Below are 129222 nucleotides of genomic sequence, written 5' to 3'. Positions count from 1 at the left end.
ACGACAATAAAAATTACTTTAGCAATATCCTTCTAGTCTGAGTCAAGACTGAATTGAAAGTTTTTATTATTTGATGGTTGTTTCATAGCCTAAGTAAAACAAAATCCCACACAAGTGAGGTGAACCCTTTCAAACCACACTAATTGTCTTTTCTTTAAGAAATCTCATCAAGGAAGCCAAAGACTGAATGAACCACGGAAATTCAATGATGCTTTATGCTCTCTGGAGGACACTAGCAGAGGCACAAGTTAAATTGTCCTGTTTCTTTTTACCTGAGCCATGTAAAATGGAGAAATTCTTACTCAAAACTCAGTCAACAGAATGTTTTTTTTTTTAACTTGCATTTGATTCTCAAAAAAACAATGCAACTAAACAATATATTAACAATTTAAGTATTTAGTTCTGATAGGGTGTCCATTAGAAAAATACACTGGAAATACTTATGTTAATCGTTGCTTTCCTTCCCTGGTCTTATGGCATTAAAATAGCATCTGATTTAAACTCTCAAGTGAAACACCCACATTACTGTTATCATGGGACTCCAAGGAAATCTCCAATCAATTCTAATATACTAAGAAGAAACTGTCATTCTTAAATAAAATATGTCTCCTTCAGAAGACAAATTCAATTAAAATATATGCAGTTATAACCTAGTTGCTATATATTTCCTAACTGAGGAAAAGAAAAGGAAATCTCAATTGGGAAAAAAAGATCCTTATCTGAAAAGAAAACATCAGGATCTAGAGCAAAGATACTTTCCCCAATATCCTGGTTGAGATACTACCACTTCCAGGTAATAAGACATAATCTACTAGAACCCTAATACATCTTACTAATTTGAAACTTTTTTCAAAAATAATATATTTAGTTTTGTTTTGAAAAATGAGAAAGAGAAAAAAAAAATAAATGCTTATGATCTCACATGGAATGCTTATAATCTCACATGGAACTAGATCATTAAGAAAAATGTTACATAACACAGAAACCCGAGGAAAAGTTCTAAGTGGCAACAATATGCATTGCACTTCAGGGAAAACGTTTTTCTTGAATTACTCACCAATATGGGTATTGTGGCTGCTCAAGTTGTGGTGAAGGTTTAGGATTCAGTCAGAAATGAGATTGGAGATACTACAGGTGCATATAACTGATATTACTTACTCTTTCTTTCTTCAAAATATATATAGAAATACATAAACAATGTGTACACTACAAGTAACGAAGTTACAAATGCTTGGACATATGAATTACAAGGAGATAGCCTAAGGTCAACTCTTGTTTTACATCCATGGTACTGTTAATATACATGAAAATGTGTTTTCTACAGGAATCTTGCAAAGTACAACTCAAGGGATGAATCAGTGTTATATGAATATTGGACAAACTATACTACATATGTCCTAGGAATTAAATAGCGTACTATCAGGAAGGCAAGTGACAGTAGGAATAAAAAAAATACATTTTTTTTACTCGGCAAATACCACAGAAAGGAATTCAGGTATATTCTTATCTTTCTCCGGTAAACTCCTGTATGATGATCTAGAATTTGACAGATAAAGTACTAATTCAGAAAATGGCATGGATTATACACTCCTTGTTTTTCAGAAACTCACTTAGACACAAGAACCCCATCACAGATGAACACTTGTAGTTATAAAAGATTACGATGAAAGGTGTGTAAGTGTTCTAAATCAAAAGTATCTATACCATAACACAAGCTAAATAAGTGGATTAAGAGATGAGGCAGGAGCAACACCAAGTAGTTATTGGCAAAATGTTACCTGAAAGACATGAAGGTTTGAGAACACTGAAGGTGGCGAATTAAGATACTCAATGTAATGAAGAAAGAAAGGTGCTGTGTAGGCAACATTCCAGGAAACTAGCAAGGTATAATGCACTGACAGTTAAGATAAATGCATTATATTTACATCCCTTTCTTATTACAAGGCACTACTAGTAGGATTTAATAGCTAAAGATTAGCCACAGGTGTCCCTATCCTGACACCTGAAGAACAAGGTGGAGTTACAGTTGGAGCAGAATGAGATAGGAAGACAGTGGAAGAAAACTAAGGAAGCAGGGAAAACAGAACCAAATAGTTAGCAAAGAGGAATGCTCAAATATACTTAATGAACTTGTTAGAAGATGAGTGAACAGAAAATGTTTTCTAAGCAGAAGTCTTGCATATGGTTTCATTATTATTCCTCTACCTTCTACCTAATTCCCGGGCAGATGGAGCTCGCTTAGCCCTGTAAGGCCATCCATCTAAGAGAAGGTCACTCTAATCAAACCTACGTCCTGAGGATCTCACTGCCACCGTCCAAGCTCGCTCGGCCCTGGCAGATGAACCTCGGGATTAAAGGGTGGGTTCAGTTCCGCGCATACTGCATCTCACCTAAAAAATCCATTGCGCAGGCTTGAAGGCTTTACCCACATGCAAAAAGTCCTGTAGCGACGGGCGAGGGTCAAAACGGCAGGTGAAAGATGCACTGGGAGCCGCAGACTCAACCCTGCATGCAGGCGGTTCAGGATATTGGTCAGTTGAGACTGACCGGAGATGACAGTCTCTTGAGGCAGCACCCTGAACGACCAAGCAGCCTTTCCAAGGACAGCACTGCTTGCTCCACTCGGAGAGGGGCCTAGAAAAGGTGGCCTAAACAAAGCTCATCTCCACTTTCACCCGGTTGGTTAACCGCAGGCCAACGGGCATCTTCCTCCAATGCAGTCGCACAAAGAAAAGTCAAAGGCACGCACCTGCCTCCAAAGGTGTACCTAAATTAACTCTAGCATGTTGGAACATCAGAACCATGCTCGATTCTGCAGATAGCGGACGTCCTGAGCGTCGGTCTGCCCTAATTGCCCATGAGCTGGCTCGTCTCAACATCGACATTGCCGCTCTCAGTGACGTTCGCCTTCATGAAGAAGGCAGCCTCAGAGAACATGGTGCCGGTTACACACTCTTTTGGTCAGGCAAGCCCAGAACCGAAAAACACCTCTCAGGAGTCGGCTTCATGATCAAAAACTCCATTGTTCCTAAACTCGAAAATCTGCCGACAGGTCACTCTGACCACATTATCTCCCTACGCCTTCCACTAAACAACAAGCAACATGTTGTCATCTTTAGTATATATGCCCCAACTCTCCAAGCTGACCCTGCTGAAAAAGATAAATTTTACACTGACCTGCGCCTCCTTACCCAAAAGGTCCCTGCAGACGATAAGATCATTATCCTTGGTGATTTCAACGCCAGAGTAGGCAAGAATTTTGAAGTTTGGAAAGGTGTATTAGGCAAGCATGGTGTTGGAAACTGTAATGATAATGGTCGACTTCTGCTAGAATTCTGTGCAGAGCAACAACTCACCATCACTAATACTATCTTTCAGCAGAAAGATAGTCTGAAGACAACCTGGATGCACCCCCGTTCTAAGCATGGGCACCTCATCGATTATGTCCTGGTGCGACGGAGAGATGTCCGCGATGTCCACCATACCCGCGTGATGCCCAGTGCAGAATGCCAAACAGACCATCGGCTGGTGCGCTGTAAACTCAATTTCAAGATCAAAATCAAACCAAAAAGGGGCAGCATCCCAAGGAGAAAACTCCAAGTTAACAATCTCCAATCAGCCACAGTAAGAGACAGTTTCCAGGCAAACCTTCAAACTAAGCTCGATAACATTCCCACAGTTTCTGCAGATTCCTCTCCTGAAACAATCTGGCATCATATTAAAAACAGCATCCTGCAATCCTCTGAAGAATCCTTAGGGTTCTCCCTCAAGAAGAACAAGGATTGGTTTGACGAAAACAACCAAGAAATCCAAGACTTGTTGAGGAAGAAGAGAACCGCCCACCAAGCACACCTTGCACTGCCATCCTGTCACGCAAGACAAACAGCCTTTCGTCTTGCGTGCAGCAAACTCCAACAGAAACTCCGTGACATCCAGAACAAATGGTGGATTGATCTAGCTGAAAAAACTCGATTATGCGCAGATACAGGTGATCACAGAGGTTTCTATGAGGCCTTGAAAACAGCATACGGGCCTACATACCAGGTACAAAGCCCTCTACTCAGCGCTGATGGTCAAACACTTCTGACAGATAAAACCGCCATTCTGAATCGATGGTCTGAACACTTTCAGACTCTATTCAGTACCAACCGCACAGTCCAAGACTCAGCAATTCAGTCCATCACACAACAACCAGTAAAATATGAATTGGATACTGCCCCCACTTTAGGAGAAACCCTCAAGGCCATACAGCAGGTGAAAATCGGCAAGGCAGCTGGGATTGATGGAATTCCACCTGAAATCTGGAAACATGGGGGCCCTGCACTCCACACCAAATTCCATGAGTTCGTGGTGCGCTGTTGGGAACTCGGCGAACTACCATCTGACCTTCGTGATGCTGTCATCATCACCTTGTATAAGAAGAAAGGAATTAAATCTGACTGCTCAAACTATCGTGGTATTACTCTGCTCTCCATTGCTGGCAAAATCCTGGCAAGAATACTCTTGAACAGACTAATACCCACTATAGCAGAAGGTATCCTTCCTGAAAGCCAATGTGGTTTCAGAGCCAACAGGAGCACCACAGACATGGTATTTGTCCTCAGACAACTGCAAGAGAAGTGTAGGGAACAGAACAAATGTCTTTATGTAACCTTTGTCGACCTCACCAAGGCTTTTGACACTGTGAGCAGAAAAGGTCTGTGGCAGATTTTGGAACGTTTAGGTTGTCCCCCTAAATTCCTCAAAATGATTATCTCACCCCATGAGGATCAGCATGGCCAAGTCAGATATGGCAATGCACTTTCTGAGCCCTTTTTAATTAAGAATGGTGTGAAACAAGGCTGCGTTCTCGCTCCTACCCTATTCACCGTCTTCTTTAGCATGATGCTCCAAAGGGCCACAGCAGACCTCAATGATCAGGACGGTATCTACATTCGATACCGTACTGATGGAAGTCTATTCAATCTAAGGCGACTGAAGGCCCACACTAAGTCCTTAAACCATCTTGTCCGGGAGCTGCTTTATGCTGATGACGCCGCCCTTGTTGCCCACACAGAAGCAGCTCTGCAGCGTTTAACAGCCTGCTTTGCAGATGCTGCTGAGCTCTTTGGTCTGGAGGTCAGCTTAAAGAAGACAGAGGTCCTCCATCAGCCTGCACCTCAGGATGTCCCCCATCATCCCCACATCACCATTGGTCAATCAGAGCTCAAATCAGTCCAACAGTTTAATTACCTAGGTAGCCTCATCTCCTCAGATGGTAAGATTGACGGAGAGATAGACAACAGATTAGCAAAGGCATATAGTGCTTTTGGAAAACTCCATAAAAGAGTATGGCGCAATAAACACCTGAAGAAAAGCACCAAGATCAGTGTTTACAAAGCCATAGTGCTGTCTACTCTCTTATATGGATCTGAATCATGGGTCATCTACCGCCACCACCTGCGTCTCTTAGAACGCTTCCATCAACGCTGCCTCCGTACAATTCTAAACATCCACTGGTCAGACTATGTGACCAATACATCTGTTCTAGAGCAAGCAGCTATCACAAGTATCGAGGCCATGCTGATGAGAACACAGCTGCGATGGGCAGGTCATGTCTCCAGGATGAAGGACCACCGCCTCCCTAAGATCTTGCTTTACGGTGAACTTGCCACTGGCTGCCGCATGAGAGGAGCCCCGAAGAAAAGATACAAGGACTCCCTGAAACAACATCTCAGCCTTGGCCATATTGATCACCATAACTGCTCTACTCTGGCCTCCAGTCGGGAGGCCTGGAGACACACCATCTATAACGCTGCTGTCTCCTTTGAGAACACACGCAGGATCACCCTCGAGGAAAAAAGGCAACGCAGAAAGAACCGTGTATTGCAGAATACACCATCTAAGGAGTATTTCTGCTGTGCCTTTTGCAATCGGATTTGTCTGTCACGTATTGGCCTCATAAGCCACCAGCGTGCCTGCAGCAAATGTGGATAGAGCCTTCCCAAATCTTCGTTCGCGAAGCCTAGCCATGATGAATGTGACATAAGTATTTTCTAGGCGATGTCTGGGAAATTGGTTTCTAGACCTTTTTTTTTTCCCTTTAGTAGCATCTGAGCTACTCTGCCCTACACCAAGCTCCAAGCTGTGGGTTAACAGCAGATCTTCAGCACTACTGCAGCACAAGTGCTCACTGTCCCTTCCTGGAGGTATTCTGCCCACGCCATTCATCCTTTCCCAGCCTATCCCAGTAGGTGGAAGGGACTGCTAAAAGTCATTTTAACCTGTATATATAGCAGGAAAAGAAAAACTTACAAACTTTTCTGTCCTATCTAGCTTATTATGTTGCTTTTCTACCATTCAACATAAATGCCTCTCCATACTAAATGAAGCCATGTGACTAACATCTGCCAGGTGTGCTTCACTGCTTTATTCACAACTTTCCCAGAGGATGACTTCCACATGGAATTAGCATTTTGTTTTGTTACTATGTTTAACTTAATACAGCATGTACAGCCCTTGGTATGTGTGTGATGTCCTTTGAGGGAAAGCATTTGTCTTGAAAACTGCACGGTGGCACAACTTGTGTGCTTCTGTGACATTCAGGAGAGATGAAACGGTTTGCTGGTGCTGATCAGACGAACACATAGGCCTGACTTGGAAAAGGTTCTTCTGTGTTATTATATATATTTTGTTTGAGCCACAGAAAAATGCATTCTTGTCAAAATGTTTCCTTACCAGGCTCTGCTTGCCATTCTTCTTGTGGGCTGGAAACTTAAAACAGAAGCCTAATAGACACTTCAACTTAATCAAGAACATCTATTTTCTAAGTTTAATTTCACCTTCTGGTTTATTTTTGATTGTCCTCAGGGACAGTTGAAATTAAATAAAATTAAATGATGCTAATAACTTCCCAATCACTTAATGCACATATTTTCAAGTCTGTGCTCTGGAATAGATGGTACTCAAGAAACAGTGAGATCTGGATGCACAAAGGTAAATCAGGTTAATTTTACTGTTATGATGTTCCATAGGCGATGCCTGGACTGCTGAGAAGGGTCATTTGTATTGGAGAGATTGAATATGCTAAGTGTGTATGAAACACCCAGAAAGTACACCATAGCTGTCTCTTTGCCACATAGTTACTTACATTTATCCTCAATTTAGGTGCTTATGCCATTCATTTCTTCTGCAGTAAAATATTTATGGCCAATTAATGTTTTTTACACCAATTTAATCTTCCCGTATCCTGACAGAGGTAAAATCATAGAATCATTAAGGTTGGAAAAGACCTCCAAGATCATCAAGTCCAGTCTTCAAATACCGCTATGCTCACTAAACCATATTGCAACATGTCATATCTACTCATTTTTTGGACACTTCTAAGGATGGTGATTCCCCCACTTCCCGCATTATGGTTTTATCTATTTAACATCTCTATGGGTTATGCGCTTATTTAGTGCTTATTAGTCCTCTCAGACTTTATACTGTCCTTGTAGCAAAACTCACGTTCATCTAAGAGTGCAAGAGCAAAGAAGTATTTCATAGCTTGGATTACTTTTTACGTGAGTTGCATGAGCTACAGATTTGCTGAATATTTCTGCAAATCAGGCTCGTGGTGTTTGCTGTGTGTTTTTATGTGCTGTAATACTGAAAGGTTTCACGGGCTTTCTCAGACATTTATTGAGAACAGACTGCACCATATCACAACCTTCACCCACAGCCAATGCTCCCATATATAGCACTAATGAGTCCTAGCAGGTAGAAACACGTTTCTGTGTAACAGTTTGGCCTCAGAAGAAATCGTGCTCTGATGTCAAAGCTGTCTCAGATGTGGTCCTGTACGTAGGTGCTGTGAAACAAATGCTGAGAGCACTGACTTTGTGTCAGTATCACTGACCTCTTGCAGCTCCTCTCACCATTTGAACTCCAAGAGCAAGCAGGAAAGGATGCTGTGTGCTTTTTTATATCTTTTCTCTTTGCTCTTAATACACCTCATTGCCAGAGCCTGGCCCTGTGAAGTGTGGAGGCAGAGGATACGATCTAAACCCTTGTTTTAAATCTGCACTGTTACCAGTTGCTTGTAGTAGACTTTGGATGAGGGAAGACTAAGACAGTTCTGCAACATCTGTCAGAATGTTTCATAGCACTGTGTGATACTGTAGCAAGTTATGAAAGATAAGGCCGGTGTTACAAAAGTATACATTTGATTACAGAACACCTTTTACATCTTCAGTGTAGGTAAGATATACATCTTTCATCTGTCTCTTTTGCCAGTCAGAACAAATAAATCGTGTACAGCCCATCTGTGTCAATATTCTTGGTTTCATATTTATAAAGTTTGAAAGTATTTAATCTCTTTCACATCTAGTCCTACCAATCAATAGGTGTGTATCTGTGTAATACATAATAAATGTGAATGATTAGCTACATAAAAATATAGAGACTTATCAGTAAATCCCTTTTAAAGGGATCCACCTGTGTGGAGCTTGGGCCTGGCCTGGGGACTGGCAAGGTGAGTAATCACTTCTGCTATGTCCATTGAGACAGGAACTATCAAACTACCAATTTGGCCTGTGTGAAGAACAGTACCATTCCACAGAACCAGTGGGAGAAGCTGGAGATGGGGCACTCGTTGGCCACACTCCTGGATCCTCACCTCTTTCCTCCCAGTGGGAGCACAGTGCAGTGGTAGCACTCAGCACATCTTTTAGAGCAAGCCAATCATTTTTAAATGACTATTTATTTACACAGGCAAGAAGAAATAGCTTCTTGGCAACAGCGTACATACCAAATGCTAATTTTCTATTTTGACTTCTTCTAGACACAATGGCAATTGGCTTGTTTGAAAGATGACAGATTATGAACTGAAGGGAGAGCAAATGAAGGGAGGAGCAAACACAAGCCTAAATCTGCTGTGCCTAACTTTACAACTTGCTGAAATACTTGAAATTGGGTTTGGACCCAAAGAGTTTTTGAAATAACCAAACCAACTTATTTTTAGCTGCAAATATTAAGAACCTATAAAATAGTAATAAAAACTAGACAATCCAAGAAAACAAGGAAGAGTGTGGAAACCAGTCGAGAAGGCTGAAATTCAGGCTGATTTTGAGCATCTGCAGAGTAGATGCCTCCTCCCTTTCTTGTTGCAAGGAGTTAGGGAGGGACAAGAAATGAAATCCATAAAAGGTGAATCATTGTTATTCACCAGCAATTAGCTTTGCCTATTAAAACTGCTAGGAATTACTAATATGACACTCCAAGCAGCACATGGTTTAGGGAGTTAACTGGAGGTTGGCATAAAGATACTCCAGCCAAGCTTCAAAAAGTAATCAAAAGCCAACATGTCTCATGCCTTCTTCTCCAGCACCACCTGGGTCCATCCCTTTTTCAACTCTAGGTTAAAAAAATCACATATACTCTCTCTCTACCTTGGGATGAGGCTTCTTGAGATGGGAGAGCCACAGTTCTGCCCCTATTGAGTTTAACAGTGTGTGTAAGAGGTAGAAAGCAATTGCTACATTTCTGCTCTTTTCTGATCAGTGCTGGTGATAATGATTTCTTTGTAATGGCTTGTAGGCTCCAGTACACTGCTGTGTCGATGCATAGGAGGGCTCAAATCTGAGTCTTACATAAAAAAGGTTTTGGTTCCAGCACAGCATGTTTGTAAAATATCTACTGACAAGTCAGAAAAAATTGTTCCACATGGCCTGTAAAACATATGTTAAAAATTATGCATCATAGAGCAGCTTTAAATTATTCATTTTTAATTCCTTCAGCCTTGAAGGGCCTTTAAACACTGACTACTGAGAAACAATCCTGCCACTGAGGGAACAGCTATAAAATAAAAAGCTGGCTACTTAAAAATATAGAGAAAATTGCTTTACCTAGGCACAGTTTCTGAATTTTAAAATATGAATAAGGGGTTGGATCCCCACTTGGTGAAAGCTGATATAGCTCCTTTGAAGTCTGCATAGCTATCCCTCATCAGCAGTTGAAAGCCCTGGCCCAGAGTTTAGAGTAGATAAAGTTTCTCTACATAAGAAGACGAGCGAGATTTGCATGGTTAGTTCAAACTATTCCATATTCACTGAGCTGTTGAGGAAATACTGTCTGTGAAACAAACCCTGGATTCTTTCCCAAAATCATCTAAATGACACTTGCTAGGGAAATGCTACAGCATAAGGGGGAGCGGATCCAACACACTGGGTTGGACCTGCTGTAATTACGATGGCATTATCGGAGAGCACTTGTTACCTGCACACTCACTGGGGTGCATCAGGGAAGCTGAGACCATCTGAAGGAATTAACTGAGTGTAACACTGATACAATAAAGATAAATATGTTCCACACTTGCTGTTTCAGGAGGATTCAGTCTTGTTCTCTGCTCTTGGCTCAGCCAGGTGCTAGCAGAGACCTGAGGAACTTCTCCATGTTCTGCACTTCTCCATGCTACACCCATATCACTGTGGCATACCTCCCTGAGGCATTTCTGGCACACTCCTCTTCTGCCTTGCACTACAGAAAGGAGCCTCTCTGACCAAACCCAGCCACTGCAGAGCTCGCTTCTGTATCTCCTCCTTGCACTTGTAACTTACTGGAGGGACACGCCATATCCTATCCCTTGTGTGCTCCAGAGAAACAGTGCAGAGATAGGACTGAAAATGCAGGTGAAAAAAAAAAATAGTATTATCTCTTGCTGCTTTTCTTCAGTCATGGAATCATAGAATGGCTGCAAGGGGCCATAAGGATCACCAGGCTGCTCAGGGCCTCATTCAGCCTGGGCTTGAACACTTATAGAGATGAGGCATCCACAGCTTCTCTGGACAACCTATTCCAGTGTCATCTTGATTAACTATCATTAATTAGGACATTCTTGACTGCAGGGTTAAGCTTTCCACAACCTAGCAAAACTTTGCTGTACGATGATAAATCACCTGTTTACTCCATTCATTCTTTTTCTCTGTTGAACTCATGGATGGACCAGGCGTGGTACAGCAGGCAGTGAAATGCAGAGTGCTTAGACATTTCCTTCCCCAGGCAGTGTCGCTTTCATAAGATATGCTTTGGAGTCCTCATCAACCTTTCACTCTCTCCATCTCCTCAAAAATCTTGGGAGAAATCTCCAAACCTGATGCACAACCCTATTACTGGTGAGCTGTTCCCCAGAGATTTTTTTTTCATAAAATAGACCCACTCACCCACTGTTATTGTTAAGGAAACAAAGGACCACATTCAACTACTTTGCCTGAAGGTATGAGAGTATCAAGCCAAGAAGGTAACAGAAACTTTCACAGATGATCAAATTGGAGCTCCTCGAGGGCCCTATCCCATCTCCAGCAGAGTGTCAAGCAGCTCCTGGGAAGAAGCAGTGAAGAGCTATTTAATAGACTGTTTCCACCACACAGTAATTCCTTGTGTTGATACATTCCTTGCAAAAGAAGACTAATGTTTTGGGGTTTTTTTTCAATGTTCATTGCTTTATATTAAATCTGTTCCAAGCCCTGTTTATGAAGAATATAATATTATGCTACTCTTCAGTATCCAAAGTCCAGATTTAGTGATGAGGTGTGTCCCTTGAAGGGTTTGTATGGGTTTATGCTCCCTAAGCAGAAAGCTCAGGCTGTCACAGGCACTCTCACCCGAATGCAAATGTCTGCACAGCGCAGTACATGATGTGACACCGGTCTGAATTCACACTTTAGCTTTTACTAATATAACTCTATGGAAACAAGCTCAGTGATGATTGATGACTTACAGCTCCTACATAGCACGTTACAGTTTCCAGTGGAAGTATGTTGTGCTGAATGTAATAAACCAACAGTGTGGGCAGTCTTGGTAACTAGATTAATAACCTGTAAACTTATTTGGTTCACAAAGGGAGTTATGCACTGGCTGTCCAGCATTAAGGAACATGTTCTTAAGAGCTCAGGAATACATTCTCCTCTCTGTATGTGCGCTCTGTAGGTTCACTGTAACACTGTGACAGTGCATGTAACACTGCCTACAGAAGGGCGGAGAAGATCAGAGATCATTTGTTTCTTTAGAGGTGCTATAACCCCTCTGCTTCTAGTCTTGGCTCTAGTCTTCACACATTGCCACTAAAAAAGCCAGCATGATGTTGTTAAATAGTTCTAGCAGATACTTTATCATTTGAATGTGTCTGTCTGGGGGATTCTTTAATGATGCTGTATTCTTTTTAATTCTACAGTTTTTTATAATCTCCTTAAAAAGTGTGTGGTGCTGGACTGAAAGAAGAGGTCTGAGGCACCTCTCCAGAGAAGACAGAGAGAGAGTTGGGGTTGCTCAGCCTGGAGAGAAGCCTCTGGGAAGATCTTATATCACCTTCCAGCACCTAAAGGGACTTCAAGAGAGCTGGAGAGGGATTTTTTTCCAAGGAAATGTAGTGACAGGACAAGGGGGAATGGCTTTAAACTGAAAGAGGGTAGGTGTAGATTAGATATTCAGAAGACTTTCTTTCCTGTGAGAGTGATGATGGAACAGGTTGCCCAGAGAAGTTGTGGATGCCCCATTCCTGGAAGTGTTCAAGTCCAGGCTGGATGGGTCTCTGAGCAAACTGATTTGATGGAAAATGTCCCTGCCCATGGCAGCAGGTTTGAAACTTAAAGATCTTTAAGAGGCCTTCCAACCCAGACCTTTCTATGATTCTGGACTATGTACTATATTTTATTAATGACGCAACGCACATTTTCTCCTGCGAGAAGTGCAGAATTTCTTTTCACTTTCCCTGCTGCGATCACCTTTGAGATCCACGCAGCCCAATTTCACACATGGCAGTTTGGAGGGGGCGGGGGAACACAGACATTCCTGGGTGGTGATCCTCTAGGGAGGACCCGCCGGGAGCAAAATTTCATTCCCGCGCCCCGCAGAGGTGAGTCCGGGTTCGCACTGAACCTCTCTGCCGCGAAACCCCGCTCGGAGGCCTGAGAAGGGGGGGGGGGGACGGGGGACGGTGGGGGTGGTGACGGGGTGGGGGGAGGTAACTGGCGAGGGGGCAATGGGAGGATGACATGGGGGGCGGTGGTGAGTGGGGTGAGATGGGGTGAGGGGAGACGATGAAAGTGGATGATGGAGGTGGATGATGGAGGGGGGTGATGGAGGGGGGTGATGGAGGGGGGTGATGGAGAGGTTGATCGGGGGGTCCGCCCCTCTCCGCCCGGCCCCGAGGAGGAGCCGGCGGGGCCCCGCGCCGTCCACGTGGCCGAGGGCGCGCTATATGAGCAGGCAGGAAGCGAAGGGGAGGGACGGGACTCCCGGAGCGGCTCGGCGAGCAGCGCCGGCAGACAGACAAGACAGTGCGGCGGCAGCAGCAGCGACAGCAGCGACCGCCCGTCCGCCCGTCCGCCCGTCCCCTCCCCGGCCATGGGGCTCGGCCGCCCGCCCGCCCCCCGCGCCCCGCCGTGAGTACCGCGGGACCCCCTCCCTCCCTCCCCGCCGCCCTCCTCCCTCGCCTTCCTCCCCTCTTACCTGCAAATCCTCCGCTCCCCACCGCTGCAAAAGGCGCGGTGGGAGCCTCCCAGACTCCCTGCTCCTCGTTCGGCTGTTGTTGGGTGTTTTTTTAATTATGTCTATTATTTAGAAGCAGGGGTGGCCCCGGCGCTGGCGCAGCTCGCAGCATCGTCCGGCGGGTGCTCTGGAGCGGGGAGGCTTCGCCCCATCCAGCCGGGATTTCCCCGCTGGAGGGAGACAGAGGGGAGGCGGCGGGTGCCAGTGTGGGCTTTGGAACAAGGGGCACCTTCGGGCCATGCTCGGAAGGCAACAGCAGCGGGGGACACCCCCTCTCCCTCCCCCCCACCCCAGGCTGCCCTGCGGGGCACCAGTCCTGCCCCACGACGCCGCCGGGTGGGAGCAGCGGGAGAGACCATCCCGGCAGAGTCCTGTACCCCGATTTCTTTTCTATTTTCTTTCATTCTGTTTTATTTTTTTTTCCTCGTGGATAGGCTGTGTGCCGAGCGAGGAAAGCCGGTGTTACTCCGTTAGAGAGCAAAAATCAGACTAGCTGTCTTAGGTATCCGTTCGCACCTCCCTCCTTGCAGAATTAATTTCCAGTGGAGTATAAATAACTAATCTTTGAGGTCAGCAGTTTGTTTCTATTGCACTTGATATATTTATCTCTTCAACAAACATACATCTCAGGTCCTTGCTGTGGTTGCGTGTAGTCTTGGCATAAATGAAAACAAACTACTCGTTCGAGGCACACAAGATTTTTCAACTCTTTATAGCAGTTGGACTTGTATGTATCCAACACATTGGAATAACTAATCCATATAATTGTAAATCTGAATTATATATTTGCCCGCTGGGCACATATGTTAAAGGAAAAGCCTCCCTAATTATGGATCTTTCAGGGAGATTGGAAGGGTGACAAAGCCCTTGTAATCTTTTGGGTCAATTTTCATAAGCTCCAAAAGCTCTCTTTGAAAAGGAAATTAAATTTCGGTGTGCAAAAGGGACAGGAGATTCAAGGATATAAAAAGAAAAGTCTCTTATTCTACTTTGATCTTGTCCTCCTGAGTTCATTTACTTTGGTGCTCTTCAGTGACACAAGTTAAAATGAAGAGTCTTCTTTAACTGGAGTCTTCCTGCCTCTTGGCGTTTTGGAAGGTACTCAATTAGCAGCAAGTTCCTCCTGTATATTATTTACACGGCTTTAGCTGGAGGGGTGGCTCTGTGTGAAGCATCTGCTTGGAAATACTTGGATTGTTACATCCATAGCATTGTGCCATCCATGCCAGGCAGCACCTTCCGCAGCCTGTATGTTCACCCCTCCTCAATTTTTCCGTCTCCATCCAAAGCCACTAGTGCTCTACCCACTGTTCACAGTGCCTTGACAGAGCTGCTCTCGTGTTAGAAGAAGCTGGGGCTGGCCTTGTGTTCCCTTTCCTGCTTTTGGAAACAGCAGGATGGTCACCTGCAGGGCACATCTGTGCTTAAGGTCCTTTCTGAGCTCATCTGGGAACTGACAGTTTTTAATCTGTTTGAACATATGTTCGGGCCGTGGCCAGGGTGAGGGGGAAAATAGCTGTGTGTGAATAGAAAGGGTGAATTTGTTCATCAGTTAAAGGCACTTGTTTTCTTGATTATCCTGGAAACAACAAAACCCCACCATAGATCTATGGTGAACTTGGCACTTTGTTCCTCTGCCAGTTTCTCACTTCAGTTACTCTGTTTTGTTGAGGCACAGGATATCAACCTCCTGCCACTGAAATGTTGCCCTACAGCAGCACCAAAGTCCCAGTCTATGGTACTGCCAAACTGGCTTTAAAGCTACCACTAAGTTTTTAAAGTACAGTTGTGCTAATATACATTTATTTTACCTTTCTGCTAGTAACATGTAAGAGCATAGTGTCTGAAAGGGCAAAAGAAGAGAAAAATCCAATTTCTTATACTTTTGGCTCACTCAGTGCACAGTCTGATTGTGCAGGAGAGGCACTGAGTTGCCCTGTTTGTATGAATTTTTCACACATCCCAACCAGAAAGGAACTTGCAGTCTTTTTTTGCAGTTTTTCTTTCAAACTTGATAATACTAATAATGACGATGGCATCTCAATTGAAGAAGGTCACTTTTAAAACTAAATATACTTTAGTATCTGCTAATCAATTTGCTTTTTTGTTTATGTAAAACTAGAAGTAACTTGAGGGGAAATTAGGGTCATGCAGATGGCAGTTCCATCTTCTAAGTTATAAATACATCTTTTGTGTTAAGTGCATTGCAAATCCTACTGTTAAATGATAGCAGAAATACATTTTTATTAGGATCATCTTTTAGAAGTATTTTCAAGAGCATGGTGAAGCAGAAATGTGCTTTTAAAAGTAAAGGAGTAAGAGCAAGCTCAGCTCCAGAGCATATTTCTAGTGCTGTTAATCCCACCACCTGGTGGAGCTTTTCATGGCTCTAGTGGAGGGAACTCTGAATAAGGATGCAATTTTTGTCTTTTTTCAACACTGTCACATGCCAGTTGTAGGATGTCTTTAACTTTTTTCTTTCTCATACCAAAGTTTAAGAATTTTTAATATCTTCTGTGTCTTCTTTACTTTACAGAAGGCAGCATAGGACTACTGGTGTCTTTTCTGAAGCAGCACTCCTTAATATATAGATGAACTGGTGAAGTGGGGGATAAAGTTTTCACCTAGGAGTACTTCTTAAGTAGAAGAATTATTTTTAATAACCAACCCTTTTTCCAAGATACTCTGATAAAACCTTTCAGTGCAAACCCAGGTAGCTTGGTACTAGTCATTTTTATATTTTTATATAAATATTACTATAAAATAATCTAACATACTTTTATTTACTCTAAAATATTTGCTAAATGGTATCTGTATAATCAGGCTTGCACAAAGAGGAAAAAGGCGCATTTTTAACTGATAAGAGATTGCTGGTATAGGTTGTTAAAACATGGGTGGGAATTCCAGTGAATACGGTGAAGTGTCGCAAACATACCTTTGCCTCTCTCTGACATGATCTTGCTTAACTGCGTCAAAGCCTGTTTGTCGTGTTTATGGTCAGAGGTATGCAAACTAAAAATAAACTCTAGGGCTAATTATCAGCTTCTTGACCCACACAGATATTTCCTGAGAACTGTGACTAGTGCAAGAGAAGACACAAACTTGCAGACAAATTGCTGCTGTAAAGATTTGTATCATTCTTATTGCCATAGTGCCAGTGGCAGCAGACAGCTCCCGTCAGCTTCTCCAGCCCTGGCAGGCATGGTACACCTGGTCCCTCTGGTGGGAGCAACAAATGCCTTTGCAGCCCATCTAGAGCAGGTCTGCATCCCTCTCTGGGCTAGTTTGGTGTTTGAGGATTGATTCATTGCCCAGTAGGTATTTGCTCTGTATTGCCCAACAGGTATCTGCTCCAGGGAGCTGGGAATCTCCTACCAGGCTTCAGGGATCTTAGCTTCTTAACCATAGCTCCTAAGTGCCATTTGAACTGCCCTGAACTATCTGCCCTTGTCTTCTGGAGCTAGTACAGAAGGATGTGAGTCTTTGACTCCTCATGTTGTACTTGAGACTCCAGAAAGGTGGATTTGATGTCTGGGGTATCTCCAGAGGTGCCTAAAACATGTCTGACAACTGAATTGACCCTGAGGGAACTATATTTGCTTTCTGGGTACTAATATTTAACTTATGAGGTAGATAACATTATCAATTTAAGTGGTCTCCATTTAGGATGTAAGTTGGTTAATTGTTCAAAGTTACCCCTTCACGTGATTCCTCTTATTCTGATAAGGGCTCTGCCACGCTGGCATTCATTCATAGCAGCCAGAGAGGAACTGCTGTCGCCCTTTTGGTCATCTTTCCCACTCTTACTCCATCCTACACTTCACACTGGTGCCAAGTGTCTCATGCTCTGCTTTGTAAGTAGCAAACTCAAGTCACTTTGTGGAAAATGTCCTACAAAGCTTGACGAGCTCCTGTACGTCAGGGCTGTGAAATAGCCGTGGATTGTGGAAAATGGGGGGCTTTGGGGGACAGGAAGCTCCTTTTAAAAGAAACTCCAAATAATATCAGTAGAATATGCTCTGAAGCATGAGTTACAATTAGGGATGTCATCAACTGTAAAGACTGTAGTAATTGTTAAAATGTAATTCTGGGGGGAAAGGAGGGTGGAAAGTAATTTTTTCCTGGCTTTGCTGCTCTTTGAAGTACTTATGATTAAGTTGCTTCATCTGGACTAACGTGCACATCCTTTCTGAGGGAGAACAAGGCTGGTGCTCTGTGTATGAGATGACAAAACCTTTGGTCAGAGAGGACTTGTATTATTTCAGGAAATCTGTTAATCTCTCAAACCACAGTGTTTCCATTGGCCGATCCCACGGCTATTTCTGTCAGACAGTTTCAAGGTATCTCAGAGTGCCAGAGATACAATGTAAATAGTTACAAATACTTGGAGTGTAGCTTTCCTGCTCTGAGGACGTAATCTCAATAAAGCCATTGTTTCTTTTTTCTTTTTTTTTGTAGTAGCTTTTCCGTCTCTGGAAGTCCTTTCTCCTAGCAGTAGTTTACAATGCAGGCTCAGTATTCTGCAGCTTTCCACCCCAAAGGCTTCGAGTGGAGGATGAGCAGTGAGAGACTAGTTGGAGCCCACAGCGTCCAACCACAAAATTTCCCGGCGCCTGACACAGGACTGCTGCTGCCATGGAGGTGACCTCACTTACTCTTGGTATCCCCAAAACTCTCCTGCAATGGATCACTCCTTATCTATCCCTTTGGAGGGTTGTTCTGCAGAGTAAAAATTGGCACAGTGACACTGAGGTATTAAATCTGACATTTTCCCAGGATCAGTGGATTTTTAGATTTTTCTTTTTCCTTTTGTTTTCAGAGTTGTGGTACACCAATACAAAACAAAGGTTGTTCCTTTTAAAGGACACTACATTATTTCTGGAGGCTGGATCTTCGATCAATGACTTAATCTTACTTACCTGAAATACTATGTGTGCTGACGCATCACAGTGCTGTACCAGCTCAAAAAAGAAATCTAATTCTATCAAATCTGCCAGCTCAGTTAATATGACCCTGCCAGGGAAGCATAAGGCATCACCTCTAGGTTTTTTAGGTAGGAATCAGATTCCCACACTTCAGCTCAAATTCAAAGCACGCTGCATGTGGCCAGGTTCGGATTTTTTTTTTTTTTTTAAGGTACCTGCTTACATCCTGGCATGCAAAACTACAGCTTAAATTGGAAGATGGCATCTGAATATTTGGGTTAAAACATAGCAGTTTGAGTCCTACAGGTGGTCCTTCAGGATTAGTCATCAAGCAGAGACCCGTGTCACTTCACCCTGAGACTTCTACAAACTCCTATGCAAAGAACATGGTATAGGGCTACCTGCAACTTGAATCAGAGCTGAACTGACAGTGTTTGTCTCTTATGACACCCTAGAGTGCATCCAAAGCTGTCAGGGTGTGATAAGGACATCCAGGCTTATATCCTAAATTCCTTTAGTCTGTTGGGATATGGTGATGCCTTTTACATGACCTGCTTGGGCAGATATGCAGGCTGCAGCTGCATTAGTGAGAGACTTTAGCTGTCTACACTATTGCTTCGTGCATCTAATGATTTCTCTTACTAGAGTTTGACTTAAATCAGTTTGTGCAGATGATCTGATTTAGATTTTTGTGTGTGTGTGTGTGTGACAATGCTGATAAAAATACTGGTTTACATCAAATTGAAACAATCTTTAGTTAAAGGAAGGTAGGTCAAGAAAATTACGGTTTTAATAAAGTGAGGTATTCTTGCTTTTTTGTTTACTTAATCTTAATTCCAGGTCCATTTCAAATTTAGGTAGTCAGAATTACTCATTTTAAAAGAACCAAGAAAGTTTACTTTCAGAAATGTCAGAATGATTCTTCTGAATTTGATGTGACCTGCAGCAACACAGTTTGCCAGCCGATGGCAATACTGATATTCTCCTGAATTTAGGGTTTATTTCTTGTCTCTTTGAAGCTATTTTTGTATTGAAGTTATTATTCTTAGGAAGGTTCACCCTGCTTTTCAGGGGCAATTCTGTACATTTTAAGAAAGGACCTCTTCTACTCCTTGGCCTAATGCTTATTAGAAGAATTAGAATTTTTACTTCTTGATGTCTCTTCTCTTTTCCCCTCCTACATACTCTGCTTTTCCCCTTCAGTTAAAATTTGCTTTTATCAAGAAGCAAATAGGATCAGTTCTCCTGTGGGTTCACTCTGCATCTTACAAATAGAGCTGCTGCTCTTCTCAAAGTTAGGCCTAATTCTAGCCTAAAAATTCTGCCTGAGAGGGGAAAGTGAACTTTTGCTTGCCCTGCATCCCATTAAAAAAAAATTGAGCTTCAGACTCCAGCTACTAATGCTGAAGGCTGCCTATTATATCTGGGTGATTAAGCAGTAGCACTGGTGGAAACATGAAACAGAGAAACACTAAGTGTGCAGGCAGGACATGGAGGCATGTACAGTTCAGCAGCTGAGAATGCAATAATCATTGCAATGAAATTATTTGAGTTATCGCAGAATATCCTGAGTTGAAAGGGACCCACAGTTTCATTGACTCCAGCTCCTGGGCCTGCACAGGATGACCCCAATAATCACACCATGTGCTTGCCAATTTTATCCAAACACCTTGAACTCTGTCAGGCTTTGAGCCATGGCCACTTCCCTGGGAACCCTGTTTCAATGCTCAACCATCTTCTCAGTGAAGAACCTTTTCCTAATATCAAACCTAAACGTCCCCTGACACAGCTTCATGCCATTCCCTTGGGTCCTGTCACTGGTCACCACAGAGAAGAGATTAGTGTCTGCCTTCTCAGCTCTCTCCTCCAGTTTTTGCAGCTGTCAAAGACAGCATTTCAGTTTCCTGGAGGTTTAGTTCAGCCTATAAAATCAATGGAAACTCCAGTAAAGATATAAATGTTGCCTTTTGACCAACAGCTTGATTTTGAATTGGAAAAGTAAAAGGGAATATTCAACTGCATGGAGAGAAGGGCTTTAGAGATGAATACTGGCTTTAGCGATTTACTCTCTGCCACTCCATTGAGTAACGCAGTCACCAGAGATGTGCAGAAGCATGGCTGATGCTACATAAGTCACCTATAATTCTGTTTTATTTACTACAATGCACAATCCTTGTAGCACTATGGTGATAACCTCAATTTGGTGCTTTTTCCATGTGACTGTTTGTGCACTGCTTTTACTTGCCTGGATCCTAAGACCTCACAGAGGAACATAAAGTGTCATTGACTTGCTATGGCTGTCACAGCAGATTTTCTGTTAAAAAGTGTGCAAAAATAGATATGTAAAATTAAAAACTACTTCAGACTGGAGTTACAGAGAAAAAGCCTATATGGTGTTAGCAGGATGTGTGAATAGCAACAGCTTTACAATTTTGTGATAAAACTATGGGGATGCTGGAGCAGAGCTGTCCCGTCATCTCAAACGGCCACTTCATTAGCTTGTTAGGACAGGTTCCCCTCCCTTGACCTGCTGGTCACAGGTCTTTTGATGCAACCTAGGGCATAGTTGGCTTTCTGGGCTGAAAGTGTGCTTTGCTGGGTCATGTTGAGCTTTTCATCAACCAAGTTCTCCTCAGGGCTCTCAATCCATTCTCCACCCAGCCTGTATCTGTTGGGATTGCCCTGACCCAGGTGCAGGACCTGGTGCTTGGCCTTGTTGAGCTTCGTGAGGTCTGTAAGGACTCACATCTCAAGCCTGTCCAGGTCTCTCTGGATGTGTGCCGACTGCACCACATCAGTGATCTTGCTGAGGGTGCACTCAATTACTCTGTCCATGTCACCAACAAAGATGTCAAACAGTACCCTGTGGATAAGGAATCCACAGCTGTCAAATCCATGTCTCTCTGGTTTAAAGACAAGGATGTTGTGTGAAACAGTGTGTCAAGTGCTTTGCACAAATCCATGTAGATGATGTCAATTGCTCTTCTGTCATCCACTAACACTGTAAACCTATTGTAGAAGGTCACCAGTTTTGTCAGGAGCAATTTGACATAATGCTCAGCATTCAGACAGTTAAATACACCAACAAAAGAAAGTTGGGTGTAAATGCCCAGTTTTCTCCAAAAACACTGTAACTCTGCTCTGTAAAACAGCCAATGCTTCAAACAAAAATAACCTCAAGCAACTACATAACTGGTTGTGAGGTCAGAGCACCAAAGAGCAAAGGAGCAGGAGATGGATGCTGGCTGTTGGAAAAATACAAGGTTATTGAAAAACAGAAAAAGGTGATAGAGTAATTGCAGAAGTGGTTAAAACGTTTCCTGTAGCAATGAAACAAAGGAGTTCAGAATAAGCTGATTCTCTGCAAGACCACAGTCTCCTGTCAATACTGAGTTAAGTATTGGCAGAAGATGTTGCTATGTAATTGCAATTCACTTTGGAATTTTTTGAATAGACGAAAAATGGAGGTTTGTATGGAAAAGAATCAATAGGTTAGAATTACTAATCCAGCTCCTTTGGAGAAGGATGTCTCTCTTTCATAGAGCACGAGAAGAAGAGGCTGCTCATTTCTTCCTCTGCTGTCGTCTGACCCACTGCTGCAGTAGGCGAGGGGCTTGTTGGCTGAGCTTTGTTTCTGCTCTCTTAGAAGGAGGACACACATTTTTCCTTTACCTGTAAAAGGTCTGGATGAATAATGCTATTGTAGAATCATAGAGTCGTTGAGGTTGGAAAAGACCTAAGATCATCAAGTCCAACCATCAACCTAATCCCAACACCATGTCCTCAAGTGCCATATCTGCATGTTTATTTTGAACACTTCCAAGTGGTGACTCCACCACTTCTCTAGGCAGCCTGTTCCAATGCTTTACAACCCATTTAGTGAAAAAAAAATAATGCCCTAATATCCAATCTAAACTTCCCCTGGTGCAGCTGGAGGCCATTCCCCCTCATCCTGTCACATGTTACTTGGGAGAAGAGACCAACCCCCACCAAACTACAACCTTCTTTCAGGGAATTGTAGAGAGATTAGTCTCCCCTCAGCCTCATTTTCTCCAGGATAAACACTCCCACCTCCCTCAGCTGCTCCTCTTGAGACTTGTATTGCAGCCCCTTCACTAGCTATATAAAGCTTAAATTTTACCAGATTAAGGCAGAAGTGCTTTGTGCAGCTACTGTCTCTACTGTTTCTTGGAGAAAACCCCAAGGACAGTAGACCTTTGTCCCGTTGGCTTAAAACACCCAAGTCCTTTCTGTGGTGACTTATCATCACACTAATTGAGAAACAAACATAAGAAGTTTGCCCCATTTTCAAGTTATTATTTTGGAAAAAGGACAATTGTCCTGTGGGAATAAGCCAGACCAAGAGTTATATCTTAGTGCAGCAGAAAGCAATCCTTAGTTCCTCCTCAGGCAAGCTCTCAGGGACACACATCCCCAGCTTTTCCTCTTTTGCCTGTGCTTGTGTGTGTGAATTTTTAAAAAAACCTCACTCAAAATGTCTTTTCCCTGATTTATCATACCACACACAAACTTACAGTGTCTGTATCTTTCATGGGAAAAAAAAAAAGAAACAGCACAGCTTTGTTTTGGAAAATGACTTTTCATTAAGGTGTAACTCTCCGCCGAGGTTGTTCTCAGAGCCACTAACCACACTTTTGGCATGTCTCTGAATTTGTAAAATGATATTATGGGTCTGGCTGTTCTCTACCATTTTGCACCTTTACTATCTTGCTTGGAAATTTACTGACTCTGATATTGGTGTGTATCTTCGGTGAAGAGCTTCTCATGGAACAGACTGGAAGTGGAACAAGACCCCAAGGCAATTTGATGCACTTCCTATGGGAGTTTCAGGCTTGCCTGGCAGAGGTGCACACACCGAGGGTGGGATTATCAGGGTGGCATGTAACCCTTCCCACTTTTGGAAAAAAACATCTGGCTCTACAAGACAGCTCTTCCACGGGGTGAAACTTGGTGCCATTGGAACTGGTGCCACCTGCTTCAGCGCTGCTGGCATCCTCCTCCCTTAAGTAGTGAGACGTGGCATCATCAGCGCCCAAGGGTCGAGGGTAAAACTGGGAGACATTGGCTTGTTTTGAAAAGCATTTCTCTCACAGTCCTTCATCTCTACAAAGGGAAGAGATCTAAATTTGCCTTTGCTACTTTTGTATCTCATCAGGTTACGTTTCTCAAGTGTAGTTCTTGGAGACAGAAATTCTGCTATTAGGGCACTGACACTTTTCTGAATATTAAAAACCTCTTGCTTTTATAGCTGTCAGAATCAATCTTTCAGGTCTTCCCCTCCAGCTGCCATACTCTCTTGTGAGCTGATTGCTACTCCTGGGCAGGTACGTGGCAACATTATTTTGCCTGGCACCAACAATATTGACTTCTAAGGAAATTAAAGTATTTCTGCATCTTGAATCAAGTCCTGTGATTTGTTTATGATACTCTCTTACATCAGAAATAAAGGCTGCATGACAGTTCCACCTTTCTGCAAGAGAGAATAGGGTCGTGCACAGTAACCTTGAGTATAGACTTGTCATATCTAGTGAGCTTATTAGGGCTTGATCTGCTCATTACCTGGAGACTATTGAAGGCAAGACCAAAGAATCTCATGGAGACAGCGTGGGCAGCATGATTCCCTCTGAGTCAGCACAGGGATGTTTCTCAGCACGTGTATTTGAATCCATTGCTGAAGCTGTCATCTGCTTACTGAGACTTACAAAGCTTGTGGCTTCTCATAATCTTAAAACACATGGCACTTGTATGAACAGGCTTGTGGTTTCTTTACACAAAGCCAACACGACTTTTCCATCTGTATAGCAGAACCTTTCCTTAGAGCCATCAGTCATCACTGTCCAAAAGTCCAGCTCAAAGTGAATAAAGATAAAATTTTCTTTCTTATAAACTTACCCTGCCCTTCCCAAAGGAAATTCTTTCATAGATGTGTCAGCTCTTGCCAGTCCACTTTTAGCTCCTATAGAATTTCAACTTCCTGTCGAAAGTTGTTGGGACGTGAGATAGTTAACAAGACTTTTTTACTTCCACAAAGGCCATGGGATAAGGGATCCTTGTCAACAGTACATGGTGAAAGATTTCAGACCTGATGAGCGATCTTTAAGGCATTCAGCAGGCACCAGGAGAGTGTCTTGGTTGTTGGTAGAGTTGAAATTGTTTTGGTTTTTTTTCCGGGAGGTGCAGAACAAAGCCACAGCACTGGCATCTTGCATTAAAGGTGTCCTTCAGCCTGCTCAATGGGCTATTTTAGGAGGCATAGGTGATGTAAGCATTATAGCAGAGAGACTAAAACACTTGTCGTTTCACCCCAGTCAGCAACCAAGTACCAGGCAGCCAGTCACTCACTCCCCCACTGGATCAGGGAGAGAACTGGAAGGGTAAAAGCTGGAAAACCCGTGAGTTGAGACAAAGACAACACGAAAGATAAAGTAAAAGCTGTGCATGCAAGCAAAACAAAACAAGGAATTAATTCACTGCTTCCCACGAGCAAGCAGGTATTCAACCATCTCCAGGAGAGCACACCCCGTCACATGTAACAGGGACTTGGCAAGAAAATGTCATCACTTCAACTGTTCCTCACTTCCTCCTTCTTCCCCCTATTTTATATACGTGAGCATATTATATAGTCTGGAGTACCCCTTTGTTTAGTTTAGGTCACTCTCCTGGCTGCACCTCCTCCCAAACTCCCACACCTTCCCAGTCTCCTTGCCACTCCGGCAGTGCGAAAAGTAGAAAAAGCCTTGGAGAGCCCTGCTCAGCAATGACAGAACATCTCTATATTATCAACACTGTGTTCAGCACTAATCCAAAACACAGCCTATACTAGCCCAAAACAGCACATCACTCCACACCTAATGAAAATAGTATTTATGCAGGCTCATGCTATCCTTCTCAGTAGGTAACTTCATAGTTCCCCATCACTTGTGAGATTTTTATCTTGATCTAAGTAGGATGGAGATTTGTAACTTGGCCTCTTTCACCAGGATTCTTCAGGTGCACACTCAAAGCTGTATATTAAGCAGGGATGTACCACAGGCATTGTGAATGGCAGAAGATATATCCTTTTGGTTTAGTTGCACAGACATGCACAGTTTCATTAAGGTTTTTGCTCTTTGGCTTTGGATCTTAATTAAAAATAAGCAAGGTGACCACTGGCATGGTTATCTTTTCATTGCCTGACCTATCAAAGGAAACAATGTCAGGGACATGACACAAGTAACTTTCAGATGACATTGCATTAATTCATAACAATGCTGGAATTCCCATTGAAATGCTTCCTAAGGATGTTACAGGCATCTGGCAAAAGCTCTGCTCATGTTTTCCTTCAATATATGCCCAGAACCAGAACCAGATGCTGTAAATTGGAGTAATTAAATATGTTGGTTTCTGTAGTTCATTTCATGGTTAAGGGATCAGGAGGCATCTTTAAACACATTTTTGCTCTGCTTGTGTAATTTGAAGGTGGCTTTTTTTTTTTTCCTGGGGGGAGGTGTTTGGGTTTTTTGGTTTTTTGGTTGGTTTGTTTTTTTTTTCAGTTGCAAGGCTTATTTAATCACTCCATAGGCAAAAGTATTTTGTAATGCTGAACATCTTCTTTTGGGTGTTCACAGCAGCACATTCTTTGCTACTCAGCTCAGAGTGTTTTAGACAGAATGGGAGAGGGACATGAAGGAGAAATGCTTTGTACTTAGCAGAATTAGAATAAGCCTCCAAGCACATGGTTTGTGCTTTATTCCAAGTGCTTGAATCTGATCTTACTCCTACTTATCTCTAAAGGGATTATTCCTGATTTACACCGTGCTGAATGAAATCAGAATCTGGCCCTGAAAGCCTCTTTGTACTTCAGACGTTGTCTCGAGGCAGCTGACCTGCAAATATGGAAAGGAAACCTGAGTTCCCATGGGTTAATTGCTTAAAATTATCAAGCTAAGTCGACAACAGTTTGTTTAGCAGCGTTTATTTCAAACTAAAGCCTGTTCAGGAAATTGTATTGCAAAAATTCAGTCTAGAACCCATTTACCTCTATTGTACTAATAGAAGATGGTACTCAGAGGACCCTCTTTGGTGCAACACAGTGCTGTTTATTTGCATAGTACCTTTCATTTGAGGATATTAAATAACTATTTCATTGCAACTTTGGAAGCTGTTCAGCCAGACAAATCTCTTTAATGACCTACAATGATTCTTGTTGCTAGCAGTGAAGCAAAAATAAGTTAGTACATTGGGTCTCTGGTCATGAGTGCCATCTGTAAGAAGAGGTCTGAAACCTAGAACAGTGTGAAGCTGCTAGCTGAAAATACTGGGGTTTCTGGAATAAAGGCTATGGCATACTTAGCTGTTGAGAAGAAAATTGATTTTTATTAGCAGAAGTTGAGTTAATGTTCACTGAAGCAGGTACCAAAAACATATGTACAGTTTTGGAGTGGGAAAGCATGGGTAGCCTTTAACTCATTATGGCAACTCCTTTACAAACCCAAATTGATATACTTTTAGTTTATGTTTTGATTGTCTACATGCTAATTTTTAAGTCTGTGTTTATATTGTACTTGTCTGTATCGTGATAAAAGGAAAGTTGAGAACACCTTTTCATAGGGCTACTCTAGAGGAAACTGGTATGTTATTGTATGCCTGTGCATATTCTCAAATGAACAAGTCGCATTTGTCATTGCTGCAAAGCACATTTTCGGTAGAGTGACACATTTGCACAGTGTTTGAACTAACTAAATGCAACCATGTAGTGGGAGCAAGACGCATGGCCTCATGCAATGGCCTGCCTATTCACTTTTAAAATTTTATTCTTGAATTCTACTATCAGCTTTGATTTCCCAATAACTGTCTCTTTGCCGTGTCAGTTTGAGATGCTCCAAGCTTTAAACTACAGTAGTGGTTTATGGACCTGTGTTTATGGACCGTAGGATACCTACATCCCATAATTCACCCAGCATAATGAAAAAACACTGAATTCTGGGACACTTGTTAAGAAGGCACAATACAGAAAGATTTTGCTCACACTGGTTCAACTCTCCCGTGCAAACATTGGCTCCTGCTGTGGAGCTGAGCAACTCTGGAGCTTTTCCTGGCTGAAAGTGTGGTTATGACATTAAATATATTGAACCAAATTTGACATGCATATGGTCATATGGAAAATCCCCTAATTTTCTTTACAATGAGTGAGAAAGTCTTACTTCAACAAAGGTGTAATTTGGCTTTTTTGCTAGTTACTCCAAGCTGTTAGCCATGGTTAATGTAAGCCCAGCCTGTCTTTCAGCAGAGACTGGAGGAGCTAATGACTGCATTCCTGGAGATGAGGCTTCATTAATTCAATCTGAAATATCTGGTGAGCGATGCTCTGAGGAGTTTGCATTAAAATAAAAAACCCAGTTTGCTTTGTGTCTATAGCTTGTATAAGAAAAGCAGAAAACTGTAGTGAACTTTCTGTATTTTTCTGTTTTCCTCAAAATAAATATCATCATCATCTCAGGTCCACACCTCTTTACTTTTCTGTTCACCTGATATAAACCAGACTAAGTGCCACATAAGCAAATATGTGATTTACTGGGGGAATGAGACTTCCTGGTTAACCCCACACTGCTCAGCAAAACTCTGCCCTCCTTCGATCTCTCCTCTGTGGCAACATGTGCATCAGCCTGGGTCCCCTTCATCAAAAAAGAGTGATACTGGAGATACCTTTGGAGCTTTTGCCATTTGATTGAATCAAATTGATCTAAAAATTCTCTCCATTTATATCTCCACCATAGGGTAAGAGACATTTTTCCTTATTTGTCTTTGCTCTCAGCTGGTCCCACTAAGTCTGTTGCCGCAGCAGATGTAGAAGTGGAGAAACTTTCAGATACACCACATACCAGATACACAATATACTGCCTTACTGAACTGGTTAATGTTGTTTAGCTGACACTTCTGCAGTGTAGGAAAAGCTGCATATTATTGGCCAAGAACTTTGTAATTTTCTGGTATTTCTAAAACGGATGCCAGCACTTGGAAGTATTGAGTAATTTTTAATTGAAGGGATATGATCAGTAGGTGATCAGTTTCTGAAGTGCCTTGGATGTATGTTGTGTTGTAGAGAGAACCCACCTGGAGCGAGGCTGTGGTTTAGCTTCTGTGATGAGTACCCGTGGATTGCAATGCCAAAATGACCAGCTTTATTACATCGATGAAGATCTTGAGTAATTCAATTCGTTTTCACAGATCTAAATTAACTAAAATGAGAACGTAATTTGGTCTGAAGTTTTAGTTTGATGCTCTTAATTATTACACTAGGTTCATCAATGCATTTTCCAGTATCCTTAAAATAACCAGCCACCACAAATCAGACTATTTAATTCTTTCCTCTCCCTGCAGCTTTTACCAAATTTGCTGTGGCCAGGATTTCACTGCATTTTGCCTGGATGAGCAGTGTGACTCCCTCAGGTGTTGTATTTACTGCTCCTCTAACATACAAGCATTGTACTCTACCTCTGACCTTGGGGACAGGCTGTCAGGGAAGAAGAATCATAGAACCACAGAATGATTTGTATTGGAAAGGACCTTTAGAAATCATCTAGTCCAACCCTTCTGCAACGTGCAGGGACACCTTCCACTAGATCAGTTTGTTCAGAGCCCTGTCCAACCTGCCCTTGAGTGTTTCCAGGTATGGAACATCCACCACTGTTCTGGGCAACCTTTTGTGGTGATGCTGTCTCACTAGTGGGAGTTACTGGGCAGAAGAATCCCTCCATAAATCTATGTTGGTTACAAAGCTCATAGCTTGCATTGCTGCAGGCTACCTGGGCAGTACTGCTAGTGGGCACCTGCAGCAGCAGTGTTTGTGTCGCCAGGCTTGTAGCTGCTGCACTTAATTACCGTAAAATGAAGATTGATTTGCGGTATCACAGCAAAATTAATCCTCCCTCTTCCTGAAATTATCATTACACAGTGTTTTTGCTGAAGTCTAATCAGGCATGGTGATGTACAGTGCTAAAACTCGAACCCAAAAGTACTGCCATGTATCTGATGTATCAAGGGGTGTTTTGAAGGACTGAGGGTTACTAGAGGAAGTGACTGGAACTGACTGATAAAAAAAAGCACTTAAACAACCTTGAGAATGCTTTGATCTGAAGTTGAGTATCTGTGCACCAAGGGGGGAATGTGTTTTTCGGAGGAGGACACAGCCTGCATGTAAGTAGAGGTGTTCTATTTGATGTGCCGAGATCAGTGTCAGAGTCTTTAGCTGCTCATCTGGCCACCTTATCTTGTGTTTTTCCTCATAATTTTTCCCTTGTGTTTTAGAATCATTTTTCTCTGCTTGTACTGTGAAACATTCTTATACAAATCTCCTGCAACTGAAGCAAACTGTTTGTAGCACAACAAGAGCAAAGAGGTGCCAGAGTTTTGGTTCTGCATAAAAACACATCACTTACTTCCTTTTTCTTTTCTCCTCAAACTTTCTATTAAATGAGCAGTACTTTAATGAAGGACTTCATGGAGAAAACAAAACAAAAGAAAAGAAAACAAATTCTGTATCCTCTAGATTGTTCCCAAATCCCTGAATGAAAAATTATTTACAGATTAAAGCCCTTACGGTTTCCTTTGTCATTGCAAAACAACTAATGAGCAGAACTTGAAAAGCTCTGGTATCTCCTGGTTTGGAGCATCGACCTCCTTCACAACATCAAACAACCATGCCAGCACTTTTTCATGGTACCAGATGACTAAATTTCATAGCAAATTCTCCCCCAATTTAATGCTGCTACTGACTATGCAAATGAGACTTATAAAGCAAACACAAGTTTGAAATCTCAGCTTGAGTATTGGAGCTTAACCAATCTGTACAGGAAGAGGCTGTTGGTAATGGAATCGTAGTTTAAAATTGTCAAGTTTTCAAGTTTTTATTGCAATTTCCCCAAAGCCATGCAATCCACAGCCGACCCAAGAATAAATTACAGGAATCAGGTTCTTGCTCTAAAGGGAGATAAGTGTCATGCTCTGAGCACTGGCACATGATGAACAAGCCAGTGGTCTCTCTCTCAGCAAGAGGTGAGTCACTTGGGTAATTCCTGTTTTAAACAGCAGAACTGGATTCATGCTTCAATCAGCCTCAGACACCCAAAGAGGAATAAACTTCAGGTTAAAACCTCGTGTTTTGTGTCATTACCTTCTTTTCCTTTTTACCCTTGCAGTGACAGTGTGTCAGTGGATAACAATGGGAAGGGGAGCTATGCTACATGTGGGAATAATAAAAACCAGCATGGTCTGCACTGCGAGTTTGCAAACTGCAACAAGAAAAATGGTAGCACTTCTCTTGCCTTCTAATGTACAGGAAAGAAAAGTAGAGGCAGGTTTAGATTGAACATTTGGACAAACTGAGCCCTATACAATATACCTCTTGGAGCAGATGATGAGATATAAATATATATACACAACCTATCTATCAACCTGTCCTCAATCAAGGAAAAACACTTCTGGCTGACTGAAGTCTGTTATTCATGAAATATTCAGAATAGGTCTGTAACAGCCTACTGACAGAAGCCTGAGTCACTAACCTCCCAACTGCACTTCCCAACCACATCTGGTGGCACTTGGCCCCTCTACCTGCAACACTGCTATAGCCAGTGCTTTGAAAGGTTGGATTTCAATGGCAGTATTGATCTGAGTTTATTCTTAACTATTGTAGTTGCAGGTTGAGAACTGGTGGCTTACAGTTTCAGGGAAACAAGATAACATTTATTTTATCTTTCTTCCAACAAAGGTCTGTGATATGATCTCTGAGTCCAGCCTTTGAAGGGCTCCTGTTTGTAGAGATTAGGTAAATAGAGACTGCTTACTTTTAAAGTAAGCAAAAGAGGATAGACTTTGGTTAGGACACTGTATTGAAGATGGGGTTTCATTTCTATCTCTGCCAGAGAAGATCTGTGAACTCCACTTTGGTATGGTTTTGTGAGCTGTAGTCTGTACCTGCTACTTTACATCTCTTTAAGAGCTTCTCTAGTTTTAGTTAATATTTCTTTTCTATAATTTTTTTAATGTGCTATCACACTAAAAATTTTTGGAACAGTGGGATGAGTTAGTACAGTACCACATAGATACAATACCAAAATATTGACAGTCCTTAGGCATCTGTCCTTGAAGAGCTGAAAGGCAGAAAGCTTATTTTTGTGGAGAAGTCACAGATGCCAAAAGTTTAAACTAATGAAGACGCATAGGGAACCTTTGGATTTGCAGTATAAGAAGATTCTGGTAGGATAAATAATACTATGGGCTCCATTTTTCTCTCTTTAAGGGTTCTCCATATCCCACGTTGTGCAAGCATGACTGATGAGATATTAAAATGTGTCAGAGCAATATTCCTGCAGACTCCACTGTTTTGGATGGGGAAAGGAGAGTTTAATGTTTACTTGATCCTAAATATACCTATTTATAAAATAAAACATGCTTTCTTTTGCTGGACAGGTAGTTTATGATGCCTGAGCTCCCAATATCTGAGAACCTTAACTACCTGGTTTTGGTTTTGTAAACTACAACCCTGTAGCCTTTAATTTACTGGATGAGAAAAATGAATGTGGCTCATTTACTATGAGGGTGGAGAGGCACTGAAACAGCTTGCCCAGAGAAGCTGTGGATGTCCCATGGCTGAAAGAGTTCAAGGTCAGGTTAAATGGGGCAGGTAGATTAAATGTTCCAACTTTCTTTCCTTTTCAAAAGAAGGGGATAGGGAGAAGTGACAGTTCACTCCTTTCCTTAACTAACTTCATCCCTGGAAGTGTTCAAGGCCAGGTTGGATGGGGCTCTGAGCAACCTGGTCTAGTGGAAAGTGACCCTGCCCATGGCAGGGGGTTGGAACAAGATCTCTAAGGTCCCTTCCACCCCAAGCCATTCTATGACTAATAGCTCTTGACAGGTAGGAAACATGGTTGCAAATGATAGTATAGGTGTCCCTCAACAAGATTTGCCATCAGTTTTTCAAGGATTTAGAACATTGCTGTAGAAGGTATGAAAGTGGGACGCTGCTTGCTGCCTGCCCTGAAAGCAGGGGTGAAATCCAGCCACGATGACCCTTGAGCAGATAAGGGTGCATGGATGCAGGAATAAGTTAGCCCAGGTGCAGAGTACTGCCCCATGGGACTGTAGTTTGGAGAGGTGCCAGGCCCAAAGTAGCTGCAAAGGTGTCAGCCTTTCAAGCAGAAAACCTTGGTGGCAGGAGGAATTACTGCTGCCCAGGCAGCTCTGTGATCCGAGGTGCTGTATGGGCAGCAACTACTCAGAGGTGTTATTCTCATACTGCACTTGACATCCACCACTACAGAACTTATCTTTGCTCCTCCGGTAGGATGAAGCCTGTAACAGTGTTATCTCTGTCTCCTCTTGGTCACAGTGCTGGCAAGGAGGGTTGAAATGTGGCTATTGCCCCCGTGCCACGGAAGGTGGTTTAAGGTTTGCAGGGCTTCCTGACTGTCGCAGCTACAGTACATTTTGTCCCCAGACATGTCTTTATTCTTAATTTCTGTGGCTTTTCAGGCAAGGAGGCTCTGAGCACTGTCATCCTGGGTGTCCTGGGTCAGCGGTGAGGACAAAAAGGGGCAAGGGAAAACTGTTAAGTGGAGCCAGTGCTCAGAGGAGCCAAGAGAAAAAATAGCTGGGAAAGAAGCCTAGCTTCTGGGACTCATTTCCTTAGGAAGCACAGTGAAAAGCAAAAACATGTGAGATGACTAAGATATGAAGGAAAACCACTCTCATGTTTGGCAACAAGACCTTCCTTTCAGCTCTGAGTGCAGGGCTCGGTTTCTCCGTCTCACTCTGGGGCTAATACATGTGTGGCTCTCATGGACAAGACTTCCACTCCCTCTGCCCCCTCTCCATACTGCTGGCTGACAGAGCCACTGGCAGAATCGATATTGGGAACAGTACACTGCTGTGCCATAAGTTAAAAACAACCTTGCAGAAGAGAGTCGCTGAGGGAATTGGATCTTCATTTTCTTTTAAGAATACTCCAATTTCTTTTAATTGGGAGAAACTTAGAAAATGAAAGGAAGTGAGTGCATGGAGGACAGGCATGGTGTGAGGTGGAAGCAGTTTGTGTTCCTTCTGGAACAGGGAGTGTTTTCCTGTGCTGAGAACTTTCTTACAGTGCAGGATATTGGTGTGGGATGCATCTGACAGAGTGCAAGCATCTGCAATGTACGTGCTGCTGTCAGAGCTGTAATCTATCCTCTTTTTATAGGTCACAAAGAGAAATAGGTACTTTAACATGTGATTTGTCTCGTTTTAGAGGAAACACTGATAAAATGGGTTTTGGAGGTGGGACTTCCTCTCTGTTGACAGTTAAAGAAGCCTTGGTGACTTGCTCAGTTCTTGAGGTGTGATGTTAGATCAGATGGGTCCTGCCTGAGCAGGGCTTGGAGTGAGATCCTATTAACCTCTTATCTAAGTATGCAAGTGCCAAAGGGCAGAGGCTGGGGTGTCTAACTGAAGGAGATAATACTGGTTCTCTGGTTATCTTCTGCTGTGGAGAATTGAAGCACCAAGGCTGTGTCCATCAGATAAGCTGATGGTAGACTTTCAGAGCCCAAACAGCACTGAGTTGTTTGTACCTTACTGAAAGTCAGTGAGCACTGTGCCTGCCCACTTCTTTTATGTCATTAAGAATAAACTAACTAACCAACTATTTGTAGTCTTTTGAAAAATATGCAGCACATAGGTTTTGTCCCTTTTAGATGAATATGAAGGAGTGGAGAAGCTTCCTTATGGTTCAAAATTAACAAGATCTGCTCCTCTTTCTGTAGGGAGGGAAATAAAAGTCTTACTGGCCTGATTGACTCAGATCTGTCCTACAGAACCCAGGACCCAGACTCCTTTTCAAAAACCTTAATACATAAAAACAGACTCAAACCCCAAATAATCAGTCATGCTAAGATCCATGGCTTAGCTGAAAACTATTTGAAGTCTTCCTGCTGTGTACACCCCATATAGACTGTCATGGATGAGAATTCCAGACTGACCCAATCCCAAGTGCCCACACATGCAAGGAGTGAATCCTTTTGCAAAGTGTTTGTTTTCCACGTGAGAAAACAGCTTCCTCAAGTATTTAATACGTGGCCTTGTCTGATTAAAAGGATGCTGTGAGCCCTCTGTCACAGGGCAATCGTTAGGGGTTTTTTTTTCTCAAATGAAAGAATAACAACATCCAAGTTTCAGTGAAGCGTTGATGCTTTGTCAAAGTCTAATTGACCCTGAAACTTGCCACTGTGCTGTAGTTTTGAGTAAACCAGGAGAGCAGGGTTTCTGATACACCAGATACTCTGTCTCATGCTTTGGGCTGTAATACTGCCTCCATAAGGTTAAGGAGGAAGTGACTTTTCCTATCTTAAAGAGCCTTTTATAACTTTCTAGTGGTCTTTTGAACACCAGCTGCTGGTGATAACCTGGGGATGGAATTTCTCCTGTACAGCCATCTGAGCAGTTGTAATTTCTGTGGCAATTTCCCTTTGTTCACACTGTTCTGATGATCTGTAGCAGGGGTTTCATTAGTTCTTTTTTAATCAGGATAGCTCTGCTGTGCATGCAAGTCAATGTTGAAATTATAACACATTTGTCTTTAATTTGATAGCCCATTGCTCTTACACGTGTTCACTGTCATTGCAAAAAAGTTCTTTTGTTGGCTTTTCTGAGGAAGGGATGACAGTATGCAGAAGTGAAGTTTGTTTAGTAGAGAAACATAATTTCTGTTCTCCGTTAACAGCTAAATATGTAAAAGAATAAAGTAAAAATATTGGTTTATTTACAGTGAAGTAAAAGGACTGCTGCCTTACAAATGCAGCTGTGGGATGTGAAAACATGATTCCTGTTCAGAAGATTTTGGATTGTAATTCTGCATCACACCTCTGGCCCTCAACACTCTACTGTCTGTCTCTCTGTGTGTTCAGCTCATAATATTTTGATTATTTGTGACTAGCTGGGCAGCTATAGCCTTAGATGTGATGTGATCTAAAATCCTCTGAGACACTGAAATACTCAAAGACAGGGAAAGATGTTGCTAAACAGCACATGATATAACTGGAAAGTCTGACCACAGAAAGCCCAGATGTCTGCTAGAGGTACTATTTTCTAAATTAGTAATTTTAGACATTTAAGGAACTATGGTAAAAAGAAACAAAACTAAATTGCAGGCAGTTCTTTTGAGGTCTAATGTGACTGTTATGGATGATCCTTAGACTTTCAAAGTTCAGATGCTTACAGAAAAACAAAGCAAAGAAACCCCTACTGTATGCCATTTTAGCAAGTTGATTATTTTATCTTTTTTTTTTTTTTTTAATTTTGGAAGCTTTTAAATCACAAGTTGCATTTCAGGTTGCTGGGAATGCTAAGTCCGCTTCACAGTGATGCTTTCTTTATTTCCAAGGTTTGTGCTTAGCCATTTATGAATATTTGATTTTGCACACACCCCCAAATTACCATCTGCCCACGTGCAGCTTTGCTCTGGGATGGCTCTCTGATGCCCCGACTGCCGTTTCTCAATGCCAGACCTCAGCACAACTTCCCAGCACGAAGCGTTTGCCCTGTAGTTCTGTTCTTGCTTTGTTATATTCCACTTTTTTTAAACCTTTTTTCTCCCTCTGGCCTGCTGCTGCTGACCTTGCTGAACCTCTGTCCTGATATGTATCTTGCGCTACCCTGAAATGTCATACGCAGGAAGCATCTGGCTGTTCCCCTGCTGTGTGGAGCATCTTTCAGGGGATTATCTCTGTTTCATTCTGCTTCATTCTGGCACAAAGCCCTGCAAAAATCATTTGACTAACCTAAGCTCTCTGCACATGCAGATCACCCATCTCTTGTCACTCTTGAGACACAAGTGATTCCCGAGTTGTCCTGCTGCTCAGAGCTGGCTGCCTTGGGGACGTGAGCATTTGTCAGGTGTACTTTTTCCCCTTCTCATTGCTTTATCATTCATATGCCCTAGAAAAAGAAGTGCAAGCTGCTAGGAGAAGGTGAACCAAAATGTGCTCAACTGGAACTGGAGTGTGTGACGGACATTTTTAAACATCCACAAGTATTCGTGGAAGGAAGTAAGGGGTGGGGTGTATTTCTCCTAAGCTTCTGTGTTCTGCATTAGCAGGTTTTCTATTGAGACGAAGTTAGCTTTGGTTTTGCAGGTGCAAGAGAAAACAAGTGTCTATGGCTTCCTTCCGATTTTACATTGGCTTTTCCTTTTTTCAAAAAAAAAAAAAAAAATTGGCGCAAGTGCTCTGCACAGCCCTGGCAGGTACCCAGCCCCCTGCATGTTCCTTTGTTGAGACAACAATAAATTCAGGCAAAGGAGAACAGCTTAATGGTCTGTAGTAATCATCCATCCAAAATCCTAGCTAAAATCCTCATCTCTTCAACCTGTGTAGCTCCTGCGTTTGCCTCCTTTCCCCCTAAAGGGGTCCTAGTTATGCCTTGTGTGTTTGAGGCCAGGTTGGATGAGGCTGGTCTAGTGGAAGGTGTCCCTGCTCGTGGCAGGAGAGTTGGAACTAAGGGATCTTAAAGTTCCTTCTAACCCAAACTGTTCTGTGACTCTGTGTCAAGAGTAGGGCAGGTGATGTTGGTGCATCAAGAAGTGTCTGGGACTCCTGGGATTCCCACATCACTGGTGAAGTATTTGCCTTACATGTCCCCTTTAGGAAAATCAGGAGAGCCTTCCATTGGGATGTAGTACCATTTCCAGTGTAAAAAATAATTACTCAGTTCCAGACAAATGGGTTTTAGTTTGACATTGATGCTGCAGGTTTTAGTATTGTGCATTATTGCCGTGTTGATAAGATTAATGATATTGTCATGATCATCCTAATGGTGTTTCACCAAAATGCCTCCTTTTCAGGCTGGGTAGAAATGTGGGAATCTCTCCCTTTACATTTTAAGGGTTTTTTTTCTAACTTTCCTGTTAGAATAAGCATTGAGGTGTGATTCCCAGTGCTGAGACCAATAGGTCTATTCAAAGAATTCAAAACCTCATCGTTTCTGAGGCCTGACTGAAGGGTATTTAATGTTGGGGCTGCTGACATCCACCAAACCCCTAAGAGTACGGCTACAAGGAAAAAAAGCCTCAGAGAGATAGACATATTTATTATTGTGTACGGTCATAAATTATAAAGCTTAATGTTTGCTTGCAGCCTGGGTGATAGGGACTCCATTTGTGCTGTGTTTGCCTCTTAATCATTATGGTAATTTCTTATACATCATTTAAAAAAGGTAGATTAAGTCCAAGCATGACAAAACCTTCTATGGCGTTGCTGCTGCAATTGACCCAACAAGAGCAGTGTTGGGTTTATTTTAATTTTTTTTGAAGCAAAGTTCCTATTTACCTATTACCAAACCCTGCAATTACTAAAAGACATAATTTTTCTACTCAACGTTGAAATAAGCCCTAAAGTTGTACCAGCGAGGTCACTCAGATACCTGCAAAAGAGGTCCCTGAACTTAGCAGTGGATGGCTAATTACAGCTGATGCTGTGCCCTGGAAGCAGCATTCATTAGCATGATGCCGTTTGGCTGCTGGCAGTTTCCAGCTGGGATGCACAGCACAGTGGTGGCTGTGCTGCTCTCAGCGTCACGGAAATCCTGAGGTAAGTGATAACCCTGCGGTCAGCATGGTGAGCAGGAGCAGGGCAGACATCCTGACGGAGAGCAGGCAGTGCTGCTTGGTTCACAGCACAGTCTTTTGGAACTGCAAGAATTTATTTTCCCATTTGGGGCCCCCGAGCCTGACTTTCAAAACGAGAAACATATTTTAATCTCTTTGTTCCAGCAGAAAATCAGCTCCTTTTTCCTGCTGAAGCTCTCTCAGTGCTGCAGAGGTGTAAAATAAGTCAGATTCTGGCCTGTGCTTTAAGTTTAATGTTTTGCATTTACCAGATTGGCTCTTTTGGTGGGACTTGTGTTCCCCACATTGGCTGTGGCTGAGCAAGGGAGGTCCCACAGTATCAGCACGCGCTGCAAAATGAAGATCCGCTCCTCCTGTGTGGCTGCTCTTGCTGCCTACAACTCCTTCAGCTCCGTTTGTGTGAGATGTCTCTCTTCCAAGAGAGTGAACCACAGATGCAACTTCCTGCATGATTACCAACTTTTATGGAACACTTATGGCTCCCTACGAAGTCTCCTCCCCCACTCTCACTGTGCTGCTGCTTTTCTGAAGTGAAATTAAACAGATCTATTCCAATCTGACTGAAGCCATTGAGTTACTTAAACAGATTGACCTGACTTAGGCTTATCAATTTCTTTAATAAGGTGTCTTCTGCAACTTCTGTTTGGCTTTTTGCCATCCTTCTCATTTAAAAATTTATTTTGAAATCTCTTTGTTCCAAGTGGAGTCACTGCCAGCTGGTTGGCTGGGTATATGCCTGACCCTTACTCCCTAATAATGCTTTAATTTTCATTTTTAAATCCAGCAAAGGCACTGAGAAATTAACTTGCTTATAAATGTTTAATTTGGAAAGCATTCTAACTCTTATCCAAGGAGCAGCAGTGGAGAGGGCGCTTCTTGCCTCTGGTTCCTGAATAACAGTAAGAGTTTCGAGATTAAGATGTTGTTTCTTGCAGCCTGGGTTGAGATGTCTTCTTAGGATCACCTTTTAAAATGGCAACAGTGACAGATTCCACCCAGGCTGGAGGTTAACCACCTCCCACTGCAACTTTTTTACGAAGTCGAACCTTCAAGGTGAAGTGGTGGATATCTGAAAGGCTTACCCAAACTATAGGAAAAAAATCATAGTCAGTGTATAGAGACACTGATGTGTTTCTCTGGGATGGATGGCTCAATTAATCCAGGTTTATTCTTACAAAGCTGCCCTCTGCCCTTGAGCATCTCTCCATGGCTATGTCTTTCTTGATGCTGATGGTCCTTCTCCTAAAGCTATTGAATTGGCTAATGTTAGGAGGTTGTTTTGGTCTTTTTCCTTCAGCCATTAAGTGTCATTTGTAGGTTGTACATCAGTCAAGGCCAGATCATGAGTGCGTGTAGTCACACTTGTTTGAAGACCTTATTCAGTCTACAATGAGGCTGCATTTTCTGCACTCCAGATCCTTCAACTTGAACCTTCACTCAAAAGTACCTCTCAAGCCCTTCCTCCTCCCCGAAAAAAATAGCAAGCCATGTTGTCTTCTTTCAGGGCACAGATTATTAATCCTGCAGGTGACAGTCTGAGCAGAGCCTTTAGTGGTGGGAAGGGAGGATGTCCCTTTGTCATCTTCTCAACAAAACTCATGCTTGTGGCTGACATTTCTGCAAAAGCCCATCTTGTCCCTGTGTGTTGGGCACAACACATACAATGTGGGGACTCCATGGAAACACAGACAGGGAAATCCTGATTTCTGGGTACCTGTTGTGCACAGCCATGAGGTATATGGCAAATACTGACCCCTACCAAGATGCAGTGTGCAGAGGCATCACCTCAGGCACTTCTGGGAATATTAATACTGCTACTGCTATTACAACTTCTTTTTTTTCTCTCTTTTAAGACAAAGTCCCTGCAGAGTTTAGGTGCCAGTGTGGGAAGAGGGCTACTGACTAGAAGAGGTTTGATGCAGAAGTTTGCTCTCAGGCATCCTTGTTAGTCTCTTCTTGTTGTCTCTCTGATCCTTTCCCAGAGTCCATCAGAGCTGACCAGGTTTAGCAGGGACTGGTTTTGCCTTCATCTTCAGAATGCTCCATATATAGTTAGTGGGGGCAGGTTCCCAACTCCAGTGAAGTGTTGCTTTTTTCTTTCATCCTGGTAGTAATAAATACAATTTCATACAAAGTTGCTGCAGAAGAAAAGCCTTCTGCTCTGGCAAATAAACCACCCCTACTCCTGTCCCTCCTGCTTCAGATACCCAGCCTAGCTGCTGACAGTAGATTCATTTCGAATGCACAGTTAGGAAAGCAGGGCAGGGAAACCCAAGATAAATCTTGCATAATAGATACCTTCAATATAGAAATACATCTTATTCTGAGACAGAGAGAGCAGGAGGAGTGTGTGTGGCTCTGTGCCTGGGTAACAGAGTGGGAGGCAGGGAAGTGGAGGCATTCCCATGGCACTATCAAGGACACTGTGTTAGATATCCCAGCAGTGTGCTCCAATCTCCTGGCAGCAGAGCGGAGATTGGTCTTCTATATCACAGTATTACCGATTGCTATGGGATTTTTATAAACCTGATTCAGCAGAGCATTTGCATCTGCATTATTTAAGTGAGTGGGAAACCCACTCTATTGTTACAAAGTTAGATGTGTGCTTAAATGTCTTGCTGAGCTGGTATTAATTTAGAGAAAATAAATAGCTGCTTCCTGGCTTGAGTAGGAAGCAGTCTGCGGCCAGCCTGTGCAACCTGATTAGATTTAGGATGTTTCAGCTCTGAGTGCCTAACTTGAGAAACCTTGACACAAAGGTGTATAAAGAAATATAAGCATCCATGAGAAAAGCAGACCCTTAACGCTATTAAACCATATACAACAGCCCCAACACTCATTTACAGAGGGTTTTCCAAGGTGCGCGGTCTGAACAGTTGGATAACGAATGTGAAGTTGTCCAGAGGACCATGTATATTGGATTTGCAGACAGTATTATTGAGTTGTGGCCAGACTGACCACAGATAGACATGTTTGGAGTCAAACAATCAGGTAGCAGTCTGCATGGGAGCCACAAGAGTGTGGAGAAGATGGCTTTTGTGTCTCTGTGTGTGCCCAGTGGGCCTGACCTTGCATTCTTGTGCTGGCTCTGAGAAACTGCGCACTAAAATCAAAGAGGTTTTTCACTGAATAGGGAGTTCAGATTGTATTGCTGTGGATTTTAGTTTGTTCCGTTCATTTTCCTTTGATTATCAGTACAACACTTTATTTTTACACAATGTAATATTTTAATAAAGGCGCATTTGTAGCTAATAACATTTATGAAGAGAAAGCTTTGACTGAAACTGCATCTGAATGTCACTTAAATAATGAATGGGATTGCCATATATTCATTAAAATTTGAACAATGATAACTGTATGTCTGTTAGAGTCTCCTTTTTGATGGATATGGCCAGCAGCTATTAAAATACAGTGAGAATTCTTGTTTGCAGTCCCACAATGGCTGATAGTTACACTCTTGATAAGGATTGGCAGCTCAAGACACCAAATTTACAAAAGACATTATATTGTAGCTAGCAACAGCTCTGAAGATTGAAATGTTACCTTTTTTCTTCTTTTTTTTAAGTCTCATATATGCAAATAAAGGATTTTACTTCCCCATAACTCTGTAGAGTTGGTTTTCTGCTGGTCACTATCAGAAGTTATTCACTTTTTGAATTTAAAATATTAGCCAGTATCCCCAGTGGTTTAAAAGAAAAAAAAAATACAAATTATACATTTTTCATCCTATTTTTAACCCAGAGGGTTTGTAGAATTTGGAAATGGGCGTGGTCAATTTTCTACACCCCTCCATTATTTCTTCCAAGCCTTCATGTTTCTGGGCTTTTTAATATTTACAGATGCATTGCTGCTGCCACTGTTCCTCTAGTTCAGTGACATGTGGATGTCACCAGGCTCTAACAAGAAAACTCACGTGGCACTTTGAAGTCAGAGGAAAATATGGAAAAATTTTCTTAATAGCATCTATCACAGAAAGTGACTTTGCTTAGCTTACAGTAAATATGAGGTGCTTCAAAAAATTTATTAACAACAGAGTCTTGTAACACTTTCCTTAGACCTACAGTGCTGACGCAACAGAGGCAGTGTAGTACAGTGGCTGAGATGACTGACAGAATTATATTCTTCACTTTGACCTTCAAAAAGTCGCCTAATTGAGCTTTTCCTTTCCCCCTTTATCCATTCGGCAGAGCAGGGTTTATGTGAGCAGAAAGTGCTTGCTAAGCACCAATAGAGCACCTACTGACCAGGGCTCTGAGTTTTATCTCTCAAGCCTGGTCAAATACAAAATAATAAATTGGTCTTCTGAAGAAATAGCTTGTTGAAAGAATCACATAGGCTTGGGTTTTCAACTGGCACAAGGAACTGGATTTCTTAGGGACTTGGCAAGCTGAGTTTAGTTTTTCTTCTATCATTAAAGATATAGTCTGTTGACTTCACTGATTCTTTACCTCATTCCTGTGCTCAGTTCCGATCTGGCAGCGGGAGCTGGAAGGCTCACATCCTTGTGCATTAAGCAGGATGCACTGCCTAATTATTATCTTGATTAAATTTGGTGATTAAGTGGTCTGTAATTGTCTGTAAGCTCAGACTTCCCAAGATATTATTCAAAGCCGTGGTGACTGATCATCTGGTCAGGGTTGAGGTGATGCTGCGTTGATTAAATCTTACTTTAAGGGGAAGTGGCTCACAGCTCTGGGTGCACTAAAGCTCGGTGGAATTGTGTTATATTTCTCTTTGCTGAGGAATATATAAAAGTATATGAGTGCAAGCCTAGATAAGTAATAAATGTCAAGAAAGTATCTACAGAGGGATATATTTATAAAATATATTAGTGACTCCTTGTTTAATTTAAGAAGAGAGAAAAATACCAGATTCATGATAAATTTCCAAAGTAAGTCCAAAAAGCCAAGAAAATAAATATATGCCAGCATCATGACTTCCCCTTGATGACTAAAGCTACAGTATTTTTAAAGCCAGGGAAGAAGCAATTTTAGGGGTGATTAAATTGAAATCCCTGTCTTTCTCTGTCCTCTCAGAATAAACCACCCATGCATTTTAAATTTTGCTCCTTTCACATGCTATGGCATATTGATAAAAATGATAATGATAAAAAAAGCAATGCTCCTTATAACAAAGAAAAGGCAGTCTAGTAGTCAAATGTTCTTTTCAAGCTAGGTGCAACTTGGACTGAAAGACTGGAATATCACCCAGTAATAAGTCTGTGGAGATGAAATTCACTTGGATAAGTACAGAGCTATGCGTCTTGACAGGTTAGTCCTAAAGGGCAGCAATCTTGGATCCAATAGTCTCTCTCATTTTGAATAATTGCTGTGCAACACAGAATCAAACATTTATTGCTGAGTACAGGTGCATTTGCTCTCCCTGGTGACCCTCTATAAGCAAATGTGCAAGACGATTTTATTACCAGGAATGCAATTCACACAAACTGTTTGCTTTACAGAATTAAATAAACCCAGACAAAGGACAGTCAATACTATTGTTTTACCTTCTTGCATTTAAATGCTGTCTCCTAGGTGGTTCAATGGTAGGTCAGAAGACAGAAGGGTTTGGTGTAATGATTCACGTGTAGAGAAATTTACCTTTGGGGAAAAGTTCACAAGAGTACCAAAATCAAGGGGTTACTTTGCTGTGGACAGATTCAGACTATTGCCTTCCTCTGGACAGATTATTATGATTTTTGGCTAGTGGGAATTAGGTTGACTGGGGAAATCTTGGCTATAAAATTTGTTTCCAAACTGGAACAGTCGAGTAGTGGTAAAGCTTTGATTTTGCTGCCAGTGCAGCATTTGAAGAGTGAAACCATATTTGTGGCTGTGGTTGAAAGAGCTACTGGGAGACATTTGAATCCATGCCATGAATTTTTGAACTAGAAACATTTTTCAGTGCTGGGGAAAATGACATCTCAGAGCAGCAGTTGCCCAGGGAGGAGCTGTGATCAGTCTTGCCTTTGGGCAGAGCCTTCGATGGGACCAGTATCTCTTCAGTGCAATTAAAATAAAGGCATCTGGTGCCTGGCTTGTCATGATGACAGCACATTGCAGTGTTGCAGAGGGACATTAAGAGCCACTTAAATCGCCAACTAGTGCCTTATTTGTTGTGCTAATGTATTTGGGCAGTATTGACTCTCCCTTGCTGCTACAAAACCAGGCTGAGCAGTCAGAAAGATTTTGGGTCTTTTCCTTTCTGTCAATTTTTGAGCACAAAAGGGCTAAGGCATCCTGAGGCTTTGTTGTCTTCATAAAATCCTGAGAATCCCACTCAGAGATACAGATTTAATCCAACGCCCTAAACTCTCAAATCTTATAATAATTGCTGGTATTCAGATACATGCCGGAGTTCTCTCCCCCAGCACTGTTTTGTACAATAATGAGGTTAAGGAAAAGAGAAGCACTAGAAAATATATATTGGACATGATTGATAGCACTGCATGGAAGCAAGAGTAAATTCTGAAATGCTGATTTATCATTCCAAGACCAGCAATTGGGCTTTTTATGAGACTTGAACTAAGGAATATAAACACTGGATGACAGCCACAATAGGACTTACTGAGAGCAAGCACAGAACAGTGCAGAGAAGCCATCAAAACTTTGCAGGAAATCCTCAGCTGTTGCAGGTCTGTCAGAGGGACAGAAATGAGATGTCTTAGGGCTCAAGGCCAATCAGGGTGTTCTGGGAGGTTCATCCTCTGCATGGTTCAGGATTAAGCCTTCAGCTTCATGGAGCAGAACCAGCACAGGGCACAGGATAATAACAATCATGGACCATTTTCTGACAGTCTAACCCCTGGTTTGGAGCTACAGGTTTTGTCCTGAGCAAAGATAGATGGGAGGAGATGTGTCTTCTCAACACTCTGAGTGTTTGATCTGGCAGAACAGTCTACTCTACCAAAATGTTCTTTGTAATCATTTGTGAGATAAATAAACTGACAGCATCACACATAGCCAAATGAAATGGAAACAATGGCAAAGCTGGTCGAGGGGACTATAACAAAGGAACTTTTGAGTCAAGGGGACTTTGTCCTTCCAAAAAAAAAGAAAAAGTTGTTTAATTGGAGACCCAGACTTTCAAGACGAAATTTTTGGCAAGTGAGTTCAAACTGAAGAAATTCTCTTATTCACTCAAAAACTCGTGCTTCTTGCCAACTCAGTAATGTGCTATTGGAACAGGTAAAAAGGACTGCTTTCCAAAAATAAGCAGATATTATGCAATGAGCTTAGTTATGTTAATAAGTGAAAGACGGATGTACTATTTATTATCTGCTTTCAAATCCAAGTACACAGTCCAACTGATGATTACTTGATTTATATATTTTTTTACTCTTATGAAGGGAAATGTTTGAGAAAACACAGAACTTGGTATTTAGCATTTTACTTTTGATTTTACATTGTAGCTTGGTAATTGATGAAAGATGTTGCATTTATTGCACATGTTACTTGAACCTTTTCTGCTGGCTTTGTGCTCTGAACAAGGTCTGACAAGCCACATCAAGAGTCCTTCACAGGACATTTCCCCTAGCAAGAGTAATAATTTCCTTCTTGCAGGACCTGCTTCTGGAATTCTCATTGAAGTGAGTGGAGTAGATGTGAATAGAAAGCACTTCTCTCCATTCTGTTATTTTGGATTCTTTTGTACTGATTCTGTTGAATATAGAAGTTGTCCTTCACAAAATTTCCACTGTTATAAACAGGAGCAATACTAAAATTCATCCTTAATTTTTTAAAATGGGACTTTGGATAAAATAGCTGGTGCAAATAATTTGAAAGACTCCGCTGGCTTTACGTGAACTTGGAGCAGGCTCAAAATACACTGAGAAGTCCAGCAGTGAAAAAAATCTCTGTGTTTGTTGTCAGCTAATGTATCTCCTTCCTCTGCACTCCAGATTACTCACGCTGCCTCTCCTCAGGCACTGAATTTCGGTGTCTAAATTAGGAGCCCAGCACGTGAGAATGCAAATCTCTTGGATTTGCTTGGCAGATTTGCTTGGTTTCGGCAGTAGGGGGACTACAGGTGTGGCTTCTGTGAGAAGGTGCTAGAAGCTTCCCCCCATGAGCCAGTGCCAAGCCTGCTCCAAGATGGACCCACCACCGACCAAAGCCAAGCCCATCAGCAGTGGTGGTAGTGCCTCTGGGTTGACATATTTAAGAAAGAAAAAAGTTGCTCAACAGCAGCCAGTGGAGAGAGGAGTGGGAATATGTAAGAGTAGTAGCTCTGCAGACACTGAGGTCACTGATGTCTGTTCCTGAAGGGCTGCACCCTGTGGAAGGGACCCACAATGGGGCAGTTCATGAAGAACTGCAGCCCATGGGAAGGACTCATGTTGGAAAAGACTGTGCAGGAGTAGCTCCCTGAGGAGGAGGGAGTGGCAGAGACATGGGATGAACTGACTGAAGACTCCATTCCCCGTCTCCCTGCACTGCTGGTAGGGAGGAGGGAGACAAATCAGGAGTGAAGTTGAGCCCAGGAAGAAGGGAGGGGTGGGGAGAAGGTGTTTTAAGATTTGGTTTTATTTCTCATCATGCTAGTCTTATCCCCAGGTTGAGTCTGTTTTGCTTGTGGTAGTAACTGGTGAGTGATCTCTCCTTGTCCTTATCCCACAAGCCTTCTATTGTGTTTTCTCTCCTCTATCCAGCTGAGGAGGGCAGTGACAAGAGTGGCTTTGGTGGGCACCTGACCTGTACTGGTCAACCCACCACAGCAAGAGTCCCCACGTTGCCAGTGAGTGCCTGCTCCATGATCACTCAGTGGAGGAATTTAACTTCAAAATTACAAGTGTGAGTTGAAAGCATGAGATTGAGGCATGTGTCTCAGTGACAGACTGGAACTGCACACCCTGGCTCTTATCCTGGCTGTTTGTGAGGAATGATCCCAGAGCTTATCCATGTCCATTCAGCTTCTCCATCATCACCAGGTTACTTTTATTGCCCTTTGCGAGAGTACTGCTGTCTGCATAAGGAACCTGTGGCTAATATCACACTAAGCACCAGATTCATATTTTTGCAACCTCAGTGACCTAAAAGGGGTTGTGCAAATGTGAGCAGCTGCACGTGACTTCTCTGCCCCAGAGAAAGGTAGTATGTGAAATTTGGGCTTGTATGCCTACGTGGACACACATAGGTAGAAAAAAACCCAAATAAAACCCAAGTTGATAATACCTGTGTCACACTCTAAAATGCTCTTGAATAGGGTGGATGACAATAGCATGGTGTCTTCTAGATACAGGTGGAGGCAGCAGATAACTATGGTGACTGGTGCCAGGCAAACCAGCTCCTGCTTCCAGGACCCAGCATGAAACCCTGCGGCTCCTTTGCAGGCATCGCCACAGGTCATGGAATCACAGCCAGGGAGCCAGCTGGTAGCTCTCTCTCTGTCTGCAGCTTACTTTATCCCATAAACTGTTTCAAATGCTTCCCTCCCTCCTTGCTTTTTAACAGATGTCATTGAAGGACTTTTACCTTTTTGTCCCCCCCATTTTTGTCCCAGCCTCTCCTCATGTCATGGGTGATGCCCCTGAGAGCCGACTGCTGTGCCAGCAACCTTTTCATAGAATCATAGAGTCATTAAGGTTGGAAAAGACCTCTAAGGTTATCGAGTCCAAACGCCTTTTTTTCCAATCTGTTACAGAGGGCCTAATAGTCCTCTCTTCCTGCTGCAGGCACGAAGCCCTTACCACACCCCAAGCGGCTGCTCTGTCCTTCTGCTGGAGGCATCATGGATGGGGCACATGAGAACCCTGGGAACAGCAATCCTACCTCCCTGCCCAGCTCCCACTCAGCTGCCTTTGCCAAGCAGCACTGCAATCCGGACTCAATCCCTGAAGCAAAAAGCAGCTGAAGCAGCTCAGTGTTACCCTCTTCAGAGACCGGCTGCTCTCACCTGGCGCTTGCAGCTAATCATAGTGACAGGAACCATTGTTTATTTTCCTTTGTTCTTGTCTTCCTTGTTTTATGGAAAATTAGAGCAGAGAGGCAAGCTATCCATCAGCCTATAAATGCTGTGGAGCCTTTTGGCTTTGTGCTAAATAATTGTGCATTTTATTGCTATTTACACATTCATTTTCCTTGGCAATAAAATGCAAACTGCAGTCCTCAAGACTTTATATTTCGTATCTGTATCATGGCAGCCACATAGGCTTCAGCAGCAGCATGCAGCCTGCTGTTGTAAATTTGATTTCTTATTTTAGTAGGTCTAACATTTATTTATAATTAATGTCAGAGACCTCACACAGCAATGCCAATTATTGATTTTTTATTTTTTTTTAAGAAAAAGAAATTACTTTTTTAGTAATACTACCGTAGCAATGCAATCAAGTTGCAGAGTGGACAAAACAGACTCTTAAAAACAGTGCAGGAAAAGGCTCTTAAAAACTGAGTTGGTGGTAAAGTTATAAAAAGCAGCATGCAACCCCTTAACCCTGGAGTTTGTACAGGTAAGGATTATTGTATTGGAGGCAGGGGACAGTAATTCAAATTAGCAGCTCTGCTGGTGTCAGTGAAGGCATGTAGGAACAGGAAAGATCTGCAGCAGGAGCCATGGAAGCCACTGCAAAATGAGAGCCTTTAGAAGTTGCAAGAGGGCCTAATGTCCCAACTCAGCTGGGAATAGGGGGACATAAGGTCTCTGGTGGAACCCCAGACTCCCACTGCTGATGATGGAGGAGTGACTGCAGTGCCTGCAGGTTGTGCACTGCCGGCAGGGCCGACAGGGTGCAGCACTTCCCATCCGGTGATCGTAAATGAAACCACAAAACTCAGCTTGACTGAACTCATCTTGACTCACTGAGTCAAACAAATGCACAAGGATGTGAATTGGATTAAAGACGCCTTAAAATGCATTTTTATGTTTTGACTCTCCTATTACCTGCTTAGTGCTAAGATAGCTACCCGTGCATTTGCAAACTAAATGGCCCTTACCAGTAGCCCTTGCATGGCTTGTGCTTCTCCCTCAGTCCAACTGTGGCCCAGTATGCCAGGAAATCTGCTGAGGGAGCTGGCAAAGAGCGATGGAAACAGCAGCCAACTGCATCTTAAACTAATTTTTACTCCTGCCAGCGATGGCTGCCTAACAAGTGCTTGGAGGACTCAAGCTGAAACACAGCCCTGAAAAAGCTGAAGGTTGGAGGTGTGAAGGGGCTGCAGAGGGCAAAGTAACATTTCTGCTACTGCACCATCTTCCCATTCCTACTGATTAACCTTCAAAATGCTGAGCAGCAGTGGGCAAGAGGAGCGGACTCAGTAGCAGAGTTGGGAGCCAGGGATGGATGTTACATTTCTGCCTCAGGCTCTGTAAGGGTAAGAATAAAATGAATGCCCACAGGCTTACTGACCCCTTCCCCATCTGTAAAGCAGAGCTGGCAACAACATGTCTTTTGCAGTGCAGTATTTGGAAGAATTACTAAAAAAAAGGCTTGTTGTGAATAGTTGTCATGGGAGTTGAATAACCCTCTTGTTTTGTGCTACCTTGCTCTCTGAGGAGTTACTCCTCCCAAATCAAAGGAGAGCTTCAGTGGGTCAGGAAATGAAAACAGAGCTGATCAGTCCATTTCTGTAACACCTTCTCAGTGTGCTTCAAAAGCAGTAGCGAGGCCCTGTCTCAGCTGCAGGATGTGTGATGTCCGTGCACGAGTGTGGCAAGAGATGCTGTCAGACCAAAGCTGAATGTTACTGAAAACTGGGGTAAATTGTGTGGTTCTCAGTTTGAAGAAAGGCAAACCAATCCTGAAGGATTCTACTCTGGCTACTTGTGGGCATTGAGTGACAAAAATTGTGGAAAACAGTGAGGGGTGGATGTTTAGCATATCTGGAAACTCATACCCCAGAAGTCTCATGTGGAGTATCCCAAATGGAAGCAGCAAGTGCTGTGGCTATTACTTGTTTATCATTGCACAGCCACAAATGCCACCTGGATTTTGTCACTTCAAGTCTGGCTTTTTTTTTTTTTCTGTCTAGGACTATTAGAGTTTTTCTTTCTTTGCTTGCCAATCAGGAAGACAGGTCTATTTTCATTTCTTAATTAGCTTGGTATTTCTGCACTCATTTAAAGATGTCTGGCCAACTTGAAGTAATGTGCAACACCTACCAAGCCAAAAGCTTTAGACACTAGGACTAGGTATCCTGGAGACAGGAGAACATGTACACACCATGTGTGCTCTTACAGAGCCATATTGTCTGGACTTGGGGCAGAAATCACCTACAGGAACCTCACCTGCATAGGGGGGATATTGCTGACAGGTATCTGGGCAGCAAAGGAGCTTTATTCCTCCCCAGTAGCACTGGTGGGGCTGCAAAACTTCTTCATTCCCTCTGCCTGCTGTGAGGATGCTAGGGAGCCTAGCCACCAAACGTGCAGCTCACTTCCATGGGTTTTGTAAAGCTATTTCTGAAAGCAAATTCCATTTTTATCCTACCGGTGTTGAACAAGTTGAACTGTAAATCATGTTTCATTCCATGGGTGATATTGCAGACCCAACCCTACTTTAATGAGTTAAAGGGCACCAGAAACACCCTAAGGCCTCTAGCCCTGGGGCAAGGGGTAGTAGTTTTAAACTAAAAGAGGATGGATTCAGACGAGATATAAGGAAGAAATTTTTAGGATGAGGGTGGTGAAACACTGGCACAGGTTGCCCAGAGAGGTGGTAGATGCCCCATCCCTGGAAACATTCAAGACCAGGTTGGATGGACCTCTAAGCAAGCTGATCTAGATGAAGATGTCCCTGATCATTGCAGAGGGGTTGAACTAGACAAACTTTAAAGGTCATTTTGAACCAAAACGGTTCTCTGATTCTAATAAAATTCTATGGGGAGGAAAAAAGGGCAGTGTCTCTCCTTTTTTTCATACCTTGCTGTATAAAAAGGGTTTTCTCACAGTGGGAGGTTGGTTTGGTTCAAAGCAGCAGAAATTTAGATATCTCTGTGTTCCTCCCACCCTCCTTGCAGGCAGCAGCATGACCCATATAAGGGTTAATTCCAATGGTAAGCCCTGTCAGCAGGTCAGTAAACCTGCTCCCAGACCCTTCCTGCTCCCAGCTAATCCAGGCAAATCCTCTTTCCTTGTACCTTTTCTTTCTTCCATTACCTTGAAGTAAAAAGATGAGGATGAAGGAAAGGAAGGCAAGTTATGGAAACATAGTTTAACAAGTTTGGTATGTGCTTGAGAGCAAACTCAGCCTCCCCAAAGTACAGCGTGGCCCCTGCTGTCCCTGTGGACTATGTACTGTGTGCAGTCTGCTCAGCCTACACCCTCCTCTTCACTTGACCACCTGGACAGTGGCATCCCAGGACTTTTGCTATCTTTCCCACCATAGAGTGATGTCCTGTAAATAAGGGATGGGATCACAGGCTGAGCCTATTTCCCAATCTACCTGTATCTGGAACCAGGGAGACATTCCCCCTGGTTCATTTAGTCTGGAGAAAAAGAGGGTGAGGGGAGACTTTCTCGTTCTCTTCGACTACCTGAAAGGAGGAGGTAACCACAAATGCCACCTTGATTTTGTCACTTCGAGTCTGGTGCCTTTTTTTTATTTCTAGGACTATTAGGGTTTTTCTTTGTTTGCTTGCTCATCAGGAAGACGTCTTAATTTCTTAATTAGCTTGGTATTTCTGCACTCTTTTAAAGATATCTGGCCAACTTGAGATAAGATGGGGGTAAGTCTCTTCTTCCAAGTCACAAGAGACAGAATGAGGAGAAACAGCCCCAAACTGTGCCAGAGGACATTAAGATTGGATAGTTAGAAAAACTTCTTCATCAAAAAGGCTGCCAATCATTGGATCAGGCTGCTCAGGGAAGTGGTGGAATCACCATCCCTGGAAGTGTTCAAACAACATGTGGATGTGCTACTTAGGGATATGACAGTGCTGGGCTAACAGTTGGACTTGATGACCTCAGAGGTCTTTTCCAACCTAAATGTTTCTGTGATTCTTGCCCCCCTGCACCGCTGTGCAAGCCAGGGTGCAGCTTCAACAGCAGGGGGATGCTTGCAGGCTGCAGGGGGATGCTCTCAGGTGATCCCCAAGACTTTGATTTTGATTCAGGACTGAAAGGATCGCAGCACAGTGTTTCATCTGAAGGCTGGGCTTGTTTCAATTTCTTCTTTTGTTAATCAAATAGGACTCTGGGGAAGCATGTTTTTTGCTGTTGTCTTATGATCTTGTAATGGTAACAAATTGCTCAGAGAAGCAGGAGAATTTCCTCTACTGGTTGTTTGCAGAGAAGGAGTTAAAAAATCTTCTATTAGCTCTGTGTAACTGACTGGTGCTGCTTTTGCATGGGAGGAAACCTCTCAGCACCTCACCCAGCTGAGCCTCCCACGAGTCTATGAACAAACGTCCAGAATTAAAGCCAAACCGTCTCAGTTCCGGGTGTCAGCCAGGAATTGCACTTCTCTGAGCGGTTGTGAGGGGTAAACAGTCCTCTCCTCAACTACCTTTCCAGCTGATAGCTCCATGAACAGAAATTACTGCAGATATTTGTAATATTCATGGAAGATCATTTGCCTCCATATGCCACATGCTGTCGCTGTGAACCCCACTGCTGTCTGTCTCTCTCACTTTCCTCACTGATTCCCATACAAATCAGAGATGAACCAAAGCTGCTGTGCATGTAAACCAGAGCAGATCAATGAAATTCAGAAGCAAGAAATACAGAAGGCAGTAAAAATGAGAACAATTTCCATCAGCTGCAAGTTGGAAACAGCTCAGCAGCAGTAATGCTGGTGACTGGAAACTTGGAAACTTCGTCTTTTAAAAAAAAACAAAGATCCAGCAACCTATTGTGGTACAGCAGCCCCTGGTATCCACTTTCTTTTCCTAAGGATGGGAACTCCCCGGCAACAACAAGTACCACATACTGGATCAACACCTTGCCGCTGAGTGTGACAACACTTCTGGGGCTGGGGACTCTCATCTCCTTTTAGAGTAACTTAGAAAAAGTGATGCCCTCCAAGGGATGCTGCATTGCCTCCATAAGAAGTCATAGGTCAGTTCTCCTCTGGGAATGTCTAAGTTGCATTTGTAATGACTTCCCTTTGGATGCAGTCATTATTTTTCATCATTCACTTTTTATTTTTGAGCAAGAAAGGCGTAGTGAAAAGAGATTAAAAACTCGTCTTTCCCTGTTTAAAACCAAGCCAAGCAGAACAGCGTATTTTCCAGAGTTTCTTCTTATACAGTTCCCTGCAAATCCTTGAGAGATTTTAATTAAAGCTAATATGACTTTTTCCTTTGCTTGATAAAGGCAAAGCACAAATAAAAATATCGTAGCTTCCACTTTCAAAGCAAACTTTTTGACACAAATGGGTGGCTCATTTAAGAGAAAACCCAAAGCCCCAGGTTCCTGCTGCCTGCAGTCATTGGGGACCGTTAGTTTTTAACACTGTGCCCATTAAAACTTGCCAGGAGCTTTATTGCTAGAGCAAGCAGTGACATTTTTGTAAGCTCCATTTTAAAGGTTACCATGAAATTTTTCATCAGAGTGAGTGAGAACACGATCACATTCATTGCAATAGTCATAAGCACAAAACCTTGCAACACCAAGAAAAAGCATCCCTGTCCCACTGAAAATGGAAGGATGTTTTAGATGGGGAAAGGATATTGCGATGAGTGTGTGATCCAGTTCTCAGTGTTTGAATGGGAGATGTGACCTTGAACCCAAAGATGGAATTTAGCTTTAGATGTTGTCCCGCTGTAGGGTTTGTGCTGACATAGTGCTGATACAGTTATGGTCGCTTAAGGATAGTGACACCAAGGCTGAAGATGGGGCTTCTGGTCAGCACTAAACCAGCCCATGTAAGAGTGGTGTTTATCTTTTCTTGATGCAGAAGAAAAAGTTCTTGGTTTTCTAATGCACCACCAACTGGGCAAATGCTTTTACAAAATCAGTGGGTGATAGTATGAGGCCATTTTAGAACTGAAAATTTGAATACTACAAAATTAAATCTTCCTTTGCTAATTATTTCTGTATGGCTAAGTGATACTTTGAATTTCTCTTTGAACCAGAAAGCCCTTAAATATTCAAGGATTGCTGGCTACCTTAGCAGCCTCCCTGTTTATGTTTGAGCCATCTGAGTAAGACAAGTGGAAAAGATGCTACAGTTTTACACACATCTCTGTGTGTTTCTCCATCATTCAATTATCAGCACCCACAAAACTCAGTATTACCATTTTTAATGCACTTCAGGATGCCCAGCTGAGTGGCTGTATGTGCAGTTCTGATGTATGCAAATCCATTTTGCACGCAGCTCTTGACATATCTTCATATTCAGGATTATGGGAAGCCTTTTCTGTGTGACTTTGATGTATGCTAATCTTTGTTTCTCTAAAAACATTTTAAAAGTTCCAGACAAGTAGACAAAATTTCTTCTTCACTGAAAACCTGTGGTTTTTCTGTGCCCAGGCTCCCACGTAGTCCAAAGCAAAACTTCTACCTATGGAACACCAAAGGGCCATATGAATATGATCTGCTCTGGGCAGCTACTTATATCTATCAGGTACTAGAGATAAGCTGAGATCTAGCAGTCCTCTAGATAAAAGTCAGTCTGAATCATTAATTTCCTTCTTGACTGTCAACTCCATTGTAGATACACAGCAAAAGCTGGAATGGGAACGTCACCATACAACTAGAGGCTGGATAATACCCAGGCTGGTACACACAGTACAATTGGATCCAAACAGGTCAAGTACACCTATTAGGGACATAAATGATCCATCAATTAAAGTGGTTGCCTAATGACTTTGTAATTCTGGCTTGTAACACAGTATATTAATTATCAAATATGTTACTCATATCTGTGATACATTTTATTGTATTATTTATAGACTTCTTATAAACTTTCTGTGGCTGCCAAGCTTAAAGTAGTGTGCACAGTAGACAGAAAACTTGGGAGTATTATTTTGTACTTACCATAGTTTGTAGTGGCTGCCAGGTCCAGACTATGCATAGATGCTAAAACACCTCTGAATTTAATTGTGGGTAGTTTGACACCTTTGTAGCACCATAAAGGCTAAATGTAAATCCCAGGTTAATGAATGAGAAAATCTCTATGGTGTCATTAAATCTTCTCCAGAGCGAATTCAGTCTGCCCGATGAATAAATGTTTAATGCAGAGCCGTGTCAGATGGTGCCATCGATTGTAAGAGAAATGCAGTTGGTTTAACGAGGATCCCATCAGCGTGAGCTCTAGTTAATAGCCTCACAGTGCCAACAACTGCTTGGTGTTGCTTCAGGGCAGGAATCCCGGTGCAGAGAGTCAGAGATGCTCACACGGGCATGGAAACGTTTCCTAGGTTTTAGGAATTATTGACAATGCCATCAGTATTATCGTGATTGCCATCTAATCTTTCTCTGTATTTAGAATAGTAATACCATGAGGGTTCCTGCAGTGTATTAATCACTCTCTTAATATCAGAAATTAGAGCTCCTTGCGACACATTCTTAGAAGTCGTGAGCAACTGTATTTATAGCCACATACATTTCCCTACAGTTTTAACTAAGAAATAGATTGGTGAACATTTTTGAGCTGGATATTTACAGTGTAGCAAAACACCTGCGGTTTTACAGGATCTGAGAGGTCAGGTTTTGGTGGTGGAGATGGAGTAGGGCTACAGGGCTGGCTCCTGTGAGAAGCTGCCAAAAGATGTTCCCCATATCCACCATGGGCACCTGGCATCCAGCCAGGGTCAACCCACTACACAGACCTTTAGTTCAGTGTTCTGCAATCTGAAATAATCCTATATCCTCACCTGTAACCCTATGAAATTAAAACAAATGTATATACAGGAATTCACTTCTGCAATACTTTTAGCTTGCCTCTATTTCTACTACTGCTGCTGCCATCGTTAATTTGTCTCTATGTATTTGAATTTTTACTGTCTCTGGGAATGAGCAAGACTTTAAAAAAAATCCATAGTCATCCCAATATGAAGGTAAAACCAAAAAGAATAAGCGATAATTTTTCTCATCTCTCTCTTACCAGGAGTGAAAATAGAGCTTTTTTTTGTTGTTTAGGGTTTTTTTCTTCTTGTTACTTGTTTTTTTTTTTTTTATTTTGAGTTTCTAAATGTTTTGCTTTAATTACCATAAATTACACATTTTCTACAAGAAGTTTTTTTGTAAAATGAAAACTAATTTTTTTTTCATTTAAGATGTCAAAGATCCTTTTTTGAAAGTTTTTTAAAACAGAAAATCAAGATGGAAAATAGATTCAATTTTGACAAACTGATTTGAAACAAAATAGAAGTAAAAATAAATTGTGCTTGAGAAACTCCTTACCAGCTCCAATTGTACACTTGTCCTATCATGAACCACTTAAAAATTCCTCTAGGTGCAATCACATAGAGGTGTCTGGAAATCCCTTTGATAAGTCTTTTTTTTCCCAAGCAAAGGGTAGCTGAGCTTTGATCCCAGCCTACAAATCACCTAAAGGCATGTGAGAGGGAAGGATGTGAGAGTACAGGGGCACTCTGTCCACCATGGACTCTGACACCAAAGTTTGTCAACAAAACTCAACAGCAATTTTTATGCGTCCAGTTGTCTGCTTTGATGTTTTCAAAGAACTCTTTGAAGTAAAGTAATTCACAGAAACAGAGTGAATGAATTTTAGTGAGGGAGTGAATTTTAGTTTAGGATTTTCACCATGAAGTTAGTTGTGTTCATTGCCACAGCTTTGGGCTCTCATCCTGCTGGCCAAAAGAATCCCATCACAACCCACTGGTGGATATTGGCCCACCACAGAAAAGCTCTCATGCAGCAGTGTGTCCAGCACTGCAAACTACTGGATAAGGAAGGAAAAGAATATTTGTTAAGAGCTTGTAGCAACATATTTACTATTTAAAACATCAGTATGTCTCTAGGGAAGGGGATAAAAGAAAATAAAGTGCCACCAGGTAAGCAGAGATGCCATTTTTTTCATGAATAGTGTGTTCAAGGAGGCAGGGCTCCTCTGAAATCACTTTCTAGCAAGACAGGGGTTGTGGAACAAATTCCTACCAGCAGCTTACTTTTCCAGTGTTGTTTTTCAACACATCCCTGGTGTGACCTGGCAGACTCCAGCCTCTTGGAGTGCTACTGTTCACTGCTTGGCTGGACAGTGCTGTCATTCCAGTGTTCCTGTTCTGTCCTGAAAGTGAACCGAGGGTTGGTCTAAAGGAACAGACCATAAACAGGTCAGCAGTGGAGCTGCCCGTTAAGTTTGAATTAATCACCCTTTTCACTGGCCTCTCCCAGTTTATCTCATGGTTGTTTCATGGTGTGATGCAGCTGAGTTCTCTGTTGGCACTGTATTGACCTGGAAAACTTAACACTAGGCTTAACCTGAAAAGTTGTGGTACGTAATCAGTGCATTTTTCCCTTGAGCTGGCATGATACCAAGCCTGAATGCAGTAACAAAGGGCCATTACATAAACAGTGGCTTATTCACATTATAGTTCCAACTGGCAATAAATTGATCGTGAGTTTATCTCCACAGTCCCAGTCATCTATGTGTTTCCAAGTGATAAGTGATACCGGGGTGAATGTTGTCCTTGCATAGCTGGTGACAGAAGGGGAGGGAGCCAAGCTCCCCCAGATGAGCTCCCCCCAGGCCAAAAGCATTTCTCCTCGTCCTATCACTACAGGCTCTGCTAAAAAGTCCCTCCCCATCTTTCTTATAAGCCCCCTTTAGGCACTAGGAGCCTACTCTGAGGCTCCCCACAGCCTTCTCTTCTCCAGGATGAACAAACCCAACTCTCTCAGCCTGTCTTCATAGGGGAGGTGTTCCAGCCTCTGATCATTTTTGTGGCCCTCCTCTGAACTCACTCTAACAGGTCCATGTCTTTCCTGTGCTGGGGACCCGACAGCTGGATGCAGCACTCCAGGTGGGGTCTCACCAGAGCAGAGTAGAGGGGAAGAATCACCTCCCTCAGGCTGATGGCCATGCTGCTTTTAATGCAGCCCAGGATACAGCTGGCTTTCTGGCCTGTGAGCACCTATTGCTCCCCCAGTAGCCTAAGTACTTCTCCTCAAGGCTGTTCTCTATCCCTTCATCCTCTTGTCTCTATTGGTAGAGGGGGTTGCCCTAGTGCAGGTGCAAGACCCTGTACTTGGTCTGGTTGAACCTCATGAAAAAGATTTTAGAGCCAGACAACCTGTCAGAGCACTTCCAGTAGCATTCAAAGAAAAATTTCCCATTTGGCCTGAACACATGAGTAGGAAATGGAGGACACTGTAGCACAATTAATCCTGGATATTAACACTACGATTTCTCCAGCCTTTGCAGGAGTCAACTCTTGGTATGCGAGGGAGGAGGAGGTGGTGGAGGAAAAAATGTCTTCACCATGGTGAGAGGTGGCAACTCTCAGCATCCAAGGTTAAAGAAAGACTCCTGACCTTTTCTGAGCCAGATCCTCCAGTCATTTCTTCAAACACTGTGAGGGAGTTTTTGTTTCCAGACCACTCAGCAACAAGCCTGATAAAGTCTACCAAGACAAATATTTATTTTGAAGCATCGGAATGCAAATTCCCCACCCAAGTTTCTGTTAATCTCATACACATCTTGCACAAAAAGCTTGCCCTGACCACCCAGACCTGTTATGCAGAAAGTCAGGGCAGGCTGTGCTAGAGTACCAGAGAGATTCCTTATCGACCTGGCCAGCCCGAGCCTGCCGGCAAACCTGTTCATTGATAAGACACAAGTAGGTAATGATTTTTTTTCAGATCACTGGCACCTAAAATGCCATACAGTTACGCTCCATAAACCCCCTCCATTTTTTTCTTCTATTCACTGTGATAGATGAAACACTGGCCAATAGCTGGCTTCAAATTCAATAAGCACAATAGAGCTCCTGCCTTCAAATTTGTCTGAAGCTACTTTTTCTCGTGGCTTAAAGGTTCCTGAATGCTTTTGTTGATATGATTAGTGTGATTTGCTTGTGCTTTCCAAAATTGTGTCCTGTGGTGGCTTTTGGTGTCTGAGAAGGACAGGGCTCACCTTTGCCTGCCAGAGCTGTGGATGTCATACCGTGGACAAGCTGGCGTGGCAGAGGATGTGCTGGGGCACAGGCAGCACCCACTCATGTCTCCAGCCCACATGCGGCCTTCAATGCCTGGTGAGACTGATCTGCTGGAGCTGAAGAAGATGGACCAGAGGTCTCACAGGGGGGTCCCAGCATCATCCACACTTCTGTCCTGTGTTTAACTCTGACTGGCTGCCAGGCTGTCTTGTAATTCATCTCTGTCTAATGTAGCAAAAGCCTCTTGCCCAGAGGTCTCTGGTGAGGTGTCAGACCAATGAAGTGTTTCTTTCTAAATGTCAGCCAGCTCCAGTCAGTGGGAGGCAGCCAGTGATGAGCCAGGGTAGGGCAGACGAGCCTGTGGTTTGGAGTGAAACAGTCCCCTCCATTGTTTCTCTCCAGGCCTAAGCCCAGACCTGGGGTGGAAATTTGTGTGTATTTTTCCAGGGATATATTTTTGTTGCCCTAGAATGATATCTTCCAAGACTGTTCTGGGCCTCTGTGGGTACAGTAAGGCAAGATTTAACCTTCTCTCTTCTCGCAGGCCAGGGCTTTGAGACCAGGAGTTGCTCAAGTAGTTACTCACAAGGAATGTGGACAGGAAGAAAGTCCCTAAAAGGCAGAAAGGATGCTTGGAGACACACTGTTGGTGTTGCCAAAAGGGTTTATAACAATATAGCTGTCAGTGGCTCAGCTGAGAAACTAATTCATCTCTGGAGGATTTACAGGGCAGGAATCTGAGCTGTACTTCTGAAAACGGGCACTTGCAGTTCTTCCACTGAGACCTTTCTAGTGCAGCACAGTTTCTAGAAGTCATATTGCAGCAAACCTTGAACTTACTCCTTGAAGTATAGAGTTTCCAGCTGTAAAATACTGTGGGATGTAGAAGGGTTCTGTGATGATCACCATTAATCGTGAGAGAGCTGAAGGGGGTCACGTTGTCCTACTGCAGATTCCAACAGGGCAGGAGAATATATGAGTTTTGAGTCTAAAGGACTTTGGCACCTTTGAGCAATTCAAGCTGTGAATGGAACGCTGGCAGTATCTCTGTACAGGGATGCTGCTCTCTATTACCTTTGTGCTATTCTGCCTGACAAGCTGTGTCTGGAAAATGCTGGCAACCTCAAAGTAGAGAGTGCATTTCACACCAAGGTCTTAATGTGAGTTACAGACCAGAAAAGCTGGATCCTGAACCATCAATATGTAACACAAGTTAACAAAGATCTCCTCAACATGGTGCTGGTACAGAGCACTTCTTTTCTGGGAAAGTAGGCATCAAAAAGGAGTCAAACACCAGTGTACTGGGACATTTATAGTGTGGGGGGATGAGTAGTAGTGTGGTGATTTGTTTCTCAATGTTTTTTCATTATTATTTTCTACATTATTTTTGTTTAAGGCCCATCTTTTCAAAGAAATCAAAAAAATTAACCATTGTGCTAATATTGTGTGGCTTCCCCTGCACACCATAAGGTGTCTCATGCCCCGAGGCAGCAACACATCTCAGTCCCAAAGGTAAGGTTGACTCACCTGGGCAAGTTTCACACCTGAGGCTGAGGCTGTGCAGGACCAGCCCTGGGAGGGACCCAGGGAGGGTGTCCCTTTTTCTGAGTCCTTATTTCAGGTTCCCACCTGTCTTTGTACCCCTGGGCTCCTTTGGGCTGGTGCAGACTTTTATGGGTTGATGGCCCCTGGGATGGGCCTGGTAGCAGCTGGAGCAGGGTTTTATTTAGGCTCCCCATCCTGCTATTTTCTTTTTGTGCTCCTTTGTGGGTGTGCAGATGAGCTTTTGTCACAGAACCTGACAAGTGCAGTGGGAATACATCTCATTTGTAGGTGGATTTGTAAAAAAATATTTCCTGAAGGTGTTAAGAATTGTTTTATATTAGTCCGTTGAACCGATGTGTTTTTATCTTTGTCTGTTAATTGCCAGATTGGCAAGGGACCAGGGACATTCTTCAGACTGTAAGTTTTCAATGCAAATAAAACCTACCTTGGAGGAAAAAAAATAGACTGAGGGGGAAAAAAAGTTCTTCCTGTTCCTTCTCTGTAAAACATAAGAAGACAATGAAGGCAAACAATAACGATGGATTGATCCTGGTATATTTTATAATGTAAAATGTAGACAAAGGATTAAGCTCTCATTTATGACCATTTAATCACAACACACCCAGTTCTACGCTCACAACAGAGCTTGGAGGAACCCACCCCTACTTCTGAACCTATCTCCCTCTACTCTTCCTGGAATGTAACCTTTCACATTTTGCCTCCACTGCCCATCACTGGGTGTTACCAGCATAAATAAGTTATCTCAGGGTGTACAAAGGTGTCTTACATGGGGACAACAGGATACCTCTGAAGGGGGAGGAGTGGAAAGGTAGCAGGCAAAATCCAGACCAGAAATAAGACCTTAAACACCCAATCACTTAAGGTAGCTTAACCTGCTGCTTGCATGAGCTAAGCTGGGATCTCTGCCCACAGGCACAGCCACAGGCATGCAGTATTAAGCTCTGTTTATCTCTCAGGGGACTGTGGCTGGGAGAGGGCTGGGCACTAAATCTCTGTACCTGAAGTCCCCAGGAATTTTTTCTGGGTCTCTGAGGCCAAAATAGCCCGTTCACTGATGTGCTAATGCAGAGGTCATGCCGAGGTATGTTGATAAGGGCCGTGTTTGGTATCATGCTACTTACTTGTAATGGCTTAATTTAACTACCACCCATAGTATTCAGAGGTAGAACATTCTGAACAGCTACGGTTGGCAGTCCTGAGAGATTTCCCAGAGCAGTCCCTACCCTTTTCACATCACAATACCTTGGTGAATCCTTTGGAAACCCTTTTGCAAAGATTTATGAATCAAATGTGAGCAGGGGGAGATTCAGGGACAGTCAGAGATATGGTGCGAGATGCTGTGAAGAGTACAAGTAGTGATGTCTGGCTTGGATCTTGTGTGTGTTATTAGAAAGAAAAAGAAGTCTTGGTTCAAGTCACAGTGAACTCGAAGAAGAAAGCATTTTCCATTCATAGAATCATAGAGTCAACCGGGTTGGAAAAGACCTCCGAGATCATCAAGTCCAACCCTTGATCCAACACTGCCATGGTTACCAGACCATTGCACTGAATGCCACATCCAGTCTCATCTAAAAAATCTCCAGGGACGATGAATCTACCACCTCCCTGGGCAGCCCATTCCAATGTCTGCTCACTCTCTCTGTAAAGAATTTCTTCCTAATATCCAACCTAAACCTCCCCTGGCAGAGCTCAAGTCCTACTGCTTGTCCTACTGCTGGTTGCCTTCAGTCTTCCTTTTCCTCAGGCCCTAAATCACATATGTAGTCCCTGGAGCCTTTCTGTGAGGTATATATGTATACATTTGTTATATATGTATATATATATTTCTATCACAAGTATCCATAGGAAAAGTGAACATTCATAGGAAACTAAGTAACAACAATTAAAATAGATCATAGAGTGTTTATATCCACATGGGAAAAAAGCCTTCGGAGTTCTGGTTTCTCACCTTCCCATCACATGTTATAAAAGACAGGATGATTAGAAGTTTGAAAACATTGCAGTCCACTGTGTAAACACTGGTTTGGGTCTTCTTTTTTTTTTTTTTCTTTCCCAAATTGTAAATATAACTTTAACCTTAGCTGAATTACAGAAATTAAATAAATAAATCTGATGAAATAAGTGCTTGTTTTGGAGGCCAGAACTGTTTTACGAACAATACTCCATTTTATAGACTTTTTCCAAGAAAGGCTGGATAATCCCTCTCCCTCCTCCTCTGAAAAATATAACAGAAGAGCAGGAGTTGTGTTTACAAATACTGACTTGGCCTAGCACTGACAGCAGTGGGGGTTCGACCCCCCAGCATCACAGCTCTTGAATTATCCACTCCATAAATGGAGAACTAATTTGCTTCTGGGATTTGGCATATTTTGGGAGGTGATAGAGGCTGTGTTTTTGTTTAGACTAACACTATATCCAGGCTTGTAAAGCAAATGTGTTTGGGGCTGCTCTGTGACACAGAGACCAGCTGGTGTGGATGGGGCTGTGTACGGGGGCTGTTCTCCTAAGCTCCCTTTCTAAATCTCCAAGTCACAGTGGCAGCATCCTCATCACCTCTCAGGATGCAATTCCTGAACTTTACCTGGAAATAGTTCTGAAGATTCCTGGTTAGTCCAAAAACTTCCCTCTTAAACATTAAAGCAAGCACCTGAGGATTTCCTGGTGCTGTGTGATTACCGTGGAAGGAGCATGAGCAGACGGGGTTAATAAAGCCTTTTGTTATCCAGTCTGACCCACTCATCAGCCCTTGAGCTCCTATAAATGCAGTTGGAGGGGCCAGACTTAAAATAAATCTTGAGGCATTTGGCAATCAGCAGCTAATTGAAGGGCACATGCTGCCCATCACAGGCAGGGAGAAACCTGGAGCAAAGGCTCAAGACCATGGGCTGAGGCTCCTGTCTTCGGATTCGGCTTTTTGGGACTTGGTAAATGTTTACACACCACCTCAAAAATCCAAGTCTATGCTGTTTCCAAGATGCCCTGTCAAACCCTTTGGAAAAGTGGTTTGGCCTGGGGCAGCTCCTCTAAGATCCCCAGAAGAGGAGGCAGCAGCAAAGCTGGGGATGCTGTGGCTACCAGCTACTCTTCCCCCACATCTGGATAAGCATCACATTTGAGTGATGCAATGAGGGGGATTCTGCATCAATGTGGCACACAGAATGGGTTAAAATGGTGGGGTTTAATGGTAAAAGTTGCAGTTTTGTTCTTTGTTGGTGTGAAACCTGCAGCTTAGCAGTGAATGAGACTTATCTCTCTGGGCTTTTGCTTGTTCGTAAATTGGACATATTCTGACACAGTAACATGTTTTTCTTCCCACAAAACAACAGCACTGTGGGAGGAAGGGACTAATTTTTTGACTTTTAAAATCTTTAAATCACTGCTGCTAGGCCCAGGACACCAAGAGGTGAAGGGTGAGCAGCTCTTTCTTCTGTATGCCCAAGACAGCTTCATGACTCTCTACCTCTCTCTTGGGGTCTCATAGGAACTCTCTGAGATCACAGGCTGCCGTCACCTACCCTTCCTTGGTGGGAAAAACAGCAATAACCCATGTGAAACAAAGGCTATTTTATACTTTGATTTCCCCTCTCTGTCCCAGGACATGACAGCTGTTCTTGCTTGGCTTCTCTGAATCACAAGTCTAGTCCCAATCTTTAAGAAATCAAGCTGGGGGGGGAGCAAGAGAAAGGAAGTAATTCATCCTTCTCCCTATCCTGCTCCTCCCTCCTTTGCCGGGTGCTTTTTGTTCAGCTGCTCTGAGTTATGAACACTTTGCTGCATATCTTGTGGCTATCAAGGTCATCTTGAAGAAAGGTGGTGAGTCATTGCCATTCAAATAGCTACAAACTGTAATTCAAATAAGGCCAGAGCAGAGCGAGGAGGCTGATTCAATACAAAGAGACTCAATGTCCACAGGTCAATGCTCTGCCCTTTCCGAAATTTCACCTTGAAATTTCTCAGTATGCAAATACCACAGCAGAGCTGGAAGCTGCTGCTGCTGTGTTCAGGTCTCTGAGCTGATCAGAAGTTTTGGGATTGGCCGAGAAAAGCAGAGAAAATAGGTTGGAAGGAATGCAAAAAAAATTCTGAAAATTATTTTTCTTTCTTTTTTTTTTTTTGTTTGTCTCTAGGTTGCAAACTGCTCTCCATGGCTTAAATGGGCGTCAAAGCATGTCTCTCTGATGGAATGTACATCCCCAAATGATCCAATCCCTCAAGAACTAACTTCTAAGAAAAAGAATAACCACCCTCTTCTTTCTACAATTTGCTTGTTTTAATGTCTGGCTTACTCTTATGTTCAAAACCTGAATTTTAATGCTGATATTGCTCCCCTTTAAATATTCTGGTACACAGAAAGACAAGCGTCTGTGTCCATTAAACTCTCATCAGGAGAGGGTAGCAGCAGGACACAGAGAGGTGGAAGGAACTTGGAAGCACTCTGAGAAAATGAAAGGAAATACTCAGCTTTGCCTTTTTTAAGCCCGTTTGGGAAAGATGAAGCTTCTTCCCTTATGGATGAAGGTATTGGAGTTAGTCTGTTCAGCCTAAGCCCGGAGTAGTAATTGATCGGTGCCTGCTGCACCTTTTCCTTTTTGCCTTACACTGGACCCTACATTGTATTTGATCACCAGTGGTGGCAGAACCTGAGTGGCAAAGATGGTTGTAAGGAGGAGAAATGTGAAAATGTTTACATTCGCCTTTTTGCTCATCACGGTAACATCGTTTCTGCTGAACTACACACACCAAGTGACCACGACCACCTGGGATCCCAGACATCTCGTCATGCAGTTTTCAGAGCAAGTCCAAAAACTCTTCAAGTACCCCAGGAGACCTTGCAGCTGTCACACATGCATTTCGGAGATGGGACATTCCCTCTGGTTTGATCAGAGATTTAATTCAACTATGCAACCTTTCTTGACCTCACAAAATGCCTTGATCCCAGAAGACAGCTACAGGTGGTGGCTGGTAAGTGGGACTTGTGGATACAGCCCAGAGTTTGAGTGACAGTCACGGTTTCAGGCTTCAAGTGATGCTGAGCAGATAGCAAGAGATGGTTTCTGCCAAAAGCATTTGCTGTCTCAGCTGACAAGGAAGGCAGAGGTGGGAGGAACTGGGTGTTTGTGCTACTGTTTAGCTCACAGGGACTTGTAGTGCATGTTCGCTTGCTCCAAGCTAGAAAAGTCCCCGGCAGTTAGGTGGTAAATCCAGAATTTGCAAATGATGGTATGTCCAGGCTTTCCTTAAACACCTCCAAGGACAGTGACTCCATCACCTCCCTAGGCAGCCCATTCCAATATCTAATCACCCTTTCTGTGAAGAAAGTCCTCCTAATATCCAACCTAAGCCTTCCCGGTGCAGTTTTAGACTATGTCCTCTTACCCTGTCCCTAGTTGCCTGGGAGAAGAGATCAACCCCCACCTGGCTACAACCTCCATTCAGGCAGTTGTAGAGAATGATAAGGTCACCCCTGAGCCTCTTCTTCTTCAGGCTAAACAACCCCAGTTTACTCAGTCACTCCTCATTGGACTTGTGCTCCAGACCCTTTACCAGCTTCATTGCCCTTCTTTGGACTCACTCCAGCGCCTCAGTGTCCTTCTTGAAGTGCAGGGCCCGGAACTGGACACAGTAGTCGAGATGTGGCCTCACCAGTGCATTAAAAATTCAACTTAACCTGAAACAGATTCTTTCAGGGGAGGTCTGTTTCTTTTTCAGCAAAATGAAAAAAACATTGACTTTCAGAACAGTCAAGTCTTCCCTCCTCTGCCCCAAATAAAAGCTGTTCATTAATTTTCAGAGCTGTCTAACCCTATTTTAGTGTTTTCTTTCTTTCTTTTTTTTTTAATTCAGATCAAGTTCAAAGGGAATATACCACTTCAGAATACAAAATCAAAGCATTCTTTTTTTTCAGATGGTAAAAATAAATCTTTTAATATTTCTAGACATTTTGTATCTTCCACCATGATGTGTGAAATTTTTTGGTGTCCCCCAAAACTGCGTTGTGTATTGGAAGTCAGTAACTTACTGGAAATCTTTGCCCTAACCCATGATAAATGGAGAAAGTGCCCTGACTCCTCTGAAAGATGGTCTTGGGTAAACCCAGACACGATGTGGCCTCACCTCCTCATTGCTACTGATTTCTAATGTACATGTTGTTTTGGTTAAGCTTTTTCAAGACAGTCAGTGTCATTTCTGCAGTAAATAACTCCCAGGTGCATCCTGACGGCACTCCCTTTTCATTGTTCATTTTTAGGTTCATCTTCAAAGTGATCCTGAGATTTCAGCCAGTCTTTAAGAAAACATTGCTCATGGCCATGCTTTACTCTTGTGGGCTTTGCCAACACAGTAATTTGTCACTTTTTACTATATTTGTACATAAAGATGAGGCATGAGGAAACCTGAGATTGCTCAAACTTCTATTCAGGGGAGAAATGACTGTGTTCGCTCTCAGGAACTGCCTTCAGACAGTGTGGTGGTTTCCTTGTGCTGTAACTGAGACTCTGAGGTGATGGTGACTTCACTGGAGTTATTAATTACATGGCTGTGACTTTCCTGTCATGGGATGGGTTTGGACTAAATGCAGGCAGAGCCCTTGCTGGAGAGCTGCCCGTCTACCAAGTTCAGTCTGCCCTCCCTCCCCCTTTAGCTCTGTTGCTGTACATGTGAATGTTATTCATCCAAATTGTCCTGCAGCATTAGTATCCCTCCAGTGCTAGGACGGTGAGGACTGATTTCAGAGACTAATGGCCAATATTGGCGACAAAGGGGCATTTGAGGCTGAAGAATGGGGTGGTTTCACTTGCTTACATGGCTGCCAGGCTGCTTCATGGTTTACTTGGAGAATATATGGTTTAAACTCTTATCTTGGTGGAATGTGGCCTTTTGGAAGGAAATATTCCTACCTGCTCTGAATAAAGTTGTTTGTCCATACTGGATTTAGTGCTACCACCTGTGAAGGTGAGAAGGAGCAGAGAAGAGAAGGTCAGTGCCACCATCCCTGCAGCGGCTCATCCTGCTGCACAAGGCAGGGCTGCTCTGGAGAAGCACCTGAAAACGTACCTGGCTGTTTCTGTGTTCATGGAAACAAGAGGGATGTTGTCAGGACTGCTCATTGCTTTTCATTTGCTTAAATCTACACAGCTGATAAACTCTGTCTTCATCACTTTTGTCTGGTAGCAAATAATGGCCAAAATTCTCCTCCTGGATACACTCTTGCAGCTGCTCCATGCTCTTTGTGACTTAAAGTTGAATTCAAGTCCTCCGCTCTAGGGAAGGATCTGGGCCTTAAAACCATTCCAGGCTGTAACCATTTTGTTAGAACTAACTAACTTCCTTCCTTCCTTCCTTCCTTCCTTCCTTCCTTCCTTCCTTCCTTCCTTCCTTCCCTCCTTCCCTCCCTCCCTTCCTCCCTCCCTCCCTCCCTCCCTCCCTTCCTGTCTCTCACCTCCTCTCTCTCTTCTTTACTTTCCCTCACCTTATTCTCAGGGACTGTGAGAGTCTCAGTGTTTTGGAAGGTGGCACCTGGTGTTACATGATACATTCCTTTCTGTTTATATTTTCTTTCCCACCTTCCTGAGCTGGTCCACCTGCAAGTTTTCCATTGTTTTACTATGACACAAATGCAGTGGATGTTCTCACTAAACTTAGTAACCCATATATAAGGAAACACATCAAGAATTACATGCTGTAACACAGCACAGCATTTATTTATAGTTTTCTTGGTTTTTTTTCAGGGGTGGATGCATTGTTCTTAGTGGTCATAAAGTATTAAAAATATGAGATCAGAACATGCTGTTCTAAATTCAAAATAAACGTTTTGAGGTTGATGGATTAAAGGTGTGATAAGTAAATTCAGGCTCAGAGTTTCCTGGCAATTTTATCTGTAGCACATTGTTCATAAACTATCGTGTTATAGCAATTTTTATCTTGAGTTTTATGATATTTGAGAGTTTTGCCTTCTTTTTTTTTGGAAGATAGCTCAGCTCTTGAGGCCATGTTATTGGTTTATCTAAAAGAAAATATTAGTTTTAAATCATTATGTTTGTGGGAAAAAATGTAATATATGGCTTAAAAATTTGCTAACCAGCTAGTGAACAAAAGGGCATCCCCAACACGTGCCCTGGGGAAGCTGTGGAAGCTGCACTTATTTTTAAGACAGCGGCAGAGCTCCTTGGCACCTGAGTCATGCATTTTGAATGCTCTTTGTAGAAAATGTGCCCAAGTGCTTTGATCACCAGAAGTTTTCTTTAAAACTAGGATGCTCTCGGTGACACTTTGAAGGGTTCAGCACACTGAAGGAAGCTTGTAGCTACCAGATCTCTGCAGAAGGTGGTACCGAATCCAGGCCAGGTCCCAGGCTCTGCTCCCAGTACCTGCCACGTGCCAGTCCCTTCTGCTGTTGCACTGCTTGGTTGGAAGCATGACATTTAGATCAGATATGGGCATACTGGAAGAACCTGACCTTGGACTACCTCTTACCCCCACTGGCAGCCACCACACGAGTCCTGCTGGGCTGGAGCTGCTCCTCCTATGGTGAAGATAGATGGATGTGAAGGTGGTCCAAGCTCACAGGTCTCTCTAAGCACTGTGATGCACTGTCCTGAGCTGCAAACACCCTGAAGCCAGAAACAAGGGCACACAGAGCTTGCACAGGCATTGTCTTGACACAAGAGTGGCGTAGAGGTGACTCATATCAGTCATGGCAGTCAGAAATCACACAATTTGGCATATGCATATTATTGTGTGCTATTTACATAATATATGCACATATGCATTCATATGTGAGAGCGTAAATTTTTTGATGACACAAATCATTAAACAAAGACCAGACTCATGAAAGCATGTATATTCTTCCCCTTCCAACTCTTTGATGCATAAGAATTACAAGACAATAATAATGCCATATTTTCCAAATCAAGGGGGAATTTTAAAAATTGATGGTTTCCTTTTAACCTCCCCTTCAGTCTGCAAAATGGAGATTACCTGGGTTTGCCCCACCAGAGTTGCTAGGATTAATCTTCATATAATGTATAATGTCTTATAGTGTTGCATGAGTGTAATGCCTCCAAACTGCTGCAGCAAGGCAATTAGTAGCTGTGCAAAAGAGGTTCTCATGGGGCTTTATTCCCTCTTAAACTTTTAAAAACAGTTCAAAAATTTAGAAAAGCCACAAACCCCAGTACTGCTACACCAACTTCCCCCAGCAGCCTGGCTGTACGCTGGCAGTGATGCCTCATCAGTGCTAGCTGCTGCCAGACCCACACCTGTACCTGTCTGCCTTGATATGTGTTCTACCTGCATCCACATCACACCAAAGATTACAAGTTAATCTATTCAACCTGCTAATAATTTTGGATTTTGATGTTGTGTTTAATACACTGCCAAACTTGACCATTTGTGCAGGGTGCACAGGCACCAGGACAGTATTCCTTTGAGGTTCTCCTGACTCCTTTGAGGCCTCAACATAAGAAGGATGTGGATCTCTTAGGCCAAGTCCAGAGGAGGCTGGGAAGATACTCAGAGGCTGGAATATCTTTCCTATAAAGACAGATTGAGAGTGTTGGGGTTGTTGAACTTAGAAAAGAAAAGGCTCCAGGGACTTTTCACAAAGGCATGTAGTGGTAAGACAAGGGGTAATGGCTTTAACCTGGAAGAGGGTAGGTTTAAGATTAGTTATTAGGAAGAAATTCTTTCCTTTGAGTGTGGTGAGGCACTGGCCCAGGTTACCCAGGAAGTGGATGCCCCATCCCTGGTAGTGTTGAAGGCCAGGTTGGATGGGGCTTGGGGCAACCTGATCTAGTGGGACCTGTCTCTGCCCATGGCAGGGGGGTTGTAACCAGATGATCTCTAAGGTCCCTTCCAACTCAACCCATTCTAGTATTCTATGGTTCAATGACTGTAGCTGTATCATCACCACTCCAAGCTATTAGCTCTGAGAGCCTTGGCCGAATTTACACTCTCCCTTTGCAACCCCTTAACCAAGCTTTTAGGTATTGCTTCTTGCAGTAGCTGTCAATGTGATGGTACCAGAGAGCTCAGTAAAGCTTTCTGAGCAGTTTATAAAGCAGCAAATCCCTTGTCATCTTTAATGAAGGTGCATGCATAGTGATGAGAGAAGGAACAAGCACTTCCTTGGAAAGCCATTCATGGCTAAAGAAAGAAAGTGCATAAACTTTGAGGGTTCTTTTTCTTGCCTTTTTTTTTTTCTTGCTTGATTTTTTTAAAATAAGAAGATGTAAATCCAACTAGTAAATTTCTGTATGTGAAATGGGGAGTTTTGAAAGGCTGGATAACAGCTTAGATAACATCTTCCCTGTGAAGATGATTAGAAAATTTCTCAATCAGAACTCCCGATTACGATTTTTAACAATCTAAGGTGAAGAGTTAATTCTCAAGTGCCAGGCAAATATTTTATGCAGGGAAGCTCGACAGTTAAGTGATCTATTAATATTTTATATATGGACAGAAGGTGGATTAAGATGCTTTGTGATCTTGGGCAAGAGGTTAAACTGCTTCTTTAGACACAGGTATTGTTTGCACAGACCTCTGAGAAAAGCAGCCACTTCACTCAGGACACAGGGGTCAGGTATTTCAGTGTATATAAGGCCACTTCTAGCAGCTATATCCATATGCATATCCCTGTCACTCAACTACAAAACTTGGTGAGAGGATGTTGTCCCAGCAATGCCACATAGCACTGCTATGGCTCTGCCTTGCACAGAGTGGACAGACTTTCACCCAATGCTTCTGTTGATTTATGGGAAAGGCCAGACTTTGTTAAAAAAAAAATAAAATTACATTACTGAAAAAAAAAGGACAAAAATTTGATGGGGGAAAGTGAACTATAATCGGCTTGTAATTGTAATGCTATTAAAATGGTCTTTTTCAATAAGCCAAGCAAACAGTGCAATAAGGCATTGACTGTGCATTAGATCTGAACTTTTAGAAGTTAGATGTGCTTTGGAGTTAACCACCTTTGTTCCCTACTCTTCTCTGTTTTGTTGAAAAATCAAAGACTGACTAGTGTTAATTGAAGATTAGGCCTGAAAAGTAAAGTCCAATCAGATGATCATTGAGCAAATTTAAGCAGAGGACTTGAAATGAGTTAAACACAAATGTCTTGTATGAATGTCCAGCACACAGTGCAGTAAGGTCATCATCCTACTTGAGGTCACTGAGAGGATTTCTAACATTATTAATAGTCTTTCCTGTTGGAGTTGTGCACAACTGAGGGATTGTAGGATGATGGTATCCTGCTTTCAGGCTGATGTTAGTGCCCATGTTTCAACTTATTTGCAGTAGTTACTCTACACTGACAGCAGCATAACAGAAAGGCAGATGCCTGTGCTGTGCAAATACAGGTGCCTATCCAGGATGTTTCTTACCATTTTAATGCATCAAAAATGTATCAATACTCCAGATCCTTTCCTTTTATGATTCTGTCATTCTGGATGAAAAGGCAATTTAACCGAAAAAGGGAGCCCAGGTAGAATTTTAGAATTTTCTCAAAATTACCTTCCACATCTGAATTTTCTCAGGCAAAATCAGTTCAAGAATAATATTTTGGTGGTTTTGCCTTTCATTTCTTAAATACAGTTAAAATCAGCTCACCTTTACAGAGAGAGAGTATATGTGGGTGTGTGCAAATGTGTATGCAAATAACTCAAAACAAGTTCCTTTTTTAAAAAAGGTCAGATTTTACTACATTATGCACCTGCTACTACACTCTATGACATCTATGAAGTCTCTAATTATTTTGAAGGCTGCAGGCTTTCTAACATTGTTTTTCACATATTCAGAGTAATATCGGGTTAGATTGGATTCACAAAGAATACACAAGAGTTTAGATATGTGGCCATGTGTTTTTATTATCACACATGAATTTGGAAGACATCCTTTTTCACTTAAGTAATTGAGCCATCCACTGAACAGTGACATATGTGGTCATTAATGTAGTATTTGTTTGGACATCTTAATTACCTTTCATCCTAATCACCTTCTGCAGTCCATATGCAAGTATATAGGCTAGGAAGGATTAGTCAGAAGATTAGGTCTATGTATGCAAAGTCTATGTATGAAAACAAATGTCTTTGTCTCCTTTATTTCAAATTCTTGGTCTTAACATCGTCTTGTAGCTCTGAACTCCACAGACCTGTTGTTCATTTCAGTGCAAATAACGTTCTGCAAGGAGACAGCACAGAATTTAAACAAAAATTACAGTACTACATCTGTTTGTGTGAGAGAGGGAGATACAAGGACAAATTAACAGTTCCTGGTGCAGCCAAGGGAAACGCATTGGAAACTAAAGCCAAATTCCCCCAGGCCATTCCTGGGAGTCGTGGGAAAAGGTGTTTCTCTTCTCTTCCTCCCTGTCTCTCCTCGCCCTGGGCTGGCAGAGCAAGACAGAGCCTTTTTGGCCCGTTTTGTGCTGGAGCCATTCTCCCTTTGTGAGCTTGCAAGCAAGTAACACCACGAGGATGGGCAATGGTGTCTCTGAACCTGCCAGCACTCTCAAACTTTTTAGTAGACCTCAGAGAGCTGAGCCCCAGAAAGGGAGTGTCTGACCATCACCCACCCTGCACCTTGCCTGTACCTTCCCAATCCATTGTTTCCACCATGCACCATAGAGCTGCTACAAAACAGTTTCCCTCCATGGCAACAGACACAATGACCAAGGTCCGGGTGGTTTTCCTCATCCTGGAGATTTTTTTTAGATGACTTTGCATCTCCAGCCCTCAGGGCTAACTCTACTGTAGTTTTCTATTGCACAAGCAGCTGGTTCCTCCACACTTCACTTCCCATCTCCCTCTCCCACTTCTGGCATATGCCAAAATATGTGGAAGGGATATAAGCCATTTCTGTGTTCCATCAGGTTCTCTGAGACTTTTCTGTCCTTTTTAGAAGAGCTAAAAGACATTATACAAGTCCTACCAGAAGATACCTGGCCCAGGGTGAGTGCAGGCTTATAGACACCAGAGGAACATTTATTCTAAGGCCAGCCTTGCGGAGAATGCGTGATCTGTTCCTTCATGGCTAGACAGAGTCTGAGAACGTGTGGGAATCTGAGGAGATGGAGGAGAAAAGGGGAGTCAAGTTAAAAAAGTTAATGGGAAATGGTTTTTACTTTATTTTTTTCACACTTTGGCTCCCAACCTCAAGCCTTGTGCTGCAGAAAGCAGTGTCTTCAGGCGGACCCAAGAATGATATTTGAGGAGACATTTGAAGCTATGTCTAGCTCACAGAAGAGCTTCCTGTATTGATAACCTGAAATGATTTTTCTCCCTAACAGAAATTGCAAGCAGAGAAAGCTCCGAGGAATTTGAACACTACTCTCGCAGAATTGTTTGGGGTCATTCCCGGGGACGGGGATCCCCTGCAGGAGAGAGGTACTTACACGTGCAGACGATGCGCTGTCGTGGGCAACTCTGGGAACCTCCGGCAGTCGCAGTATGGCCGAGATATTGACTCCCATGACTTTGTGCTCAGGTGAGTAAAAACCACCTCAGCTCCAGATCCCTTTTTTGTCTAAAATTCACCGGTATTTTGGGTGACAAGTGAGCAAACAAGATTTCAGGGGCTATCTAGTGAAATCTGGTGCTAAAGTCAAATCTAAGTTCCAGGAATATAAATTATGTATGTTGGAGATATGACCCCATGTTTTAGCTTGGAAAAAAAAGTGTTAATAGCTGTTGATACTGTAGCTTGTTCCGCATAATCCATAATCATCCGTGTTAAAAAACAGAGATGAAAAAGAAATTGTCAGTTTTGAATAAAAACTACTTCTGCAGCTATTACTCACAAATGATCTTTTAGACATTTAACTGACTGTATCAGGTTTTACTTTCTTGCACTGGTTCATTCTCAAGCAATGGTGGGGTGGGGAAGCCAAAATCACTTTTCAGTGGACAAGAGGCAGCTGTTTGGCTGCAGGTACTTTTTAAAGGATCACGTCTCCTTTCCCTTTTGAGGCAATGAAGTTGGCTACTTTGTCCCACTGAGATGCAAGCAGGAACTAGGTAAGCAGAGCTAATCATCCAGATGGCAGCCAAGATTCATGGACTAAGTTAATCTCCAACGTATCGTCTGCCTTTCACACCACACCTACCAGTACAGTACAATTTGGGGAGAAATAAAGGGTAGGAAGGGAGGGATTGAAAATACCACAAGTGGGATTACACTCTCAGAAACAACGAAACACTCAGTAGGAAGCTGTGCGCTGAAACCAAGAGTAAATCAAAAAAAGATGAGCACTATTTGAACTGTTAAGCCATCTTGGCTTCCAATGTGACTCAGACATGCCATAGAGTCTTCAGATGACATCTAAATGTTCACAACAAATCACTTCAGGACTTGCTTCTTTCAGTTGTGTATCTTGCTCCCTGCCAAAAGTACCTCCCCAAAGGCAGAGGCAGCCAGCCTGGTCTTGAGATCCACAAAGGGAAAGGGAGAGCCCTCAACACTAGTCCTACAGGTTGCAAATGTGGGGCAGCTGCAAATGTGGGAAGCTGTGGTGCATTTATGCAAAACTCTGTGTCCATCCCTATGAAGACCGTCTCACTCCTGCGTGGACTTTCTTATATTGCCTGGCCTATGTTTCCAGATTGATACAGAAAAGGCTTTGCTTGACTTAAAGTGATAACTAAAGAGTAACACACTCAGGTGCATGTTTCTGCTCTGAGGCCTTGCCCATCCCACAGCCATGCATCCCTGGCAAGGGCAGAACTCTCTGTGACTTGAAATTCAACCTTCCAGTCTCGGATTTATATTTCAGCAATCTTAAGCCAGATCTGAAAGGATTGCGCAAGGTTTTAGGATTCACCATGGGAATTTGTGCAGAGAAGGTGATGCCTCTGTGCGTCAAACACAAAATCTCTGGTGACCTGATACTCACTTCCACGTGCTCTGGCAATACAGATGAGTGTAAGGAAGAGCCAGAGAGTCTGAGGGGACACCTTTCCTTACAGCGTGTTCCAACCCACTTTTATTTGCATAACTATCTACTTCCATGACAGAAAGGAAATTCCTGCTCAGTCCTTCCTGCTGAGACTGGGTGTGAACACTGCCTTCTGCCATGTGGCACAGACAGCCCCACCACGGATGGTAGGAAAGGTACATAGATCTGAGGGCAGGTTGCAAGGTTGCAAGATAACTAAGATGTCGCCATTGTCTTCATCTTGAGAGAAACAAACCTCCATATTTTATACCTTCAACTGACTAACCTCAAGACAAAACATAGAAAGACTCAAGCTTTACTGGTATTTTTACACTGATAAGGGTCGCTGGCAGGGAAACCAATAACAGAGAACTCAATAAGAAATCCACGTAGGCTGGCAGGCTATTCTGCCTACGCTAATAACTCCCTCATAGGGAGTTAGAAGAAACTTAAGTAATTCACCTGGGAGAGCACTGCAATAACACAGCCTGGCATAGGCTTGATAAGCAGATTTTGCCTCCCCTGTTAGCAGCATCCAGGGCAGCATATTATCTGGCAACGTACGATGCTCCTCATCACCTCATCAGCTACATCCTTCCTTGTCCTCCTTGTGCTTCTGCCAGGAGTGAGCTAATGTCACTGCAGAAAAACCCCATTGTGCTCAGAGACAGCTGAAGGGTTTCTCCATGGTGTTTCACAGCACCATGGATTTGTGCAAGTTGCTTTGGGGATCTTTGATGTGCACTTTGGTGCACCACAGAAATATGCAAATCTACCACCAAGGGGCTAAAGCATCAGGGGAAAGAATTGCTGATGTGTTCCCAGATTTGCTTTCAGAAGTGAACACAAGCATAAAGGCATTTCTGCAGTTCCAAAACCCCCTAAGTTCAAAATCTCCCTCTCTGTTTCCTGATACACACGACACAAGGTGGGGTAGCCCTGTTTGGCCAACACGTCTTGACTGAGCCCTGGTGGCCCTGGGCAGATCTCCATGCACTGACCCCAGGGTTGCCTAAAGCAGCTCACATGTGTGCACAGTCACTCTGAGTGGATGTATCAGTGTTGGAGGAAACACTACAAAGTAAGGTTTGAGTACATGAAGGGTCAGCAGCAGGTCCTGTATTTGTCACTGTGGCTTTGATGTCTTTTCATGGGACAACCATAAGGAATACTGGCTGCTCCTCATCACACATAACATAGTTTATTACCTCGATCCTAGACATTCAAATACACCTGTAGAGGTGGGGGGAAAGAAACTGCAAGAAGCCAAGCTGATGTACTTCAGGGCAATGTTTTTCTCGTCAACTGGAGGATGCAGCTTTAGGATAAAATGAGATATGTCCTCCTGGACTTACCACTCTTTTAATCAGCTCTCTTCTGACTGTAAAGGGAAATCAGGAGTATGCTCAGAGATATACCTTCTTGATAGACACTCCTATTCAATCAAGAAATTCCACACCAAAGTTGAGCTTTCATTTACTGTTTATCCATATGGGTGATGATGATTCCAGCTTACTTGAGGACCCCAACACCCAGTCAAGGCTGTGTGAAGAGTCATAGGAGCATGTTCCTGCCTCAAGCAAATGACTTTCACATGTGTTTGTACCTACCTAATTCCTCTTCTGTTTCTTCACTTTCTCACTTTTTACTTTTTGGCTGCAGAATGAACCGTGCCCCCACCGCTGGCTACGAATCAGATGTTGGGAGCAAGACCACTCACCACTTTGTTTATCCTGAGAGCTACAAAGAGCTGGCAGCAAATGTGAGCATGATCCTGATCCCCTTCAAAACCCTGGACCTGCGCTGGGTTGTCACCGCTCTCACCACAGGCACCATCAACTTGTGAGTAGGGGCAGGCACAGAGGGTGGAAGCTCCATGCTTCATGTTGCTATAGGAGATCATAGCTTACATGGGACAAATTCCTGCTTCTGATAAGGCCTAGGGGTGCTTTACAGCCCTCTCAAATCAGAGTTCAGCCCTGAACACTTACTTTCTAGGAAAAGCTTAATGTTATGGTGCAGTCATTGAGGCAAAGATCTAGACCCATTTCTTCACAACCCCACACAGTGTTCTCAGAGATATGAAAAGGGGAGTTTTTGCTGCTGAAGGCAGCCAGTTTGAGCAGAAGCCTCCTGAGCTTTGGGATTCAGTGCCTCATTTTGGGTTTCTGCTCATCTTTCCTTGTCTCTGGTCCCTTGGGAGTACAGTGAGTGCAGCCAGCATGTACCCATCAGAAAGCTATCTGCAGAATCGAGTGTTTGGTGGGTTATTCATTTAGTGGTGGTCCTAGACACCTACATTATCCCACCCAAGACACTTGGGTGGCCAAGTGGTCCTCCAACATACAATATTCCACTTGTAGAAGAGGATGAGGAGGGAGAGGTGTGTGCAGGTTGCTCACCTGAGCAGTGAGAGCAGATGCAGACCTCAGCACTTCATGCCCCATCCACAGCATTCTCCCCTGGACAGGTTGGTCAGGAGTTTGGTCTGTCTTTCCCGGTGGAATGTGATTGAGAATTGTGCAGAGGAGACAACGTTCTGTGTCACCTGCATGTCTTAGCCTTAAATTCAAGTGTTCTTCTTGTCAATAATGTGTCACACTGGAATTTATTCTCCAGTACTTCTTTATGAGTGCTGTCAGAAGTAAAGGTTGTCCTGCTTAATATGGCAGCGCCAGAATTAGAAATGCAATCAAAATGCATGTTTCTGCTGGACGCCTACTACCAGATTCTCTCCCTTCCCATAAGCTGGCTTTTCCTAATCCAGAGAATGAAGTATGTGACATTTGTACTGTGTGTGAAGTTATCTGCTGGATGTAAAACCACAGCCTTGTGGGATTACTTGGTGGCACTCTGCAACACACAGACAAAAAGAGCAGATCAGATTACTTGATTCCAGAGAGAAGTATTTCAAGAATTTCAACTTTTTTCCCAATTTCAAAGTCTCAGAACATTTACAGCTTGGAAAAATATGTCCTGGGCATGTTAACTGGGCATAAGACCCACTTTGCAATTTTACAGAAAGCTTTTTGATGGAACAAAAAATGAAGTTTATATCTTTTTTTTTTCTTTTCTCTCTTTGCATTTGCATTTTAGATTATTTTCACTTCTTGTTAAGATTTTATTAACTTGTAACAAATCTGGGTTAGTTTCCTTTTATCCTTTTCACCACCAGCATTTAATCTATATAGTGGTAAGTTGTCTTGAAAAAAATCCACCCTCAGGATACCCTTGTAACTTGGAAAAATCAGCCCACTTAGAAAACTGGACAGCTCACTACAAGAAAGACACTGAGGTGCTGGAGCCTGTCCAGAGAAGGGCAATGGAGCTGGTGAATGGTCTGGAGCACAAGTCTGATCAGGAGCAACTGGGATAGCAGGGGTTGTTTAGTTTGGGGTAAGAGAGGGTCAGGGGAGACCTTATTGCTTTCTGAAAGTACCTGAAAAGAGGTTTGTGGTGAGATGGGGGTCAATCTCTTCTCCCACGTAGCAAGCGATAACACCGGAGAACATGGCCTCAAGCTGTACCAGAGGAGTTTTCGATTAGACATTAGGAACAATTTCTTCACCAACAGTGCTGTCTAGCATTGGAACAGGATGTCCAGGGGAGTGGTGGAGCCACCATCCCTGGAGAGATTTAAAAGACATGTAGGTGTGGCACTTGGGGATATGGTTTAGTGATGACTTGGCAGTGCTGAGTTAACTTCTGACTTAGAGGTCCTTCCAACTTAAATGATTTTATGATTCTGTGGTTCTATAATTCACCTGGGCACGCCTTTTGCAAGCAGATCTACTGCCTATCCTTGCCCCAGGAGAAAGCTCTAGGCACTTCCTGAGCTCTGAGGTCTGCACTGCAAGTCGAGTGAGCCCTTAGCCTATTAGGAAGATATAACTGGTTGACTATAATGCAGTCACAGCACATGAAAGGGAAAACATTTTTGCTTAATAAATCACAGGATATATTATATATTTATAAGTAGACTGTATACATGGGCTTGTTAAGCACCTGGTATAAATTAGTGTGTGAGTATTTAACCACACAGAAGAAATACCAGTATTTTATTATTTTTTCCATACTCAAAGCAGGGAAATTGCATAATTAATAAGCTGGTATAATTCTAGAATAATAAAAGCAGGGAATCATAAGCACACAAATCATAGCAATATATGTAACATAATTTTAGGCTAGCAGAATTAACCTATGAGGACACATTAAACACACCATGTCAGACACTGTGTATAAGGAAAATGTTTAGTGTACGTTTTTAAAGGGGAGAAGGCATGAAATAAAAATAAAACACATCTGAAAATTGGCAATTCAGAAGAAAAGAAGTACTTACCTCCCTTCCCTGACCTGCTTGGTCATCGTGCCTTGTGCACAGGCTGCATAGTGTCAACTGAGTTTAGGCTAATAAGAATCTAAGTACACTCACAGTCAAAAAAGATAAACATCCTGTATTGGTTAGACTTTTACACAGGGTTTAATTTTCTGTATCCCATTCAAATGAAAGAATAATTTCCTAAAACTCAAAACTTGTGAATTAAACATATTCTGCTCCCGGTAATATACCAAGAGTTTTTATGGTTCAAACCAAAATCTTAATTTGTCTTAATATTACCTTGAATTGATAGCTGAATGATTTTCTGAGCCATATCCCATTTGACTGATATATGTCCCATCTTAAAGTGTCTCTCTAAGACTAAGTATTATCCCAGAAAAGACTAAGAAAAGCCTTTTCAGGGATAGGAAACCTTCAGGCCTTCATCAGCCATATATTTAGCCTAGTTGCCTTAACTTGCCTTCTGCGTCTTCTAGGAATCTGCATAGTGCAAAAAAAGCTCCACTTGGTTTGGCAAGGACTATTTTTGTATTCCTTGAAATGTTGCACATCTTCCTCTTGCTTCAAGGGTTCAGTAAATGTCTTGTGCAAAGTGTCCAGGAACAATGGCAGGCTTCACTAGAGCCCTTCAAAGTGGCTCCTAGGAGGTGTTTCCTGAATGATATGTTATACCATCCGTAGCCACCTTCATCACAGGACACTCTCTCTCACTCCTGTGTGGTACTTACTGGGTCACTCAGTCCCTGGCAGCCCTGCAGCCCAGGTTTTACATAATTGTAAGAGCATAGGTCTCCATTTGGTGTTTATCAGTGTACCGATATTTTCCGTGCAATTTTATGAAATTCTGCAGCAAAGTGACAACAGAACTTGGGTATTTCTTCTGAAAGAAGCCCTTTTTGTCTTCATAACCACAAAAAGGACATGGGATCACCAAGACTATGTCTGCTGATTTGCTAACCAAGGTCAGGCACGGGAAGCAGCTTCAAGGGCATATTTTTCTAAGAGCAGATCAAGAAGTCTGCATCAGTGTCCCTTTCCCCATTAGCATCTTGTGTCACCTCTCAGGAGGGCAGGAACCACCCATCATCTTTCTCAGTGCATCCAGCCTAGAGCAGGAATCGCAGGTCAGGGATGCCCAGAAGTACCTAAGGAGACAAGAACATTGACAGGTCACCACTGGCTTGGGAAGATTTAGACTAAGGTTTCAAAGTGTTTGTGTTCCACGGTTCAAAGAAAATAAAACATTAATGACAGGAGACTTGTAGTTACCAAAAACCAAGTGAAAACATTTACATTAAACTAATGGCTTTTGTGACTTACCACAACACATCTAAAAAGTATGCAGAGTATATTTTGGGATATACTTCAATTATGAGGCCAGTTCACCAGAATTTTTTTACTTGAAACGAACTCAGGGAGATTTTTTTTTTACAGCACTCGTGATGGACTGTGCAATGCCAGCACACACTGTGCATGAGATATGGGGACTAAAAGTTTTTTTTGTTTTCAAGTCATGACTTGTGATTTCAATCCAGTCATAAGGCATAACTTGGAATTTTTATGCTGGGAACCGCAGGAAGCCTTCAGCATCACCCTGGGGAGGAGGGGAGTAGCTTGCTGGTGAGGGGCTGTGTACTGGGAGTGCCGAGTTGCACATAACCACAGAAATGATGAGCTCTGCTGCCACCGACTCAGAAAACCGTGAGGTACCTCCAAATATTAGGAGGGGAAAGGTCTCCCCCTGGTGGAAAAAGGTTTTTCTGCCATGAAATTAAATGGAAAGTCCTTCCCATCCTCAAAGTGCAAAGACTACAACAGTCACAATTCAAGAATTAGAAGTCTTGAGCTCCACATAGTATTGGCTCTATGGTATATTCTTAGCTAAATCTTCGTTGTCCTACTTTCAATAATTAGTTTGAAAATTTAAGAACAAAATGGTTTCCTATAAACTTGCTTCAGTGACAGCTCAATTCTTTTCATGCTGTGTTACTTAACTGCAGCCTCATTTTACAACAACTTCTTGAATTTACTTCTTTCAATTAATTTGAATTTATTATTGTGCATAAAGAATATTCTTTATTTGGAATTACTTGAAAATACTGATAAGTTGGGCTTTTATTTATCTTACTGCTGTTTTTGTTTTTCTTTTAACAGCACATATGTTCCAGTTCCACGGAAGATCAAAGTCAAAAAAGAAAAGGTGAGCGATGCTGGTTTGGGCATTATGTTCTGCTAATTCACTTGTAGGTCATTTACCTCTTTCGGAGACTGCAAGAATCTAAGCAAGCCCTTGACATTCATAAAAAGTTGCAGCCAAAATACAGACACTTTACAAGGCTCAGCTAAGCTAAAGGTTTGGCTCCTGTGTGCCATTTAGGCCATAGAACAACCACTAAATAACTGAGGTTGGAAAGAAATTGCCCTTGTGATGATTCCGTTGTACGAACACTGTTCTGAAGGTTGCATCACTTCCTCTGGTGCTGCTCAGGGACATTAAAAGTGCATCGTTGTCCTCCACAGCAGTTGCTCTGTTGCCACCCATTGCAGTCGTTTGGATGTAATGGCACTGTGGAGAGATTTTGGAGGGTTTTTTTCTAAATCATGTTACTATTCGAACACCAAGGATGTTTCTCATTCCCAGGTCTGCTCCTTGTAATAAGGAGCTAAGTGAATTCTGAACAAATAAAACTATGAGTTTCTAAATCAATGGAAAATTCCTGATTGTAGGCTCTTAACCCACAGCTAAGCTGTAATAACTACCTTTACCAACTAAACAAGTTTGGAGCATGTTTTGAAGGACAGCACAGACCAGGGAGTATTCCCCGCTTTGTACAGGGGCAGGTTGGAGGTAGGATTTCCCATGAGGCAGGATGCTAATTCCCATGTTGGACCCTAAGCCACCCTGCAAAGAATTCTGTTGTAGCTGCCTGGTTTGAGGACATAAACAAGGCAGGCTGTGTAGGGAGAGGAAAAACATGTTCCATAGAGCTTCCAGCAAAATAAAAATCTCACTCTCTCAGTCTTTGGACAGGCTGATTTTCAAAAGGAGACTAATGTCTCAAGGGCTCATAAAATATGACATTAGCTCCAGAGCATTAAAATTATAGATTAAAGCACACACCCTTCATTCAAGAAACCAGGTTTTGCCAAAGGCTTCAGATGAGACCTTGAACTAGAACAAGTTTATATCCCTATGCTTCAAACCATGGACTTCTAGGGTGCATTAAATAATCCCTTAGCTCATCCCAACTGTTGTGATGAACATGATAACCTCTGCAAAACCCCTGTGAGATGCACTAAGGTGAGTTGTTGAGTAGCAGCAGCCCAGGGTGCAGCTGGTGATACACAGCAGCTTCCCAAATGGGGAGACGAGAAGCTTGTATCTCTTCCCATACTGTGCAATGCAAAACACCCTGTGAGAGGCTATTACACACCAATGCAATATCAGCAATTAACTTCTGACTTTGTAAAAGGAAAAGCCCTGCAGCTAAACAGATAGCACTGAAATGCTGTCGCTCTAATTAAAGACACAGCATGGAGGGAGGGATAAGCCTCTATTTGCCTCATTCAGGGGAGGGCGTTGAAACCAAGGAATACCACCATTCCTTGGATTTACTGTATGCTCATGTCTGATCTTAAGTGTTCCATCTCTGTGAGATAACTCACAATTTCCCAGGAGATAATCAAGTGCATTTTATGTCTCATAAGAAAAAGTATAAAGCGTAGAAAAATTGCATGTTTGAGAAAAAGGGAGAAAGCAGCTGACACTACCTGACAGGCTTCCTTATAGTTTACACCTGATCCTTGGTTTCCTGAGACCTGTACCTATAGAGATACCGAGACGTGGTTGGCATATTGTGCAGAAAACTCAAATTACAATTGAGCTTGATGATCTTCAGAGTCTTTTCCAACCTAAATTAATCTGTAATTCTATGAAAAGTGTCACAGCATCTCATGCTTGCCTTGCTCAGAATCCAACCTCCCAGAGTTCAGGGAGAGTTGAATGCCTGATACCTAATCTCCATCTCCCTTGTGCCATTTCATACCTGTTGCTTTCAGTAGGAATCACCAGGATTTACGTTAGTGTAAGCAGGTGGGATATCAAGACCAAAGAAGGACTATTCATATGTAATTGCACATGAGAAGTGTTTCTGAATACACTTTATATGGATCTTACTTTTTCCCTTTCACCTGCCCTCAAGGAATAACTATTATTCCTTTCTTACCCAATCCCTTATCCCAGTGACCCTAAGGAATAATGTGCAATCATTGTTTTTTCCCTAACCCTAATTTCCCTAGGGTATTTTACTAACGAGTCTTTCACTGCAATTTTGCCTAGATCCTGGTTTACAATCCAGCATTTATGAAATACATCTATGAAAACTGGCTCGACCATCATGGGAGATATCCCTCCACAGGCCTTCTGTCTTTGATGTTTGCTCTCCACGTATGCGATGAGGTAAAGTCTGACTGTGTTTTGGATATGTGGATAGAAAATCAGGACATTTCACATTGAAGAGCCAGGAACAACCCCTGGGCACTGACTCAGCCTTTGTTTTACCCTCTCCACCTTCTCTGCCATTTACTTATTCAAACATATACAAAACTCCTCAGTAACATGCAGACACACTCAACTGACTGATGGATTTTTTAATGTCAGCAAGTGGTAGAGTTTAAAATGCATTCCAGGAGAATATAATTAAACATAAATAGAGATTCCACTTGGTATCAAAAGACACCTAAACATGGAGGGTGTCTGTGCCCATCTTACTAGTGAAGAATTATATTTTGTCCAGCTCTTAAAGGACTAAGAGCCATTGCTGTTGCCCTGGTCTATTTTTAAACTCAAGCTTGTGGGTTTATACAGTAGGTTATAGAAAATGCCTCTGCTTCAGCAGTTCCTTGAGGAAATTCCCTAGTTCGACTGAGCTAACGTGCTCCTAGGTGACTGAAGACTCAGCTAGTTAGAGTAAGGCCAGGTCAGCTCTGCAAAATCCCACAAGCATGGGCTTGTCAGTATGGGGGATAAAAATCACTATGCGGGCAAAATCTCTGTCCTGGATACTGATCTGCTGATGAAAGAGTTTTGATCACCCAGGACTGTGTTGCACCTTGGAAAGGTGGTGGAAATACTAAAAATGCTGGAAGAAACAGTACCCAGGACAAAGTATGGGTGACTTGGGTGGAGCCTGTTTTCTGGTGAGCAGGCAGTGAACAGGGCTCTGACGTTAGCAAAAATGACTTAAAACCAGCTCATATTTGGGTGGGCCCATGTGTGGGTGGTTTAGGGAGTTTGTTTTGTGGTTATGACCCATTCAAGCCCAGCCGTATCATCACTTTTAGTTTAAATAAATTAACTGTGATGTTTGGACTTTTACCACCAGAGGAGACAAGCATAGCCATTGATGAACAAGCCTCTGGGAAAGGAAATGTTGTAGGTGTATACAAACAAGGAACATAATATCCATCTGTCTCTGAAGTAACTGCAAGTATCATATAATTACGCATGTAAGTGGGGTCAACATGGGTAATTACTTGGAAGACTAGGACCAAACCAAAATTTTTTCACTCTTTGTGGCCTTTATCAGCTAAAAACAACATTCCCATCCCAAGCCACTGATGTCTTGAGGTCAAACATCATGCTTAAGGGGTAGAAATGTGTTTTTCATATGGCTAAACAAGAATGAATGGATAGAAATTTCCTTTTCTCTTTGAATCCAGGTATGGTGGTGTCTCAGCATAGCTTAGGATGTAACATCCCTTGAGGAGGCCTTGGGCCATTAATCTGTGGTTGCATCATGTCATGCAGTAGAAGAACTTGGCATACCACTGATGTCCTCAGGTGCTGCTGCCTATAAATACACTGAGAATTAAGAGAGTTTCTTCAACATTTCAGATGAAGACCAATTGCTTTCTAGTCCATAACACTAGTTGTCTCTTACATCCTAGGTGAGTGTGTACGGCTTTGGAGCAGACAGCAAAGGACACTGGCATCACTACTGGGAAAACAACACTTCAGGTGGGGCTTTCCGGAAGACAGGCGTCCATGACGGGGATTTTGAGTTCAACATAACTTTGACTCTTGCCTCCATTGAAAAAATTAAATTTTTCAAGGGCAGATGACCCTGGCCATGGGGAGGAGTGGGGGCTGCAATTTCCAACATGCAGCAGAACAAAGCTCAGTGAAGATGATCTGGGTGCCAGCCAGGTTTGAAGGCGTGGACCTGCGGTGGAATCGGAGCATCTCAGACTGCAAGGAACTGGGCCGAGGACCGGCCTCCACGCTGCACATGATTTCCTATCCACGAACAGCCGGGAGCTATCAATCAGTTGTGGGAATAAATTAGTCTCTGCTTAGGCTCTACGGCTTGATTCTTGAATTCCTGATGAAAGATCTGCCTGTTGCAATTAGAGGAAACCTGGGCACAGGAACTGCTGTCTGTGTGTCCATTCTTTCCTTGAGCAAGGCAGTAGATCCTTGAAGAAGAGTGAAAACAACCTTTGGGACCTGAGACCCATTAAGGCAGCTGTGAACATCATAGTAAGGATTACCTCAAAGAAATGAATTCACTTCTGCTGTTGATCTTCTTTTGAACTGTTTCTTCTGTTTTCTCTATTACTTCTGTTTCCATGCTGTATTAAGGAAAAACATGATGAAGTTGCCTGGAGTAGTAAATATTTGAACCATTGCCTCATTCTGCATTGATAGTATCTAGAAAATATGAATCAAAACATTTCTTATCTTGTAGTATTTAATATTGCTTCCTATACAGCCATAATGATGGAGAAAACAATACTGAAAACTCCAGAAAAAAAAATGGCCCTTTTAGCCACTTATTTGTCTTGTTTTGTTATATGCAATTTTTGTTCTTCTTTTTTTTCTTTTGTTCTTCTTTTTTTTTTGGTGGAAAATACTCTGGAATGCTCTTTTTATTTAATCAATTTAAAGTCGGAAAGTGGACTTTCTTCTTTAAGTCATTTATATGTGCCTTTTATAATTGTGCAACAAATGTGATTTTTTTTTAGATGAAAACCCTAAATTAAACTTTTTTATAAAAGGGGGGGAAATTAACCAAAGTTTATCTTCTGTCTGGTACACTTTTGTAGCCAAAACCAATAATAGCAACTCCTATGTTGCATTTGAGCAAACACAAACAAGACTAATTTTTAAAGGTAGCTTTTACCTTTTTTTTATGAGAAAATATCCAAAAGTCCCAAGGAAACTTTTCTTCTTATTTTTTTACAAATTTAAAAAAGTGTTATCTCTTTACAAGGTCTCTATTTGAAATGGGAAAAATATCATGGGTTGGGACACTAACTAGTAATACAATAAGAATCGTTTGCTCTGTAGCAGCACCTACAAAGACACAATCTGTGGAAGCTGATCTTACAGCATAAGGCTTCAAAATTATGTGCATCTCTGGAGGAATGAGCATGTTAATGTCAGTACCTCTAGGCAGTGAGAGAAGGGAGGTTACAGTAGAGGTTTTATATCCACAGATTTTTGCTGGAATCAACACATTTAAGCCTCAAGGATAGATAAAGTATGAATCCAAGTTCAGGCAGTGAAGAATGGAAAACAGTGGTGTTTTCCTTCTGATTTCATGAAAACAGGACTCATGGGTTATTGACCCAGTTTCAGCTCTGGTGAAGTCTGCCAGAGACTTCAAGGGACTTCCAATCAGGCTTGTTAAAAATGGCATATTTAATTTTTAATATATCACAGTGGCTGAGGTTTATGGCAAAAGAAATCATCATCTAAATGTCTCCTCTTCCATGCACCAGTTGTGGCAGGATGTCCAAGCAAATGAGTATTTTAAGCTCAGTGAAAGCCCTTGAATCAGTGACGTGCTTCATCCAAGATTTATCCCCTTGTCTTCCTGTGGCAGTTGGTAAGAGGGAGATGCCCTCCAAGGCAGCAATACGTGGCACAATGGCATGGTCAGCTGGAATTTTGGGCCACAGCACCACTCACCAACATAAACTGCTTTACCCACGTGGGTATGAGTGCACCCTTGGTGTACAAAGAGCCAAGGATGCCAAATGAACATGTGGGTAATAATTGAGCTCCCTGTGCTCTACATGTGACCCCTCAGCTTAGGAATATGGAAACAGCAGGATTTTCAAACCCTCATGTTGAGCCTTGTTGATGATCCTTGTGTCAAGAAGCCCTTTCCCAGCATGATAGCCAGCAGGACTCACCTGCATGTCATAGGCACAGCAAATTGAACAGGCTTACTGTCTTCTATATGTCCTATGTAAAAGAATGAAACATTTCTACCTGAGCCATGTCCGTTTGTTTGCTTTAAGCATTCCTGATGTTTAAATTGATGTTAATCAATATGCTTCTGGTGAGATGGTGCAGTAATACAAGCAAAACAACTTTAAAAGGAAAAAGGCTACATGGAAGACCCCAGTGGTATCTTCACACTGTGGCTGGATTTTGGATCCTCAAAATGCTTTTTCTTTTTTTTCATGGAAAGATGTCAGGAATTCAGAAAGTGCTTTTTCAGTCATTTTTAGAAGGATTTAGAAGAAAACTCATGGTGGTTCAGTACCCATATTCCATTGATATATTTTTTTTTATTACAGGAGGCAGTTTAGAATCAAAGAACATGGTAAAAGAAGCCAAGATATATTCTAGTCTGTGTTGTTTTGGAAGTTTCCTTTTCCTGTTCTAATTAAATTTCCCATTTTCCCCTGAATATTCTGCCTCTAACAGCACATATAAAACCTTATGGCTCATACTATTGCGGATAAATTTTGTGTCTTCATCATGGAACAAGCTGCAATTCCCATTTAATTTTCTTGCCAACAGCAAGCAGTAACTGTGTACCACTGATGTCCATTTTTCAGAGTATGAGGAGAGCAGAGAGTGGATGTCTCCAGGTGTAGGATGAAGAATAGTCTGTGCCATCACATTCTATTCCAGAGGAACATTTTCTAGAGTTCTTTAGGCAGCTAACTGTGGTGCTAGATCTTTGTCTCAGTTTCTCCACAATTTTGCTGCTCTTTCAAATGCCTTTGAGATACCAACAGATGATGTTGAGGGAAGAATTAATTGCCACTGCCATTGTTGAAGACTGTGTTCCTGCTAGAAACTTTCTGGGTTTATTTTGTTTAAAAGAACAACCAAGGAAAAAACTCAGCCACAAACTCTTGGACTGTATTTTTCACCACTGCAAAGTCTCTGAAGCACTCCTTGAGTGTGTGTTATGTTTTTTACCAAAGCCAAATATCTTGAGCACTTTTTTCCTCCCATGACCAGATTCTCTTCCTATTTTTGTCTGACTACACAATTCATTATGATTTTTTTTTCTCTGATGGTGGAGAGTCTCGATCATTCTTTGTCATTTTATTTATTTAATTTTTCAGTATGATATGAATCAAAATAAATTTTTTATTACAATCAAATCAAAGGTGTTTCTCTCTGTACACACTTCTTCTTTCCACAGTATTTTCATTATCTCCTAGAACTTCCTCTGTCACATAGCAGTGTAATGAAGCCTTATATGACTTCCCTCCCTCCCATCCAGTTGGACTCAATGGTCTTAGAGGTCTTTTCCTACTTTTATGATTCTGTGATCCCTCGGGTGACCTTGCTATGTTTCAGGCTGCTGGACATCACACTGCTCACCTTCTGGCAGCTCTAGGCCTCTCTGGAGAAAAAACCCTGAGCTTTATATGCCTGTGGTCTCCTGATGGATCTGTGCTCTGTTTAGGTAATATGTAAGGGAAATTAAGGCAAGCTCAGAAATCAGTTACTTGAGAAGAGATTCAACTTATCTGTCTCCTCTGTGACCCACAGAGCTGGCTGAGATGCTGAGGATCCACACCAGATCCCTGTTTTAAGGGTCTAATTCATCTGCTGTGATCACACAAGCCCTTCACTCACAGATGGGCCAAATGTGTATTAGAAGAACCCCATGCAGGAGATGATGTCTTTGATAAGGCATCACTTCAGCATGCCACACCACTGCATCTGCATGACCATTGCTTTACATGTGGAGACTCCACCTGAGCTATTATGGACCCCATCAACAGCTCGCTTTCTTTATGTGCTGTTTCCTTTTATTGTTTAATCGAGTGACTAGGGTAGATGATCTAGCAGTGATACAAGTTGCCCATTGAAATGCAACCATCCTGGTTGCTTAGTGGTAAGAAAGTCAAAAAGTCATCAGAGGGCAGTTTGAGAAGCTCCTATTCAGATATGAGCAATGATCTGATGGTCACAGTAAGAGCTGCTGTGCAGTATGACCTTCAGAGGATCAGGTTCTCAGAAGCTGCTTCACATTTTGCTTTTTAACCCAAGCTCTGGACATGCTACATCACTGACATATTAACCACCATTAACAGATACAACCCAGCCAGAATCACACTTGTTGAAAATGAGTGGGAAGCAGAGGCACAGAAGCCTGAGGAGCTGTCCCAGTCACTTCAGGTGCAGAGGAGATGCAAATCCCTTGCTCCTCTGTCATCCTCAGCAAAGCAAAATAACACCAGGTAACAGCTTGCTTTTGAAAATCATTTTGCATTTTGCTTCATGCCCACTCACAAGAAATGCAGCTTCCAGGTCTGAAATTATTTTGTCAGGAAAGTAATTTGCATAGAATTACAACTGAAAAAATGCCTGAGACCAGTAAGACATGCAGCAGCAACAGCAGCAACACGCAGACAGATGGACCGACCACAGGACTTAGACAAAGGACTTTGCTAACAGCATCAAATGAAGAAAGTAAGTACCCACAGGGGAAGTATATGGCTTCAGTTCATGGCGTGAGTTCCTCTGATGGCTCACAGTCAGAATAACAATTAAACTCAATAAATGAAAACACAAAAATCTCTGTTTTCACTTGTCTTTTCTACAGAATTTCAGGGAACAGATCTCACTACATTTTGTTATCATCAGGCAATATGAAATAAAATATGGTTCACAAAATTAAAATTTCTTAGGTACTTGTATGCAGAGGTAAATCTGTGTTTTCGGACAGTACATTTCCCACAATAGTTACTTTTCCCACATAATCAGAGACTCCAGATTTACACAGCAACTACAGCTGCTTCCCTGTCCACCTAGACACTAGGTCAGTGAGAAAAGTGTCTTAACCTGTGCCACTAATGCTGCATCCTGCAGCACCATGCTGTTCCTCCAAGAATGTCCCAACTGCCTTCAACTCAAGTGTTATGTCAAGGACACCCTTAAGGCAGTTTCTCCCCATGTGGATTGTTTTGTTCCCCTCCTTTCTTTCCCGGGGCTGGCCCCAAAGATCTGCCACCACCCAGGGGAGCTGCACATTACTCCCCCAGCCCCATCCTGCTGCCTATTTGAATGCATTGGCTATACTTGGGTTGTGCTTTGAAGCATGTCCAGGTTGCAGCCACAGCCTGTGTTCAGCCTGCGCAAATACCTAAGTGGGTTTCATACGGCAGAAAAAAATGGAAAGAGTGATTGCACAGAATCAATCCCAGAATCATAGAATGGCTTGGTTGAAAGGGTTCTTCAAGATTATTTCATTCCAATCAAGCTGCCATGGGCAGGGACTCCTTGCACTAGACCAGGTGGCTCAAAGTCACATCCACTCTGGCCTTGAACACTTCCAGAGATGGGGCATCCACAACTTCTCTGGGTAACCATTGCCTCACCATCCTCAAGGTAAATAATTTCTTCATAATATCTAATGTAAATCTCCAGTCTTTTAAATTAAAATGGCTCCCCCTTGTCCTATCACTATTTCCACACTCCTTTAAACATTCAAGGATTTTGTACAACACATCCTCACGTTCAGATATCAGGTGGGTATGCGTGAACAAGTTCCTTAAGATGCTGATGAGCTTCTGCCTGCAGTGGTGGAGTTACAGGCAAAGTCATGGGAGAGACTGATGACTGATGGTTCATCGTGGGAGACATCAAAGAGTTGGCTGCAGGGATAAATTCTGCAAGATGACAGGCTCTGTCATTTAAGGGTTTGATTTGAATAGGAAGGTAAGGAAATAGAAATAAACAGACATTAGGGTGAAGACAGGATACATAAAAATAAAGTCAAATGGATCTTCTAGGAAACCTTTTGAAGAAAAGTAGGGTTTTACCCCTTTGTTTGGTCCATCAAAGTTGGTGAACCAGGAGAGAATTAGGTTCGTGATGCTTTTGAGCACGCATTGTGATTTGATCCTGGCCAGCAGCCAAGCACCCACACAGCCACTCACTCACATTCCCCCACCACCAATCTCAAACTCAGCACTATATGGGCTGCTAGGAAGAAACCTACCTCCGTTCCACCAGATTAAAATAAACTAGATCCTTAAAGATGCCTGTGAATTCAAGGGGTCCTAAGACCTTTCCTGAAGTCTGAGAGCTGGTATTACCAACAACACTTGAGATAAATCTTTAGGTCAAATTTAACCAAATTACCTCAGTTGCTAGTTGTTTCCAATGACTCATTCATCCCAGATAGCACTGGATTCTGGTGAGATTATTACTCACCACTAGCAGGAATGACAGGATACCAACTGAAAAAAAGACCAGGAGCTGCTTCAGGAGGAGTGCAGCTGGGACATTGGTGGCACTTCAGTTCTTGTTACTGTGGGAGCTGGAATAACATTTTAAACCAACAGCCAGAGGCCATGAGAAATCACTGTTTTATGTGGCTGTGGGCATAGTGTTTGCTTCCCTCCCCGGGTCAGCACAATGCTTCCTTTCCCTGGGTGCTATTCCACCAGTGACAACTCTCTCTGGGGTGGCTTCGTGGGGGCCAAGGGAACTTTGCTGCTTGGCAGCAAAAGTTGCAAGTTTGGCCCACGGTACATGACTTTACAGCTTAGCAGAGAGATCCAGCAGATGCAAGTAAATGAAGCTGGAGCAAAGTTTTTATTTCCTATCATAAGCAACAGAATGGGAAACATCAGCATGCATGCAGACTAACGGGCCTTTGAGCAGTGAGATGTGATTAACTCATTTCAGTCAGCGCTGGGAATCTCAGCACCTCATTAGCTTTTTCATTAATGGTTACAACTAATACCTGATTAGTGTCTGTTTTGCCAGTAATGAGTTCTCCTTAATGGAGAGTTTTCTAGTGGGTGACAGTGAAAGGGAGAGGGAAGGAGCCCGCTGATTACTGTGCTAATGGGGCACCTCGCCATTGCCTGTCACTGACCCAAATGCCCTCCCGCACCCTGGGAACTGGCCCTGCCACACTGGCACAGAAAAACGTGCACTGTGCCAAGTGCACTCAGCAAGTCAGAGGGAGTGGATCCAATTTTGTCAACCCAAGCTCTGAGACAGTAGGTGGGAGAACCTTGGAAGGACTGTCCCCCTGCCTGGGCTAGTGGGTAACAGGGGCAACAAGTGATGTGAGATGCACAGCGATGGGAGAAGAAACACTGGATAGAGATAGGAAGCAATGGTTGCTTTCATTCGAAGAGCAGTGATTTTTCTACTAGATTTTTCTAATAGACTTTAATAATTTCCCCACTAGAGCGTGCTGTTTTCCTGTTCCCATGAGTTATCCGGTGACTCCTGGTGCACTCAGCTCTCTCACAGCAGTGTCTGTCACATCACAGACTCAAAGCTTGTTCCCTCCTGGCACTACTATCTTCACAGCTATAAGGCTTGGGATTTATTTGCTAAATCTCTCCATTTTGGCCTCTGGGTAAGAACTAAACGCAGGAGCCCACAGGCCATGAAAGGGATGAGAAGGAAGATGGGAGAAGTCCTTCAAGGCTTCATACTCTGAGGGTTCACATCAGTCCTGTTATCTCTACAGTTTTTCTTTCCTGTTTGAAAGGGGACAACACTCCTAGCTAGGGAAGGGGGGGTGGGAGGGGGTGGTGTTTACTGACCCTTTAGAAATACTCACAACTAAAAAAAAAAAAAAAAGAAAAAGAAAATTCTTCCCTTGAAACCTCATTTCCTGACAAGGGACAAATATGTGGGGCTCCTGGCTCTGTTGCAATGCTCAAATCGTTTTAGTTTAGGATGTAAAAGGCTTTAGTTATAGCAGATCAAAATGTCCTTTGTGGACCATAAAGGCAACTCAGTTTTTTCTAACAGGACTTTCATGTTATGCCACCAATATCATCAGCTTGTACAGTTTTGGATTTATTTGTTCTCAGCTGTAGTACCTAAATGTTAAATGAGGGACAGATATATTGTAAAAAGCAATCAATGCTGTAAATTAATTAGCAGGGTCCAATGAAAGCAGAGGCTCTATCTGGCTGCTGACTGCCAGCAGCACATATGCTCATGCCCTAGAGTTGAGGTAGAGGGGAGCATGCCATGGTCAATGGCAGGGATCCATCCGGACTCCTCTGTCAGGGCAGCTCTGCTGGGTGATCACACCACATCCCATTGCCTGTCCACCACAGGGGAAGGTGCTCCCGTCCCCGGCACTCTGGTACGTGGCTCTGGCTGGGCCACACCAGCATTGCCTATCATCCCCCAGATGGTTGCAGAGCTGCCTCCCACCCATCTCATGGGTTTGTGCCAGGCTTATGCCAGGCTGAGAATCCAGCAAAAGGGACCCAGTGCAGCACACTCACCCCACATGGGAAAGTTGCACCTCCCATAGCAATGCCAGACCCTCGCCTTGGCCTGAGGCAGTAAGTTCCCCTGTTTGAAACTGTGTTATTTGAACAGCTACTGCCTTCAGTTTTACATTTCCTATCCAAATGCTTCATCAGGCTCCCAGGTATTCAATATTGTGATATTAGCACAGTGAATAATGGTTCCACTTCATCTCCTGTGATGAATATTCCCACAGTCCATTCCTTTCAAGCTGAAGAGTTTTTATTTATTATTCTTGTTCTTTGCCCATGTCAGAGATGAGTGTGAGGTCCTTCACCAAGCCCAACAACTTCCATCTCATTGGCCAAATCCTCATGACTGATCACGGGTGATGCAGAATTACAGCCCAGGGCAAAATTCACCAGCCTGGCTTGCAGATTTTGCAGGCGTTGTTGCTTTGCTCTACTTCCAGTGACATTTGCTATTTTCAATGACATGGCAGCTCATTCTTACTCTTATCTCCTGAGTAGCAAAATCCCAGAGCAGGCAAGGAAAGGATGTGCTGAGGTTTGTAATGTGACTTTTCCTTTTTGAGTGTACACTTATTGAGAATAATCCTGTCCTGGATCACCTGCATCTCAGGAGAGCTGTGATGTGTTTTCATGACCATGCTGACCAGCATTCAGAAGAGTAACTTTGCCCAGTGCTTCCTTCATAATAAAGGAAAACACAGTATGGCTCATCTTCCAGTCCTAGACATCTTTCCAGGAATAACGAGCCATTCATTCCTGTGGCTACATCAACACTGCTCATATATCATCTTCTGGAGTTGGTCTCACCCACACTGATGAGGACTAGTTCTCTCCAGCTGACTGACCATATCTGCTTTGCTGAGCACCGGATCCTGCATCTCTTGTAGTCCCCAAGCACTGTTCCTGTGACTTGAAATAAAGTTCTTACTTAAACTCATATATATTTAAATAAAAGTATATGAAATAATGTAAGAGCACTGCAGCAGCGCCATCAGAGTGCGATTCCTATGACATAAAGCTGAATGTTTACATTGTGTCCCCAGAGGGTGGCATGAAGGGAATAGTGGAGAGTGCAAAGGGTGAGCTGGCAGCTGGCATTTAAGAGTAGGCATATTCTGGGAGATGTTTATATAGAGAGATATGTAAACATAAAAATAGGATATAATAAGATAGGTCAGGTCACATTCTTGTGACCAAGGGCATATACATGGTGTATGACTGCACAGCTAAACCTCAGTGTCTTAAAAATACTGGATGGTTTTATCTATACTGTCTTTTGGGAACAGTCCTTGGCTCATGCTGTGTCCCAGGCTAAGCCAGGGCACGCTCTCTGAGGGGATGAGAATCCATGAGCTAAAACAGTGCCAGGAAGCAGACTATGGACTTAATAACACGGATGATCTCAGGTCCCAGTTACTCTCTAGCCTGCGTATGTAGCCTGTGCCTTCTTTTGTACAATATGAGCAAACAATGAATAAAGGGCCAAAAAGTACTGTCTGGCTTTGATGTCCTTGCCCTTCTATTAAGGAAAGGGAAGAGGTGAAGATGGCTGAGACAAGTTCATTTCTGTAGTATCAAATGGCAGTAGAAGCAACAATGGCCATGCACTGCAGCTTGGGAAGTTCAGGCTGGACATTAGGCAAAATGCTTTTCTCACTAGCAGGGTGAGAATATAATGGGTCAGCCAAGAGAAGAAATGGTACCTCTGTCTTTGTAGGACATCAAGGCATAGCTAGAAAAAGCCAGGTTTGGTCTGATAGAGCACTGTGGATTCCATTTTGGGTTAAACACCTTCAGGGAGTCCTTTCAGCTGAAGTGTCTAAGAATTTCTGGTGAACAGCATTTTTCTGTTGATTTGCAAGTCTGGGGTTGTGGGGTTACAGCAGCAGGCTTCCCTAGTTGGAGAATGGCTCTGTTGAACCAGGTGACATTGCAGAGTTATGAACAAAACACAGAAAGATTTAATTAAACCCATCAGTGAAGAGTCTCTGTCATCCAGTTTTTTTGGGAGAGGCTATGTTTTGCAGGAAGGACAGAAAGATTACTGTGCTTACAGGAACAAAGGTTGGCCTCAAGGCTGGTGCAGAAAAACTTTAGATCTTTGTGTTTCAGGTATTCACTTCCTTTGATAACAGTGCCCTTCAGACCCTCCTCTCCTGTGCAGTCACACAGCACAGTATTACTTGGCCATGTTCTCATGGATGTAGACTAGTTCTTCCCAGAGGTCAAAGCTACATCAATTTACACCAGTCAGTAGGATTTTCCGTTTTCCACTTTTTTCAAAAAAAAAAAAAAAAAAAAAAAAAAAAAAAAAAAAAAAAAAAAAGAAAAAAATCCATTTTTGTCATCACCTGAACTCTCTTTCTAAATTTAACTTTCTGGATCTGGATTTATGGCAAATGCCATATTCCATACCCTGTCTTCCTTTCCATCCAACTGTTTGAGCTTGTCTTTTATCAGACCTCTGCCTCGTGCTTAACAGAGGAGGGTCTGGGCCTTGACCTGACAGTTTTGATCTGCTCAGCCATGAAAAAAAATACCAGGCAAAACCCGGCCAGTCAAATGTTATGTTGCACCTCAACAGGTTCCTAAAAATCCTATCACTTAATGGCATGCAGCAGGGTCACAGGTGGTCACTGAAATGACAGTGACATGGTGAGTCCTTCTTGATGCACCACAGGTGTTGAAAGCCTTCAGTTATGTAGTGTCTGTCCCCAGTACCAGAAGAGGTACAAACTCAGAACAAAGAAATATCCCTATCCCCAAGATACATAGGCCAGATAAGTATTTAATATATCTACTGTTCTACCATGAATATTCAAGAAAAGAATTAATGACTAGATAATTTTCAAAATTTTCTTAAACCTCATCTTCTTTGTATATAGAGAGTGAGATGCATGGAAATACACATGTATTTACACAAAAAAGTTCACCTATCCTTTGAGCCTGAGTTTTATTTTTTTTTAACATGTTGTCCCAATCCTTTTTTTCCCCATTCCAAATTTTTAGGAGTTGTGGAATAACTTTGAGGGTCAGAGAAAAGAGTAAGAATCACCAGTTTTTACAACATAGAAAAAAGCACTGGAGCAAAGAGAAAATTTTCCCTGGAAAAAATAATCATTTGTGAAGTCCCGTTCCCTTTTAAAAGAACCCTCCTCTGTGGAGGCTGCTTTAAGCATGGGGTTAATGCATTTCACCTGCAATAATTTATTCTGTAGAGCAGTCATTAACCCTTATCCAGGCCACTCTTCTAAAACGTACCCTGACTGGACTGTGTCATGCTCACAGTTGTAAATTCATGGATGGGACCCCCAGCATCCGTCCCAGCTTTCAGGAAGCCCTCACCCCTCAGCACTGACCCTGCTGCTGCTGGGAATTCGTACCAACCGCTTTGCTGACATCACCCTAAAGCTGCTTATGTGAGGTTGGTCTGATCCCATGTTGGCCTGAATTCAGTTTAGGACGTGACACGTTTGGATAAGGACTGCAGGTGATGTCTGTGTCATAATCCACAGAACTTTCCCTGCTGTTGCTTCTATGAAACAGCACAGCTCACGTCCACCCAGCTGCATTTAGATCCACATACCAGATCTGCATTTAGATCCACATACCAGGTGTTTCCTCATGGGAAAGGCCCCCAAAACCAGTCCAGAAAGTGCACAAGCAACCAAGCAGCAGGGACAACTGTGAGCAGGGTTTTAGTCTGTGTTTTCTTTTGTTTATCACTATGGGCCCAATTCGAGCTCAAACCCAAGTCCCACCAATGCACTACTAAGCTGTGGGAAGTGCCACTCTGCCAGGGGCAGGAAGAGCCACCCCCATCTTCTTTGCCATCACCATCACCATTCCTCCCCACTGCAGAGCAGGTGCTGGCTCTGTTAGATCTCGCTGTTAGATCCACTCAGAGACCAGATCTGGCATTTCTGCTTTACTAGCAAGACAGATGAAAATCAAAGCCCATACATGTTTTTTTTTTCCACTATGTGGTTGGGCTGGAACAGTGAAAAGAGATTTATGCTGAAAAACAGTTGCAGAAAGAAAAAGATGCCATGAATGTAGTCACTACCAAAATGGTAATGGGTAAGGGAAGGGAGTTCACAGTACACAGATTAGTAAAGATTGTCCAGGTTGGAAGGTTAATTGAGGTGTGGGTCTTGATGATGTATAAAGGACAGAAATGTCATTTCATGGCTTCATTCACTCTTTCCTATGGAAAGAATTACTTCTTTTAGAAAATAGTCTGTTCATTTCATTGCACATTTAGCTGTGGGAAGACATCCCTGAACTAACCCTAACCCTAACCCTAACCCTGAACTGGCCTGGGGAATGGAGAAAGAGAGAGAGACATCAGGTGTTCCTATTCTACACATGATCCCATCCTCAGTTAAGACCACGACTGATACCAGCCTGCCATGAGAAGGTGACAAGTCCAACATCCCCTCCCCATCATCTGCAGTGTGGTCAGCTCAGAGGTGAGCAGGTAGCAGCCCCATCAGGATATCCTGCTGAATCAGCCCTTCACTCCACCTGATTTAGGGTTGTTACTGACCTTGCTGAGACAGGAGGGAGTGAAGCGAAAGCTGCAAAGCCTCCTATTCCATTCCTCATCGCCTGCTCCATGCAGTAGCCTCAGGAAAGTCTCTGGCTCATCAGTTTGTTATTGATCCATGTCACTTACAGCAGATGTAATTGCAGAGATGGGAATCACAATTAGAGCAGTGGGAACAGTGTAACCTGTGGTGGTTTCCAGAAGAGGCACATCTTTCATGCAGGAGTGGGCAGAGGTGATCCAGAGACTGTGTGGTCAGGAGCAGTATAATTGGTCTCTGATTTCCACTTTTCAAACCATTCAGGTCACCCCATTTTCCTCAACCCACACCTCATTACATGTGTGTCTCACTTCACTTCTCCTGGCCTGAAAAGAAACAGATCACTTAAACTCCTAAGGACTGTTCAAAAGCCTGGAAGGTAGAACTGAGCATCTCTGACAGCCACATAGCTTTTGGACAAGAACACCCTGCTCATGCAAGAAGACATGCAGCACATTCCACTAACCCGAAGATGATCTGGGTAGTCCATGTGTCCTTCTGCTCTGTGCTGGATAAGAGAGCTCAGAATCCTAAGATCGTTCATTTTAAGGGATAAATAAGCAGGTTTTAAGTCAGAACACTTTTTCTGAAGAAGAACAGACTAGGACCTCCACTGTTAAGAGCTAAAAAAACAGTTTTTCACACAGCAGTCTTACTGAACAAAAAAAAAAATTGTTTTACAGAAGCTGGTAGAGCTCCAACCAACTGATGCTTGATTTTTAACCCTTCCCATCTAATTAGAACCAGAGCTTGTTCAAGGCAGCAGGAGTGTAATGTTGCAACCGTGGGCAAGGGAAGGAGGGAATGTGAAAAGAGAGAGTGAAATCTGTCCCTTTCAAGATCCAAGAGATGCCAGACTGGTTCTCCCTTTTCGTGTCACAAGGAAGAGGCTGTGCAGCTGCATAACCACATCTCTGTACACAGGAGTAAACAGCAGCAGCCACTGCTCATGAAGAGCTCATATCTACTGGATTTTTTTTCCCTTAGTAAATCCATACTTGTGCCAGAGCTGCTCTGAATTGGCTGTCCCACACAGCTATAGGAACCAGCAATAACCAACAAGCATAATTAACAGATTAGACTGTCCTGTTTCTGGCAGAGAAACCTCTCCAGTTCTTTGTGGTCTTCTTCCAGAAGGGTAGGCAAGGACATCTGACATATGTACAGCTTCATTTATTCTGTCCCTGACCTGCATTTTGGTCCTGATTATAATCTCCTCTCTGGTAACAGCTAATGAAATCCCAGTGTGGGCTTCTTCTGATTTTCTCACCCCTCTCCTTGCTCCCATTTCTGACTTCTGAGATGTCCTGAAAATAATTCTGTTAGCAGGAAAATAAACAGAACACTACTCTTGATGGTATTCAATTGTATTTTCTCTTTCCCTGATGTCAGCCCCTGGTAGAGGGGGGTGAAGAGGAACTCAGAGCTATCGGAGAAGCTTTTCTGGCACAGACGAGGAACCCGCACTCTGCCAAACCCTTTGCTATTGTTCAGCGTGCACCCTGCTGCTTGTTTGGGACCAGGAAAATAGATCCTTACTGTGAAATTTTAAGTGAAAAAGATTAAAACTGAGCATAGCAAAGGCAGGTCAAGCAGCAGAATGAGCTGGTCCAGCAAATGGCCATTTTTGCCTTCTATGACAGCTGATGGTGACAAACAAGAATTTGGGTTTTTTAGTGGCTACTGTTATTTTTGGCTTAGAGATGAGGGGTTTTATAAGAGTCTGAGCAGAAGTAAGACAGAACACAAACTTGCATCTTTTCAGGCTCATTTCACAGGGTAGTCTTTGTCCCCACAGACACAGCTAGGCCCTCCTTGGGTTAGCTCACCACAATCTAGCATCCACTCCCAGCCCGCCAGGCCCCTGACTTCCACCATTGCTGGACATCTTGCTCATCCAGGAATCCTGTGTCCATCTGTGCTGAGGGTGCTGAGTGCTCCTGCTTGTTTGTTCAAATTTACCTCCTCTGAGTGAAACAGAGATTGTGGTGTTGCAGGATCAGTTCCTTTCCAGAGCAACTTTGCTTAAGCACAAGTTGTATTAGTGAAAAACACAGTTATTAAACTTTGGAAGAATTTCCTCTGCACCACAGGGCAAGGCTGTCCCATTTCAGGGTCATACGTCTTCAGGAGTTTCCTCACACCCTGCAAGGGCTCAGGATGTTCCAGTCAGTCAAGATATGGAAGAGCCAACTTCTGAGGAGGCTCAGCTGAACCCCTGATCACAGTGAGTATTGCCACCTCACTTCTCAGACTTTCCTCCAGATGGCAAACAGCATGTGCTCAGTTAAACCGAGTGACAGGCTGCAATAACAAGTGAATACATCAGGAGTGACAGTGAGGGAGAGATATTGCTTGAGGCGACCTCCGGACTGAATGGAGTTGCTTGGAAGCAGGAGGGCAAACAAGAAACTGCAGGTGGAAGAAGACATATCAAATCACCCTTTTCTTCCTCGCAGTGAGCATCAGCCTGTTTTCCATCCTGCCAAGCATGTTACATTGCTTTTACTCTGATTGCTCCAGAAATGTCTTAAGTCTCCATGTTCCCTTCCTGCCCAGATTTTTCCCTGAGAGCTTAAGTTTGGCCATAGAGGGACAGACAAAAGGCTCAGCTGCCCCAGCATCCCATCTGCAATGGACATCCTGGAGCAGATGCCTGAGAATGTGCACACGCAGCAAGTCAATTATTCCTTCTATTCTCTCTTTCAACTTCTGGCAGTTGACACACCAAAGAAGGGGTTATACTTCAATCCATTCTGTCCTACGTGGATTTCTCTTGCTGTTTTGACTCACGTTGAAAGGCTCTGCAGGCATTGAAAAAGGTGTGAACTCTTTCCATCAAGAGAGGGCAGTGCTGTTCTCACTGTCACAGCCCAGGGACACCTGTGCCAAGGAGAGATAAAGTGCACGATGAGTTATTAAAGTGGCACAGTTCTGTGTTTTGGTCTCCTAGTAAACCAACTGAAGAACTGCTGGGGTTACAAAAGCCAGGAGTTAATCAGTAACTCAGATGTTTATCACTTGCATGTTTAACTATTTTTTTCCTCAATTGCAATACCTGCTGGTTTGGGTTATTCTGCCTTCATTTAATGAGTAACTACTGAGAAGGGGATTAAATACACCTGTTCTCTCAACAGATTGAGACTTTTAGTGGTGGCCATTTTGACTGTAAGCAGCTGTATCCCACATTCATTAACACATGGAAAGGAAAATTCAAGTGTTTCTAGAGAAAAAAAGAGTTGAGTCTCTTGAGTACAGATCAGCCTGTTCCACTGTCTAGTCTGGCAACTTCCTAGTTCAGTGCTGTTTTGTAGACATGAATCTCCATGTACACCCCAGTATGACTTTACCCATTATATATTCTCTCAACATCTGCTGTTGTTCTTTCCTTTCCATCTGTTCACACAGAACCACAGAAACCTGTGGAGCAGAGAGATCTCCAGAGGTTTTGTGGCCCACATCTTCCCTCTGCTCTATGTCAGTGTTTCCATTTACTGGGACAGGAGCAAGGAGGTGAAAAATTTTATTGTAGAGTGAATTTTGGATTAGGTGCTTTCTATAGGGGAGGACCTGTTGTTCCCAGTTTTGCTATTGCTACGTGTGTGAAGGGTTGCAAATCAAGAACTCTGCCTGCTCATATGTAACCTGAAGCAGTGTGGTCCAGGAGCGCTGCAATGGTAAATCAGCTGAGCATGAAGGTTTTTAATATTTATAAAAGTGTGTTAAGGCAGTACTAAGCAATATTATGCATTTTTTATGCAATTCTTCCTGAAGAATGGGCTGATCTCTCCATGCCTCTTCCCACTCTATCATTCTGATTCCTTCTTGTGTTTCATTTCTCCCCAAGTCCTCACTGTTCTTGGCTGCTTTTCTCTCTCTTTCTTCAAAATACAGCTTTTAAAGCAACTGTTAAAAAGTTCACGGTGTCAAAGCTTTGTGTATATTCATAATTCACTTTTCTCACTACTGATAATGACATGCAACAATCCGGGTTTAACTCCTCTTTGCTCAGCAGAAGTGCTACAGCTCTCTCTTTAACTTAATTCCACTTTCCTGGTGGGGCTGTCTTCCCCAGAGCCTCTGCTCAGTCACATGACATCCAGCAGATCGGGCTGTGAACACGGGCCTGAGCTCACCCAAAACAAAAGCACATATGCAAATGAAGGCAGCAATGCTTCTGCAGTGTGTACTCCTGGTGATGCTGGCCGAGCCTGAGAGCACAGAGCTGGATGCCAGCAGCCCAGGCTGAGTTTAAAGAAGTGGTACTGGAAAAGAAGAATGGATTGATGGGCATATTCTTCTTGTAAGCTGGAAAAGTCTAACCACAGACAGTCAGAAACAACAAATCCAGAACTGTGCTGGGCAAATTTCATGGTTGTTTTTGAGAGAAGAAACTCTCTTGACCTGGCAATGATGTTACCAGCTCCCTAGCATTGATTCTGAAGTTCGCTTCTCTCTTTCCAGCCTAAATTAAACACTAAATAAAGTCATCTATTGCAAAAACAGCCCCACGTTCATGGTACTATTTATTAAACTGCCTGAAAAGCCCCAGCTCCCTAGTGAGATAAGAGGAAACAATATTTTTGTGTTACCAATTTTTTTATTAACTCTGTCAGTTATATGCAGTGAGGTGAAAGAGGCAAAAGAAAGGAATAGCAAAGGAGAGAGAGATCTCACGAAAAAGGGGGTCAGTAATTTTCCATTTGCCATTTGCTGGAGGTAGAGTAGTAGTTTGGTCTCAAAGAACAGAACAATAAAAACAAGCAGAGGTCCATGCTCTGCAGCACGAACAGAAATCAGCCTCCACAGAACATGCCAAGGAAACCTGTGACCAAGCCACAACCATGTTGCCCCATTCAAAGGTTAACAAGTCAGTAACAAATTTGTACATTTCTGTCTACATTCAGCTACTGCTTGTGCAACCAATTTATCTTTTCTGCTCAGTCAGTGACATGTCATCATTTCTGGTGGGTACCTTCAGTCAAATGATTGCAGGTGAGAGAAGCACACACAGGCTGTAGGCCTGTAGGAGATGGCTGGATGGCTGCAACAGACAAGGGGCAAGACAGTAAATTCCCTTAGTTTCCCACTTATTTCCCATTAAGTTTTCCCAAGTAGATGCCCTTACATTGTAATCTCTTCTGAAATCTTCTGATAAACACTGCTCATGGCAGAACCAGGTATTACAGGCACATATGACCTGCAAATCAGGAAAGCTAATTTGCTGTGCTTGGAAAGCTTTTCTTCACAGTTTACCTTGCCTGAAGACAGATACTCTTTTTATCAGCATTGTGAGAAAAGGCATTATCTTTCAGAAACATAACAATATATTCAGATGGAAAAAAATCACACCAGATCTGAAGTCAACAGATACCAGCAGAAGCACTTTTTATGACCACGACCTTAATTCTCAATTAAGAATGGAAGAGGGAGGATGAAAGAGAACAGTTCATTAGAGGCAATGACGTGCTCAGAGCTCACACAGGTCAAAACATGCCAGCCAGCATTGTTCTTCTTTTAGCACTAGACTCAGAAATATCACATGGAAGGTGTATGTCCCAGGAAAAGGTGTCACCCATTCCTTTGAGACATTATGGACGTGCTTGCAGGGACGTGATTTTAGAGAATCAGTTGCTGATTCACCACTGGGATTTTCGTCTGAGTTAAAATTTTACTTTACTTTCCTAACACTACACAGCTCAGCCTGGAACTCACCAAATCTAGCAAGATTTATAATCTGCTAACTTTCAACTTTGCCTCCACTTCTGTCCTCTGCAACTAATCGTTGTTTTATTTCTGGAAAGTTGAAACCAGACATAGGGAAAAGTGACCAATCAAGTAATAATATTCCAGTTCCTGCCAATGCCAGACACAGAACTTCTTAACTGTGTGTTTACATGTACAAGGACTAGAAGTCCAAGAGCAGGAGGCTGGAGATGACTGCTCCTGATAACTACCTGGAGGGCATTTCTAGGTCCAATTTTCATCCTCCTCCCCAGAGCAGACACTCATAAGATCCAAGGCATTCCCAAGGCTCAGTTTCATTTAAGCCAACGGGGATTCTCAGACAAAATTCAACATTAGTCTTGTCTTGGACTCCAGGCAACCTGGAAAGGCCAAACATAATCTTAGCATTTGTACATACACCCCTTCCTGTGCCTGGTGAGCAAATCTCAGATTTCCCTGTACATTCAGTGCAGCTTTTACCACCATTGCCATTCTGGGAGGTGCACAAGGGCAGTATGCAACACACAGACATGCACAGACACCAACACATGGGAGTTTCACACTAGGTTTCTGAATTCATCATTTCTCTCCATGTATCAATATAATAACAAACTAAGACCCCCCCAAAAATAAAAAATTAGGCGCTTCCAATCATGTCCTCTGTGGCAGTTCTCTGAATTCTCAGGTGCCTTTCTCCTTCTCTGATATTAGTTCTTCATCTTGATAAAACAATTTCCATCTCTTCCCCCTCCTGCTAAGTGGTTTCTGTGAATCTTGGCAAGTTCCACCTCTCTTCTGTTTTAAAACATCCTGTATTTCCCTGAGCTTGTGTCGGAGACATTTCACCCTCCAAAATGCCCTCCAGCACATAAGGAAAGGAAAAGACATGAACTTCACCCTGCCTGTGTGTGGGTAGGATGAAGTCATCAGATTTGATGACTCACCTTGCTCCTCTACGAAAGGTGAGACACTCTTTTGTCATCAAGGATGGCTACAAAGAAAAAAATCTTGATTTGCACATCAGCTTCCTCACACCAGAATCATGCCTGTAATCTGTGTGGTGCACATGTGCTGATATTCAAACAGCACAGCATGCCTCAATTCAGAGCTGAGAGATTAAGAGAGTCAGGGTTATTCAAGACATAAACTCTTTTAGGTCACTTTGCAAAATCCTTCCTTTGAAGTCAGCAGGCCCGGGGTCAGAAGAGAAAAAAAATCAGCCTAAGCATATGACAAAAGGGAACAGAGGTGATGACCTCGAGGAAATGAGTGTGGACCAGGATATAGGCCTCTCTTAGTCACACAGGGACTGTACAGGTGCCAACGGTATCACGCTTCACACACAGATGTAGCAGTACCATCTCAATTTTACTGCTATTTTTAGTATCAAAAAAGCGAATAAACTCTTATATTTAATGGTCTGAACACTCCTGCTAATAGGAACTAAGCTTGGATCTGCCCAGAATTTGAATGGGAAATCCCTGCTGTGGGTTCACAAGAATTAAAATTGATCACTTGGTAGAAAAGCAGTAAAGCAACATAGAATAGGTCAACTGTTCTTTTTGGCACCATCTTCACAGAACAGTAAAAAGGAGATAATGGTGATATGAAGCCCCCATGCAAACAGTGCATCCTGATGGGTCATCACTAAGAGGAGGGTCTTGTGTTAGTAGTGGGGAGACTGAGTATGGCAGAGGAGTAAGGAATTTATGAAGAGCCTGAGGAATTATTAACACACTGTAGATTTGATTTTAGAACTTTAAACTGGGGCTCTCTGAGTTCATGATGAATCAGCTGTAATACGCTGTACAAAGAAAATACCTTCCTGGCTTCTCCAGGTCTCGAATACTCTCCATCCCCAAACAGAGCGCAACAAGATTAATGGTGCTCCAGACACAGACCATGAGGATGTGTCTGTTCTCACATGCCCAGCTCTATATCTTTGCATGCTGAAAGGGAAACAGATGTTCTCCAGATGAAATTCATGTTGTTACCACTTGTCCTACTGTCCTGCACTAAGAATCTTTTTTGTTGAAAAGCAGAGGTCCTGTGTAAGTTGGGATGGGATCAGACTAGGTGAGTGACTGGATGTTGCTGCAATTCAGAAATGGCAATATAGAACTGAATAGCAGTCAGTGGAGTCCAGGCTGATGCCCAGGTCTTCCCCTTGCTATACAAGTGCTCAAACACATAAGGATAGCACCAACTCCATCAAAGAAGAGCTAAATTCAGTCAAGCCCAGGATGATGAAGCTATTGGCATAAAACTTGGGGGTTTAACAGTTGATTTCCGAGGAGCTTATCAGTTGTTAAGTGTTTTCTTTCCTTTTGTTTCTTCACTAAAGCACTGCAGGGCCCAACTCAGACCAGCTGCCTGACCATACAAAACCTACCAAAGTCTGTAAACCAGCAGTGACATAGAAAAGTGGTATCAGGAAGATCACTGTTACACAGCAGTGTGATTTCTTTTAAATGTGCAAGGAGTTCTAGCAAAAATTATGCCTGAAAAATGGTTTTCTATAGAGGAAAACACTTAACCGAGTTCTAGAGAGCATCAGTCTGTGTCAGCATTGCCAACACTGCTTCTTGATGCCAGATTTTCCCAAGACAGCTGCAGATTCAATACCACCTAACTCCTCACAAAGTACTTTACACACTCCTTCTGCCCTGTCCTCCAAAAAGTCCTTTCAAGAGGATAGAGTTAGGAAGATCTTTCAGACACATCTATCTGAGGTGTCTTTAACATATTCCATATTTCACTGGCATGCATACAAGAAATATGCTCTTAGTCTATGGTAGAATTCAGGAAATATTAAGATGCAAAGATCTATAGTAGACTGGGATCCTTTAAAGGACCTATGAATATGGAAGAACAGATGCTTCAGGGAATTACCATATGAATTCACGGCATGCACAATGCAATACAAAAAATACTATTTATGATGATTATGTCATTTTTGTGAAAACAAAACCTGCAGCAAATGGGCTAGAATAGCACTATTCAAATACTTCAGAAATGCAATTCCCCAGTGGTAATTGTTAGAAGCCTGATCTTTCTGCAATGTAAAGACTCTCTAGGAGGTAAAAAGGAATAAAATATGGCCCCAAGTCTCACTGAGAATCCCAGATAGGATAATTAGCATACCTGTAGATTGAATTTCAGTGACAGACAGAGAAATGTTTAACCTTCAGTGTAAGGCAGGCTGCAAGTTACCTGCACTAGACGTTATCTGGTAAATAAATCTAGCCCACAACAGGCTTTCTCACAAGTTTTCTGGCAGCTATGCTATTTTCATCGCTCCTGAGAGCTCCACCCAAAGAAATTGAAAGTTTGTGTCAGGAGAAGCAGAAACCTTCCTTCCCCACCCTCCTCTGTGGGTCTGCTTTCCATCCAGGCTCTTAGAAATCCCCCACACCTCCTTTCTACTCCACAACAGCAGGCAGGTCCTACCACTCCTTCTAGCATGGAGCATCCTACCATGCCCAGCTGTGGCAGAACAGCTGTGACAGAGCAGCCCACTTCTGTGGACATCATGTAGTGCCCTGGAAATTATACTGTGATACGAAATCCTGGGGTTTTTTCCTCCCTGTCAAAACTCCAAAAAACTTCATGAGCATTTAGCCTTCTGCAGTGAAGCAAGAATGCTGTACCCTACCCTGACTTTTGTAAAATATATAGCAAAAGGATAAATTCCTAGAGGACATCTCAAATCTTCCTTTCAGGTGTATAATCTTCTATCAGACCTTACAGGATTTATTTGCAAAGAGCAAGTCCTTGCAATTCAGTATAGTGTTTCCTTCAGGCTCCAGTGCCATGGCCTCACACCCAGGGAACTGTCTCAGGATTTTTTTCCCATTAAAAGTAGGTTGGACCTCATCTGCTGAGGGCTGGGCTATTCCCTGCAGGATCCCAAGTGCATTCCTGAAATAGTTGTTGGGTGGATCACTTATCCTGGGGTCCATCCTGTTTGAATATGTAAAGGATTCCAGTGTTATCTGGCATGCTATCTGTAGGGTACTGCCCTGTGCTTTCCTCTCTTGCCTTATCTGGGGTTTCCTACTCTTTGAACACAGCCAGGAAGGTGCTGGTGGTGCCATATTACCTACAGTAATGCCTCTCTCCAGTGACTTCTCCCGGTGAGTCCCATTACAGTGGGATGTGCCCACCTCCACAGACTTCTAATCCAGCCTGCCAGAAGCAGTCTGCCTAGGGTTTTTTTAAGTCTAGTCCCATCCTCACAGGGTCATTATATTAAATATTAATTATTGTTAATGAATAATATATTAATATTAATTATTTATCTGTAGTGTATAGGAGAAATATCCTTTTGGGGGGCTCGGGGGGAGGGAGAAGTGTGCATGTGCGTGCATGCTGTGGGAATTCTACATATACTCTGCACCTGCAGCAGACCTCAGGTAATGTGGGGTTGTGTTTACACCCTGCTGGTAATCTTCTGAGAAATCTTCATCTTTCATGGGGAAATGCAGATGCAAATGAATTCAAAATGTATCCTAGGAAAGAATGATTAAAGAATTTGTCATTTCAGACAGAAGTGCCAAGAAAGAAACAACCCACTTAATCATCACCTCAAGTGGAAAGTTCTGTTCTCTTTTCCAATGCAAAAAATCAGGACTCCAACTTACAAATGGCCTTTTCTTTCATAATTCAGAGTTGCTTTGTGGAGCTGGGGTTGCTTTGTGCAGCACCTGAGCAGGCAGGAGCCCTCAAAGATCAAGAGACTCAGGTCTCAGGAGATCCAGGGACCTTTACACCTGATGAATTTTGGACAACATCTCAGCATTGAGACTTTAGCAGAGACTTTCCAGCCTGGGGGACCTCTGGGTAGAAACTTGTGTCAGATGAGAGAGGAAGAGAAGTTTTTTGCAGCCTGTGAGCACAGAACTAGCAAGAGTGAGCAGGCAATCAATGAGGAGCTGGAGGAGGAGCAGAGACAGGGCTGCCACTGATGCCATGGTGATGTCCTGTCCCAGCTTGCCCTGCCCTGTGGATCAGGCATCTCTGGGCAGGAGCACGAAGATGGGGTGAGGGATGATGGGAGAGGTCAGGGAGCAGTAAACAGAGAAGATCAGCCTTGCAGCTGTGTTTAAAGGATGCTGGAACAGCAAAACTAGATCGTGAGACAAGGAGGTTAAGGGGAGATGACCTTTATCAGTTTATTTGACACAGCTGGAAAAGGCAGAAGGTGCTTCTGGACTGCAAACCCTTCTCCAAGTTGGTATGGTTTACCCAACTGCAGTAGGTAGAAATATAACCTCTTCATGCAGACTTTGTCTCCATCACATTTAGAGATTTGCATAGATGTCACATCACTTCTGAAATGACACTCTGACATTCATAGCCACAGAAAGTCCTAAGAACACTTCTCCTGCCCAGTAATGGGTGCTCCAGCATGTGAAGTCTTCAATTGGTTTGTTTGCTTCCCACATTCTGTTTTAATTTATTTATTTTTAAACACTAAAATACACCTGAAAAATCAAATGGTAGAGGCACAGTTGAAAATACAAAGCATCCTGTACATTTGTGGGAAACAAGGTAAAAGGAGTAAATCTCTGTGACTCAGTGGTGAGACATGTATCTGCCATCAGTTCAAGTGATAAATCGTTTTCTAGAGGAATGCAAAACCTGAAAGCTAGCTGTGGCTGCAGCTTTGCTGTCCTAGATTTAGGGATGTTTTTAAGAGGCAATCAAACAATTCGTCTAGTAAGTAAAACTTGTGACTCCCTTTCTCCCACTCACATTCACACAGTATAATAATGTTCATTGTTTTGATTACAAGTTATGTGGGGGAAATAATACTTCCCCTTAACTGAGGCAGCATTTTAAAGAATGGTGAATCGTGTTAGAAGGCATTTTAGCTTCTGAGAAATGCAGTGCAAGGTCTCGATAAATGTGTATCTGCTCCCGGCCGGCCTCTCAGTAAAGGTCAGTGGGCAGACTGAGTAGCTGTCTGAGGTTTCAAAATACTAGTGTCCTTCAGGAAAGGTTATCTTTGGTCAGACTCTGACAGTTTGGACAGGATGGTGTGGCCCTTGGAAGCAGAGCTGCTCCAGTACTGGCGCAGATGAGCAGTTTGGTTGGGTAAGCAGTGCAGGCTTTTGACTACAGGCTGATATTTGTTTGTATGGAGCAGGGACACTGACCGACACAAAACTGGCTTCTGCTCAGATTGGGGTCCATCTGACCTTGTTTACTCCCTCATCCCTTCCCACTGAGGCCCCAGGGTGACAGGTTCAAGTTGCTGCACCAACAGCTGGGTTGTGGCACTTTTATCAAGCAAGCTTTATTTTTCTCCTATCTTGTTCATCCCTGTCATTGTTGCAGTTACACACCCCTGAATGATGTGTTCCCTGTAGTAAGCCGGGTGGTTACTATTATGGCCACTATTAAAACATAAAGGAGAGATAAAGACGTGTCTCAAAGCGACAAAGGAACAGAAAGGCAGATGAATGCAAACAACTGAGTAATTAACACGTATTTCTGGATAAGCATTCTTATCTGAAGTCAAAGCTTCATGTTTACATTTTGAACTCTCATAAATGCCTGCTGAGCAGAAAGCAAAGTACAGTAAAGCAGTACTTAATTTCAGGATGGTGTTGACCAAGCTTTGCCATATCCTCCGGCAAATCCCATTGAGTGTGTTGAGAGCTCCCTTAGCACAGTAATATATTACAAATGATAATGAGAATTTAATCAATAACTGATTTTCAGGGGGTTTTCAGCAGACATCACAAATCACCACTGATCTTTGCTCAAGCACATGACTGCTCTGAATAAACACATGCAAGGGAGTGAGTCCAAGTGTGCTAATAAATAGTGTCTCCAGAACAGTAGTGTCTCCAGGAGCAGTAGTTTATCTCTTTGTTGGTATCAATGTGGTAGTTCTAATTTTGGAGGTGTGCAAGGTGAAACGAGCAGACATTGATCCCGAAAGGAGGAGGCACAGGTCTGTAGTTAGCACTGTATCCCTCACAGGTTCAGCAATGACCTCAGTCAACTCCTATTCCTTTGGCACTTTGAGTTGTGGCTACAAACACACATCTTGTGAAAGAGGTTTCCTCCCTTAGGTGTGCATAGGATACATTTAGAGTCCATCAGAGCTTTTGATTTCCATGATTGATGAAGACTTGGTTGCTTGTTTTCCTTGTGGTACTTTTTCTCTGACCCATCACTCTTCCCATGGTGTTATTCTAAGCTGTGATCATGTAAACAGGTAACATTCAATCTGTCTCCATTTTCATCATGATATAGGGGAAAGAGCACCAGGCTGGGGTCAAGGAGGCACAGGGAGCTGCTGGAAGCAGCTTAGGACTGTAACCACAAGCAGAAGCCCCAGCACTTGTTACTGCTTGAGAAGACGGGACTGTGGATTTGCAATGGTGAGTGGGGCAACCAGAAAGGAGATGGAGAGATGTTGTAGAGCCCTCTCTGCAGTTTCCACCCTGGAGCCCTCAGCAGTGTGGGAGTTTCTGAGCTCTGCCTGTATGAAAATAATTGACACCAAATAAAAAAGTGTTAGTCTTACAAAAACTCAAAATAAAAGGAACTTCAGACATGTGACCTTTTCTCCCCAAAACAAATATATACTTCCATCATGCTAAAGTGATTTCTTATTTCTTTACCTTGCACTTAAAAAAAAACAGGCAAGGTATTATATAAAGCACTTGCATAAACTCACCATCTTGGTGAACATCACATTCCCAAATACTAGCATCCAACACCAGAAGACTGGTAAGCTGAATAAGTTAATTTGTAGCAGCACTGTACTACACCATTTGAAACATCCCTTGCATAGCTGACTCTTTTGATGGGATCTTTACTCTGGAAAAGAAAACACCATGCATACATATATTCTGTTGAGAAGCTGTAACATGCTGCTACTGACTTTACTGAGGAGTTAGGCCAAATGGAGGATGTGCTCTACCAAAGTGATGGTGGAAAAAGATATTTCTCAGAGGTGATCCTGAAGACCAAAGTAAGAGGAGTCAGAAAAGAAGGGGTGCAGACCCATGTTTGCCTTTCCAGCACTCTGCCCAAAAGCATCTGTCTCCTGCATTTCTTTGAGCCACTATGTTTGGAGCTGTAGATCTGCTTCTATTTCATCTTCTCCACATCTTTCTTTTTTTTCTCGTGCAGTAGAGCCAGGAGAACACTCAAGCACCTTTCGCGAATGCTGCACACTTACCAGCTATGCAGATGGTCCCCATTTCAGTCATCTAAGGCCATAGAACAGCATGGCACTCATGGGACTGCCCTGTCCTGAATCACAAACCCATATGGAAGATGGTCAGCTCTCAGGTTGCTGGGAGAAAATCAGGACTGCATTAGTAAGGCTGATTTCCAAACCTTTATCTTTCAGCTAATACTCTTGGCCTTGAAAGGTCACTGGGAATGGCACTGATATGGCCTTGAGGGCTGGGGAAGGAACCCCCCTCCCTCTCTCCTGTAGGAGTGCAATCACTTCTTACTGCTATCTTGAATGAGCATTGCCCAGCCCATAACACTACAAATTATCTGACATTACTGGGCAAACCTTCCTCAATTCAAACACTAAGCATAAACCCTGATGTGACTGGGAGTCACATCAGCACCGAGGTCATTACTGAAGCTATTTAAACACTTTCTACTCCCTTCCCTCCTCCTCCTGCCCACTGCTCCATACTCCAAACTAAAAAATTTCCCTTTCCCATGCTATATTAAGATAATATGCAGAAAATCCAATACATTATCCTCAGGATTAAGTAGCATCAGCAGAGCATATTAACACATTGCTGCTGTGCTTATATCAGGGGCACATTTATTCTCAGCAGAAACTAAATGTTCCCAGCGATTCCCTGCATAGGGAAGGTGGGTAGCATACCAAAGCCATGCATTTAGAGGCTGTGGAACACTTTAACTACAGATATATTAAGGAATTTGCCTCAGGAATGTAAACAGATCCAGAAGGTTTTGTGAGCCAAGGCAATTAATTTTAAGAGTTCTCTTGCATGCACACACATGAGTACGCACACGTACGTGCTACACCCTTCTGCCTGCACCATACATAAATATACAACTAAAGCAATATTTCTGAGGCACTAATAATAGTAAGTGCTCTTGACACAGAGAAGAATACTTCATACTTATTTGGGGTGGAGTGAGAGGTCATTCACTGGTCAAACAAGGAGTTGTCCATTCATGATACAATATTAAAGGATGACTTGGGTTTAGCTGCAATGCATGGAGAGTGTACATAAAACACATCTCTGAGGAGGTGAATATGGTTAAATAAATTTACTGGAACAAAGAACAGCTTGACATCAGGAAAGAAAAATCAAATTTAATCTTGTCAGGCATTTATTGGATCCTAGGGTCATCTTAATCCTTCAGTGCAAATTGTTTATTCCCTGTGTTTTTGTGCAGCTTTCAGACACTCAAATGAAATGTTTTTACATGCCCCGGTCAGTCAATTCTAGCCTTAATCTCAGTCATACTCTTGTTTTAGGCTTGGACTGCTTCAAGATTATACTCAAAACACTGCACCTAAAATTTTTGTATGGTCCTTTGGCAAAAAGAGATGAAGACAGCCACCTTATCCCCATGTTCACTCAGCTTTGAAACCATACTGGGCACTGGCTCTGTCCCCTGAGGGTCCAGTTTCATTTTCTGTGCCAGCAAGACCATCATCCTGGAAAGATCAGGCTCCTCTCAAAATCAAAGTGTGGCCACCCCTTTTAAAAAGTCACCATGTCACTCTCTACAGCTCTCTGAAAGGAGGTTGTAGTGAGATGGGGGTCTGTTTCTTCTCCCAGGTAACTAATGACAGTAGGAGAGGAAATGGTCTGAAGTTTTGCCAGGGGAGATTTAGACTGGATATTAAGAATTTCTTCAACAATCAAGCATTGGAACAGGCTGCCCAGAGAAGTAGTGGAGGGATTTAAAAAACGTGTCAAAGTGTGGCCACCCCTTTTAAAAAGTCACCATGTCACTCTCTACAGCTCTCTGAAAGGAGGTTGTAGTGAGATGGGGGTCTGTTTCTTCTCCCAGGTAACTAATGACAGTAGGAGAGGAAATGGTCTGAAGTTTTGCCAGGGGAGATTTAGACTGGATATTAAGGCAAGCATTGGAACAGGCTGCCCAGAGAAGTAGTGGAGGGATTTAAAAAACGTGTAGATGTGGCATGTGGGGACATGGTTTAGTGGTGGATTTGGCAGTTCTGGGTTGGTGGTTGGACTGAATGATAGACATCTTTTCTGACCTAAATGATTCTATCATTTTATGATCCTAAACACAAATTTTCTTTATTCTAAGTGTCTGAAATATGAGAGTTTTTCCAACATATTTAGATCAAGGAATTAAAATTTCAGAATATTTTCTCTGATGTTTCTCTATGTAAATAGTAAAAATATTTATAGTTCACTACATACAGATCCAAGATTTCAGTTCATGTCCACCTTTAATTTTAATATGGCTCTTTGGATTCTTACTATGCTTGAATTTTACTGAGGGGTTTTTGTGACTTTTTTTTTTGCCAGTGGATTAGAGGCCAGTGTTTAACACACTGTAAAGGAAACAGATATTAAAACAAATTCTACTTAAGAAACTAATTATATTGTCAAATTTTTTTGATAAGTTGTCTGTAGACTCTTACTAAAACATCAAATTACTCATCACAAATTACACATCACAAATTACACATCACAAATTACCAAACTGCCATTCTTTTTTGTTCAAATTTGTTCATCATGTTTGAAGAGTTAAGAAAGTTCTTCTTTATGACTTCAGATAAGATACAGGGATGTCTTAGTCTGATTTTGTCCAAGTAAAAATTTATTATTTTTTCTCTTTACTTATATCTTTTTATGGTCAATACACAGAACTTACCTACCTTTTCCTGAGTGGTGGGCAGTACTGCACTTACAAAAGCAACTGAAACAGGCTTGGGATTTTTTGAGCATAAAGTCAAGTTTTATGAAGGACACAAAAAAATCACACACTTCCCTGATACACAAAGACAAAACAGTCCAACATCTGGCAGCCTCATTCAGTCAGATTCTGTCTTTTCTTGGCAGTAGCAATACAGGCACAAACAAACATTAGTGAAATCACTGGGGGTTTTCTTTATTTTTCATATTTTATTAAAGTAATGCTTCATTGTTTTACGAGATACTTGGAACCTACAGCTAATTGAATCCTGACTTTTAATTTGTTCTGAGGTCATGCCTAGCAGTCCCAGCCACAGCCCATGGTTTCCCAGCTGTGACAAAAATGCTGTAGGACAGCACCCTTTGGATGGCACAGTGTACTTCTTTCCCGTGGAAATGCAGAGCAGGACCTGGTGGGCTTCACTCTGTTCTCACCATGTGAAATACTTGGATTTTTTAAGCCAGAGCAGGCAAAGGCTTTCCACAAACCTCTAGTAAGCTACATGTGAGGTCTCACTATGATACCTGCTCTCATAAAAGGAGTTCTGATGATCTCTCCCTGTTGTTCATAGAAGGACTTTCAAGGATGAGATTATCTAATTTTGCCCACCTAAATGTTTGATATCTAATGAAAACTGATCTTGTACTCTCTCTCTGTAATTAGTGCAAAAAATAAACACATGGGAGGACAATCCTACCCCTCCTAGACACTCCTTTGGGGATGTGATGGATAATCTTGCATAGATGCTTCTGCATTGCCTGGAAAGGACTGATGTGCCTTTTGGTAGAGAAGAATTCCACGTTTAAATTACATACACTGAGGTAAAAAAACCACAGAAACAAACAATGCCTAGCTACTCTGAATTCTCTCAGCTCTGCACTGAAACTGAGCTGTCTCACCAGTAAATGGTAAAAACATCAGACACTGTGTCAGTTGTCAACATTACAACTACCTCCTTGCCTCTGCCCTGGGAAGGGCTAAGCCTTTATATGAAATTTTACTGAATGTCTATTTATAGCTGTTATTTATTAAATAGATTCACCTGACCAGAAGGTCGCCATGTCAGTTCACTCTTGATACTGTTTTAAGTGGAGGCTTTATAAGTAATCTACAGTAAAAACCTGCCTTCAGGATTGTGCAGCTACAATTTAGGGTGGCTACTGTTGTTTTTTAAAGATCAAAGCTCCTTTCAATGTATTGGTTATAAACACTAAGGGAAAGAACAGTTCAAGAGCCAAGAGAAACTTCAAAATCATTTTGTTGCATCTGAAGAAACCTAGAACTTCTGGCACTTCGTGCTTTCCATGTTATATCTGCTGTCCCATTTAAACTTCTGCTCAGAAGCAGCTCAGTGTCATTTCAAACACAAACTCCATCCAACCCCACACTGTGGGCAGCTCCTTGCTGTTCTCAGTGGTGAGTTTGGCTGCCCAGGAGACAGCCAGACATCAATTGCATTGAGAGTTGCCTGACCCATGTCCATGGCTCGTCCTCTTACTTTGCCCTGTGACATCTTTTGAACATTACAGCTTCTTACAGTTTGGTCCTGCCCTTTTCCTGACATTTGTTCCACTTCTTGCTCTGCTGTTTTGCTCTTTCTGACACCTCATTTCTTTGCTCTGTTTATTTTCTTTAATAAGAAAAAAAAAAACAAGCAATGAACCAAGGGAAAAAAAAAAGGCAAAAAAGGAGAACCGGCGTGAATCATCACCTTGAAGTTTCTCTCTCCTTTGGGTTGCTTTGACTTGATGCCAGCCTAAAAAGCTGGTCAAACGCTTCTAAAATTAATCATTTCAAGCTGCCTTTACTCTTTAATCAGAAGCCCAGTGATTAGTATGATCTAGTCTTTGTCCCTGTTTTCTTCAGAAGAGTTTTTTCCAGAGAGTATTTTCATTAGTAGTCTACAGGATATTCCCTTGTAAAACTGCTCCAATTATATTTAATCACTAACACTGTACATACAATAATTAATTAACATTAAACCAGAGAGATCTTGACATTGCGATTCATTGGTTTGATAGTCTTTGATCTGCTATTCAGCTGCTTTATCTTCCATAGTTTACGGAGCAAATCCTTTTGGGAATCTGGTTCAGTGTGTCAAGACTCTCCAGTTCTGTTCCAGTGTTACCAATATTCAGTTTAATATCCAGTTTCTTGAATTTCTTTCTTTTCTTTCTTTCTTTTCTGAATTTCTTTCCATCGACAAACTAATCAGTGCATGGAAACTCATGACGCAAAAGCTGAAGTTTTTCAACAGCATTTCCAAAACTCTTTATTATCCTGCTTTGAGAAATGATGTATCAAAGGACAATTTTGTAGTTTGAAAGTGGAAAAAGTTTCCAGAGTCCACAAAGTTCACTTTCTTCCTGAAATATGATATGATACAGCTCTTCTTCACCATGAACACTCAGCATGTAGCAGGAAGGTAGAACAAAACATTGGGCTTTAGGCACTTCCCAAAGAAAAATATCATGTGCAATAGAGCTTTTTCTTCCTTCATTAAACAGAAAATTTAAATCACTTTTTTGCCAGCAAAAATAATTGCAAACCTGAAGGGAGGACTCAGATAAAAATAAGCATCTCAGATTCCTTGTGGCCTGGCTAAAACAATATTCTATCCTTAATCTTCATTATAAACAGTATGAGGAGCAAAATCCAAAAGAAATAGATTTACACATTGATGCTTCATGTAACAAATAGATTTGAATGAGCACTTTCAAGCCGTTTTTGCTGCACAGAATTTGGTCTTCTGGCCAGTGCTGAACACTGGGCTGCTGCAGTCCTTCTTCCAGCTATGTCCTGATAATTGGGCTAAGTTCAAACATTTAGATTTTTAAAAAAACATAAAAACAAAGAAATTATGTTTCATGTCCTGTTGATACATCATTTAACGCCTGCTTGAGGTTTGCAATTTCTGCTTGTGGAATGGAGAGAAATTGCCTGGAGTCAGCTACTTCTTGGAGCTATTCCTATTTATTTTAATGGAGTCACAAATATCTGATCCTGCAAACAACAGCAAATAACAGTCCAGGGATTCCTTCACCCAGCAGCCTCTCTGCAAGAGCAATTCCACGTCTGAGATGCACTGAGTATCTCCTCAACCAGCAGCATTCTGGACCCATACCCCACAGTAAACATCACTGGAAACTCCCAGCACCGAGTTACATGGCAATTCACTATGTTAACTGAGAGCTACATAGCTACTAGCCCAGTCTCCAAAACCCTGACTTTTGGTGAGTGAAGGGTTGAAGCGAAGGATCAAACATCTAAGCTGGGACCAGACCAGTCGAGACTTGCACCCAAGCACATCAGGAAGCATCACGATGCTCCATCAAAATTCCAGGTGAGGGCAGATCTAAAATACAGAAATTTAGTGGCATCACTGCACTGATCAGGAGTTGGAAAGAATAGTAGTGTGAACTAAGGTAGTAATATCACATGCAAAACTCTCCACAGAAAGGCAAGATACACGTGCAAAGGGAGCCTATTTATATGTATATTTACAACTGATGCAGTCTAGGGGGAAATTTGATCAAATGCTTATGTCAACATGAGCTCTGTCATTACTGGCTAAATGAACCAAGTCTGTGTGTGTTGCCTAGTCCTCCTGCCTTTCTCTTGGAATTACCAAGTATTTCAAAAGCATGAGCCTTAAAGTTACAGCTGTACATCTTCATTGTCACAGATAATATGGCCTTTTAGGCTGAAAATGGTTATTATTTGGTGCCTGATTAACTGTGCTGTAAGCAGACATTACTATTTTACTCCTCTGGTTTGGTGATTGAAACAATATCCGTCAGACACTACATCTCCCCTTGACGCTTGCAATTTTTCCCATGGTGTCTGAAACCTGAGGTCAACATTTGCGTTTTTTGTATTATTATTGGTTCTGCATGGATAATGTATTTTGTACTCATTTATGCTCCCTTTAAGCTCTGAAGGTTGTAGGATGGCAGGTAATTGTCCAAGAACTGTACAGAGTCAACCTGCCAGCAGCAGCCAGCCCTGTCCACTCAGCTGTGATTTAGAGATTGATGGGTTCCACCACCTTCATTGCATCCATCATATAAGTCCATGTAGCTTAACTCACCTGAACATCACTGGTAATAAACAGCAGTCTCTGTGTCACATTGCTCTTCATGCATTTTTTCGCTCAAATGAGTTTTGTTAGCTGAGACCTTGCTCTCCTGCTCTCAGCAGCACTGCCGTAATCATCTGTGAAAGAGTTTAAGTGGACCATCAGGTCTAATCTTCAGCTATCCCCAGGCTGATCATAAATGAGCTGTTATAGGACAGATACAACATAATCCTGACAAGCAAATCTGACTTCCAAGTTTATCTCTATTTTCTATTATATCTGGTTCAATAATGTCCTGAAAATTGCTCTCTGGAATTCTAGAATTGAAAATGAAGCATTTTGCTATTTAAGAAGACAAAACCACTGAAAATTTTTAATCAAAGACATGTGAAGACAGAGGGGAAAAAAAGGAATGTTTTATGGAACCTTTTCACTGGAAAAAATGCAGTTAGCTTTACTAATAATAATAACTGAACACACATGTGACCCCTTTTCAGGAACTACTGCTGAGGGGAGAATGGAACAAGAGAGCAGGAGCACAGCCAGACCTCCCCATCAATGGCTTCAAACCAAAAGATTTAGATTAGATATTCAGAAGAAATTCTTCACTGTGAGGGTGGTGAGGCACTGGAGCAGGTTGCCCAGAGAAGCTGTAGATGCCCCATCCCTGAAAGTGTTGAAGGTCAGGTTGTCTGGGGCTTTGAGGAATCTGGTTTAATGGAAGATATTCCTGCCCATGGCAGGGGATTTGGAACCAGATGATCTTTGAAGTCACTTCCAACCCAAACCACTCTATGATTCTATGATTCTATGATTCTATGATTCTATGATTCTATGTTGGAGTACGGGACTCTGCAAGGGACAAGCCCATAATCTGGGCCCAGGATGTGAGATTTGATTATTTTGATAGGGGATGGGAAAGACACAAGGACTGGTAACATACAAGTGCTTTTATGACACAAAGCATGGGCTGCAAATTCCATGTGCACAGTCCTATTTTTACAATGTGTATTTTGCAAAATACAGATGCCTTTTGGACTGACAGTTACCAGTCTGTGGCTCTTGAGGAGTCTGTGGTAGGATCTGTGCATTTAAAGATGAAGCAATTTCTCCTCTTGGGGAGATATTGTGGTGAAAATATGCATTAGTAGGGAGGCCTGCAGGCATGTTCCCTACAAATGGAAGCATTTTTCTGGACTTAGCGAGATCTGTCTTTCTGCTGTGTACATGCATTTATAAATGCACATGAAATGTGATCACAATATATGTTCAAGATAAGAAACAAAGCCAATGATGTCCAAATGATTAGCTTTGACTGGTTAATAAGTACCTACATGGCAAACATCAAAGTCCAATGAAAAGGACTGTTACATTGAAACTTTGAAAAATTGAAGCTATCGTTAAGGGATGAAAACAATAAGGTAACAAAAATAACTGTTACACTTTCTGCTTCAGCGTCTCAAGTAAAATTAGGCAGCTCATGTGCTGGGTGATCAGACCCAAGAGAGTAGGCATTTCCATCAAACTGCATGGGAAACAGAGATGGGTCAAGCTGGGACCACTTCTGGTGTTTCACACTGACTTGACACTTAGGCCCCAAACCTTCTGTTTAATCCCTAGGAATACGGTTAAATTTCATGACATTGGGCTGCAATTTTCCATGTTGTTTCCATACCTTAAATGAGTCTGAACCTCGAGGTTTGAATCTTAAGACATTTTGTTTGCTTGCTTTTCTTGTAGTTTTAGGTTTGCTTTGAGTTTCTTGTAGAAGCAATCGGCCAAAATTAGACACAAAGATCTAAAAAAGGGAAGGAAGGAAAGGAACAGAAATAGAACAGGGAAGGATAGGCCTGCCACTCACAGAAAGGGAAGACACCATCAAAAAAACAAAAACAAGAAAGCTGACTACAGTGGGGAGAAGGACTTGATGCAAGAAGAGGCTGAGAAAAAACATGGAGTGCAGTGAGACAGAGCAAGAGATGATCCTCCATCCTCAGGCTGTGCCAGAACAATAGGGAAGATGAGTTTCATGAAGAATTGAAATGACCTGTCCTATTTCTTTTAAAAAAATCAATATCCAGTTGCAACATTCCCTTAAGCAAAGATTGCATTAATGTTAGGAAACAAGGTTAACTAACATACTTAAATTTGGAGGCAAAAGAATGTGTGTCCAGGGCCTACAGAGAAAAAGAGAACATGGGAATAATAAAACCTTTGTTGTCTGCTCCAGCATGAATCTGTAAGATGATCTTGAGAAAACCATCTGCAAAAGAAAAAACCCTATAACCAAAAAATCTCAGTATCTCACAGGAGGGCTGAAAGGCCGTGTAGCTGCCAGTTTTCAGTTACTACCATGTTAAACTCTCTAGGATAGCTTAAACAATAATTTTCTCACATTTGCTCTATACGTTTTTTTTGCCAAGGATGCTTTGAATGCTGCTTCACCCTATAGCCCTCACACCAGAGCAGCTTTATGATGCTGATTTCTATCAGAGGATTGCTTTTGTAAGGGTTATCTTGTCCTAGTATCTCTGGAGAAGATCTATAAAGCTGAGGTGGACTCATTGAAACTCTCACAGGGTACCTTTATTGCACATCACCCCGCCCCGGCCTAGAAAACCTTACCAGCATGTACAAACTGCTGCTTATTCTGCAGGACTGAAACCTGCTGCAGCACAGAGGTTTGCAACAACACTGGAGCCCCTTTTGCTGGACCTGTGTGGCTTCTGACAGTGACCATGGGCTTGAGGCACTTTGCCAGCCCCCTTTTCCCTGGTTATAAGGAGTTCTATGAAGCAGCCCTTCTACCCAATCCAGAAGTACACACAGAGACAAATGGACCTATTTGGGTCTTCTACAATTCTCCTTTAGCCTTTCCATCTGCCCAGCAAATCCTGTTCCCCCCAGACACCACTCTAGCTTACCCAGGCTGCAGATGCTTTTTGTTGGGACATGCAAATCCTCCATCTTGGGGCATGCTATGTTATATGCAGGGACACCCCAAGGCAGATACCTGCATCCAGACATGGTGTTGACACTAATGGTCCAAAGGAACCTTTCAGATGCCCTCTGCACAGGATTTTGCCTCTCCTTCCTTAAAAGCCTGCTTCAGTTAAAGCCTCTCTGCGATGGATACCTATCCCTTCCTGCCCCCGTCAGAGCAGGGCCCAACCCTTCCTTCGAAAGACTGGTGATGAGATTTCCAGCTGAAAGTGGGATTTGATCTCTTTGTTTAGGAACAGAAATGAAACACGTTTCATTGCACCTCATGAATCCTTCCAACATAAGCATCTTGAGTTACATGTTTCTGTAGCTGGACATATGTGTCTGTCACCACGTAAGGGAGAGAAGAATTTTCACCGAAATGAAAGTGTGGTGCTCCCTTTTCTCCTGATCTCATTGTTAAACAAATGAGCTGCCTTTAAAAGCACTGCAACATTTATTTGTGCCTCCAAAAGAGGTTGTTTTCACCCCTATATAAGTTTACACTTGAAGTAGCAACATTCTTTTTACAGACTCTGTTAATTAAGGGAAATAGTCTTAATTTCAGTTAGTAAAATTGCTTTGTGTGTATGTGGGTGTGTGAAAATAATACAGTATCTTATTTCAAACCTCATGGGGTTTCAGCAATTATGCCTTTAACAGAAAATCTCAAAAGTCAACAGCCTTATAATGCCTAACTCCTGGGAACCAGAGTAAGGGGAAATTAAACATCCATCTTTGAGTTTAATGGTGTAAAAATACTCATGTAGACAACTGCTGTTATGAGGATGATTCCCTTCTGCTGAAATACAGATCCCAAAAGGTTCACCTTGCCCAGACAAGGTTAAGCCAGATCCCACCGCCCCTCATTGCTTGTATCAGTCTGCATGGGAATATTGCACTTGGGGAGGAGAGTGGGGCTGTGCCCAGGCAGACATTTGTAGGTGCAAAGTAGCACGTCCTAGGTGAGGAAAACCTCACCCACTTTTGAACATGCTTTTCATCTTGGCTGTTCCCTGATCATCCCACCCTTCTTCAGCTCCTGGTCCTTTTTTATTTTTTTCTTGATCAAGGATATGCAAATGCTGCTCTGAGTCACAGCTGCTGCAATAGGAGGTTCATCTCACCAGCAAGAGCAGCACTGCGTGAGTGTGTGCATTTCTGCTTTACGTGATTGTCTGCACGTCCCTTGGCACACAGTGAGTATGTCTCCCAAACCACAGCTCACATGTCTAATCACTTCCACTCCAGACTCTTGAGGCTGAGCTAGGGACAATATAATAACCAGCTTCTTGCAGACAACTGGGCAGTGGTCCAGGCAAAAAGGTTCAGTGAATCTACTGGCTGACATCTAACTCATCTGAAGTTCAGGTCCACAAACACTCTTCTACAGTCTCTTGGCAGAGGTAAGATTCAGAGAGACCTGATCTTGGGCTTTCCTGCACTTGACTTTGCAGGAGATCATACCCCAAAAATTTGGAAGGATAAGTGCTACTTTTGGAGATAGAGGGTTTGTATCTGCACATCGAACCACTATCATTTGAAATTAACAATTTTTTGGCAACAGAGAGATTTACATTCAGGTTGGCAGATATTTGAAATTCTTCCAGTCCTGAAATACTCTTTATAGATGTTTGCACAGAGTCCAGTATAATGGGATCTGGTCCCAGTTAAGTCCTGTTATAGTGCACATGGTAAATAGCATGGGGAAATTACAGGAAACAGACCTTACAGGAGAGCTGTTAAAGTGAAACAGCAGCGTGTAGACAACATGGACACTGAGACAAAGACTGGTTCCACAGTCCTGTCCTTATCCAGTTGGAAGATCATCAAAGAGACAGGGGAGAGAACCAAAATTACCTGGAAGAGAACCCTTCCTTCTTTCCTTCCTTCCTTCCTTCCTTCCTTCCTTCCTTCCTTCCTTCCTTCCTTCCTTCCCTATTCTCCATTTTCCAGTTTTGGAAGGTTTCAGAAGGTCCAGCAGAAGGCATAGGCAGACCTTTGTCTAAAATTGGCACATTGGCTTCAGAAAGAGCTTATCTGAGAAGATAATGCAGGGGTGGGACCAGTGATGCACTTTCACATTTCCAGCAGTACACCTGAAGCAAGGGGGTGGGTCAGGTATGACAGGGTGTCATGATTTGTGATTTTTAGAGCCACCCATCACTGAGTGTTTCTAAGGAGATGGTGTGAGGCAGGACAGACTCATCAGACAGTTCAGCAATTTTTTACAGTGCACACGATAAATCTTCCTCATATTATTCACTATGTCAAATATTACTCTGTTGCACAACACTGTGTGTTCTAGACTGCACTTCTCAACTACCCTTGAAAAAGAAACTTATCAATGTGAGTTCTTAGAGCAATGTCTTGTCACATAAATAACAATTTTGGTCATTTTTTTTCAAACATGGCTTAGTACTAAAAGTTTTTCTCTTTGGTTTTTGGTTTGTTTATGTATTTTCTTGGTTTCCTCATTAAAAAATTCTTGTTCACTTAGCAGCCGACCTTGTGACTTTTGTCTGAATGAGGAGAAACAGTCAGACCATAATTTGGCTCTGTCAGTTGTGAGGGGATGGAGGAGGAAATACTGGGAGAGGAGAGTATTTTTTTCATTTTACTTGAGCCACATACCACAACAATTTGCAATACCTGTTTACAGGCAGAACTGGCCAATTTGCTGGCACATATGAGTCTTAGGAGTCAGGACAGACTCCATCCACAGCTGTTAACCAGTGCTTTACCCTGGCAGATGCACAAAGATACAAGAATTGGAAAGTCCCGTGGGATAAACCTGAGGACAAGCAAAAGTATGATGAAACTCAGTGAGAGCTGTCTATGACTCACCAAGTAGCCCAACACACTACACAAGGGCTTGGGCTGGAGCAACAGCAGGTTGGAGGGGTTACTTGCTCCAACATCTTCTCTTAAATGCTGCCAAATAGACCCCTGTCTAACTAGTAGGCTTGCTGTTGGTAGCCAGGCAGAGATACTGCAGATGTAGGCTGACAGTGTAGGATGGCACTGGGCTAGTGGAGAAATCAGCTAATTCACTAGCCATCCTCTAGCAAAAGGAGATAAAACAAGTCCAAAGATTCATCAAAAGATACTTGAAAACTAGTTTTACTAGTCTGTTTTTGGTTCTCTGCACTTGGTAGGGGATGGCTATCTGTCGAAGTAATTTTATTTAAAGAATTGCTGGACATAACAGCCAGGGAAGTTTCTTTAATAAGATTTTTTTAAAGCATTCCTTAATGACTGATGTTGGAATGCAGAGAGCAAAAGAGTACTTGGTCTGGATTACAAACAGATGTGAATGGAAGAACCAATTTTGGCCCATGTCAGCACATACAGATGTGACTCTCTTCATGTGTCTTACTCGAGCACCCCACCTCGGGCAGCCCTGGTTTGCTGTTCTGGCACAGATGTCTGTTGTTGAACAGATGTTGTCTTGTAAGCTCCCCTAAGCAGCTCCATTTTCCAATCAGAATTGTAACTGGAATTATGTACAGAAGATAATTGCAGCATTTATAGAAGGGGAGTCCAAAAAACTGGCCTTGAAGCTCAGCGAATTGAGGTCACCCATCAAGCTGCTGCCTTCGCCTCCTGCTTTTTCAAAAAAGCTAGATGATTTTATTAGAGTCAACTGCTGAATAGAAGCTGTTGGCATTACAAGTCAGGAAAGACAGCTAGGATACTCTTGTCACTGACTTATTCTTGGCCAGAGAACAAACCAATGCTTGCTGTATCGTCAAACAGGTAACGGTCTCTTGTGTAATTAGATCAAATTATTATAATAGTGATTATAATAATTTATAGCTATTTGTCCCTTAAACCAGCTCCTTCATTATGTTTTCCACTGTCTGCTCTGTGATTGTCTTGTTGAGATCATAAGCATTTTGGGCAGGGACTTTCGGTGTCATGGGGAGGGCTGGTCGCCCTACTCATGCCTAACAAGCAAGGTTTTGGTAATTATATTGTATCACTGAAATCAGCTATTAGTAACAAGAGAAAAAAATGTAGCATCTGCATCAGTATATGATAGCTGCAAGAAATCACAGTATTAATTTTATTGCGAAGAATCACAATATTATTTTCCCTGCCCTTGCTTTCAAGACCTGTGCAAATGCATAAATCCACCAGGATCGGATTGTCTGTGAAGTTGGCTAATGAGACATTGACAATTAGTTTAGGCCTCAGCTAGTAGTCCTCAGAGGACTACAATGACCCTGTAATTCAGCAGGTGCAAATCAGTACAAAATAGCTGTTGAAAATCTGACCCATAGATTAAAGTGAGCTATATCTAAAGCCAAATAGTAATCTTTGGATATAGCACTGCCCGAATAAAAAAAATGTGGTTTAGATTAAATCTTCAATCTGCGATGCTAATATAATTATAATGTCAGAAAAAAAGAAAGCACTAACCATGTTAAATAAACACGTCTCTGGCAGAGAACAGAACTTTTAAATAGACAACATGTATCTGTGAGCCAAATAAAAATCTAAGAGGCAATCCAGAGTACTTTTCTGCAAACAACTTGAAAGTTTCTCCATAGCTCCCTTTTTCTTCCATGTTCTAATCACAATAGGGAGATGATTGTCTAAGACCAATATTCAGAGCACAGCAGATAGATCAAATATTTCACTGCAGACAAGCCTGTGGTTTGGATAAGGTCCACTGTTTTTGTAAGAGCTTCAGCTCTGTATGTCTTTTGGTACATAGACTTGATTGCAAAATGTCTGTAGATGCAGAAGTGTGTACACAAAATCCGATGTTAAGATCTAAACGGGGCACCTCAGACACTTGGATAATGGACCATGAAACTAAAATGTGCAAGTGGAGACTTTACTGCAGTCTCAGCTACTCAAAGACCCTGCAATGGCAGAAATTATGTCCACCTAAAGTTCTCTGCAATGGCAGGATCCAATTCAGATTCTGCCAGCACAGAATGACAGCAATGCCTCACGTTCAAGAAATTGATTTTGTTGTTGCACACTGCACACTGCAAATCACACATGAATGTATTTATGTATACTAAATTATATTCATATATAATATACACACATGCACACATAGAATAGAGGTATATATATACTTAAAACTGTAAGGAAAAAGTATGTATACTTTGAAAAATTATGTCTTCATCGCCTTTGTAAGTTTTCAATTTCTGCTAACCATAATTTCAACGTAAATCATTTTCACACTTTGGACTTCATAAGCAGTCAGACCAATGAGTTTAAACCAGATGATTTTTGTTGCCTACTTCATACAAGCTGTTAAGGGACAATGCTGCTAAAAGGGTAAGAGGAATTCCAAAATACTGGAAGCCACTGGGATGCTGGGTGAGTTGTGAAAGTCCAATGCTCCCAGCTGAAGCAGGGAGGCTGGCAGGTAAACAGGAGTCTGTCATACAGGTGTCTCAGCTTCTTGTGTATCATGGAGTGTTTGGATTGATGCTACACAGCTGCTACTCTGAGACAGATATAAGGAGAAAATATTCTTAAAATCCTTGTGAGATCCTCTAAGATCTACAAATCACTTGAGGGAAATTTTTCTCCTAGGATCAGAGGGAGCTGGAATTTCACTCATGTTTGTTGCTGTCATTATAGGCAGGAAGTGGTTAAAGCAGTCAAACAGAGTCAAAAATTTGAAGTAACAGAAATCACAGAAACCAGTCATAAAAGAAGGCTATGATTGTGATGTGCAGCAACTTCAGAACCACTGGGTATTTCAGTTTTGTATTGACTCCAGCAGTTTCAGAGCTGCAAGGTTTCCCCTTGGTAAGCATGGTGGTTGTCTCCCAGGTGGACAGAAGAGCCAAAGCAAGAACCAACCCCACTGTGTCCCTACCCTTGAGTTGGTGCTGGGGCAGGTTGGGTGCTCTTGACAGAGCTGTTTTCCTTCCCCTGCAGTGTCCTGGGAAACAAACTGACTTTAGGGAATGGAGAAGGGAGGTCAATCTTCCTGCTTGAAAGAGAAAAGAAACCTTCCTTCCCTAGGCACATGGTTTAACCAAGCCATCTTCTAGAGATGAATCAGCGAGGCTATTGAGGTGCCACAATTGAACCCCTACTCTGTGCTTCATTGCATTTCCTTCCCCAGGAGGATACTTTAGGGTGCTTTAGGTGTGTGCAAACCCCTTGAGGTGCATATGGCTCTGTAAGCCTGCTCTGCAAGATGAGGGGCTCAACAGCAGGTGACAAGCAAGAAATCAAAGAGGAGTCAGTCCCAGGCTGGCCACCCCTGGTCAGAGAAAGCCCTGGTCTCATCTGACAGCCTCAAAATATATCAAAGCTTCCTTTTGCTGTCTCAAAGAGGCCTGGGAATTCCAGCCTTACAGCCAGGAGATTTGTTGTCCTCCAAAATAAGTCACCCTGGACACAATAAAAGCATCATCCTGACCAGAGCAGCCAAGGAGCTTGGGAAGGGTAAAGGAAGCACTTAAATATTTTCTTTTTGGATTTTGACTGCCAAA

General features: G+C 42.6%; 1 protein-coding gene and 2 long non-coding RNA genes across 4 annotated transcripts in view; 2 read left to right on the top strand and 1 right to left on the bottom strand.

The window, feature by feature from the left end:
- The first annotated feature begins 13345 nt into the window (after positions 1 to 13345).
- On the top strand, positions 13346 to 86769 carry ST3GAL1 (ST3 beta-galactoside alpha-2,3-sialyltransferase 1). Of its 2 annotated transcripts, none has more exons than XM_027711332.2 (7): positions 13346 to 13400; positions 64778 to 65612; positions 73933 to 74129; positions 77239 to 77418; positions 82070 to 82115; positions 84255 to 84374; positions 85865 to 86769. In XM_027711332.2, the coding sequence occupies exons 2-7, from the start codon at positions 65304 to 65306 to the stop codon at positions 86036 to 86038; spliced, it is 1026 nt and encodes a 341-aa protein (XP_027567133.1). In that variant the 5' UTR covers positions 13346 to 13400; positions 64778 to 65303; the 3' UTR covers positions 86039 to 86769. The 2 variants fall into 2 exon arrangements, with proteins under 2 accessions (XP_027567133.1, XP_039245012.1); XM_039389078.1 differs by lacking the exon at positions 13346 to 13400 and adding an exon at positions 49307 to 49394.
- A 7906-nt stretch (positions 86770 to 94675) lies between these two features.
- Positions 94676 to 97863, bottom strand: LOC113982808. Its single transcript, XR_005566363.1, has 2 exons — positions 97709 to 97863; positions 94676 to 95356 (listed from the first exon to the last, which is right to left on the bottom strand). It is a non-coding gene; the product is annotated as an uncharacterized LOC113982808 (long non-coding RNA).
- A 25983-nt stretch (positions 97864 to 123846) lies between these two features.
- Positions 123847 to 129222, top strand: part of LOC120324787 — a 15987-nt gene continuing 10611 nt past the window's right edge. The window contains exon 1 of the long non-coding RNA XR_005566368.1: positions 123847 to 123945. This is a non-coding gene — a long non-coding RNA (uncharacterized LOC120324787). The remainder of the gene's footprint in view (positions 123946 to 129222) is intronic.

Source organism: Pipra filicauda, unplaced genomic scaffold, assembly GCF_003945595.2.
Source record: "Pipra filicauda isolate LSUMZ 115617 unplaced genomic scaffold, ASM394559v2 scaffold6_size6359152_pilon, whole genome shotgun sequence".
Taxonomy (NCBI): Eukaryota; Metazoa; Chordata; class Aves; order Passeriformes; family Pipridae; genus Pipra; species Pipra filicauda.
The sequence above is the reverse complement of the archived record's forward strand: the minus strand, read 5'-3'. Positions and strand labels throughout refer to the sequence as shown.

Coding starts and splice junctions, on each gene's coding strand:
- ST3GAL1 (XM_027711332.2), top strand. CDS start 65,304: ATGGTTGTAAGGAGGAGAAATGTGAAAATGTTTACATTCGCCTTTTTG. Junction 74,130..77,238: donor TCCCATGACTTTGTGCTCAG/GTGAGTAAAAAC, acceptor TTTTGGCTGCAG/AATGAACCGTGCCCCCACCG. Junction 84,375..85,864: donor CTCTCCACGTATGCGATGAG/GTAAAGTCTGAC, acceptor CTTACATCCTAG/GTGAGTGTGTACGGCTTTGG.